The sequence below is a fragment of the Bufo gargarizans genome, chromosome 1 (genome assembly GCF_014858855.1).
Source record: "Bufo gargarizans isolate SCDJY-AF-19 chromosome 1, ASM1485885v1, whole genome shotgun sequence".
Taxonomy (NCBI): Eukaryota; Metazoa; Chordata; class Amphibia; order Anura; family Bufonidae; genus Bufo; species Bufo gargarizans.
The window spans coordinates 591796083-591940261 of record NC_058080.1 but is presented as its reverse complement, the minus strand read 5'-3'; the positions used below and the strand labels follow the sequence as shown (position 1 = coordinate 591940261).

At 45.1% G+C, this 144179-nt stretch overlaps 2 protein-coding genes across 3 annotated transcripts; one reads left to right on the top strand and one right to left on the bottom strand.

The window, feature by feature from the left end:
- Positions 1-48379: 48379 nt before the first annotated feature.
- TCN2 (transcobalamin 2) lies at positions 48380-84630 on the bottom strand. The gene is made up of 11 exons (XM_044275837.1): positions 84615-84630; positions 84141-84266; positions 76264-76337; positions 72512-72701; positions 66441-66595; positions 64276-64431; positions 63536-63711; positions 61912-62092; positions 60453-60630; positions 49820-49923; positions 48380-48580 (listed from the first exon to the last, which is right to left on the bottom strand). The coding sequence occupies exons 3-11, from the start codon at positions 76328-76330 to the stop codon at positions 48519-48521; spliced, it is 1269 nt and encodes a 422-aa protein (XP_044131772.1). The 5' UTR covers positions 76331-76337; positions 84141-84266; positions 84615-84630; the 3' UTR covers positions 48380-48518.
- A 14669-nt stretch (positions 84631-99299) lies between these two features.
- Positions 99300-128313, top strand: CCDC117 (coiled-coil domain containing 117). 2 transcript variants are annotated; one of them, XM_044275836.1, is made up of 7 exons: positions 99300-99457; positions 100941-101112; positions 103310-103422; positions 103635-103682; positions 103911-104168; positions 114499-114639; positions 127041-128313. In XM_044275836.1, the coding sequence occupies exons 3-7, from the start codon at positions 103322-103324 to the stop codon at positions 127264-127266; spliced, it is 774 nt and encodes a 257-aa protein (XP_044131771.1). In that variant the 5' UTR covers positions 99300-99457; positions 100941-101112; positions 103310-103321; the 3' UTR covers positions 127267-128313. The 2 variants fall into 2 exon arrangements, with proteins under 2 accessions (XP_044131771.1, XP_044131770.1); XM_044275835.1 differs by lacking the exon at positions 100941-101112 and having other exon boundaries at positions 99303-99457.
- The last annotated feature ends 15866 nt before the right edge of the window (positions 128314-144179 follow it).

Genomic DNA, 144179 nt, shown 5'->3' with positions numbered 1-144179 from the left:
CACTGCCTCACATTGTGTAATTTCCCCCCCCCCCACAATGCCCTACATTATGTAATTTGCCCCCACACTGCCCTACATTATGTGATTTCCCCCCCTACACTGCCCCACATTAAGTAATTTGCCGCCCACACTGCCTCACATTATGTAATTTGCCCCCCACACTGCCCCACATTATGTAATTTGCCCCCCACACTGCCCCACATTATGTAATTTGCCCCCCACACTGCCTCACATTATGTAATCCCCCCCCCACTGCCTCACATTGTGTAATTTGCCCCCACACTGCCCTACATTATGTGATTTCGCCCCTACACTGCCCCACATTAAGTAATTTGCCCCCCACACTGCCTCACATTATGTAATTTGCCCCCCACACTGCCCCACATTATGTCATTTGCCCCCCCCCACACTGCCTCACATTATGTCATTTGCCCCCTACACTGCCTCACATTATGTCATTTGCCCCCTACACTGCCTCACATTATGTAATTTGCCCCTACACTGCCTCACATTATATACTTTGCCCCCCACACTGCTTCACATTAAGTAATTTGCCCCCCACACGGCCCCACATTAAGTAATTTGGCCCCACATTATGTAATTTGCCCCCACACTGCCTCACATTAATTTTCCCCCCACACTGCCCCACATTATGTTGTTTGTCCGCCACACTGCCCTCCATTATGTAATTTGCCCCCCACTAGGTAATTTTGCCCCCACACAAGTTAATTTTGCCCCCATATTGCCCTCCATTATGTAGTTTGGACCCTCCCCCCCCTGTACTTGTGTCGCTGATCCTGTACAGTCTGTACTTGCCGGCTGTGCGAGCAGGAGTTCAGTTAAGTTCAGTGTCTTCGCCGCACAATCCTGTCCTGTGGCGCGTGATCCCGCGAGACCCACCTCAGGAGGTCACGTGTCTCGCTGGATTGCGCGCCGAAGTGACTGAACTCATGCCCGCGCAGCCGGCAAGTACAGGATCAGATCAGCGACACAAGTACAAGGGGGCAGGTGCTAGTGGTGTTGGGAACTTGGGTCCGGCGGGTGACACTCCATCAGACTCATGTCACCCGGTGTAGCCCGCACCCGCCGCACCCACCTCACAACGCCACTGTTGGCCAGACTCCAGAGCGCCGGCGCCCCCAGGAAGAGTGGCGCTCTAAGCGGTGGCCTACTCTGCTTATGGGTGGCGTCGGCCCTGTTACGCAAGTGTGAAACAGGCCTAATATATCGCTGTATCCATCTTGTTGAACGGCTGACACATTCCCAATTAATTTTTTAACCTGTATAATTCTACTGTTACTGGGGTATCGATCTTAAACAATTCTATTAGGCCTTTATTCTCAAATTGGGGTGAATAACCTGTATAATTCTACTGTTATCTGGATATCCACCTTGTTTATGTTGGTTATGTATTAGCGAAGACACTAGTAGCTTGTGATGAGGCAGAACTTGATTTACTTGTGGTCGGATCAGCTATCAGAAAGGTGAACCTAACCTATCTAACCCTATCTACAACAAGCAGTAGAGTTATGCCATGACTGCTGTGGTAGGGCAGCCTAAAGGGGCCAAAAAGAGCAGACCTTAGTTTAGAGTAATATATACATACCGTTACGACACCAGATTTTGAACGGAAAGGATTTTTCACGATGAAGGTGCGGAATATACCGTATATATCAGTGACTTCCATCTACCTTACCTTTTTGTTATGTGCACCACCACATCATTCTTGGAGATGGTAAATGCTGATGCGATTGAAAGAGTGGCCGGTAACCAGGAACAATTTACTCCTATGTTGACTAACATATGACCCTATAAAGAGAAGGTCTGAATCCTGAGAGCTGCAGACTGAAACAAACAATGGTGAATCTGTTGGAAGGCCTAGATGAACTCCAACCATCCGCCAAGGGCCCTGATCAGGCACCAACTGTTCCTGGTGGCAAAATACTTACCTCTACTTATTCCCCAGGCCACACTTTCTATTAAGGGCCCAAAAGTTAGAACATGGCGTCTTCCGTCTTACTGTAGTAGTAAATTAAGTGAAATGTGTAAACTCACCAGGCCTGGGGAACCATCCACAGGAATACATGGCTATTTCGATTAACGAGCTAATGTTGCCTGTAATAAGGACAGAACGTTACACATAATACCTGCAGTTGTGACAGAAAATAAGCTTAAGGTCGTGATAAACTATGTATGCTGCGCCTGTAGTCGTGATAGGACTTGTTGTGTCTGAAGACATGACAGACTTCGTAAACTGCGCCTTATTACTGTACCTCCTACTGGAAGACGGCCGATACCCAGGACTTAGGCCGGACACCAACACCCTCGGCCCAAGTTTGTGTGGATTAAGTTGCAAACATACAGAACATTTCAGCAAACTATGACAGCAGACTTCTTGGTTGTGAAGAGAGGAAAAGAGAACCTAAACCAACAAGTTTTACAGATATGCACAACTGGTAACTTTAGTGTTCAGTGTCATCTACTGGTCAAGTGATATTAATACACAATACTGTATATGGTACATGCTGTTGCATCCCCAACACCCCTTCTCAACTGCATGTGCATAATTATACGACATTCAGTTTCTTTTGTAGAAAACAATGATGTTCCCTTGGCATAGGTTTGGTGAGTGCGCCTGCAGTCATCTCCTTTGATGGGCAGTACTGGATGTCGATAACTCCTTGTTCTTGCATGTCCATTTGCTTCCGATGGTTTTGTGACCAGGAGGGAGTTCTGTTAGTGACTACGTTTTATTTTCTTGAAGTGATTTTATTTCTTTTTCAGCTGCTTTTCTCCACTGATCGGCTTCCCTTCTCTGCAAAGTTTCTAAGTCTTCCCAGGATGTTGGCTCCTGTATTTCATGTGTTTTAGCAGCGTATGATAATCTGCAGGGTGGTATCCCTTTTGTCATTCGAGAGGATCTTCTGATTTCTTGTTGTTCAGTGGGTTCTTGTCACCACCAGACATCTGAGAAGCTCTGACAGACGTCTAGAACCTCCTCCTTGAGGTTCCTTTGTTTTGCTTTCATTTTCTCATCTCGTTAGCCTCTCTCAGCTGTCATGTAGTTGCACTGATTGCATCCCTTTAAATCCTTTTCCCCTAGTGCATCACTTTGTGGTTTATACAACTTCCTGGAGTGTGTGCATGTTGTTCCTACTTCTGAGTCTTCTACAAGATAAGTTTTGTTTATTTATTTGTGTTTTTCTGTTTGCTGGATCCCAGGTGACCCTGACTCCCTCCGTATCTAGAGTAGGGAGCCGGTGGTTGTGTCCCCTCACTATTATAGGGTGTTCAGGTGTTATACAGTCGAGGTACGAGGATATGCGATCATCTACCATTGGGATTTTCGCATAGGCTGAGCAGTCAGGGAGAGAGCCAGGTCTGATGCAGGGCTCTCCCTTTTTGTTCCTTAGTTTTGGATCCAGTCAGTCGTATATTCATTTTGTGTTTTCTAGTTTCCTGCACACCTTCCGTGACATTATAAACCGCCAAAACCGTCTCAAGCATGGATCCGGTTTCACTTTTGACTGAACGCATGCAGGGTCTTTCATTGGAGGTAGCAGATCTCCGTAAGACTCTTTCTCAGTTTCAAGTGACCGGTTCAGCTTGCGTTCCTGGAGCTTGTTCTGAGCCTAAGATCTCGCTCCCGGATACGTTCTCCGGGGGTAGTGAGAATTTTGTGCGTTTTAGAGAGGCTTGCAAACTCCATTTTCGCCTACTTCCCCATTCCTCTGGTGATGAGGAACGGAGGGTGGGGATCATCATATCGCTGCTCAGGGATAATGCTCAGTCCTGGGCCTTTTCGCTGCCGGTGGGGGCACGGCCCCTCTGTTCAGTGGATGAATTCTTTTTAGCTCTGGGTCAGATATATGATGATCCGGATCGTGTTGCTCTGGCTGAGTCTAGACTACGTCTTTTATGTCAGGGTAAACAATCCGCAGAGATATACTGTTCAGAATTTCGGAGATGGGCAGCTGATACTGGTTGGAATGATGCTGCACTCCGAAGTCAATTTTGCCATGGTCTTTCAGAGGGATTGAAAGATGCATTTGCCTTTCATGAGAGGCCTACCTCCTTGGACTCTGCCATGTCTCGGGCCGTTCGTATTGACAGGCGTCTTAGAGAGAGAGGAGAGATCACTCCTTCCTGACATACTCAATCCCAGGACAGTGCGGCGGTCTCATTCTGTGCACAGGGGTCTCAGTTGCTGTCAACCCCTTCTGAGCAGGAGCCCATGCAGCTGGGTTTGATTGCCTCTAACAATAGAAGATTCAGCCCTCATGGGAAGGTTTGTTTCTGTTGTGGAGGTATAAATCATTTGGCAAATGTTTGTCCCTCTAGGAGATTCAGGTAGTTTTTTGAGAGTAATACAGAAACAAAAACGAAAAAATCCTTTAAAAATGTTCCATCTGTTACCATTGGCAAGGTTGATGCGGAAATTGAAGGTTTTCCGTTTGCTTGTAGTTCCCGTTTTGTCCTACCTGCCAGGGTGGCGCTAGAGAGCAAGAAAAAATTTTGTGAGATTTTTGTAGATTGTGGAGCAGCTGTCAATCTCATTGATAATCAATTTGCTATAACTCATGGTTTCCAGGTATGCACTTTGGGAAAGGATATACAGTTGCAAGAAAAAGTATATGAACCCTTTGGAATTATATGGATTTCTGCACAAATTGGTCATAAAATGTGATCTGATCTTCATCTAAGTCACAACAATAGACAATCACAGTCTGCTTAAACTAATAACACACAAAGAATTAAATGTTACCATGTTTTTATTGAACACACTATTTAAACATTCACAGTGCAGGTGGAAAAAGTATGTAAATCCCTAGAATAATGACCTCTCCAAGAGCTAATTGGAGTGAGGTGTCAGCCAACTGGAGTCCAATCAATGAGATGAGATTGGAGGTGTTGGTTACAGCTGCCCTGCCCTATAAAAAAAACACACACCAGTTGTGGGTTTGCTTTTCACAAGAAGCATTGCCTGATGTGAATGATGCCTCGCACAAAAGAGCTCTCAAAAGACCTACAATTAAGAATTGTTGACTTGCATAAAGCTGGAAAGGGTTATAAAAGTATCTCCAAAAGCCTTGCTGTTCATCAGTCCACGGAAAGACAAATTGTCTATAAATGAAGAAAGTTCAGCACCGCTGCTACTCTCCCTAGGAGTGGCCATCCTGTAAAGATGACTGCAAGAGCACAGCGCAGAATGCTCAATAAGGTGAAGAAGAATCCTAGAGTGTCAGCTAAAGACTTACAAAAGTCTCTCGTACATGCTAACATCCCTGTTAGAAAATCTAAGATACGTAAAACACTAAACAAAAATTGATTTCATGGGTGGATACCACAGAGGAAGCCACTGCTGTCCAAAAAAACATTGCTGCAAGTTTACAGTTTGCACAAGAGCACCTAGATGTTCCACAGCAGTACTGGCAAAATATTCTGTGGACAGATGAAACCAAAGTTGAGTTGTTTGGAAGAAACACACAACACTGTGTGGAGAAAAAGAGGCACAGCACACCAACATCAAAACCTCTTCCCAAATGTGAAGTATGGTGTTGGGGGCATCATGGTTTGGGGCTGCTTTGCTGCGTCAGGGCCTGGATGGATTGCTACCATCGAAGTAAGAATGAATTCCCAAGTTTATCAAGACATTTTGCAGGAGAACTTAAGGCCATCTGTCCACCAGCTGAAACTCAACAGAAGATGGGTGTTGCGACAGGACAACGACCCAAAGCATATAAGTAAATCAACAACAGAATGGCTTAAACAGAAGAAAATATGCCTTCTGGAGTGGCCCAGTCAGAGTCCTGACCTCAACCCGATTGAGATGCTGTGGCATGACTTCAAGAAAGCGATTCACACCAGATATTCCAAGAATATTGCTGAACTGAAACAGTTCTGTAAAGAGGAATGGTCAAGAATTACTCCTGACCGTTGTGCGTGTCTGATCTGCAACTACAGGAAATGTTTAGTTGAAATTATTGCTGCCAAAGGAGGTTCAACCAGTTATTAAATCCAAGGGTTCGCATACTTTTTGTCATGGAACCATGAACCAGACGTACAACAAGAGATGAGTGGAAATAAGAAGGCTTTATTGAAAATAAAGCTGTAAGGCAAAAGTCCAAACGGATGGCTAAACCGAAGCAGGGTCTTGCGAAACCAGAGATCAGGAACCAGAAGGGTAGTCAGATGAAGCCAGGATCAGGAACCAACAGGGTAGTCAGACGAAGCCAGGATCAGGAATCAGCAGGGTAGTCAGACGAAGCCAGGATCAGGAACCAGAAGCAGCAGCAGTCTTAGAAGCATGTGAGCACAGGAGGACCAAGCAGGGAACTGAAGCCACAGACCTCCTATATGTATGAGCTAGGCATCCAGCTCCTCCCAGTGGGAAGGAGGAGCCGCAGGGTGGGAGGCTACAAGAAACCCAGAAACCAAGATGGCCGCCAGCACATGTCAAACGAAGGAGAACAGCAAGGAGGTAAGACCATGACAGTACCTCCCCCTCAAGGGCCCCTCCTCCGCGGAGTAAGGAACGGTTTCTGAGGGAAGCGTGCGTGGAAGGCTCGGAGCAAGGCAGGAGCATGGACATCTGCGGAGGGAACCCAGGAACGCTCCTCTGGACCATAACCACGCCAATGGACCAAAAACTGCACCCGGCCGCGGACCAGGCGTGAGTCCAGGATATTGCTCACCTCATACTCCTCACGATTGCCCACTTGGACCGGACGAGGCCGAGGAATCGAGGAAGTGAAACGATTACACACCAGTGGCTTCAAAGGGAGACATGAAACACGTTGGAGATCCGCATGCCAGGAGGAAGCGCAAGGGCATAGGCTACCGGGTTTACCCTGCGAAGCACTCGGAAGGGACCAACAAAGCGAGGCGCCAGCTTGGGAGTGGGCACTCGAAGGTTGAGGTTGCGGGTGGACAACCATACGCGGTCTCCGACCTGGTAGGAAGGAGCGGGCGCTCGTCTGCGATCAGCCTGGAGTCTCTGGCGCTGCGCAGAGACCTCAAGGGACCTCTGGATCTGTACCCAAGAAGCACGTAGGACGGAAAGGTGATCCTCCACAGCCGGAATATCCTGGGGAGAGAATACCTCCGGTAACACGGCAGGTTGGAACCCATAATTGGCCATGAAGGGAGACGTCCCAGAGGAAGAGTTCACCGCCGTGTTCCTGGCAAACTCAGCCCAAGGCAGGAGGTCAACCCAATTGTCTTGGTGATCGGAGACATAGCAACGAAGGAATTGCTCCAAGGCCTGATTGGATCGTTCTGCGGCCCCATTGGACTGAGGGTGGTAGGCCGATGAGAAAGAGAGATGAATCCCCAACTGGGAGCAAAAGGCGCGCCAGAACCTGGACACAAACTGACTCCCCCGATCCGACACAATCTCCTTGGGCAAACCGTGCAACCGGAAGACCTCCCTGGCAAAAATCGAGGCCAACTCTTGTGCAGAGGGTAACTTCTTGAGAGGTACACAGTGGCACATTTTGGAAAACCGATCCACTATCATGAGAATGACCGTATGGCCTCGGGATGCAGGGAGGTCCACAATGAAATCCATCCCCAGGTGTGACCATGGACGCTCCTCGGTGGCTATGGGTTGCAAAAGGCCCAACGGAAGGTGCCGAGGGGACTTACTCTGGGCACAAACGGAGCATGCCGCTACATATGCGGCGATGTCGGAACGTAGAGAAGGCCACCAGAACAGACGTGAAACAGCCCAGGACAGCTGATTCTTTCCAGGATGCCCCGCGGCCTTGGAGTTATGGTAGGTTCGCAACAACCGAGTGCGCAACTCCTCAGGCACAAAACACCTGCCGTTGGGTCTCCCAGAGGGAGCACCAGATTGAGCCGCCAAAATCTGCTCACCCAGGGGAGAGGTCAGGCTGGTGCGAATGGCGGCCAGGATCTGATTCAGAGGTATGACCGAAGTCGGAATCGACTCCTCCCCGGACAGCTCGGAGTACTGCCGTGATAAGGCATCCGCTCTGATGTTCTTGGAACCGGGTAGGTAGGAGACCACGTAATTAAAACGTGACAAGAACAGAGCCCATCTGGCCTGACGTGGTGTCAATCTCTTGGCCTCAGAGAGGTAGGTCAGATTCTTGTGGTCCGTCAGGATGAGAACCGGAACCACCGAGCCCTCGAGCAAGTGCCTCCATTCTTTAAGGGCCTGCACGATGGCCAATAACTCCCTGTCACCAATCTGATAGTTGCACTCCGCGGAAGACAGTTTCCGGGAGTAAAACCCACAAGGAAGCAGAGGACCCTCTGGTGTTCTACGCTGAGACAGGAGGGCGCCTACTCCCGTCTCAGACGCGTCCACCTCGAGGACAAACGGCAACCCAGGGTTGGGATGCGACAGAATCGGAGCCGACACAAAGGCGGACTTTAGAGCCTCAAAAGCTCGGATGGCCTCGGGCGGCCAGACCTGGGGATTACTGCCCTTCCTGGTCAGATCCGTGAGAGGCTTGGCTAGCATGGAAAAGTCCCTGATGAACTTCCGATAATAATTGGCGAAGCCCAAAAAGCGCTGCAGGGCACGAAGACCACTGGGCTGGGGCCACTGTAAGACAGCCGAAACCTTCTCAGGATCCATGGAGAACCCCTCAGCGGAAATGATGTAACCTAAGAAGGTTACCTGGGATCGGTGAAATTCGCATTTCTCAAGCTTACCGAACAGCTTGTTCTCTCGTAACCGTTGCAACACTCGTCTGACATCCAGAATGTGGGCCTCCATGGATTCAGAATATACCAAGATGTCATCCAAATAGACCACCACACACTGCTGCAACAGGTCACGGAAAACATCGTTGATGAATTCCTGGAAGACTGCGGGCGCATTGCACAACCCAAAGGGCATAACCAAGGATTCATAATGACCGGTCCTGGTGTTAAACGCGGTCTTCCACTCATCGCCCGCCTTGATCCTTACCAGGTTATATGCCGCCCTCAGGTCGAGTTTGGTAAAGACCGTGGCCCCTTTGAGGCGATCGAACAGCTCGGAAATCAAGGGTATCGGGTAAGCGTTCTTGATCGTGATGCGATTGAGACCCCTGTAATCGATGCAAGGCCTCAACTCACCGCCCTTCTTTTTCACAAAGAAAAATCCAGCCCCTGCCGGGGACGAGGATTTGCGAATGTGTCCGCGTGAAAGCGCCTCCCTCACGTACTCCTCCATGGCCTCATTCTCCGCTACCGACAGTGGATAGACTTTGCCACGAGGAGGAACGGCACCAGATTGTAACTCTATGGCACAATCGTATGGGCGGTGCGGAGGTAGGGCAACCGCACGCACCTTATCGAATACATCCCGGTACTCCTCGTATTCAGGAGGCAACAGAGAGTCCGAGGAAGTACACAGCAACTTGACAGGCCCATGGATGCAACTAGCCCCACACTGCGGTGACCACGAGAGGATCTCGGCCGATTTCCAATCGAAAGTCGGATTATGCTTCTGGAGCCAGGGGTACCCCAAGACCACCGAGTAGTGTGGAGACGAAATAACCTGGAGACAGACCGACTCTCTGTGAACGGCACCAATGACCATCCCCACTGGAAGGGTCTCATGAGTCACGTGTGGCGGCAGAAGGGGTCTGCCGTCTATCGCCTCAAGAGCCAGTGGGGAACCTCGAGGCTGCAGAGGAATGGAATTGGCGGCAGCGAACACACTATCAATGAACAAACCACCAGCACCAGAGTCCACCAACGCCTGGGTCGTCACCGAGCCCCCGACCCAGGAGAGGACAACAGTAATCAGTGGTTTGTCAACACGGGAAACCGGGGACGAGGAGACTCCACCCAAGATCTGCCCCCGACAGGATCTCAGGTGCGAGCGTTTCCCGGACGGTTCGGGCATGCCAACCGAAAATGCCCACCGAGACCACAGTACATGCATCGGCCCTCGCGTCTCCGGAGTACCCTCTCCCCCTCGGACAGGCGAGCAAACCCCAGCTGCATGGGTTCACCCCCAGACAAGTCATCCCCAGGAGGCGTGGGAGGAGAGGGAGGCACGGGTGGGACAGCAAACGTAGGCGCCAATCTGTTAGAAGGCCTCCGCAGGCTCTCCTGAAAGGAAGGTCTCTCCCTGAGTCTGGTGTCAATCAAAATAAGGAAAGAAATAAGAGACTCGAGCTCCACAGGTAGGTCCTTAGCTGCAACCTCATCCTTCAAGGCATCCGAGAGACCATGAGAGAAAGCAGCGACCAGAGCCTCATTATTCCAGCCCACCTCTGCTGCCAGGGTACGAAACTCAATGGCGTATTCAGCTACGGATCGTGAACCCTGTCTGATGGACATAAGGAGCTTCGCAGCAGAGGCAGCACGAGCCGGCACATCGAATACCTTCCGAAGAGAAGCAACAAAACCGGAAAACTCGGCAACCACCGGATTGTTGTTCTCCCATAAAGGGCTGGCCCAGGCCAAGGCCTTGTCCGAGAGCAGCGAGATCAAGAAGCCCACCTTTGATCTCTCAGTAGGAAAGGCATGTGGCAGCAACTCGAAGTAAATGCCCACCTGGTTAAGGAAACCTCGGCACTGAGTTGGCTCTCCCCCAAAGCGCTGTGGAAGGGGGGCAGAACCGGTCATACCCCGAAACACCGCAGGCGCAGCAACAGGTGTCGGGGTAGACTCTGGCGCAACAACCGGAGCGGCAGTAGGAGCGGGCCCAGGAGCGACAACCGACCCATCGGCAACGGAAGCTAAATGAGCCGTGCGTTCAAGCAGGGTTTGCAACGCCACAGCGAACCTGACCCAACAGGTGATCCTGCTGATCAAGTCTGGCAACCAGCGTAGGTAGCGAGGATGGCCCTGTACCGTCAGAATTCATGGCTTGGTCCTAATGTCATGGAACCATGAACCAGACGTACAACAAGAGATGAGTGGAAATAAGAAGGCTTTATTGAAAATAAAGCTGTAAGGCAAAAGTCCAAACGGATGGCTAAACCGAAGCAGGGTCTTGCGAAACCAGAGATCAGGAACCAGAAGGGTAGTCAGATGAAGCCAGGATCAGGAACCAACAGGGTAGTCAGACGAAGCCAGGATCAGGAATCAGCAGGGTAGTCAGACGAAGCCAGGATCAGGAACCAGAAGCAGCAGCAGTCTTAGAAGCATGTGAGCACAGGAGGACCAAGCAGGGAACTGAAGCCACAGACCTCCTATATGTATGAGCTAGGCATCCAGCTCCTCCCAGTGGGAAGGAGGAGCCGCAGGGTGGGAGGCTACAAGAAACCCAGAAACCAAGATGGCCGCCAGCACATGTCAAACGAAGGAGAACGGCAAGGAGGTAAGACCATGACACTTTTTCCACCTGCACTGTGAATGTTTACATGGTGTGTTCAATAAAAACATGGCAACATTTTATTCTTTGTGTGTTATTAGTTTAAGCAGACTGTGATTGTCTATTGTTGTGACTTACATGAAGATCAGATCACATTTTATGACCAATTTGTGCAGAAATCCATATCATTCCAAAGGGTTCACATACTTTTTCTTGCAACTGTACCTGTTTTTGCTATTGATTCAGCTCCACTTTCTCAGAAATCATTAAAGGGCATAGTTCACAATATCCGTTTGATTGTGAGTGATGCTCATGTTGAGGATGTGTCATGTTTCGTCCTTAGCGGGTTGCCTACTCCTCTAGTGTTGGGGCTACCCTGGCTCACTAAACATAACCCCACCATTGATTGGCAAGCGAGGCAAATAAATGGTTGGAGTGACTTTTGCAGCGAGAATTGCCTCACGACATCTGTTTCTGAGGTTTCTACTAAGACTGTACCACCTTTTCTCTCTGAATTTTTGGATGTCTTCTCTGAGAGTGGTGTACAGGACTTGCCCCCGCACAGGGAGTATGATTGCTCTATTAATCTCATCCCAGGCGCCAAGCTGCTTAAATCTCGTTTATACAATCTCTCCCAACCTGAAAGGGTCGCTATGCGTGCTTATATCTTTGAGAGTCTGAGAAAGGGACACATACGACCCTCGAAGTCACCTGTTGCCGCTGGTTTTTTCTTTGTTAAGAAAAAAGATGGTTCTTTAAGACCATGTCTGGATTTCAGGGAGCTGAACAGTATCACAATTCGTGACCCTTATCCGCTTCCTTTGATCCCGGACCTGTTTAACCAGATTGTTGGGGCTAAAGTTTTTTCCAAGTTGGATCTAAGAGGGGCATACAACCTGGTCAGGGTCAGAGAAGGAGACGAATGGAAGACGGCCTTCAATACCCCTGAGGGCAATTTTGAGAATTTGGTTATGCCTTTTGGTTTGATGAATGCTCCAGCCGTCTTTCAGCATTTTGTGAACAGCATTTTTTATCATTTAATGGGGAAATTTGTATTAGTGTATCTGGATGACATTTTGATTTTTTCTCCTGATTTCAAAACTCATAGGGAACACTTACGTCAGGTCTTGCTCATCCTGCGGGAGAATAAATTGTACGCTAAACTGGAGAAATGTGTGTTTGCGGTTCCAGAAATTCAATTTCTGGGGTTTCTTCTCTCCGCTTCTGGTTTTCGCATGGACCCCGAGAAGGTCCGCGCTGTGCTTGAGTGGGAGCTTCCTGAGAATCAGAAGGCGCTGATGCGTTTTTTGGGCTTTGCCAATTATTACAGGAAGTTTATTTTGAATTATTCCTCTGTTGTTAAACCACTCGCTGATATGACTAGAAAGGGGGTAGATTTTTCCTCCTGGTCGGTAGAGGCGCGTAAGGCCTTTTCTAATATCAAGGAGAGTTTTGCTTCCGCTCCCATCTTGGTACAACCTGATATTTCTCTACCCTTCATAGTTGAGGTTGATGCTTCTAAGGTGGGTGTGGGTGCGGTCTTGTCTCAGGGTCCCTCTCCTGCCAAATGGCGACCGTGTGCCTTTTTCTCGAAGAAACTCTCCTCCGCAGAGAGAAATTACGATGTGGGAGATAGGGAGTTGTTGGCCATCAAATTGGCTTTTGAGGAATGGCGCTATTGGCTAGAGGGAGACAGACACCCTATTACCATGTTTACTGACCATAAGAAGCCTACTTGGAGTCAGCCAAGCATCTGAACCCGAGACAGGCCAGATGGTCTTTGTTCTTTTCCAGGTTTAATTTTGTTGTCACGTTCCGCCCTGGGGTTAAGAATGTGAAGGCGGATGCCCTGTCACGTTGTTTTCCGGGAGGTGGGAATTTTGAAGACCCGGGTCCCATTTTGGCTGAAGGTGTGGTGGTCTCTGCTCTTTATCCTGAATTAGAGGCAGAGGTTCAGGTAGCCCAGTCAGAGGCTCCTGATCTTTGTCCTCCTGGGAGGTTGTTTGTGCCTCTCGCTTTAAGACACAAGATTTTTAAGGAACACCACGATACTGTCCTTGCTGGGCACCCGGGGGCAAGAGCCACAGTGGATCAAATTGCTCGGAGATTCTGGTGGCCGGCGCTTCATAAGTCGGTTGAGGGTTTTGTGGCAGCCTGCGAGACCTGCGCTTGTGCCAAAAGTCCCTCATTCACGGCCATCAGGTCCTCTCCTTCCCTTACCCATTCCTTCCCGTCCTTGGACACATCTGTCCATGGACTTCATTACGGACCTGCCTCGTTCCTCGGGGAAGACTTTGATTCTGGTGGTGGTAGACCGTTTTAGCAAAATGGTGCATTTCATCCCTTTTCCTGGCTTGCCCAATGCTAAGACGCTGGCGCAGGCATTTATTGATCACATTGTCAAATTGCATGGTATTCCTTCAGACACAGTCTCTGATAGGGGCACGCAGTTTGTTTCCAGATTCTGGAAGGCTTTCTGTTCTTGCTTGGGGGTTCGGTTGTCATTCTCTTCTGCTTTCCACCCGCAGTCGAATGGCCAGACAGAGCGCGTCAATCAGAATCTGGAGACATATCTGCGCTGTTTTGTGGCGGAGAATCAGGAGGATTGGTGTTCTTTTTTGTCTCTTGCTGAGTTTGCTTTAAATAACCGTCGTCAGGAGTCCTCTGATAAGTCACCATTTTTTGGTGCATATGGGTTTCATCCGCAGTTTGGGACATTCTCGGGAGAGGGGTCTTCTGGTTTACCCGATGAGGACAGATTCTCCTCGTCTTTGTCATCTATTTGGCAAAAGATTCAGGATAATCTAAAGAGCATGAGTGAGAGATATAAGCGTGTGGCGGATAAGAGACGTGTGCCTGGTCCGGACCTGAATGTTGGTATCACGATCGGCGTGACTATCACATACGTGACACAGAGGGAGGGAAAGAGGAAGTCCCTGCCCAAGTGAGAGGGAAGGTGGTGACCCCTGACTCACCTTGCGGCTGGCACCTGGCTGCCCTGACGTCCCTAGACGGGTTCCTCACCCGTACGCCGATCACGTGCCTAAAACCCTGGCTTTCCCTAAGATGAGCCCTAGATAGTGAACAGGGCGGTGGGAACACTAGTCCGCACCACTAGCTCTAAAGGAAAACACCAAGGGGAGGACAGACAATACAGACTAAACATATAATCCCAGGTGGGCGACAACAGGAGACAACAAAAAGCCCAACAGGGATCCGGAGGGTAGCACTCTGGAACAACAACCAGGATTCACAGCTCCAGTGGGTCAGTATAGATGTCCAGGCAGGAAGCTCTATAACTGGCAACTAGAGAAGTGTGAGAGGAGAATATAAGGAGGTTGGGAGTGGCAGACAAGAAACAGCTGAGGAGGAGAAGCTACGGATCCCTGAGTGAGACAAAAAGGATTGCAAGGCAAACACAGAAAACAATCACTAAGAAACAACGTGATCTTTAGACATAGAGCGCGCAACCACCCGCTGCGACTTCCTGACCCCGGGTATAACGGAGTCAGACGTGGCTCTTGACACCCTCGTGACAGTACCCCCCTTTTCACGAGGGGCCTCCGGACACTCAGGACCAGGTCTCTCAGGATGAGAGGCATGGAAAGCCTGAATTAACCTGTTGGCGTTTACCTCTGACGCTGGAACCCACATTCTTTCCTCGGGACCGTAACCCCTCCAATGCACCAGATACTGAAGAGAGCGGCGGACCCGACGAGAATCAACAATTCTGGATATTTGAAACTCCAGATTACCATCCACAATAACAGGAGGATGTGGCAGCGGTGATGGTTCTAGAGGTGGAACATACTTCTTGAGTAACGACTTATGGAAGACGTTATGGATCTTAAAAGTCTGAGGTAGCTCCAGGCGAAAAGCCACAGGGTTAATGACGGCTACTATTTTATAAGGACCAATGAACCTAGGACCCAGTTTCCAAGAAGGAACCTTCAACTTAATATTCCTAGTAGACAACCACACATAGTCATTCACTCCTAGGTCCGGACCTGGCGACCGTTTCTTATCGGCCATGCATTTATATTTACCACTCATATTTTTCAAGTTAGCTTGCACCTTCTGCCATACCGATGAAAGAGATGAAGAAAACCGTTCCTCTTCGGGAACCCCAGAAGACCCCCCCCTCTTTGAAAGTACAAAATTGGGGATGAAAACCGTATGCACCAAGAAATGGTGACTTGCCAGTGGATTCCTGACAGCGATTATTTATGGCAAACTCGGCTAACGGTAAATATGATGACCACACCTGTTGGTTTTCAGACACAAAACACCTTAAATATGTTTCTAGGTTTTGGTTGGTACGCTCAGTCTGTCCATTCGACTGAGGATGGAAAGCTGAGGAAAAGGATAAGTGTACCCCCAAACGGGAACAAAAAGCTTTCCAAAACTTAGAAATAAACTGGGTTCCCCGATCCGAAACAACATCGGAAGGGACCCCGTGAAGCTTCACGATTTCACTGATAAACACCTGAGCACGAGTCTTAGCATTAGGAAGTGCGGGTAGCGCAATAAAGTGTACCATTTTGCTAAACCTGTCTACTACTACCAAGATAACTGTTTTACCCGCAGACAAAGGTAAGTCAGTGATGAAATCCATTGATAGATGTGTCCATGGCCTATTGGGGATGAAAAGTGGCAATAAAGACCCTGCTGGACGTGTATGAGAGACTTTCGCACGTGCACAAGTAGAACAAGTAGACACGAAATCCATTACATCCTGACGCAACCTTGGCCACCAAAAACGACGAGACAATAGCTCCAAGGTTGCTTTACTACCCGGGTGCCCAGCAAGTGCCGAATTATGATGTTCCTTTAATAATTCAAGACGCAGGTTTAATGGTACAAACAATTTCTCTGAGGGGCAAGAGGCCGGGGCGTCCCCCTGGGCCTCTAACACCTTTCCCTCTAGAACAGAGTGTACAGCAGAGACAACCACTCCTCTTTGTAAAATAGGTACCGGATCACTAACATTACCCCCTCCAGGGAAACTACGAGATAACGCGTCTGCCTTGGTATTTTTTGCCCCAGGACGATAGGTGATTACAAAGTTAAATCTGGTAAAGAATAGCAACCACCTAGCTTGTCTAGGGGTGAGACGCTTAGCTGATTCTAGGTACAGAAGGTTTTTGTGATCCGTAATCACCGTGACGGGGTGGATCGCTCCCTCTAAGAAGTGACGCCACTCTTCAAACGCCAGTTTAATCGCCAACAGTTCCCTATTTCCAATATCATAGTTCTTTTCTGCTGTAGATAACTTTTTGGAAAAGAAAGCGCAAGGACGCCATTTGCCAGGAGACGGACCCTGAGACAATACAGCCCCCACTCCCACCTCTGACGCATCTACTTCAACAATAAAAGGCTGGGAGACATCAGGTTGAATTAGCACAGGTGCCGAGGTAAATCTCTCTTTTAGAGAGGAAAATGCAATTTTAGCGGCGTCAGACCATTTAGAAAAATCAGTCCCCTTCCTAGTCATGTCAGTAAGGGGTTTAACGATCACTGAATAATTTTTAATGAACTTTCTATAGAAATTTGCGAAACCCAGAAACCGTTGTAGAGCTTTAAGGTTCTTAGGAAGATCCCAATCTAAAATTGCCTGGACCTTCCTAGGATCCATACGGAAACCTGAAGCAGATAATAGATATCCCAGGAACTGTATTTCCTGAACGGCGAAGACACATTTTTCAATTTTCGCATATAATTTATTCGTCCGTAGGACCTGCAGTACTTGCCTGACATGTACTTCATGTGTTTTCAGATCAGCCGAATAAATTAAGATATCATCTAGGTATATGACTACAAACCTGCCGATGAGATGACTAAAAATATCGTTAACGAAATGTTGGAAGACAGCAGGGGCATTGGTCAGACCGAAAGGCATGACTAAATTTTCATAATGCCCCTCAGGGGTGTTAAAAGCTGTCTTCCACTCATCCCCCTCCTTGATACGAATCAGATTGTAGGCCCCCCTAAGATCAAGTTTGGAGAACCACCTAGCACCCGCAATCTGATTAAAAAGGTCAGGAATGAGAGGAAGAGGGTATGGGTCTCGGACGGTTATCCGGTTTAGCTCACGGAAATCTAGGCAAGGACGCAGGCCCCCATCTTTCTTTTTAACAAAGAAAAACCCTGCAGCCACGGGTGAAGAAGAGGGTCTGATGTGTCCCTTAGCCAGACTCTCGGAGATATAATCTTTCATGGCTTTTCTCTCGGGACCCGAAAGATTATACAACCTGGACTTGGGTAATTTTGCACCGGGAATCAGGTTAACCGGGCAATCATAAGGACGATGAGGTGGTAGCTTCTGACAACCCTTTTCAGAAAAAACGTCCTCAAAGTCCGAAATAAATGTAGGTAGGGAAGCTATGGAGGCGATTAAGCAATTGTTATTTAAGCAATTCTCTCTGCAATGCTCACTCCACTCCAATATCTCCCTGGCCTGCCAATCCACCACTGGATTGTGCGCTACCAACCAGGGAAGACCCAATACCACAGGAGAGGGAAGGCCCTCCAGAACGTAACATGAAAGACACTCATTATGGTGGTCCCCTACCCGAAGGTGTAAATTATGGACAATGTGAGTGAGGTTTCTCTGAGACAGAGGAGCAGAATCAATGGCGAATATGGGAATAGGTCTCTGCAGCGTACAGAGAGCCAAACCCATAGTGCGGGCAAAATGGGCATCTATCAAATTTACCCCTGCTCCACTGTCTAGAAAAAAAGAAATAGACTCCGTCTTAACACCAAAAACAATAACCGCTGGCAACACAAATTGAGATGTTCGTATGGAGGAAACGTATACCCCCCGGCTGACATCCTCCGCACAGCCTGGGGTTAGTAGTTTTCCGACGGTCTTTTGTTTTTGAGAAAGGAGGGACAGACATTAATAAAATGACCCCTCCCCCCACAGAAAAAACAAGCCCCCCACCTACGGCGAACCTCAGGAGGACGGACCTGACGAGAAGTTCCTCCTAGCTGCATAGGCTCATCTAAGTCAGTACAGACTAACTGCTGCTTGGGAGAGGTTACCAATTGCTCAGGAATTTTCAATCTCTCCCTAAGACGTCTATCTATTCTGATAGAGAGGGACATAACAGCATCAAGGGAAAGGGGGGTCTCATACAGCGCCAGCGCATCCTTAACCCTTTCAGATAACCCAGAGCAGAACTGACTCCTGAGAGCCGGGTCGTTCCACTGAGTATCCGTAGCCCACCTACGGAACTCTGAGCAATATTCCTCTGCTGGCCGATCTCCCTGTAGGAGTCTCCGTAACTTCGACTCAGCCAGGGCGACTCGGTCAGGGTCATCATATATGAGACCCAAAGCCCCAAAAAATCCCTCCACTGACCGGAGAGCCTGGGAACTAGGGGGTAATGAGAACGCCCAGGATTGCGGGTCCCCCTGAAGCAGGGAAATAACAATCCCCACCCGCTGTTCTTCATTACCTGAGGAGTAAGGGCGCAGCTTAAAATATAATTTGCAGGCCTCACGGAACGTCACAAATTTGTCCCTTCCCCCAGAAAATCTGTCAGGAAGGACAACCTTGGGTTCTGTAACAACCTGGTTACCCATAGCAACCGCTGGGCTTGCGGTCTGCTGCATTTGCTGCTGTTGTTGGAGGACAGACGCCTTCAATCCTGCCACCTCCAAAGACAGGCCTTGAAGCTGTTTTGCCAAAGCAGCAATAGGATCCATATTGGATTCTAAGTAGAGAGAGAATTTTTATTTATTTTTTTTCTCCCAAAAAATAAGGGCCAGTTATAATATCACGATCGGCGTGACTATCACATACGTGACACAGAGGGAGGGAAAGAGGAAGGCCCTGCCCAAGTGAGAGGGAAGGTGGTGACCCCTGACTCACCTTGCGGCTGGCACCTGGCTGCCCTGACGTCCCTAGACGGGTTCCTCACCCGTACGCCGATCACGTGCCTAAAACCCTGGCTTTCCCTAAGATGAGCCCTAGATAGTGAACAGGGCGGTGGGAACACTAGTCCGCACCACTAGCTCTAAAGGAAAACACCAAGGGGAGGACAGACAATACAGACTAAACATATAATCCCAGGTGGGCGACAACAGGAGACAACAAAAAGCCCAACAGGGATCCGGAGGGTAGCACTCTGCAACAACAACCAGGAGTCACAGCTCCAGTGGGTCAGTATAGATGTCCAGGCAGGAAGCTCTATAACTGGCAACTAGAGAAGTGTGAGAGGAGAATATAAGGAGGTTGGGAGTGGCAGACAAGAAACAGCTGAGGAGGAGAAGCTACGGATCCCTGAGTGAGACAAAAAGGATTGCAAGGCAAACACAGAAAACAATCACTAAGAAACAACGTGATCTTTAGACATAGAGCGCGCAGCCACCCGCTGCGACTTCCTGACCCCGGGTATAACGGAGTCAGACGTGGCTCTTGACACCCTCGTGACAGTTGGTGATCTGGTGTGGTTGTCTACTAAGAATATCAAATTAAAGGTTCCCTCCTGGAAGTTGGGTCCTAAGTTTATTGGGCCTTACAAAATCTTGTCCGTCATCAATCCTGTTGCCTACCGTCTTGATCTTCCTCAGACTTGGAAGATCCATAATGTTTTTCATAAGTCCTTATTAAAACCTTATGTCCAACCCATTGTACCCTCGTCTTTGCCTCCTCCTCCGATTGTGGTTGATGGTAATCTTGAATTTCAGGTCTCTAGGATTGTGGATTCTCGTGTTGTCCACAGTTCTCTCCAGTACCTCGTTCATTGGGAGGGTTATGGTCCTGAGGAGAGGATGTGGGTCCCAGTGACGGACATTAAGGCCACTCGTCTCATCAGGGCTTTCCATAGGTCCCATCCTGAGAAGGTGGGCTCTGAGTGTCCGGAGTCCACTCGTAGAAGGAGGGGTACTGTCACCACCAGACATCTGAGAAGCTCTGACAGACGTCTAGAACCTCCTCCTTGAGGTTCCTTTGTTTTGCTTTCATTTTTTCATCTCGTTAGCCTCTCTCAGCTGTCATGTAGTTGCACTGATTGCATCCCTTTAAATCCTTTTCCCATAGTGCATCACTTTGCGGTTTATACAACTTCCTGGAGTGTGTGCATGTTGTTCCTACTTCTGAGTCTTCTACAAGATAGGTTTTGTTCCTTTATTTGTGTTTTTCTGTTTGCTGGATCCCAGGTGACCCTGACTCCCTCCGTATCTAGAGTAGGGAGCCGGTGGTCGTGTCCCCTCACTATTATAGGGTGTTCAGGTGTTATACAGTCGAGGTACGAGGATATGCGATCATCTACCATTGGGATTTTCGCATAGGCTGAGCAGTCAGGGAGAGAGCCAGGTCTGATGCAGGGCTCTCCCTTTTTGTTCCTTAGTTTTGGATCCAGTCAGTCGTATAATTATTTTGTGTTTTCTAGTTTCCTGCACACCTTCCGTGACAGTTCTACTGGCTCTGAAAATCTTTCCGCTACGCCGTTTTGCTCAGGAGTATATGGTACAGTTGTTTGGCGTATAATATCTTGTTTCTTTAGGTATGATTCCATCTCTGTACTCATATATTCCCCTCCATTGTCAGGGCGTATTATTCTAGGTTTCCTTTTAAAACTTGTTGCTTGTCACAGCTACAAAGTCTTGAAGTTTTTCTAATGTCTCACTTTTGTGCTTCATTAGATACGTTATTGTGTACCTAGAATAATCGTCGATGAAAGTTAGTAAATATCTGTTCCTGCCGGGTGTAATGGTTGTGTATCAGTTCCATGGGCTTAGTGGTTTTTCTCTGACTGGTCTATGGAAGAGAGGTTCGGGTGGCCTTTGCTTTGATGCAACACGTGCACTTACTTGCTGTGTGGCAAGGCAATATTTTCATGTCTTCTGATAGACCTCTCTTTGCAAAGTCCTTTATAGCTTCTGGGTTTCGATGCCCCAATCTTCTATGCCATAGGTGGATGCACTTGTCACGTGTGTTATGAGTAGTGTTGAGTGCGAATATTCGAATTACGAATATTTATCTCGAATATCGCAACTTCTAGAATTCGCTAATATTTCGAATATAGTGCTATATATTCGCTATATCGAATATTGGCCTTGTTGACATCACTGTTTATTTTACCCTTCTTCTGATCTGTCAGATAGAACAAAAAAATGGAAAACACTACAGATCTTGTCTTTGGAGCATCCATAAGGCCAATAAAGTAGTAGAGCAAAAAAAGGTTCTTTTAAGCCATGTTGTGGCAGTGCAAACATATGCTTTTGAATCACTTCTGTTAGCTGTAGAATGACTGTGCTTCACTATTAGGCTCAGTTCACACTTCAGTTATTTGGTCAGCCAATTCCAGCAGTTACTGTATGGTGAACCAAAATTAGGAGCCAATCCTACTGTCAGATAAGGTATCCTGAAAAGATCTGCAACTGTTCTGTGTTTTTGACCCATAACTGACCAAATAACTGAAGTGTGAACTGAGCCTAATAGTGAAGCACAGTCATTCTACAGCTAACAGAAGTTATTCAAAAGCATGTGTTTGCACTGCCACAACAAGGCTTAAAAGAACCTTTCTTTTCTCCACTACTTTGTTGGCACTGCCTCCATATCCTTCTTTTGTTCCACCAAAGAGTCATTGGGACACAGCTCCTGCAGGGGCGCACAGTGTTTTGTTACTCCTTTACTAAAGGCTGCTTTATGCTTTATGATTTAGCTAGGGATTAGCTTGGACTGTTGGTGGCCTGCACAACGATGCGCACATCCATATACTGTATGATGCATTTCTGTCATACTGACGCACAGTAACTGTTTCACTACCAGAAAGGACTAGCTATGCATGTTGCTGCAATGCACAGTGATGTACACAAGATAAACTCTCCCTGCAGGGATATAGCTGATTTAACACACTTTGTGACTAATTCATTCGGAACAAAGCAAATTTGTCTGAGAAACTCAGTGAAGAGTCTGAATCAAATTTTTTACAAATTCGCTTATCTCTATTCATTAAAAACCAGCCACCACAAGAGGAATATCATGTTATACAGCATTACCAAGTCAGGCAGGGGCAGACTGGGAACTTAAAGGGGTTATCTAGGAAAATATATTTATGACTTATCCTCAAGAAAGGTCATCCATATCAGATCTTCAGGGGTGCGACACCCGAGACCCTTGCCGATCAGCTATTAGAAGAGGCCATGAGTGCCGCAGTCTCTTTCTAGGCCAGTGACATCACTGTACATTGGTCACATGGCCTAGTTACAGCTCAGCCCTATTTAAGTCAATGGGGCTGAGCTGCAATACCAAGCACTGCCACTATATGATGTGCGGTGCAGTCCTTGGAAAGCTGCTGGGAACCTGCATCGCCCACCAGAGCTCCAGTAAGTACAGCAGCTCCCTGAAACAGAAAATTGGTGGAGGTTCCGGGCCTTGGACCCCTGCTGTTGTGATAATAATGACCTATCCTGAGGATAAGTCATAATTATCTTTTCCAGGATAACCCCTTTAAAGTGGCCTTGGAATAAAAAAATCTAAAAGTGGCTCCATGTTGAAGTACCTGATGCTCCTAGCAGGGATGTAGCTGAAGGCTCATGGGCCCTGGTGCAGGAGTTCAGCCTCTCTGCCTGCGCGTCCCTTCCACATGTGCCACGTGCAAGACTGTAGCAAGAACGCTCCAACAAACTGCTACACTAACTCTATCCACAATTGAAACAAGGCACCGACACGCGCCATCTTTAGAAGGAACCAGGCAGTATACACCCAGCTTCACTTAAACTAGGGTGACACAGATCACCAAAAAATGAAACTGACTTTCGTATATATGAAAATCCAAAAGACTTTATTATAATATATAACCAATACATACATGCATGATAAAAGAAGGCAGCACAAGGCAGGACACACAGATGAGGAGCAGGACCCAAGGAGAGGCCGGGAGATCAGTGCACGAAAATAACAACAGGGAAAAAAGAATGCTAGCTAAAAAAGCATACCTCAAAACCTCATGACAGCAACGCCCCAAACAAAGTGCAAAGGAGGCAATTGTAGAGATTGAGGTTAAAGTACAAGGACAAGATTAAACATACCCAGAGTAGTGCAAAGATCTCTCGGCCGACTCCTGACCCAACGTCGTTTCGCCAGTAAACCTGGCTTCTTCCGGGGAGACACAGACTTGATAAAGGGGTCTTCGAGACCCCGAAACACTTTGTCTCGTAATAAACTTTGTTGTATCCTGCATCGGGTTGTGGTAATGCACCTTACGATCGTCTATTAGCTGGATCACTCTATCGTGACAAGCTGAGATACGTTTTCCAATTTTTATCCGAGTTGCGACCTGGCCTTCAACCCAAGGGTTTCCTGACGCATCTGGCAGCACCAACCTGTTACCTACAAATCTCACAGCCTACCTTCAATACGGTTGCACCAAAAACAGGTGAGTTTATTGTATCCACCTGTTTTTGAAGGAAGCTGTTGTATCTTGACTTATTTACCCTATGAGCGCCTCTCTCCCCCTGTGGCCATAACATTACTTTGTGGCAAGGGGCAGTGGTGAACATCACCTTTCTGCTGCCTAGGGAAAAACTGGAAATGTCCCCCTCCATGCCAAATTCTCAACCTAACCTATTCCCTCCAGTCCTACTGTTAAAGGGGTTGTGAGGATAGGTCATCAATATTAGATTGGCGGGGGTCCGGCCCCCAGCACCCCCGCTGTTACAAGAGAACGCAGCACTCATATGTGTGCTGCTTTCTCTGCTCCGTTTACCTGTTCGCCACAGCAATAGCAGTGGTGAGCAGGTAAACAGAGTAGAGAAGGCAGCGGACAACCCCTTTTAAAGATATACTTGAAAAACATTACATACAGCTCTACAGAACATATAGGGTAATACAACTCTACAAACCTCTTACATCCATTGGTGTCTCCTCTAATGTAGATATTCTCTTTCCTCATTTTCTACTTTCAGACCAGACCGTCATGATGATTTCTTTTAGCCGTGTCTAGTCTCTGCAAAGTTTAACAAACAAACATCTTAGTTCCTACTTTTCCATCATCCTCTCCACCTTCTCAAAACCCCATCCTGCCACCTACAATACTGTGTCCGCTGTGTCCCCTGAAAATACTGGTACCACACAGATAGTGCGCCAATACAAAAATACCCCTTTATATTGTGGGCCAGTACAAAAAATACCCCCTTACCTTTCAGATCATACCCCATATCAAACCAAAGATGAGACCCCCATCTCAAATCAGACCCCCTTTAGACCTCCATGTCAGAAACCCCCATCTCAGACCTCAGACTAGACCCCCATTAGACATCTCAGACCCCCATGTATCAGACCTCAGCAGATCAGACCCCCCACCAATATCAGACCTCAAATAAGAGCCCCATTAGACCTCCAGACCCCCCATATGAGACCTCAGACCAGACTCCCATTAGACCTCTCAGACCTTAGTTAGACCTCCAGACCCCCATTAGACCTCCAGACCCCGATATCAGACCTCCATTAGACTTCCAGACCCCCATTAGACCTCTAGATCCCCCAATCAGACCCTCATTAGACTTCCAGACCCCCATATCAGACCCCCATTAGACTTCCAGACCCCCCATATCAGACCTCAGACCAGACTTCCTGACCCCCATTAGACCTCTCAGATCCCCAATATCAGACCTCAGATCAGACTTCAAAATAAATTAACTTGCCTCTCCTGCTGCCACTGTCCGCGTCCGTAGGTCTCCCCCGGCTCTCTTCTCAGGGACCATGCTGCACAGTCACCTGAAGGCCTACAGCATCAGGTCACAGTGTGCTCTGTACGTCCTGACGCTGTAGGCAGCCAGGACACAGCAGCGCTGGCCCAGAGAACAGCAAGCAGGGAGGAGGGGTAACAGCGCTTCATTCCCCCGCCACCTGCGTACTAGTGAGTGCTTCAATAATGGAAGCACCCACTAGTATTACCTTTATAAGATGCACTGCGTCTTATAAAGGGAAATATACAGCACCACTGGCAAGAGGGCCCGGTCACATCTGTGACTGCTGCGACCCCTATAGCTACACTAGTAGCTCCTAGCATAAATTAATGCTGAGAGCATCAGATTTTTATGTACCTGGCCAATGGCCATGACTAGGGCTCAGGCAACCCCCTGGACATCAGCCCACTGGGAAATTTCCCTGTAGGATCTATGGCCAGTCTGTCCCTGATGTCATGTGAATATTTTGTGACTACTAGCCTCACTAATTTTTCAACTAAGCAAGAATGTGTACTTATCAAACTCATAGCAGAATACAGATTGCTAAGGTGCTGGCTATGAGACCTATGCAGAGACAGCTTTAGGGCCATACAACCTACTTGGATAAATGGCATAGTAAAGGGTATCGAAAACTAAGTATCAGGCAGAATGAGGAAGGTATGGTAGTGGTCACCAGTACTACAAAGGAAGCCTCTCACCACTTGGCTTTTACATCTTTAAGCTCACTTGCACATGACATATTAGTTTAGCAGTTTGCAAGCCGCTGATCTGCAAAATACTGTATAGATGCCGATCGTGTGCATCCTGCACTTTTCCTGCCCCAACTATAGAAATTCCTATTCTTGTCCACAAAATGGATGAGAAAAGGACATGCTGTATAATTTGCATCATGGCTGCATGAATGCAGACAGCACACGGATGACTTCTGTGTACTGTCCGCATTTTTGGCGGCCCAATAGAAATGAATGGGCCGTCTGATCCTCAAAAATGCGTATTGGACACAGACCAAAAATATGGCCATGTATATGAGGCCTAAAACTAATAGTTAAACTCACCTTGTAATTTATTTAAACTGGCAATGTCATTTATAGAGGAGCTAACTGAAAAGTGATAACAAATATGGCTTCACTTCCTGCTGTTACTTAAAAAAATGGAAACCACATTGAAATGTAAAAAAATACCAATATCTCTAACAAAAATATAATTACCAAAGTCTGGCTACTGTTATAACTATCAATTTTATGTTTTGGGTGAAATCTTGTATACTTACTTTCTATTATATTGCTGTTCACCTGTATTAAAGTTTTTGAGTTCTCTTTCAAGACAGTTTATAATTACTCTCCCTTCAAGGATTAGTAGAATGGATTATGCAAGCTATACCCAATGTTACATGAGATCTGCAACACAAAGGGGCCAATTTACTTATAATATAGATGGGGTAAACGTAGGCCTCATACACAGAACCGAATGTATTTTGCGGTCCACAAATTGCCCCTTTCCCACTAAGCTACACATTTTTTAGAAGCCACACCCCCTTCGAGAGCTAGGGGTAGTGGATTTTTCTAAAAGTAGATGCACCATATTGTGCCAGAAATGTGGACCATAGTATATGTCGGACAAACTGTTTCACAGAGCCTAGGCAACCTAATGACTAAAACATAAACCATAAAATAATAAAACATAAACGTTATATATAGAGGTGAGTGAAGTTTTGAAAAATTCGGCAACTTCCCACCCAGGCCACTCTGTCTTAGGGTACGGCCAAACGGAGAGACTGTGCTGCTGGTCGGTTGCGGCCATGCTGCGGTGAAGAACTGTACGGCCAATTAGCCCTCAGCTGCCTTTCATTTAATAATGAAGACCGCGCTGTATAGTCGTTCTTCGTGGCCGGGCTGCACCTTTAAACAGGTGTTGCTGCTATGGGGTTTGGCTGGTTAGGTGGGGACACAATATGCATATTATTGCCGTTCTTGCCTGCAATCTTCTGCAGGTTATTTGACAGTAAACACTGAATATTAATCAGCTCTGGCATACCGACTTCTCCAACCCCAGCTCTCTCCTGCCCTGCAGGCGGGAGCCCTTCTTCTCCCATCTGCTTTTCCTTCTTTTCCACATAATCTAATATAATAGAGAATTATCATCAGGAACATCCAGCTCCTCTTCTCTCAGCGTCTTCCTGACTTTTCTAGGACATTTCTAGGAGTTTGAAGGATGATTTTGAAAAAGTAAAGCCAGCAAAAGATGAGGATGGTCATCATTAAGACCTGGCCCCCCCTAAGGGGTGCAGACTGGATGGTATTGGTTGGCACGCTGACAGTGGAATAATAAAGGGTTCCATTTTGGGTATTAAATTACATATCTTAGTTTACGGCTGATGCAGGAATAAGTAAATGTAGGAATAAATAAATAAAACTGACGCAGAATAAGTCTCCCTGCACTCTCCCTCTCCAATATCCTCCTATTAATTGTTTTCAGAATCACTGTCCCTAGCACATGAGCGCTTGACACATCTCTCCTTATGCTCACCTCACTGGACAATGGCGTGGACAGTGAGGGAAGAGTGTTTTATAGGGCTGTGACATCACAGGTTGTGGCTATCTGCGGATTGGCTGGACGCACAGCATTATGAGTGATCTTGAATTCCCGAACTTGTCTCCTCTAAACTACAGTTTTGCTTTGTAACATGTGCAGCCACTATTCTGGGAAAACCTGATTCATTACCACAAAGTGTGAGAAAATTCAGATTAATTTCGAATAGAAGTTTTCCTAAAGTTCAGACCGAATTCTGCTTTGAATGCTTTGCTTCGCTCAACACTTGTTATATACTTTGGCTTTTTATTCTTGACATTTGTCTGTCGATTGTAAGACAAAATCCATGTAACCAAATGAAAATTACATTTCTGAAAGGGGTTTCCCAAGTTTTTTTTTACTGATAACCTATCCTCTGGATAGGTCATCAGTATCTGATCGGTGGGAGTCCGACACCTGGGACCCACGCCGATCAACTATTTGAGAAGACACAGATGCTCGCAGCAGTGCTTAGGCCTTCTCTCTGCTAAGCAGGCTCAGCGTGGTACATTGTATAGCGGTTGTGCTTGGTATTGCAGCCTAGCCCCATTCACTTCTATGGTGCTGAGCTGCGCCTAGGCTATGTGACCAATGAACATGACATCACAAGGCCTAGGAAAAGCTGGAGAAAGCCATGGTACTACTGCCTGGGGTCTCAGGGGTCGAACACTCACTGATCAGATATTGATCCCCTATCCATAGCAAAAAAACACTTGGAAAACCCCTTGAAATATTCTCAATTTCAGTGTATGACATCCAGGGTTGGACTGGCCCACTAGAGTACCAGAGGACCCTCGCCTAGTCTCTGAAACAATAGTGGGCTTCACAGATCCAGGAGAAAAATACAATTTGGAGCTGCCTTTGGATCCCATCACTAGTGTATATTTCACCTATTATTTTTATTGATGATATATGGCTTGGGCCCCAAGAATAATTTCCTCTGGTGGGCCCAAGGAACCCTATTCTGATCCCTAATGACATCCCATTTGTCTTTGCCCATAACTTCTACATGTGCTCTGTCCTGCTTTGTATTAAATAGGCAACCCATTGATTTGGAGGGGTACAGTGTCATGTATAGAACCCTTTTAATGTCTATAACTTTAAGACGATTTTCTAGATTTGGATCAAATAAAAAAATATAAAAAAAATGCATAAAATATGCACGAAATTGCCCTGTGTAAACTTGGCCTTGTTGGGACACTTTCCACCATTAGGGAATGTCTATCCTTCCTTAGCATTTTGTTTCATTTGTTCATATATTTCTAGATGTCCAAGCTCAGTTTTTGTGACACAGAGCTCCGAATCCCCTGCATAGATATAGAATTGTACGATAACAGTATGGCTGCCTGTGGGGATTTGGATCAATATATGACAAAAATAGAGCTGTGACCGCTATAAAGATTTATAGAAAAAATAATAAAAAAATTGACCAAAAAATTGTTAAAAGGTGGACATTCTCTTCATGATCACACTGGCAAAATAAACATCAGAAAAATCTTATGTGTATTTCCCATGGAATTCGCAGAGGAAATCTGAGGCTGACCTCGGAATTCTGCCAAAGATATGTTGTTTATATGCCATGGATTCAGCCGTGGATTAGCCCCATTCACATGAGACGATAATGTAGCAACTATTTTTACTGTGGAATTGCACCAGAGAAATTCAAAAGCAGAATGCAGAAGCAGGCAGGTGGAGGAGATTTTAATAAATCTTCTGCACACGGTGTCAAAATTTTCTGCCTATCTCTAGAATTCTAAATCTGCAGCACGTTAATTCGGTAATGGAAAGGGAACAGCACTGAAGTATATCGCCATAACAAGTGTGAACGCCCGTGGGCTAAGGCCTCATGCACACGACCGTTGTGTGCATCTGCGTCTGTTCCGTCATTTTTCACAGTTTAGCGGAAGTCCCATTGATTTCTATGGAGCTGTGAAAAAAAACTGATAGTCCTCAGTTTTTTTTCCGCGTCAGTGATCCGTGATTCCAGTCCGTAAAAAATATAATCCTATAATCTGTCGGAAAACGGAGGACGGACCCATTTAAGTCAATGGGTCCGTCAAAAAAAACGGATGCACAACTGGTATGTCATCCGTGTCCGCGTCCGTTTTATTTTTTTTCTACAAGACCTTGGTGCAATAAAATTACACTTTTCATTAACCTGCCTTTTTTTCCCCTGTCATACAAAAAAAAAAGGAAGACACAAGGAAACACAACTGAAGCAAAATCGGACACGGACCACTGAAGCCAAATTACTGAACGCATTGCACCCGCACTGAATCAGGACCCATTCATTTCTATGGGGCTGTGCACATGAGCGGTGATTTTCACGCATCACTTGTGCGTTGCGTGAAAATCGCAGCAAGCTCTATATTGTTCCTTTTCCACGCAACTCAGGCCCCATAGAAGTGAATGGAAGATTTGTAAGGCAGCTCTCACCTGCAATGGTGGAGTCACCTGAGGTGCACGGATGCCGCCCCTGGATGCGGTAAAATCCAAAATGAGAAAGAGAAAAATCCGGCTCTCTCCAGATGAAGTAAATTAACTTTATTCCAGCGAAAATCCGTACAGGTGTACATGAAACAATCTACGCGTTTCAGACCTCTGAGAAATATGGGTCCTTCCTCATGACAAACATGTTTATGAAATGGGAGCTCCCTCTTAAAGGGAACCTGTCACCTGGATTTTGTGTATAGAGCTGAGGACATGGGCTGCTAGATCACCTCTAGCACATCCGCAATATCCAGTCCCCATAGCTCTGTGTGCTTTTATTGTGTAAAAAAACTGATTTGATACATATGCAAATTAACCTGAGATGAGTCCTGTAGGTGAGATGAGTCAGGGACAGGACTCATCTCAGGTTAATTTGCATATGTATCAAATAGTTTTTTTCACACAATAAAAGCACACAGAGCTATGGGAAATGGATATTGCGGATGTGCTAGCGGCCAATTAGCAACCCATGTCCTCAGCTCTATACCCAAAATCCAGATGACAGGTTCCCTTTAAGTATCACAAACTAACCCCAGGTTAATGAGTATCACCTGGGAGGTGGAGACCCAGGAGGGCGTTCCCATGCACATGACAGAAAAAGAAAACCTCTTTAACAAAAAGCAAAAACCAGCATGAGGAAAAGGGGATTTAAATATAAATCAAGTCACTAAAACAGCGATCAACAGACTAAATAAAAATACAAATACAAAGAGAGCAAAAATCATGATAGCAATGAGTATATATAGCAGAAAAAAACATCATGGTCCCATATCAATACTGTAAAATGAGATCATGGCGTTTGTTTAGTCCACAGGGCTGGCGAGATTCTAACTGGAAGATCCAGAAGGCCTCCCTGTTAAGGAGTTTCCTCCTGTGATCTCCCCCCCTAGGCGGCAGAAAAACTCTTTCTATGCCCTTAACTTGTAAGTGGGACACATCACCAGCATGTGCGACTGCGAAATGCAGGCTGACTGCAGAGACATTGCGGTCTCTGTAGTGAGGCACATCAGATATGTGTCTGCGAATCCGATTTTTTAAAGGGTTGGTGGTGCAGCCCACATACAACAAGGAACATATTGTGCATGTGATGAGATACACCACATGTTTGGTGTTGCAGTTGATGTAAGATTGGATATTATATACCCTTTCATTGTTCATGGATTTGAAAGTTTTTTCAGTAGTCATGTGATGGCAACAAATACACTTTTTGTGGCCACACTTGAAATTTCCTTTATGCTGTAGCCAGATGGCTTGTGATTTTTTGCCTACTGAAAAAAAGCTAGGGCTGATAATGTTGCCTAAGGTGGGTGCCTTTTTGGCTACACACTTAATTCCGTTAGACACAATATCAGACCAATCGCCATCAAAATTGAGTACATTAAGATATTTTTTCATAATCTTACATATGGCAGAAAACTCTTGGCTATATTGTGTAACGAAATAAGTTGCTTGCTGGCTGTGATTAATATCCACTGATTGTCTACGTGCCAGGGACTGTCTTGGGAAAATGAGAGACTGTCTGTTCATTCGTGAGACCATTTTTTTGGCATATTGTATATCCTCCTGTAGATAATCCCTACGTAACAATCTGTCAGTTATATTTGAAGCCTCTCTTTCAAAAGCCCTCTGATCGGAGCAGTTCCGACGGGCTCGTATCAGTTCACCCCTGGGGATACTGTGGATGGTATGGGAAGGATGACATGACTGGGCCAAAAGTATGGTATTCCCAGCTAATTGTTTACGGTGGGTGAATGTGTTAACTGCACGAGTGGAAGACTCCCCCCTCAGGCACAAATCCAAAAATTGGATCTCAGTTTGATGAGTATGAAAGACAAATTGTATGTCATCCACCTTGGAATTGAAATATTCCATAAGCTCCGGTATGGACGTCACATCACCAGACCACACCATCAGTAGGTCATCGATGTAACGTCCATACCAGAGTAGGTGGTCCAGGAGTGGGAGGGTGTAGATGAGGAGAAAGTGTCCCTCCCACCACGCCAAAAATATATTAGCAATGGAGGGAGAGAACTTGGCCCCCATTGACACCTGCAAATGAAAATCAGCCAAATTACTGACAGTGAAAAAACATGAGGCCTAAGGCCCCTTTCACACGGGCGAGTTTTCCGCGCAGATGCGATGCGTGAGTTGAACGCATTGCACCCGCACTAAATCAGGACCCATTCATTTCTATGGGGCTGTGCACATGAGCGGTGATTTTCACGCATCACTTGTGCGTTGCGTGAAAATCGCAGCAAGCTCTATATTGTGCCTTTTCCACGCAACTAGAAGTGAATGGGGCTGCGTGAAAATCACAATCATCCGCAAGCAAGTGCGGATGCGGTGCGATTTTCACGCACGGTTGCTAGGAGACAATCAGGATGGAGACCCGATCATTATTATTTTCCCTTATAACATGGTTATAAGGGAAAATAATAGCATTCTGAATACAGAATGCATAGTACAATAGCGCTGGAGGGGTTAAAAAATAAAATTAAATTTAACTCACCTTAATCCACTTGCTCGCGCAGCCCGGCTTCCCTTCTGTGCTGTGTGCAGGAAAAGGACCTGTGGTGACATCACTCCGGTCATCACATGATCCATCACCATGGTAAAAGATCATGTGATGGACCATGTGATGACCGGAGTGATGTGACCACAGGTCCTTTTCCTGCACACAGCACAGAAGACAGACAGAAGAGATGCCGGGCTGCGCGAGCAAGTCGATTAAGATGAGTTACATTTTTTTTTTTTTTTAATTAACCCCTTCAGCGCTATTGTACTATGCATTCTGTATTCAGAATGCTATTATTTTCCCTTATAACCATGTTATAAGGGAAAATAATACAATCAATCTACAGAACACCGATCCCATGCCCGAACTTCTGTGAAGAAGTTTGGGTTTGGGTACCAAACATGCCAATTTTTCTCACGCGCGTGCAAAACGCATTACAATGTTTTGCACTCGCGTGGAAAAATCGCGCATGTTCCCGCAACGCACTCGCACCTTTTCCCGCAACGCCTGTCTGAAAGAGGCCTAAGAGACAGCACACAGACTTTGTTAGTTGTGTTCAGCATATACTAACAGACTGCACTTTTAATTGTTTCACCTTTACCACTTGACTAGTTTACGCAGAACCACTACCTTTTTTATTTTGCTTTCTATACGGTGGACTGGGATAACTCCAGATAGGATATTGCAGCATACAATACAGATGCGTATTAAGAAATCACCAATAATAATCTTTGCTTAGGTGAGAAGAGACTGATGGGGGAACTGGGAATTGTCAACATGAGAGCAGCAGGGGATTGATAAGGCAAGCATAAGGGCTCATTCACACAACTGTATGGCTTTTTCAGTGTTTTGCGGTCCGTTTTTTACTGATCCGTTGTTCCGTTTTTTGTTTCCGTTTCCTTTCCGTTTTTCCGTATGGCATATACAGTATACAGTAATTACATAGAAAAAATTGGGCTGGGCATAACATTTTCAGGCCTAGTTCACACGAACGTTTTTTTTGCAAGTGTACGGGCCGTTTTTTTGTGTTCCGCATACGGTCCGTATACGGAACCATTCATTTCAATGGTTCCGCAAAAAAAAACGGAATGTACTCTGTATGCATTCCGTTTCCGTATTTCCGTTTTTCCGTTCCATTGAAAGATAGAACATGTCCTATTATTGCCCGCAAATCACGTTCCGTGGCTCTATTCAAGTCAATGGGTCCACAAAAAAAACGGAACACATACGGAAAGGCATCCGTATGTCTTCCATATCCGTTCCGTTTTTGCTGAACCATCTATTGAAAATTTTATGCCTAGCCCAATTTTTTCTATGTAATTACTGTATACTGTATATGCCATATGGAAAAACGGAACGGAAAAACGGAACAGAAACGGAAACACAGAGGAAACAAAAAACGGAACAACTGATCCGTGAAAAACGGTCCGCAAAAAACTATAAAAGCCATACCTTCGTGTGAACTAGGCCTCAGTAGATGGTTCAGCAAAAAACGGAATGGATACGGAAGACATACGGATGCATTTCCGTATGTGTTCCGTTTTTATTGCGGGCCCATTGACTTGAATGGAGCCAAGCACCGTTATTTGCGGACAAGAATAGGACAAGAATGTTCTATCTTTCACGGTACGGAAATACTGAAACGGAATGCACATGGAGACACTTCAGTTTTTTTTTGCTGAACCATTGAAATTAATGGTTCAGTATATGTAACGCATACTGAACTTAAAAAACGACCAGTTAACTGAACGCAAAATACTGTTGTGTGCATGAGCCCTAATACTGCTATATGTAAGTGACCTCAACAGCCAATTTGCCTGAACCACCAGTCTAAAGACTATTATTGGCTAATGTGCTACTGGTATACCTGGTTATAACAGACATCCCAACCTGCAAAAACTCATTTCAGGGAGCTGCACTTCTCATTTCCGGGAGGTTTTCATTTTTTTCTTCTTTCACAAACTTTTTATTACATTTTCCAAACATATGCAGTATCTGCACACTTTGCTCTATGGTGTGGAGTACTGGGCTCATTACTCTGCCCCAAATTATCATATTTATGTATATGATTAAAGGGATTCCGTCACCACCTATAAACCCTGTGAGCTAAACATATGCTCATGTCCAGGGTAGCATTCTGATTTCTAAGGTGGCCTTATAAAAGCTATTTGTGGCCTTATTCTGCGGAAAAACAGGTTTTACTAACCTGTCAATCATTGAATTAAGGTGCCCAAGCAGGGGGGTCTGTGGATGCATGGTGCACGGCCGCACTCATCGTCGTTCGTGCCCAGCGCCGCCTTCTACTCTTCAGTGCCGCCTCTCCCTCTCTCCCCCTCCTCCCGCTTTGAGATCCGGCGCGTGCGCACAGGCTCAGCCTGATGCTCCGTTGCGGACTGCTGGCATCGGCTTCTTCTTGCACTGTGCGCACGCGCCGAGAAGGGGACACTGCTACAGGTTGCCGGAAAGGTTTATTGCGAGTAAACTTTTCCGGGATATATTGTTTCACATGCGGGCGTCAGGGAGGCGCTATCTAATAGCGGGAGACTCCCTGAACATCCGGGAGACTTGAGATCCCTGTTATAATCCCTCATTTCCTCTTCCTGTCATCTCTCCAGTCATCTGTTTTAGTAAATACTTGTATTCTTTATGAAATAGGAATTCTGGTGCATCGTTGTATAGAATTCTACTTTTTGCCATTCACCTGTTATTCCGTCAAGAAATGTATAATTAAGTTGGCAACTAGTTACCAGTTGGGGATGTGTCTATGCATATTTCTAACACTATCCAGTGTCAGACCTTGTAGGGACACAACCCTTTGATAAGGGGGATGGTAACAACCAGTTGTCAATTTATTCTTAAATATCCAGGAAGAATAACAGGAATGGGCATCGATATAGGTAAGGATTCTTTACAGTTAGGGCACATGCACACGACAGTATTTTGCGTTCAGTTAACTGCCCGTTTTTTCAGTTCAGTATGCGGTACATATACTCAACCATTCATTTCAATGGTTCAGCAAAAAAAAAACTGAAGCGGCTCCGTGTGCATTCCGTTTCAGCATTTCCATACCGTGAAAAGATAGAACATGTCCTATTCTTGTCCGCAAATCACGGTGCTTGGCTCCATTCAAGTCAATGGGTCCGCAAAAAAATGGAAGACATACAGATGCAACGTAACCGTTCTGTTTTTGCTGAGCCATCTATTGAAAATGTTATGCCCACCCCTTTTTTTTCTATGTAATTACTGTATACTGTATATGGCATACGGAAAAACGTAACGGAAAAACGTAAAGGAAACGGAACAACGAATCCGTTAAAAACGGACCGCAAAACACTGAAAAAGCCATACTGTCTAGAGTAGTCAAACTATGAAATGCCCTAGCCATGATTTAGCAGGGGCATTGCTAGGGTCTCAAAAGATCCGGGGCCCAAGCCCCAATGAATATGGTCCAGTTCTCGACCCTCCCCCAGCACACTGCATTTTGCTGTACTTGCTATACAGTAGCACATACTTGCCACATCCAGTGCCTCCCAGGTGACGTCTCTTTCGATGTAGATCTTCTCATCGTCTTTTCCATACGGTCCGGACAACTTCTGTCAGCCGCGCCACATCTCTGCAGAGTGTGACACACGGACATCTTAGGCTACTTTCACACTAGCGTTCAGAGCGGATCCGTCTGAGACGGATCCGCTCATATAATGCAGACTGTGGCTCCGTTCAGAACGGATCCGTCTGCATTATATTGTTAAAAAAAAGTAGCCTGAACGGATCCGTCCACACTTTACATTGAAAGTCAATGGGGGACGGATCCGTTTGAAAATTGAGCCATATTGTGTCATCTTCAAACGGATCCGTCCCCACTGACTTACATTGTAAGTCTGGACGGATCCGCACGCTGCCAGACTGATGCATTCTGAGCGGATCCGCATCCACTCAGAATGCATTAGTGCTGGACGGATGCGTTCGGGGCCGCTTGTGAGCCCCTTCAAACGGAGCTCACAAGCGGACACCCGAAACGCTAGTGTGAAAGTAGCCTTAGCTTCCTTACTTTTCTATCATCATCCCCCAACCTGGAGTCCCCAGTGTTCTTCTGCTGCTTGCTGTGCTCCCCCATACCCCAAATACTATGCTGAAGAAATATGAGTGCCCCTATAGTAATAGTGCTCCTCATAGTCCCACCAACTGAGATAACGCTCCCAAAGAGTGCCCCCATTAGTAATACTGCCCCCTATAGTGCCCTAAACTGTGATAACGCTCCCTAAGAGTGCCCCCATTAGTAGAAGAGCTCTCCAGTATTAATAATACCCTCACAGAGCCACCAGTAGGAATAAGGCCTCCCTATATTCCCCTAGTGGTAATAAAGCTATCTACTGACCCCTCAGTAGTAATAAGGCCCCCTATAGTGCTCTTAGTAGAAATAAGGTGGATCTATAAGTCCCTCCTACAGAGCCCCCAGTAGTAAATAAAGCCTATAGTGTCCCCAGTATTTATACTGCCCCTACTGTTATAATGCTCGCCCTGAAGTGCCCCCAGTATTTATAATGCCCCCTGTAGTTATATTCCTCCCTCCACCATACAGTCCTATGTAAATAACATCATACCACCTCTCCTCCCCCCTCCAAAATACAGTCCTATGTAAATAACATCACTCCCCTCCCTTCAGCCCCTCCAATATACAGTCCCATGTAAATAACACTATTTCCCTCCCTCTGCCAGAGTCCCATGTAAATAACATCACATCATCTCTCCAGCCCCCTCCAATATACAGTCCCATGTAAATAACATCCCTCTCTATCTACAGCCCCCTCCAAAATACAGTCCCATGTAAATAACATCACTGCCTCCCCAACCCCTTCTGATATGCAGTCCCATGTAAATAACATCCCTCCCTCCCAGAGCCGCCTCTGCCTCTCCCTTCACTTACCTCTCCTCATGTAGCAGACAACACTACAGCTTCTTCCCCCAGGACTTCTCCTCTTCACTGCCGTCCTCTCATCGCAGGTCCTTCTCAACCACTGCCTGTTTTACTGGTCATATGACTTGTGATGTCACCACAGGTACTTCAGCTCTTCCACTGCATTAGATTCAATTGTATTGCTGTCCTGAGGCAATACAGTTGGATCTATCTAGCAGGCAGTACATTCGGGGCCTGGGACAAAACATCAGGGGCCCAGGCCCCGAATGTTTTAACCTAGCAACGCCCCTAGTAATGGCAGATAATATGTCAGCATTAAAAAAAGTCTAGATGCTTATCTAATAGCAAATGGCATTAAGGGTTATAATTAATTCACAACACGTTTTTCCCATCCTTTTAATGTATACAAAAAATGTATGCGTTAAACGGATGCCTCAGACTGATGCCATACAGTTGCATCCGTTCCCCATAGAGTTCCATGGTAAAAAGAAGTATGTTTTTTTACCGTGCAGGATACAAAAACACAGTACACCACGTTTTTGTATCCTTTTTATGTAACGTATATGTCAAATTGAGGTATAAAACGTGATGTGAACTCGCATTAACAATCAGTGTATTATAATAGATCTGAGACAGGTTGAACTTGATGGACCCGTGTCCTTTCTTCAGCCTATGTAACTATAGAATGCAGAGTTCTAAGAAAAGACGCTTCAGAATTGTTACAAAATGAGGAATGTAAGAATATAATATGTAAGATGTGGGGACAGGTCCTCTTTTAAGGGGTGTTCCAAGATTTAAATATTGATTGCGTTTCCTCAGGATAGGCCATGGTGGGTGTCTGACACCTCACCCCCAGTAATAAGAGGTTACCAACAGGTTACCTTGGCCTGTGCGCGAGCCGGTCTGAAACAAATGCGGTCACTGGGAGCAGGCAGTTCCGAGAACAGCCAGATGAAGGTCCCCCGGCGGCTGTTCTCGGAACTGCCTGCTCCCGGTAACCGCATTTGTTTCAGACCGGCTCGCGCACAGGTAAGGACTAAGGCTGAGTTCACACCAGCGTTCAGCCTTTCCGTTCTCCTGCTCCGTTATAGGAGCAGGAGAACGGAAAGGACGGATTGGGCACATAACTGAGGCGAGCGGAGCCTACGGACCCAATAGACTATAGTGGGGTCCATTAGGTTTACGCTCAGAAAATGATTTTGGAGCGGAGACAAAAGTCCTGAATGCAGGACTTTTGTCTCCGCTCCAAAATCATTTTCTGAGCGTAAACCTAACGGACCCCATTATAGTCTATGGGGTCCGTAGGCTCCGCTCGCCTCAGTTATGTGCCCAATCCGTCCTTTCCGTTCTCCTGCTCTTATAACGGAGCAGGAGAACGGAAAGGCTGAACGCTGGTGTGAACGAGGCCTTACCTGTGCATCACCAGACTTGTGAGTTAAGATGGCAGCTCGCATGTGTTCGCTGGCCATCACTGGTTACCAAGTATCTCCTTCGCCAGAAGTTGGTGCTGAAACTACATGGCTCAATCCATTGTGTAGTAGATGGAGCTGATTATTGCAGCGCTGATCCCATTCACTTCAGTGGTCGCAGTGCTGCAGTAACCACTACACAATAGACAGAGCTGTGTAGTTCCAGTACCAAATTCCAGCACCTGAGCCACTCAGCACCCCAGCTGATCAGTAAGGGTGTGGGGTGTAGCACCACCAAATATTGATTTGTCTATCCTATTGAGGCCTAACCAGAACAAGTAGATGTCTGGGCATCAACCAATGGTCAATGCCTATTGCAAAATATTAAAAAATTACATTGATATATCTCAAACCGTGTCTCCGGAGCCTAGTAGAACATTAAAATGAGCACAAAAGGAGTCAGTTGGGACAGTTAAAGCTTTATGAGAGGCCTGTGAAACTTTTGGTTGTAATTCTACAACTTTCATGAACAGCAAAGTGTGGGGTGATTATGGGCATTGCCATTGATATCTGGAATGCCGAACAATGTGTTTATAGACAATACAACCATACTATAAATGTATAGGATACACTCACATGGGTGTATCTGTTCTGGTGTCCGTAAAATCCGGATACCAGTTGCGTGCATCCTGCACTTACCGCAGGCTCGATTCTAGAAATAGCTACATGTTCTATCATTTGCGGACAGAACGCTGATGACATCCGTGTACTGTCCACATGTTTTGCGGCCCTATACAAATAAATGGGTCTGCGTGAAATATGCAAAAAATGCAGACTGGATGCGGACCGAAAATATAACCGCATGAATTAAGTCTTACATAACATAGCATTTATTATTATCTTCTTTTGCTAGAAGCTAAAAAACTGGAATATGGCCATTAACTCTTCTGTGGCTATGAAGCAAACCTGAGTTGCTTTTTTTCTTTGTTTAGGTAAACACTGATATATTTTAGGGGTTTGTAGTACACTATGGACTATATATTTAGGAAAATTGACAAAAAAAACATTAAGAAGTGCAAATAAATACAATTCAGAGATCTTTGCAATCTTCCAATATTCTTTGCTGGTTCAATGACTGGTGAATTGCATTCTGGGAAGACGAGTGCTCTATATACCAAGCACTGTACAGCCATTTATGTCTCTTTGCTTTACAGGAGTTGGATTTAGCTGTGAAGAAGACAAGCCAGTTGATTACTTCCAATTACAACCAGCAAGAGACTGACTGCGGCTCTGGACTATAACAAACACTGGAACTCAACATCCTGATCTGTGGTTGCAGAGACGCCACGTTTTTATGTCGATTGTGCAGACGTAGTACTGTGATGTGCAGATGTGAGGTTTTAAACAGGAGCACAGAAAACAGATGGATTTCCGGACTGTTACTTCTCAAACATGACACTGTTTATTTAAAATTAGTTTGTAAGGATTTTGTTACATCAATTATAATAGCATAAATATAACTAGTAATCAAGTCGTTTATAGTTTTCTTTCCAGACACAGGAGTGTAAGAGTACGACCGCGCGGTCACTCTGCGGTTAGGGAGCGCAGGATGTTTCTGCATGTATAATCCCTCACAGACCGTTGTTTGAACCGTTGTGAATTTTTGTTTAGCATTCAGATAACTTCAAATAGTAATACATGTGGCGAAATAGGTTAAACATATACCGCAAGCAGGTGGGCATGTTTCACGCGCAGTCGAACCGACGTACAACAAGTGCCAGGTCTGTCTCGCAGACCTGTTTCCCGATTGACTTCTTTTGGGAAATGAGGCACTGCGGTTCCTAACACACGACTGCACCGCGTGGTCGCACCATTACACTTTCACAATTAGCCTTAGGCCACTTTTTCACAGCTATAATACAGCCACATTTTAGCATCCACATCATGGTGAATTTCTGCACGTGAACCATGCTAAGATCACAACAAACTTCTGTGGTGATCCCCGTTAGGATCATCCATGGCAGGTCCATGTATTGCAGCAGTTTTATCCATACTGTATTACACAACTGCTAACCCTTCCATAAACCCTGGAATAGGCACAAAATGAGCACCGATTGTCACCGTCCGAATAATAATAACCAGCCGACTAATGCCTGTAATTATCATTTGTATTCTGAAATTCTCAGTCATTCAGAGTATTCCTCTAGTGCCATAATACCCAAATACCCCTTCATTATATAAATATATCAGCCATCATGATACAGCTGACCTTACGATGGTAGCTATGCACTGTTATTACAGTACTATGCATGTATGAGGCATTGTATGTTGGCATTTCCCTTGTTTGGCTCTGTCACTTCTGGAGACCCGTTCACCGGGATTTTGTGTACAGAGCTGAGGACATTGGTTGCTAGATGGCCGCTAGCACATCTGCAATACCCAGTCCCCATAGCTCTGTGTGCTTTTATTGGGTAAAAAAACGATTTGATACATATGCAAATTAACCTGAGATGAGTCCTGTATGTGAGATGAGTCAGGGACAGGACTCATCTCAGGTTCATTTGCATATGTATCAAATCAGTTTAAAAAAATAAATAAAAGCACACAATGCTATGGGGACTGGTTATTGCGGATGTGCTAGCGGCCATAGCAACCCATGTCCTCAGCTCTATACCCCAAATCCCGGTGACAGGTTACCTTTAAGTCCTGTACATTATGTTACATATGAGTGTTTGGCACTGTCATTTGGGCACCATACCGTATGATGCTTATAATTAGTCACTGCTTGGTATGGTTACTTGTGGACTGCACGGCTGTACATCATATGGTATGTATGGAGGGCACCAACAGAAAGTACGGCCATGGGCACCATACAGTGTAGGGTCAGCCCCGTACAGCCATTTGTTGAATTGCAGCAATGCATTCATATGGTCAGTGAAAGACACTGTAATGGAAACGTACTGAACATCTCTCCAGTTTGGCACTGACTGGCATACAGGTTTTTATAAAGGCAACCTAAATGTACTACCTTCGAAAATTCATCAATGTTATTGGTGCAATTATGAATTTTACACCTTTGTGCTTTAGTGAACCATGTTCATCCCTATGTTCAAAAAGTTCATTTCTAGACATTTTTACAACCTTTCATCATTATAGTAAAATGATTAAGAGACACAAAAATTAGATTTTAAAGCCTTAAAGCCCTGAGTATTTGTGTCTGAAGTACAGATCATTAAAATGAACCCTCATTTAACCCCTTAAGGACCGAGGACGTACCGGTACGCCCTATTTCCCGAGTCCTTAAGGACCGAGGACGTACCGGTACGTCCTGACTTAAAATCTGCATTCCGGCGCCGCAGGGGTTAATCGGAACGGGACGCCGGCTGAAATCATTCAGCCGGCATCCCGTAACAACGCAGGGGGGGGTCATTGGACCCCCCCGTATCGGCGATCGCAGAAAACCGCAGGTCAATTCAGACCTGCGGTTTTCTGCGTTTCCGGTCCATTCGGGTGTCCTGTGACCCGATGAACCGGAAAAAGACTGCGATCGGTGGCGTAATTTTACACCACCAATCGCAGTCCGAGGATTTGCAGAGGCGGAGCTGGCCCTGGTGCTGAACGCCGCTGTCCAGGGTGCTGATTGGTGCAGGGGAGAGAGGCGCGAGATTCAAACTTCCTGCGCTCCTCTCTCCCCTCCTCTTCCTGTCCAGCACCCTGACCGTGCAGCATCGTCCAGCACCAGCTCCTGTGTCCCCCTAAATCGGCATCCATCACCCTCCTGCACCCATCGCCACCCAGGTAGGTTAGGGTCAGTGAGGGAGAGGCACCGTTAGGCAGGGAAAGAAGGGAAAAGTTAGAAAAAAAAAAAAAAAAAAAAAGCACATTTATTCCAAACTTTTTTTTTTCAACTTTCAGACCCCAGACCCCCCCTGCCACTTGCCCCCCCCCGCATCCCCCCCACCACCAGCCCCCCCCCACCCACCAGCCCCCCCCCTTCACCCACCAACCCCCTCCCCCCACCACCAGACCCTTCCCCCACCACCACATTTTTTTTTTTCTGCGTGCGCTGACTGGCCGGCACTTTTTAGCGTCCGTCCACTGTTAGCGCATCGCCCGCCCCACCACCCCACCGACCGCTGATCAGCGTTGAACCGCAGATCAGCAAGTTTGAACTTTTTTTTTTTTTTTTTTTCCTAACACTTGCCCATTTTTTTTGCCTGGACTTTTTAGTACGTGAACACCCGTGCCCCCACACACACGCACATAGAATAAAGGTTTACACGCACGCACATACACACGCACACACACACACCCATGGCCCGCCGGGTGTTCTCAGCCGAGGAGGCATATGCCCAGATTGCCTCCGACTCTGAGAGCCCCAGTGAGGATGAGGATGACCCCACGTTCCTTTTGTCATCCGCATCCTCCTCATCATCATCGGATGACGATGAGCCACCAAGGCAGCGGAGACGCCGCCAGGCGGAGCCAGGGGCCACACATGCTAGGGATCCTGTGGCCCACCCTAGTACGAGCCGCCCTGGGGTTCGTACTGGTTTCCCGGCCCACCAAATAAGTTCACCGGAGCCCCCTGCCGATGAACTTAGCTGGTGTCCCCCAGTGGACTTTGAGCCTGAGATTCCGGATTTCGCTGGCAATCCTGGAATCCAGATTCCCACAGTGGGGTTTACTGAAATAGACTTTTTTAGTTTTTTTTTCAGTAACCCGCTGGTGAATTTGATGGTGGAGCAGACGAATCTGTACGCCCAACAGTTCGTCGCTCAAAACCCAGGCTCAGTTTTGGCTAGACCCGGTGGCTGGACGCCGGTCAGTGCAGCCGAGATGAGGACATTTTGGGGCCTCGTGCTGCATATGGGTCTAGTCCAAAAACCCAGTGTCAGGCAATACTGGAGTGGGGACGTCCTATACCAGACCCCACTGTACAGTATGGTCATGACACGTCACCGGTTTGAGGCCATCCGGAAATGTCTGCATTATTCCGATAATGCAGCATGTCCCCCCCGAGGTGATCCTGCCTATGACCGGCTGTACAAGATACGGCCGGTCATCGATCACTTTGGGGCCACATTTCAGCAGGCCTACGTACCTGGAAGGGAGGTCGCGGTTGATGAGTCTCTCGTTGCGTTCAAGGGGAGACTCAGTTTCCGCCAATACATTCCCACAAAGCGGGCGAGGTATGGCGTGAAGCTATACAAAATTTGTGAGAGTACCTCAGGGTACACTTACAAATTTCGTGTGTACGAGGGGCGAGATTCCCGGATTCAACCACCAGAATGTCCCCCCACTCTGGGTGTTACCGGGAAACTCGTGTGGGACCTTATGTACCCACTGCTGGATAAGGGTTACCACTTGTACGTGGACAACTTTTATACCAGCATTCCCTTGTTCGGGTCCCTTGTCGCCAGATCCACGTTCGCTTGTGGGACCGTGCGGAAAAATCAACGCGGCCTCCCTGCCTACCCCCTCCAGGTACCTATCCCCAGGGGTGAGACCCGTGCACTTACCAGTGGAAACCTGTTGCTGGTCAGGTATAAGGACAAGAGGGATGTCCTTATGCTGTCCACAATCCACGGTAACAGCACCACCCCAGTCCCTGTGCGAGGTACCGCGGCAACGGTCCTCAAGCCCGATTGTATCGTCGACTACAATCGGTATATGGGAGGAGTTGATCTCTCTGATCAAGTCCTCACGCCATATAACGCCATGCGCAAAACCCGGGCATGGTACAAAAAAGTTGCGGTCTACATGGTGCAGGTTGCCATGTACAACTCTTTTGTACTATCCCGAAGCGCTGGCAGCACAGGGACATTCCTCCAATTCTATGAGGCAGTCCTCAAAGACCTGATCTTTTCGGACCGGGAAAGAGCAGGCCGGAGTACCTCGGGAACTGGAGGCGCCCGGATCGTCCCTGGCCAACACTTTCCAGGTGTGGTCCCCCATACTGGAAAGAAGGGACGAACCCAAAAAAAGTGCAGAGTGTGTCACAAGAGGGGGATACGGAAGGACACCACAACTCAATGTGACACGTGCCCCGATCATCCGGGCCTCTGCATTATCGATTGCTTCAGGGAGTATCACACTTCCATGGAGTACTAAATTTTTATAATCCCCAACAGTTCACTAGAGAACATAAAACACTATGGCTCTCAGACTTTGGAGACACGAAAACAATTTTTCTTTCCCCAAAAAATATTAGTTTTAGTGCAGGCATCCTCAAACTGCGGCCCTCCAGATGTTGTAAAACTATAACTCCCAGCATGCCCAGACAACCTACAGCCATCATCAGGGCATGGTGGGAATTGTAGTTTTACAACATCTGGAGGGCCGCAGTTTTAGGATGCCTGCTTAGTGTCTCTAAAGTCTGAGAGCCATACATATTGGGCATCGTCGCGTGCGTAAAAGTCGTCGCTATAAAAATAACTTTTTACCAAACGCCTCGGATGAACGGTGTTAAAAATATAAAATAAAAACGGTGCCAAAACACCTATTTTTGGGCAAAATTTAAATTTAAATCCATTTTGCCGGTAATAAAGCAAGGGTTAACAGCCAAACAAAACTAAACATTTATTGCCCCAATTCTGTAGTTTGCAGAAACACCCCATATGTGGTCGTAAATGGCTATATAGCCGCACGGCAGGGCATAGAACGAAGGGAACTCCATACGGTTTCTGGAAGGCAGATTTTGATGGACAGTTTTTTTTTTTTACACCATGTCCCATTAGAAGCCCCCCCTGATGTAGCCTAGACTAGAAACTCCAAAAAAGTGACCCCATCTAAGAAACTACACCCCTCAAGGTATTCAAAAATTACTTTACAAACTATGTTAACCCTTTAGGTGTTCCACAAAACTAAATAGCGAATGTAGAAACAATTTTAGAATTAAATTTTTTGTTACATTGCCTCAAAAAAGAGTAATATAGAGCAACCAAAAATCTAATTTACCCCAAAAATTGTCCCAAAACAACAACCACCTTATCCCGTAGTTTCCTAGATGGGGTCACTTTTATGGAGTTTCTACTCTAGGGGTGCATCAGGGGGCTTGAAAGGGTACATGGTGTAAATAAACCAGTCCAGCAAAATCTGCCTTCCAAAAACCGTATGGCGTTCCCCTTCTTCTATGTCCTGCCGTTTAGCCAAACAGTAGTTTACGACCACATATGGGGTGTTTTTGCAAACTACAGAATCAGGGCAACCCATTTTGAGTGTTGTTTGACAGTTAACCCTTGTTTTACTCCTGGAAAAAATTGATTATATTGGAAAATTTTCCAAAAAATAGAAATTTCAAAATTGTTTCTCCATCTGCCATTAACTCTTGTGGAACACCTAAAGGGTTAACAAAGTTTGTAAACCCAGTTTTGAATACCTTGAGGGGTGTACTTTCTTAGATGGAGTCACTTTTTTGAAATTTCTATTCTAGGGGTGCAACAGGGGGCTTCAAATGGGACATGGTATAAACAAAACCAGTCCTGCAAAATCTGCCTTCCAAAACCCATATGGTGTTCCCCTCCTTCTATGTGCTACCGTTCGGCCAAACAGTAGTTTACGACCACATATGGGGTGTTTTTGCAAACTACAGAATCAGGGCAACCCATTTTGAGTGTTGTTTGGCAGTTAACCCTTGTTTTACTCCTGGAAAAAATTGATTATATTGGAAAATTTTCCAAAAAATAGAAATTTCAAAATTGTTTCTCCATCTGCCATTAACTCTTGTGGAACACCTAAAGGGTTAACAAAGTTTGTAAACCCAGTTTTGAATACCTTGAGGGGTGTACTTTCTTAGATGGAGTCACTTTTTTGAAATTTCTATTCTAGGGGTGCAACAGGGGGCTTCAAATGGGACATGGTATAAACAAAACCAGTCCTGCAAAATCTGCCTTCCAAAACCCATATGGTGTTCCCCTCCTTCTATGTGCTACCGTTCGGCCAAACAGTAGTTTACGACCACATATGGGGTGTTTTTGCAAACTACAGAATCAGGGCAACCCATTTTGAGTGTTGTTTGGCAGTTAACCCTTGTTTTACTCCTGGAAAAAATTGATTATATTGGAAAATTTTCCAAAAAATAGAAATTTCAAAATTGTTTCTCCATCTGCCATTAACTCTTGTGGAACACCTAAAGGGTTAACAAAGTTTGTAAACCCAGTTTTGAATACCTTGAGGGGTGTACTTTCTTAGATGGAGTCACTTTTTTGAAATTTCTATTCTAGGGGTGCAACAGGGGGCTTCAAATGGGACATGGTATAAACAAAACCAGTCCTGCAAAATCTGCCTTCCAAAACCCATATGGTGTTCCCCTCCTTCTATGTGCTACCGTTCGGCCAAACAGTAGTTTACGACCACATATGGGGTGTTTTTGCAAACTACAGAATCAGGGCAACCCATTTTGAGTGTTGTTTGGCAGTTAACCCTTGTTTTACTCCTGGAAAAAATTGATTATATTGGAAAATTTTCCAAAAAATAGAAATTTCAAAATTGTTTCTCCATCTGCCATTAACTCTTGTGGAACACCTAAAGGGTTAACAAAGTTTGTAAACCCAGTTTTGAATACCTTGAGGGGTGTACTTTCTTAGATGGAGTCACTTTTTTGAAATTTCTATTCTAGGGGTGCAACAGGGGGCTTCAAATGGGACATGGTATAAACAAAACCAGTCCTGCAAAATCTGCCTTCCAAAACCCATATGGTGTTCCCCTCCTTCTATGTGCTACCGTTCGGCCAAACAGTAGTTTACGACCACATATGGGGTGTTTCTGCAAACTACAGAATCAGGGCAACCCATTTTGAGTGTTGTTTGGCAGTTAACCCTTGTTTTACTCCTGGAAAAAATTGATTATATTGGAAAATTTTCCAAAAAATAGAAATTTCTAAATTGTTTCTCCATCTGCCATCAACTCTTGTGGAAGACCTAAAGGGTTAATAAAGTTTGAAAAAACAGTTTTGAATACCTTGAGGGGTGTAGTTTCTAGAATGGGGTCATTTTTGGGAGGTTTCTATTATCTAAGCCTCACAATATGACTGCAAACCTGAACTGGTCCATAAAAAGTGGGATTTTGAAGATTTCTCAAAAATTTCAAATTTTGCTTCTAAACTTCTAAGCATTGTAACATCCCCAAAAAATAAAATATCATTCCCAAAACAATTCAAACATGAAGTAGACATATGGGGAATGTAAAGTCATCACAATTTTTGGGGGTATTACTATGTATTACAGAAGTAGAGAAACTGAAACTTTGAAATTTGCTAATTTTTCAAAATTTTTGGTAAAAAATTTATTTTTTTATGCAAAAAAATTAACTTTTTTGACCCAATTTTAGCAGTGTCATGAAGTACAATATGTGACGAAAAAACAATCTCAGAACGGCCTGGGTAAGTCGAAGCGTTTTAAAGTTATGAGCACTTAAAGTGACACTGGTCAGATTTGCAAAAAATGGCCTGGTCCTTAAGGTGAAAATGAGCCTGGTCCTTAAGGGGTTAATAAAGTATTCACAAAAATATTCCGGTGATGATTCCGTGCCAACTATTTTAAGGTTATTTAGTAAAATATGGTAAAAATGTTAATAAGCTACAGAAAAAAAGTTTTCCAGTGGTTCTTGAATTTTAGAACTCTTTATGGATCAGAAGGTTCCAAGTCGAAGGATGATTGTCTCGCCATTCTCTGGTCTGTAATCAGCGATACCTGGAGGAAAAAAAAACTGTTATTTAGTGTGATAATGTGGATAGTAATACAAAAACATGTGATGCAAAAAGTAAAACATCCTGAATCCTCTATGAGCACTCCATATATTTCAATCTTGTTCCATAGGGGGGGAATTTATCATGTGGGGAATATTTGAAGCCAGTTTTTCTATAGTCTGGGTTGGTGTACTTTATGCCACATTTATCAAATGTTGCATGTTTTGCATAAATTTGTCTTATCCTTAAAGGGACACTGACAGGGCCAATAAGCATATTGAGGTATATATATGGCAGTACAGGTCTTATAATGGGTATTACAATCATATCCCCATTATAAGACCTGTACTGTCCACATTATACATACAGTAAACTTTAAGTTTTATAACCTGCTCCAACGGTCTTCAATCTGCCCAAGGGGCGGCGTTTCACCTCTCTTGCGCCCAGCCAGCCTCCCCAACTGCCGCTTTGAAGCGCCGCCCAGCTCATGAATCTTCAGTTTGCTGGGCGGCTTCTGCGGTGGACAGGGGGGGATACTTATATGATTGTAATACCCATTATAAGACCTGTACTGCCAGATATATACCTCAATATGCTTATTGGCCCTGTCAGTGTCCCTTTAAACCTAACACTTTTGTCTAGAAAAGATCCTCCAGTTTTCCTACGCCACCCTCCTATTGGGGTGAGATTGCAACGTTTTTGCTACTTTTAAAAAAAGTCTCAATGATAAATCTGGAGTAAAACTCAATAACATAGCTAACCATCCCCACTTTCCCACCCATATTTCCCATATTTCAAAACTGAAGTGAGTGGTGTAAAAAGTCGCAAAATGTTTGTGTAAGCGAGCCTAAAAAGCTGCAAAGGGCCCATTTTGCTAGTTTTTGAAGCCAGAATAATGAAGGCATGATAAATAATGGCCATTGTGTCCTCAATAATGGAAAATTGCACTTTATGAGCAGTGTATTAGAATAAGGGATATTGTGCATCCCAAACTGTTATTGTATGGACCTATTTTAACTATGTACCCATTTTTCCCCCAATCCTACATTTCTGGATTTTTCAGTGGGTCAGATTCTCAACCTTCAGATTTTCAGCTCACTACTGATTGCTTCAAACAGATGTGCCAATAATTGTGCCGAGTCTAGATTACTAGAAAGTATTTCCTTGATTTTCTATAATATACAGTAAAACATTTTGAACTCCTGGGTGAAAATATTTATCAGTGGACTGTGTGGGGACTTACCTTGTGTTAAGGAAATATTTGGCTCCTTCAGGAGCTGCCAGTAACCTGCCACATTATTTACTGTGGTGAGGAAGGGTCCATGCAAAGTATTTTTGATTTCAAATCTAGGGGAAAGAATACGCAAATATTGTTACAAGCTAAAAACGTAAAACTAGATTTACTGTTAAACCAGGCATAATGCCTTGTAGGGCTAGTTTAGATGAATGTAATGATACTTTTCACTTAGGGATCTATTGCTCCATTCTGGAGAAAAAACTATTTTAACCCCTTCCAGCAAAAGCCAGTTTGGAACAAATGCCAAAGATCCATTTTTCAATTTTGACGTGTCACTTTATGTGGTAATTACTTTGAAATTCTTTTACATATCCAAGCGATTCTGAGACAGTTTTCTCATGACAAATTGTACTTCGTGTTAGTGGTAACTTGAGTCAATTAGCAAATTTCTAAATTAGAATTTCTCTGATTTTAAGCACTTGTTCACACGACCGTTGCCCCTCCGTGCCCGTACTATGGACTGCAAATTGGGGTCCGCAATGCACAGGCACAGACCAAGGGTCAGCTACATGCGGATCACGGACCCATCCACTTGAATGGGTCCACGATCCGTCCGTTCCGCAAAAAGATAGAGCAAGTTTTATCTTTTTGCGGTGTGGAGGCACGGAACGGAACCCCAGGAAGCACTCCATAGTGCTTCCATGTGGTTCCGTTCTGTGCTTCTGTTCAAGTGAATAGGTCCGCATCCGTGATGCGGAATGCACACGGCTGGTGCCCCGTGTATTGCGGACCCGCCGTATGCAGGCTGCAATACGGCAACAGCCGTGTGAATGAGCCCTAGGACAGATAGTGATCCCTTATAAATTCACTAAATGTCTACTTAATTGCTGCATAATTTTGTAAATGTAATTTAATTTTTTAGCAGGCTTCGAATTTTGGAAGCAATTTTTTTAATTTTCAAGAATTCAGTTCTGAAGTCACTTTAAGGGAGTTACATAATAGAAACCACCCATAAATTAATAAACTAAACCCCTCAAATTATTCAATACTGATTTTTAAAACTTTGTTAACCATTTAGGTGTTCAAAAGAAATGAAAGCAAAATAGAGGTGAAATTAAAAAAAGTTCTGCAGTTTACAGAAACACCCCATATTTGTCAATTGTTTTTACTGTATTTTAAAGAAAAGGTAATACAGAAACAGATATTTCGCCATATTTCTCTGTTTTACAACATAAATCAAATGATACATAAACAAAGGATAAAGTGGCAAAGGGAGTACCTAGAGGGGGAAGGAGGGAATAAAGGGGTTAGGGTTTCCTGTAGGGTGAGAATATCCGGAGGACGCAACATACCATAATAGTACAATATTCCAAGTCATTGCCATAAGACCTGAATGAGGGAGGCTTGACTCATAGTAGGATGTTTAAACCCACCCAAGTGTCCCGAATACTACGGAGTAGGTCCAGGACCGGATAGGGTTTCAGACCAATCCTGTATGATTTCCCATTTTGCCCACTCTATCTCATACCTGCTAATTCTAGCATCCTTATATGCCATCATTTTCTCGTATACCGAAGTAGTGGCCACTGATTCTATTTCAGAAAGGGACGGTACTCTCCTACTTTTCCAGTAGGTCACTATACGTAACTTTGTTGCTAGAAAAACGTGCAAGCTTATCACTCTTGCTTCTCTGGGAATCTTGTTTAACTTTAAAAATAACAGGGCTAGAGCAGGATCAGGCAAAATTGGGGCTTTAGTCAAAAGAGAAATTGTTTGGAAGATCTGGGCCCATAGTTCCTTGAGGTTGGGACATTCCCAAAGGATATGAAACAAAGACCCCTTCCCGCCGCATCCTCTCCAGCAGGTATGTGACACTCCCGGGTATATTTGCCTAAGTCTGAGTGGAGTATAGTACCATCTCAGCATTGTTTTCATGTATGATTCAAAATGAGTAGTACAATGCAGGTGGGACGAGGCGGCTCCAATGGCAGTAGTCCATTGGGCAAGAGTATATGATTGTCCTAGATCTTTCTCCCATGCAATGAATGGGGCTGTTTTAACGAAGGAAAGTTTTTTTTCCTAGGAGGGAATAAGTAGCCTTGATTCCTGGAGAGGATGAATTGAGAAGGTTCCAATGCTTCAGCAGTTGTAAGACCCCATTGCCAATTGTCATAGGAGTATCATTAAGGATGTGTTTAATTCTCAGGTATTTAAATATTTCTCCACTCGGAATGCTGTAGGACTGTTGTAGGACCTCAAAGGGTTTGATCTGCGAGTCTATCAACAACTCTCCCACCGTCCGCAATCCTCTCTCCTTCCAAGCTGCCAATTGCAGATCAGGGGTGAGCAGAGATAAATAATCTATTGGAGCCAAGTGTGAGAATGATACCTGGTCATTTGCCACCTTGTTTGCATATGCTTTCCACATGACTAGTGAAGATGAGACAAAAAATGATTGGGTCGGGATAGGGGATTTTTTGCTAATGCATGCTAATAGTAAGGCTTTAAGGTTGTGTGAGGGAGCTTGGGATTGCTCAATGTGAACCCAGTTTATAGACTCATCTCCCACCCACCACTCCTTCAGTTGGTTTCTGGAGGCTATGTAATAGTCAGAGATGTTCAGTAAACTAAGACCTCCTTTCTTCTTGTGTCTATTCATTATGCCCCTAGCAATTCTTGGTGGACCCTTCTGCCATATGAATTTGTTAAGCATTGTATTGGATAGCTTAAAGAAGGAGTCTGGAATGGGGATAGGGATGGTCCGAAACAGGTATAGCATTTTTGGGAGAACGTGCTGTTGAAACGCAGCTATCCGCCCCATCCATGATAGCTCTGCTTTCGCTATGTTGTTAAGTTCAGATTGAAGTGATGGTATTAACTGGGAAAAATTAGCTTTAAAAAGGTTGTGAGGGGTGGAGCAAAGACGTATTCCTAAGTATGAGATGTCATCAGATCTCCAGTCTAGGGGAAATTTTCCCTGCAGGTGAATTAGTTCATCTGAAGGTAATCCCAGCGGGAGGACCTGTGACTTAGTCTCATTGATTTTATAATAAGACAGGGCGCCAAACTCGCGTATTATATTCATCGCCGCTGATGTTGACTTATCAGGGTTAGTAAGAGTCAGTATAATGTCGTCCGCATACAAAGAAATGCGGTGTTGTCTATCTCCTATTTGAATGCCCGTTATCTCTGGGGACCTCCTTATCGCCTGGGCTAAAGGCTCTATGGATAAAATAAAAATAAGTGGGGAAAGAGGACATCCCTGTCTGGTGCCGTTAGACAGAGCAAAAGAATCTGATAGGGTGCCATTAGCTAAGAGCTTTGCCGAGGGATCTTTATATAGTGCCCCAATTGCTCTCATCATCTGGTGTGGAAATCCCATTTTCTCGAGCACCGAGAAGACAAACGACCAATTGACCCGGTCGAATGCCTTCTCAGCGTCCAGGGTAATGAAGAGTGCTGGTTTAGCAGATCTATTTGCGTAATCTATTAAATTTAGGACTCTCCTTGAGTTGTCCGTAATTTGCCTTTTTTGCACAAAACCCACTTGGTCTGGGTTAATTAAGGTCGGAATAATAGGGGCTAACCTATTCGCTGTCAATTTCGCATATATTTTAAGATCCACATTTAAGAGTGATATTGGGCGAAAATTTTGTGGAGTGTCTGGGTCTTTCCCCGGTTTTGGCAAGGTCACTCTAATAGCTTCTAACATCTCCTTTGGCATCCTTCCATCCGATGCGGCACGAGACAGGGAGGCCTGTAGGTGGGGAGCTATCGTTGGGGCATACAATTTATAATACATATTGGATAGGCCGTCTGGACCTGGACTTTTGTGGCTCGGGAGATGGCGGATTATGCAGAGAATTTCTTCTGCTGTTATGGGAGAAGTGAGAGATTTTTTACTCTCCGTGTCGATAGTGGGAAGGGACAGTGAATCCAAAAATTTATCTATGTCAGAGGAAGAAGGAGGTGTGATGAGGGGGTCCTGCTCGAGATTATAGAGGTGGGAATAAAATTCTCTAAATCGATTGGCAATGTGCTTAGGGTCATATATTTTTTGGGATTTGGCGGAGTTCCATAAAAAAGCTATGCGGGATTTAGAGGCTCTTGCTTTAATTCTGTTTGCGAGTAATCTTCCTGCCTTATTAGCTTGGGAGTAATATCTAACTTTAGTTTTCTTCAGGGCATGTTCGTAAGAATGTAAAAGGAGTTCCCTTAGTTTCAACCTGAGGGTCTTCAAGGTGTGTGATGTATTCACGTTTGGAGCTGCTTTATTAGCTTTTTCTAACTGTTCTATTTGGGATAATAGATCCCTCTGGGTTTTTTCCCTCTGTTTTTTGTCAATGTGGCCTAATTTTATCAAGACTCCTCTTATGTACGCTTTGTGCGCGAGCCACACCGTTGAAGGATCTGACACCGAGGCTGAGTTATAGAGGAAATACTCTTCTAGTTCTTTAGTAATCTCCTTTGTATATTGGGAATGAGATAGAATGAAATTATTTGCTCTCCAAAGCTGACTATGGGGGTATTGGAACTGTTCCTTAATTTCTACAGTAGTTGTTGCGTGGTCAGACCACCTTATTAACCCAATATCTGCTTTTTGTATTTGGCCAATGGATCTACCATCTACTAATATCAGATCTATGCGGGAGTAGGAGTGGTGGGAGGGCGAGAAGTAAGTATAGTCCCTTTCCGAGGCATGTAGAATACGCCAAATGTCATAAAGGGAGTTGTGTAGCAATAATTGGGCGAGGTTTGCAGAGACACTTCTGGAAGAAGAAGTGGTGTCAAGGGAAAGGTCAGGAACAGTGTTAAAGTCTCCGCATATAATGACTCTGCCTTTCTGTATGGAGTTTACTTTGTTAAGTAGTTTTTGTATGAATCTGTGCTGCTTCTTGTTTGGGGCATATAGTCCCACCACTGTATATAGTACATTATTAAGGTAACAGATGTGGATGATATATCTACCCCTTTGATCTAAGAAGGTGGAGACTTCTGAATGTGCCACCGTGTTTTTAAAGGCTAGGAGGACCCCCCTCTTCTTTTTTGTATCATGTGCTTGCAAGATCACTGGGAAACTATTGTGTTTGAGCCTGTGGGCATCTTTCTCTAGAACGTGCATCTCTTGCGCGCAAAAAATGTTGCACTTAAGGTCAAGAGCCTCTTTCCATAGCATGCGACGCTTAAATGGGCTGTTTAGGCCTCTAACATTAAGGGAACCTAATTTAAGTACCATTGTAAAGAACACATAGCATTATTAAGAGCCTATACGTATATTTCGGGATAGAGGAACCTCCTCTCATAACCACATAAGCAAAACATATATCATCATCTGGTATGTCATTACTCAAGCATGGAAACCCTGGGGGAGTAAAATAAAAGGGAGAAGAAAAGGAAAACACTAAACATAATATTAACAAGGCTATCCAAGCCGGAGTCTCCCTTAAACTCGGGCGGTCGAGCTGATAGGTTGGAGGCAGGTAAAATTGCCTCTCAAGTATGTTGGGGGAAAACATAGTCAGCCAATATGGGGAAGTGAATACTCATCCACTCCTACAACTTCAGAAGCGGTGAATCAGAAAGTCCTTCAGCGTTTTTTCTTCTTATGCCTGCTTTCCACCAACTGCCATTCTTCTTCAGTTGGGATCCTGTTTCGGGGTGGCAACTCATGAGAAGGATCCGTCTGGATATTCCATGTAGATAGCAATTTCTTCCCCTCTTCCACGGATTTGACCACCACCACAGAGTCGTCCTTCCGGATTAGAAGCTTGACTGGGAATCCCCATCGGTATACTATGGAGTGAGCCCGCAGAGCTGATGTTATGGGGAAAAATGTGCGACGGAGCTGCAAAGTGGCCGCAGATAAGTCCGCAAAGAGCTGAACAGACTGGTAAGGATCCGGCATGCAGACTCTCTTCCTAGCATTTGCCAGTGCACTTTCTTTTATATGGTAAAAATGAATCCTGGCCAGGACGTCTCTGGGGGAACCTTCTGGAAGATGTTTAGGCCTGGCGACCCTATGTGCCCTATCAATAATCAAGTCCCTGTCTGAACAGGTGGGTATGAGCACTTTCAGCAGGCACTTTATATATTCGGACAGATCCGTTGATGTGACAGTTTCTGGGATCCCCCGTAGTTTAAGGTTGTTTCTGCGGGATCTATCTTCAAGATCCGCAACCTTAGCCTTAAGGTATGATACTTCAGCCGCCAGTGCCTCATGCTCGTCAATCAGGTTATTATGTGAATTGGCAAACTCCCCCATTTTCTCTTCCACATGCAGCGTTCTGTTGCCTAAATCTGTAACTGTGGCCTGCAGTGGTATTATTAAATTCGACATATGAGCGGTCATGGAGCTATTAAATGCTAGCAGCATTTGCTTCATTAAGCTGCTGGAGGCAGGTAAGTCGTTTGTGGGGAAGGCTTGCAACGTCTCCACTGTATAAGGAGAGTCCGTCTCCTCCAGTGTGGTCGATATATCGTGCCTTAGCTGCCCGTATTCTTGGATCCTTGGCCTTCGTTTCTCCGGACTAACCGGCGGTGAGGCCTGAGAGGCAGTCCCTGCGAACGGGGATCCCGCGCCCGAGCTAGGCCGACTGACCTGAGAGGGGGAGGGAGAAGTCGTTGTTGTGAAGGCCGCAGCAGCTTCTGAGCTCCGAATCCCGTCCCTCTCCTCTGTTTGTCTTGGAGGTGATGGCTTGACCCCTCCGTTGCTGCTCGTGTTTGGGGCTGTTGAGGCGGTCTCCCCGTCGGCGCCATCTTTGCTCTGGTCTTTGCTGAAGAAAAATTCCAGCTTGCCTTGCGCTTTCGACACTCTTTTTCCCCTGGTCATCATGGGGGTCTTTGCCGGTGTCTGGCAGACGTACTGTGTCTTGAAAAGGAGCACTTTGAAGGGCTTTAGCTGTGATAGTCGCAATGTAGGAGCCGGAGCTCTGGTTTACGCGTCCATCTCCCTCTGCAGCTTGGCCACGCCCCCCCCATATGTGGTTGTAAATCTCTTCATGGGCACACCGCAGGGTTCAAAAGGAAAGCAGCTCAATATTGTTTTTTGAGAACAGATTTCACTAGAATAGTTTTCGGGGCTATTTCACAATTGAAGAGACCCTGAGGTACCCCTAGAAAGGAAACCCTCAAAAAGTTACCCAATTTTGGAAACTACACCCCTCAAGGAATTGAGGGCTGCAGTGAATGCTTTGACCCAACAAGCGTTTCATAGAATTTAGAAACACTTGGCTGTGAAAATGAAAAATTACATATTATTTCCAATAAAACATTTCCTTAGCCCCAAATGTTTCATTTTCACAGGGGTAACAGAAGAAAATGCACCTAAAATTTGTAATACATTTTTTACGGAATACGGCAACACCCAATATGTGATTGTAGTGTTCAGAAGGGAAGGAGTGACATCTAGATTTTCTAACATGGAATTTACAGAAATTGGTTTTAGGGGCCATAACTTTTTTTTTTTTTTTACTGAGTTTGCTGTGGGAAAAGCTGGTACCATTTTGGGGTATGTAAGACTTTTTGACCACTTTTTATACAATTTTTTAGTGAGCTGAGCAAAAATTGCAATTCTGTCGGTGTTTTTGATAGGGTTCTCCATGCGGTATATATGATAGTATAACTTTATTCTGCAGGTTGATATGATTATGGCGCTACCAAATTAATATTGTTTTTTCAGGTTTTACGACTTTTGCAGCATAAAAATCACTTTAAAAAAAAATAAAAAATAAGTTATATTTTGCATTGCCATATACTGACATTTGTAATATTTAAAATTTTCAGCTTTTTTTTTGCAGGATGGGCAGTAGTCGCTTTTTATTAAATTTTTGGGGAGGTGAGGTGAAAACAATTCAATCATTGTTTTTGAATTTTTTTTACAGTGTTCACCTGATCTTTTTATAGATCAGGTAGTTATGGACGCGGCAATACAAATTATGTGTCGTATTTTTTTCATTTTTTTAATCAATTATAAATGAGTGGATATGGGAAAAGGCAATTTTTTTTACTTAAATGTTTATTTAATTTTTTTAACTTTATTTTAACACTTTTTTGTTTCAAGTCCCACACTATTGCAGTGCATTGTAATGTCAGTTTTACACTAACATTTGACCTGCTCAGACCCTGGATGGTACCGATACATGGCAAGGTGTCTGGCTGCCATGGCAACCATCGGGATGCTGCCATTGCAGCGTAGAAGCCTGATCAAGGACAGAGGTTACTACTGACCTTTGCATGTAAGGGGTTGAACTGCCTTACAGCGGACACCTGCTACTGAGCTGCTGCCATCTCCACACAGTAGTAGTGTTTGGTGGGTGGGGCAATGGCGCACTGAGAGGGGTGCAAGGGGCACAAACTGTATACCTGATCACAGGCTCTGATCTTCACCATCACAAACTATTGAGATCAGAGCCTGAAACTGGCAATATTGCTGTAACTATGCTCTGATTGGTTAGTCTGTACAGACTAACCAATCAGAGTAATATCTGACAAGGGAGCAGGCTTCTCCAGAGTCTCCTCTGTCCATGAGAGGGGAGACTCCTGGGCTGTGACACTTGTCACGGCGCCGGTTAACAGTTTGGACATAACTGTACGCCCAACTGCAGTAACTTACATGCAATCTGGACATACAATTACATCCATTTGCGGCAAGGGGTATAATCCACATGCAAATGAGCAGTTAAGTGCACTTAGGGCGGGCACAACCCTTGCTCCCCCTCCCTTGCCAGCCCCTCCCTCTCCTTCTTGATTGACAGGACTGGGTTCCTGCATAGTCATATCGCCTAGCCCTGTCATTCAAGAAAAACAAAACAGACTCGTATGCCCTGCCCCCTTCTTAAGCCCCACTCTTCACTGAACAGCAGCTAAAGGTGGAATAGATCAGCAGAAGATTAACCTTAAAGGGGGTGTCCAACAAAAAATATTGTACAGTTTTCAAAGCAGCACCAGGATCTGAATACTTTTGTAATTGCATGTCATGAATAAAAATAAAAATTTTGTATAGCCACTGAGTTATTCAATAAAATGCTACTGTACAGCGCCACCTGCTGTTTGTTATTTTTCCTGTTTCTTTGACCTGCTCACTGAAATGGCCGCACATGCTGAATTTCATCCTTCACCTGCCTCCTGAGTTGTGATAGGGATAGCATGGACACGCCCCCTTAGAAAAGACACTCCCCTTGAACTTGGTCAATTTGATCGAGATCTAGCAGAGCAATGAATTGGGAGATCTCTGGATCCATGTGAGGTACAGGGCTGGTTCTAGCTTTGTTAGAAAGAGATTGTCATGTACTATATAATGTCTGATTTTATTTTTTTACATTAATCATGGAATAACCCCTTTAATTCACTTCTTTATACTGTTATACATATCTATGGAATGCCTACTGCCTGTAGCCTATCAGAGGCCAGTACAGGTGGCGCAATTATGTAATCATCATCACGCTGCCTGACTCGTGCAGCTCAGGAAACAGGCAAGAAGAGGTCTGAATTGCATTGCTAACTATCGCATGGAGGTAAGTATTTGAGTTTATTGTTTTTTATTTGGTAACATGCTGTTGGACCACCATGGGGAGGGGCCATATTGGGGTACTAAATAGGGGCATTTTGTACTAGTACACATAAGGGGAATTTTCTTGTACTGGCACACATTATGGGAGGCACCATGGGGGCACTGGCTCTACTGGGGGCATTGTTGTACTCTCACACAGAAGGGGAAATTTTTTGCACTGGCACGAATTATAAGGGGGTATTTTTGTATTGGCACACATTACAATGGGGTATTTTTGTACTGGTACACATCAGGGGACATTTTTCTACGGACACACATTATAAGCAGAATTATTACTACTACGGGACTATGGTGAAGATGATTACTAGTATGGGCACAATGGGGGCATTATTTCTATTGGTAGCACTGTTAACAGTAAGTGCAATTTGGCAGATAATTATTCGTGGGACTTTGGAAAGCACTATAACTCTGGGGGGCACCCTAGCACAGTATAAGCTTAGCACAATTTTTTTTGGGGAACATTATGTTTACACCATTTTGTGTCAGAGACACTATTTGCTGAGTGCAGTTATTTTTAGGGGGCACTGTGTGACAATAATTATTGAAGGGAGCACTATCTGCGTGGTACTAGTATTTTCAGGGGGACTGTTTCTGCAGTATAGAATTGGGGGGGCACAGTATTGAGGGTGGCAGGATGGGGTGTTGAGAAGGTGGGGGGGATGATGAAAAAGAGGAAATGAAGATGTCTGTGTCAGATTCTGCAGAGACAAGAGATGGCTGAAAGAAATCATCATGGCAGTCGTCTGAAAGGAGGCGATGAGGAAAGAGAAAGTCTATATCAGAGGAGACGTCAATGGATGTAAGACATATGTGGCACTGTATTACCCTATGTTATGTAGAGCTGTATGTTATGTTTGTCAAGTATGTCTAACAGTTTGCCTGGAGGGAAGGCGTTAGGTTGAGAATTTGGCATGGGGGGGGGGGACCTTTTCAATTTCTGCACAAGCAACAGAAAGGTTAGGGAAGCAATGAGAGAAGGATGGGGGGGGGACCCAAGCTGCAATCTTGCAACAGGGCACATGAGCCTTTAGCTATGCCCCTGGATACAGGAAAATATTATTTGGTACTTACGAAAACTTAGAATTTAGCTTTTGAGCAGTCTTCATAATATCTAAAAGTGAGGAACGTGATGGGACCTCAATCATCTCATTGAAATTCTGTCCTTCTACTATAAGCCGTACGTGAATAAATTGTTCACCAACAACAACATCGTGGAAAGTGGGTGAACTGGGGATTAACAAAGGATTGCCTAAGGAGAGAAAAATGTGGAACATTGGTTAATAATGTCTAAGTTCAGAGACTGGCGATTTAATCAAGGCTGGACATATCAATAACAATGAAGGTAGAGGGATGGCACTCAAAACATAGGTAGTGTATGGAAAAGGATATTTATTAAGGGATGGCTTGGTAAGCCTGATCGCATTAAAACTATGTTAAGTTATTTAAGAAGTTCAGATAAAATGGTGCAACTTCAAATAAAATGGTACAGAATGTAGATGATAAGGGATAAAATATAAAAGTATACGGTATAAATTACAATATAAAATAGACATAATAGTAAAATAAAGGTAAAAGGTAAATCTTGTAAAATCCTGCTAGAAAAAAGAGGCAAGTCTTGTGAACCTGTTGATAAAAAAGTCCAGTCACATAGTATGATGTCCGGAAATTGGATGCGGTATCCAGAAATTAGGTGAGAAGTTGATACCTTCTTTGGGGAGTGTAAAAAGTGCTCTAGACCCAAAGATATGGATTAGATGTAGGGTAAGTATCTTCTATTATAAAGAATAGTAACATCCGATTCTGGTTAGATAATTTTTCACGGTCCAACATTAGTAGGTTGTGGTATATAATACTGCTGTGTAAGCAGGTACATTACCCTACTGGTGGCCAATGGTAGGCTGGTGAGCGGCTCCTGACGGGAGGACGGCGTCCACGTGTAATTGGACATATCAATAACCTAACTATAAAGACCAAGGTATTGAAGATATTCTCCATTATAATCCTGACTAAAAGACATACAGCCAAGTATTGTTCACCTTATTATTACAGTTATATTACAACTTGACCCCCATAATACCAAAGCCATACCATCATCAGATGTTTCAGCAGCCAGACAAGCTAATTGCTGGGGCAGCTTCATTCTGAAAAAAGTTTTCAAGCTGAGACAACCCTTTTAGGCTGGGTTCACACCTGAGCGTTTTACAGCGCTTTCCTACGCGCTGTAAAACGCACAACAGGCAAGAACCAGTGATTCCCTATGGGAATGGTTCTCACCTGGGCGTTTTACAGCGCGTACGATCGCGCTGTAAAACGCCCGACGCTCAAACAAGTGCTTGAGCTTTTTTTTGGGCGTTTGTCGCGCGTTCCCGCACATAGATATTCGGGAACGCGCGACAATGTGTGCATGCCTGTCTCTGTATGCGCGATTGTAAACGCCCGTACAATCGCGCATACAGAGCGCTCGTTTCAGAACGCTCAGGTCTGAACCCAGCCTTAATATAGTCAGTCATATCAAGCATCTTTTACTTACTTATCGTGTTTTGACAGTCCACATTAGCCACATCCAGATATGATTTTTGAAACAATACAGGCAATAGCTGAGACATCATCATAGGGTTTGAGAACTTCCCTTCTTTCAGTCCATCCATCAGGGCGGTTATTGCTTTGGAACATATATCTTTGTCCTTTCTGCCACCCAATGCTAAAATAAACTGATAAAGAGGGGTTAGATAGCATTAACAGTGTAGTGTAGTTGCACTCTAGGATGAATGCCTCATTAGATGCAACTTTTGATTCTTTTTTTACATAATTTCTATCTATACATATTTTATTTCTTGGACTGCATGATATTGCACACCAGCTTTTTCGACATATAACTTATCTTTTGATATCAGTGATAGACTTCCAGATGCTTAAAGGATAGCTGTCACACTTAGACCCTAATTTCAATGTTCATATATGTAGTTACTAATAACATGATATTCCAGAATCAGTTACTATTAGACTGACTTACCCCATATTTAATAAGATTCAGCCCTTAGCAACCAGTCTGCATAAAACTGCAATTTCACTATTCAGTTAAGATGGCCGCCACTGCCCTCCCCCTGAGGCTAATCCCGCCTGCCCTCACTAGCCAGTAACAATAGCCCCCCAAAAGTGTCAGTAACCAGAGCCCTCCCCCCTAAAGGGTTAATCTCCTGCAGCACAAAGGGGTCCTCTTACCACATGTTGCTTTCATTTATACACTGAGGAGCAGATGGCAGATCTCCCTTCCCTGGTCTGCACTGCTTCGGCTCAGCATCCTCCAGCTCTGCTGAGTGACGGAGTGTCTGCCAAGCGCAGGGACAGGGAGAGGTGCACACAGCCCAGGCACTGTTATCAGCTGCTGGGGAGGACCTGGCTTTAATCATTTACTTACAGTCCCTGGCTGTCTGTAATCTGACCTTGCACGCTGCCTGCTTCTGCGTCCTCCGTCCTTCAACAGATAGACGGACCTGCCTAGCAACCCTATTTGAAGCACAGGTAAAAGTAGGCAGTACAGGGAACAAAACTGTGGAATTAAGTGGTAATTGAATACACAGTGAAAAGTTGAAATAGGGCCACCAAGGAGATATTAATCACCACAATCCAATACTCCAAAAAAAATAAAAATTATATAACAGTTATACTTTAAAGGCTATGTATACCTTTGGAGGCAATTTTTTTTCAATTAGTGCATTGTACTCATTATGAGCTAAAAATAAAAAAATGTAATTGGTCTTTATTACAAATATGGAGTCCTTTTCTCTATACAGGGCTTAGATGCTCTATTAGCAGTATCTGAATTTTCTTTCTTTTCTGTCCGTTGGGGAGCTGACGGCTCCTCATCTCTGCTCTCTGACCTTATAAACATTCATCAAAGCTCAATCCTTATCTTACTGATAAGAATGTGGCTCAAATATGTGTTTATGTCCTCTTAGTAATTTAGAGATAAGGTTTATTAGATGACCGGCACAAAGTGAAAGTTACCACATCTAGAAAAACCGTTAACCCTTTGTGACAAAACAGCTCAGTATTTTTAATAAAGACCAATAAAAAAAATGATTTTTAGCACAAAATGAGTACAATGCAATCATAAAAAAAACTACAACTTCTTTCTTTATCTGTAGACTCACTTGCAAAGCAAGAGGGGTGCTGTAAAGATTTCCTAGTTCCCCTTCAGTGTTCTGAGATGCCACAATTTTGTCCTTTATGCTTTTAACTGACTTTTTGATATGCATGACCAGCTCACGGGGATAATTATTGAATCTCTTCACACACAGCAGTGCAATGCCAGCCATGGCTTCTGTGTCTGCAACAGAAAAAAAAAAGGAGGGATAACACTTTTTATTTTATTTTTTACGCACATATATAGCGCTTTCAGACATTAGCATCAAGCTTTCCCCAATTAGGCTTTTGATGTTGTCCTTGGTCGGATTTGAACCTAGGATCCCAGCGCTTCAAGGCACCAGTGCTAACCACTGAGCCACCATGCTGCACTATAAGATTATATTATATTGTTTAATATTATAGCAGTCATTTATATTCAGAAGGCTTTAAAATCTTAGATTAAGCAATTTTACCATGAAATATACTCTTAAATCTGCTACCAGAATGGCAAACAGACATTTTTTCACTTTAGCACAGACAATCTGTATGGAGTTTGTACGTTCTTCCCATGTTTGTGTGGCTTTCCTCCAGATTCTCTAGTTTCCTCCAACACACTAAAGACATACTGATGGGGAGCTTAGATTGTGAGCCCCATTGGAGACAGCAAATAATGATGATATAAAGCGCTGTCAGCACTATATAAAAGTGAGTCAAATATTTGATGACAGAGCACATACTTCCGTTTAATACGTTTATTCTTTCTTACCTACTGAGACCGATTCTCCGTGTCCAAACTTGTTTTGTTCTTCAGCAAGAACGAGCTTGTGTACGACATGCCTGTCGACGAACTTATCATTGATGCACATAGCTAGAATGCCAAGGCTGTACTGGTAGTAGTTCGAAAGTGGTTTATTATTAAGGGCTGTAAAAAGAGAAAAAACATCATAATGTTGGACTTATCGATCACTTGTACTTACAATTATTAGTAACAATGGAATACAGAGTAAACAGTCCAGCAGCATGGCAGCCACAACCTAAGGCCTCTTTCACACTACCGTTTTTTTTTTTCCTTTTTGCGGAACCATTTATTGAAAATGTTATGCCCAGCCCAATTTGTTCTATGTAATTACTGAATACTGTATATGCCATACGGAAAAACGGAACGGAAACACAACAGAAACAAAAAAACGGAACAACAGATCCGTGAAAAACGGACTGCAAAACACTGAAATAGCCATACGGTAGTGTGAAAGAGGCCTAAGTGTACTTTCCTGATACTGAAAAACTACACAGGTTTTTGTTTATTTTTTTAATCATGGAAACACATTGGTCTGCTGTAAACAAAAAAAACAAAAAAAAAAAAAACACACAACAGGAGATATTTTTCTCCCCTAAAGTGAGGAAAATGGCTTCTAGCTCACATGTTTTTTTTCCTTCCTCTGGATCAACTTGCAGGATAACAGGCCGAACTGGATGGACAGATGTCTTTTTTCAGCCTTATAAACTATGTTACAGTACATTAGTAAGTGCCTTTGCATAATAAATGCCATTTGCCGAAGTGAGGCAAACCCTTTAAGAGCTGAAATTACTCTAATGTCAATTTGTAAATATCTAAATGCTTCTAGTCCATCAGGAAGTGCAACTGTGGTTAATTATTTTTTCTTCTAATGTGTAGGGACAGTGATAGGGAACATTTTTCTAACACATTTTACTTAGAGAACTTGTACATTTATGAGAAAACTTGCCCTGAAATATCCCTTAGTAGCGCTCTCTAAATGAGCGTTGCTAAGGTCTGTCTACACAGTACAGAACAGGGTTCTCTGTGAAGATGGCTGGGGTTAATTATTTTTCCCTCCCTGTGGGCTCTTATATATTTCTAGAAATTAACAGATGTACAATGCATATATATTTTCTCTGTCCTCCTGCTATATTGACACTGATCAGGGCGGTCAGCGCTGACAGTGAATAATTTTTCTGTATCGTAGTGCGCTGAGTAACTAACCAGCCGCCGGGAGATGCAGGGTAGATTGTGCAGTGAACACTGGCTATTGAGGAGGGACATGGAGTAGCTGATTTATAGCATATACTGTCCTTATATGTTGTAAATCAGCTACTCCGTCTTTCATATAGAGACTTCAGTGGGAAATAACTTCACCCAAAGCATGCTCTGTTTGTAAAAAAAAAAAAAAAAAATACCTTGGTTCCTTAAATGGGTTGTCTCACTTCAGTAAGAGGCATTTATCATGTAGAGAAAGTTAATACAAGGCACTTACTAATGTATTGTTATTATCCATATTGCTTCCTTTGCTGGCTGGATTCATTTTTTCATCACATTATATATACGCTGCTTGTTTCTATGGTTACAGACCACCCTGCAATCCATCAGTAGCGGTCATGCTTGCACAGTATAGGAAAAAGCACCAGCCTATGTGCCCTCCCACGGTCCCAGCCACCAGAGAGGCTGACGCTTTCTCCTATGCAGGGCCGCTGCAAGGATTTTTGAATTACTGAAGTGAGACAACCCTTTAAAGGGAATCTGTCAGCAGTTATGTGCCTATGAAACTGGCTGACCTGTTACATGTGCTCTTGGCAGCTGAAGGCATCTGTGTTGGTCCCATCGCCATATGTGCCCGCATTGCTGAGAAAATAATGTTTTATTATATGCAAATGAGCCTCTAGGAGCAACAGGGGCTGCCAAGCGCACACGCAGCAGGTCAGTCAGTTTCTTAGGTACAAATCTGCTTAAATGCAATAATCATTTAACAGTTGTGTCATGTCCCTATTCCTCAGCCCTCTGTTTTGATCAGTGTGACAAATATGTAATAACCGGTGTCATCCCCACAGCTGATAATCAGTAATACCGTCATGTATGCAGCATTCATTGGTCACTCAGATATACAGTAAATGACAGAACATAACTATGACAATTACCTATACTGTTCTTTTCTTTGTGAAGGTGGTATTTCATATGTGTGAGTAACCTGCTTCTTACAGATGGGCTTGTGTCGTCACATGAAGCCTTCTGTGCCATCAGCTGTAAGGCTAGTAGTCCTGTCTTTGGCTCACCCTCTTTGACGCCCAATCTACTACATATGTAGAAAATAATACGTTCAGCGAGAGGAAGGCCAACAACATAATCCACAAGTCATAAACATAACATCTGAATAAATAGGGTCATGACTCCTTTAGAATAGGGGTTACACCTTAGCAATCGTGCCCACCCCTGACTGTGTGACGCAATCACGGGGTGGCGATCAGTTATCAGGGCGGTGCTGTCGTGTTTTCTTTTTTTTATTTCTGTAGTGTTTATTCGTACCATTTTAGGGTGCATAAAACTTTTTGATCATTTAAAAAAAAAAAGTTTTAATCTTCTTTAAAGTAGTAAAAGTACAGATGTAACATCACTTGCGCTCCCAAAAATCACATATCTTTTCTAACGAAACAATTTCTAGTCCTTCACTATAGCAATACTCAACAAGGCCAGTAGATGGCAGTACGAAATGAATCAGTAGTATTTGAACCTCGAATCCAAAGAGAGCACCAGTGTAAATCTAAGTGGGGCGGATCTGCAGTAGTGTTGAGTTAGAATATTAGTGTTCTAAGTTAGAATATTCACGAATATTAAAAAAAACGAATTTATAGTACAATAGCGAATATATTCGTATTGTATAATATTCATCTTTTTCGCATCTGAGTAAAACACTGAAAACTCATATCCGATGGTATATTCTTACCACCCGGCATTCCCATGGTGACGGCCAGGACGCTTGTCGGGGCGTAGTGTGTCGACGGGCAAATAACTAAGACGAATATTCTAAAATACGAATATATTCAATATCGTACTTAGTATTCGTTTTTTAGAATATTCGTCATCGTCTTCATACTAGTCCAAATCCAAATGTTAAGATTGAATTCGCGTTTTTCATTTGAAAATCGGGAGACAAATGATCGCGTTCAGTACCCGATGTAAGTTCGTGAGAGTACAACGGTTTTTGTTTGAAGTCGTGTGTGCGATTATTAGCTATATCTATACTAATTTTTATTTTTTCCCAATATGAACAGCACTGTTTGTGTGACAGTTAAAAGTAGATATACTATTTGAATATATTTGCGCTCAACAATACATTACATTATCCCTTATATCATCTACCGGCACAGGGTGTACTGATCCTGCGTAGGTCGCACTACAATATAAAAGCTGCTGTCTGTGTTGTGTTGTACTTTTACACTTGCGGCAGGACGGATCCGATAGGCTGTTCACCCAGTCGGATCCGTCCTTCCGCTATATCATCGTGCCGCCGGACTGCCGCTCTGTCTCCAATGACTATAATGGGGGCGGGGGCTGGAGCTACGGCGCAGCACGGCAGTGCATGGTGAGAGATTGCCAGACTAAAAGTACTGCATGTCTGACTTTTTAGTCCGGCGATCTCTCCCTGTGCACTGCCGTGCTGCGCCGTAGCTCCGCCCCCATTATAGTCAATGAGGACTGAGCAGCAGTCAATACAGAAACTGACCAACTGCTATTTGGATTAAATATAGGCGTCACACACTGTCTTGAAATAAGTGTAAAAAATCTAACAAAGGGCGTACTGCAAACTTTCTTAACCTGGGGTGGGGCAGCAAACCTAGTGTGTGATGGGAAATCAGAAGAACAAAGGCTCTTTACAAAGACTGATTAACATTCAGTCTGGCCTCGATAATATATATAGTGTATTAATGGCTAGGTTTTCCACCTTTCTGATAAATTTTTTCATTAGTGCCCAGACTAATTCTATGGGGTTCAGATCCGGCGATCTAAAGAAAATTAAAATAATATTATGGTGTATTATTAATAAAATAAATATAATTTATGATTGATTTGAATTAAAATCTGTGTAATTTGGTGATTTATCTTTACATGTACTGTACCAATAGTCGTTTTTAAAAGGCAAGAGGCTCACTGCCCAACCCTAGCAAAACATAATAAAAACATACATTTGGTACTGACCTGAAAATCTAAGTGAACGTGTAATTTTTACCACACAGTGAACGTCCAAAATTTTTTGGTTCATTCAATTTTGAATATTATTATTATTATTTTTTTTTACATGTTCTCAATATATTACATGGTCATGCTAATGGGAAAATAGAACAGTTATGGCTCTTGGAAGACAGGGAGTGAAAAGGTAAAATGAAAAATGGCTTTGAGGTTAAAGGGGTCTGCATGGTGACAGATTTCCTTTAAGTGCTGTGCAAATAAAAAATAAGGCACAGATGGAGAAAAAGACTTTGCTCTAACGTATCTAGCATTGCTGGTAAATGATTGCTTGTCATTTTACTACAATATGGGTTTTAGAGCACAGAAAATGAAGAGTCTGCCGATTAAGCACAGGAAATATAAGTCAATCTGGTAGCACTGCAGATAATCTGTAGAACCATTTTATGGCTAAAAGAGGCATTTCTGATAACACTTTTAGTGTTGAGCGAATCAAACTATCCGAAGTGGACTTCAATATGAATTTCAGGGAAAATTCTAAATCACTCTGAAGCCCCGAAATGGCGGTAAAAAAAATAAAAATAAAATAATAATCATACCTCATCCATTTGAGTGCAAATAGACCACCGCGGCCATCTTGATTGAATCTCGTGCACGGTGGCGTCTGACGTCACCACGCCAGCCAGCGTGATGATGTCATCACACGACACACAGGATTTCATGCGGGATCTTCAATCAATATGGCTGTGGTGGCCTTTTCGCGCTCAAATGTATACGTTTTTTTTTTTTCTTCACCTATTAACTCCTAAAAGCCCATATTTTTTTATTTCAGAAGCCCGGCATCTGAGGGTTCAATGATGGGTGACCGTTCTCTGTCATTGCGCCCACTACTCACAAAGAAATGTGCTTCGTGACGAAGTAATTCGTCACAAAGCTAATTTCTTGGTGAAATTCGGTGAAGTAGCCGAATCGAAGATTTCTACACTTGCTCATCTCTAAACATTTTATTACAGAATCATTATTTATACATTTTCTTTTAAAGTGGCTTCAAATATGGAGATTAATTTTGAGGAGAAGGTAAAAATAAGAGTACTTTATGCTGGTTTCAGACAAGTGTGTTTGGTCCGTAAAACATGGCCCATGTGAAGGCCACAGGCGATACACACTCATTGTATCATAGTGATCTATGAAGCTGTGAGTTCCACCAGCCCAACCACAACTCTGCTGCACCATGCTTAGATAATGCTGGACCTCAAAGCATCCTACAGGGTGGGCCATTTATATGGATACACCTTAATAAAATGGGAATGGTTGGTGATATTAACTTCCTGTTTGTGGCACATTAGTATATGTGAGGGGGGAACTTTTCAAGATGAGTGGTGATCATGGCGGCCATTTTGAAGTCGGCCATTTTGAATCCAACTTTTGTTTTTTCAATAGGAAGAGGGTAATGTGACACATCAAACTTATTGGGAATTTCACAAGAAAAACAATGGTGTGCTTGGTTTTAACGTACCTTTATTCATTCATGAGTTATTTACAAGTTTCTGACCACTTATAAAATGTGTTCAATGTGCTGCCCATTGTGTTGGATTGTCAATGCAACCCTCTTCTCCCACTCTTCACACACTGATAGCAACACCGCAAGAGAAATGCTAGCACAGGATTCCAGTATCCGTAGTTTCAGCATATGCTGTGAAGATACGAAATGTGCAGCACCTGAAACTATGGATACTGGAATCCTGTACTAGCATTTCTCCTGCGGTGTTGCTATCAGTGTGTGAAGAGTGGGAGAAGAGGGTTGCATTGACAATCCAACACAATGGGCAGCACATTGAACACATTTTATAAGTGGTCAGAAACTTGTAAATAACTCATGAAAGAATAAAGTTACGTTAAAACCAAGCACACCATTGTTTTAATTCCCAATAAGTTTGATATGTCACATGACCCTCTTCCTATTGAAAAAACAAAAGTTGGATTAAAAATGTCCGACTTCAAAATGGCCACCATGGTCACCACCCATCTTGAAAAGTTTCCCCCCTCACATATACTAATGTGACACAAACAGGAAGTTAATATCACCAACCATTCCCATTTTATTTGTATCCATATAAATGGCCCACCCTGTAGATTACTATGATAGCGAGTTTGGGTCAGCAGAGCCGCTATCAGTCCAGAAAATTCAGGCATCACACAGAACGTGTTTCCAAACATCTGAAACGTCATCTGAAAGCAGCCTAACATTTAAATACCACATATTTAATGATGAATGATTGATAACTAATCTTTATGATTACTTCACATAAATACAGGTGAAACTCGAAAAATTAGAATATCGTGAAAAAGTTCATTTATTTCAGTAAGACAACTTAAAAGGTGAAACTAACATATGAGATAGACCCATTACATGCAAATCGAGATATTTCAAGCCTTTCTTTGTTATAATTTGGATGATTATGGCTTACAGCTTATGAAAACCCCAAAGTCACAATCTCAGAAAATTAGAATATTGTGAAAAGGTTCAATATTCTAGGATCAAAGTGTCACACTCTAGTCAGCCAATTAATCCATAACACCTGCAAAAGGTTCCCCAGCCTTTAAATTGTCTCTCAGTCTGGTTCAGTAGGAATCACAATCATGGAAAAGACTGCTGACCCGACAGTTGTGCACAAAACCATCATTGACATCCTCCATAAGGAGGGAAAGCCTCAAAAGGTAATTGCAAAATAAGTTGGATGTTCCCAAAGTTCTGTATCAAAGCACATTAATAGAAAGTTATGTGCAAGGGACAAGTGTGAAAGAAAAAGGTGCACAAGCAGCAGGGATGACCGCAGCCTGGAGAGGATTATCAGGAAAAGGCCATTCAAAAGTGTTGGGGACTTTCACAAGGAGTAGACTGAGGCTGGAGTTAGCGCATCAAGAGCCACCACACACAGACGGATCCTGGACATGGGCTTCAAATTTCATATTCCTCTTGCCAAGCCTCTCCTGAACAACAAACAACATCAGAAGAGTCTTACCTGGGCTAAAGAAAAAAAAGAACTGGTCTGTTGCTCAGTGGTCCAAAGTCCTCTTTTCTGATAAGAGCAACTTTTGCATCTCATTTGGAAACCAATGACCCAATGCAAGATGCTTGAAGTCCAGTATGAAGTTTCCACAGTCTGTGTTGATTTGGGGAGCCATGTCATCTGCTGGTGTTGGTCTACTGTGCTTTATTAAGTCCAGAGTCAATGCAGCCATCTACCAGGAGATTTTGGAGCACTTCATGCTTCTTTCTGCAGACATGCTTTAAGGAGATAGTGACTTCATTTTCCAGAAGGACTTGGCACCTGCCCACACTGCCAAAACCTGGCTCAATGACCATGGGATTACTATGGTTGATTGGCCAGCAAACTCACCTGACCTGAACCCTATAGAGAATCTATGGGGCATTGCCAAGAGAGATGAGAGACATGAGACCGAACAATGCAGAAGAGCTGAAGGCTGCTATTGAAGCATCCTGGTCCTCCATAACACCTCAGCAGTGCCATAGGCTTATATCATCCATGCCATGCCGCATTGAGGCGGTAATTGGCAAAAGAGGCTTAAACCAAGTACTGAGTACATATGCATGATTATATTTTTCAGAGGTCCTACATTTTTCTATTTAACATCCTTTTTTTATTGATTTCATGTAATATTCTAATTTTTGGAGATTGTGAATTTGGGGTTTTCATAAGCTGTAAGCCATAATCATCCAAATGATAACAAATGAAGGCTTGAAATATCTCGCTTTGCATGTAACGAGTCTCTCTCATAAATTAGTTTCACCTTTTAAGTTGCATTACTGAAATAAATGAACTTTTGCACGATATTCTAATTTTTCGAGTTTCACTTGTACATTCTCAGCCTTAAAAAATTAATAAATAAAATTCCAAGGAGCCACCATTTGGTTTGGTCACGCTCTGGTTCTTTAAATCCTGTCTGTAAGGTTAGAAAATGAGCGAACAGTAGCGGTGATCTCCTAATACACATTATATGGTACCTGGCAGAAATGGTTTCCATTGATGTTTTCAGCTTCTGGAAGTACTCATCCTCTTTTTCCAGATTATGATCTTCAGAAAGACGAAGACCAACATAGAAACTGGGATTTGCATCGCTGGAAGTGTCGAGTGTCACTCTCAGTAGCTTAAGGTTCAACGATTGAATTAAATGTTTATTTTCTTCAGGAATTTCTTTAAAAAATAAATAAAATACAGAAAAATCAAATGTGTCACAATTATTCTCAGAAATGTACACAACAGAACCTACACTAATATTTTCCAACATGGCTTTTCTCACAGTCAATAGGTGATGAGTGTTAAGCCACTAGGGGCTTTACTATCTACTAGTCCAGGGGTCCTGGGTCCTCTGGTCCTCTTCACCAGCACAACTGCAGAGGAGTGTTATGGAGCAGTGGCCATGCCCAATTGCAATGGAAAGTTCCACTCCAAAGATGTAACATTTGTCACCTATCTGGTGATAAATGTTGATTGCTGTAAAATTCCTTTAGCATATATCTAAATGCTCTCTCACTGAAGACATACAGACGTGGACAAAATTGTTGGTACCCTTTGGTCAATGAAAGAAAAAGTCACAATGGTCACAGAAATAACTTTAATCTGACAAAAGTAATAATAAATTAAAATTCTATAAATGTTAACCAATGAAAGTCAGACATTGTTTTTCAACCATGCTTCAACAGAATTATGTAAAAAAATAAACTCATGAAACAGGCATGGACAAAAATGATGGTACCCCTAGAAAACACAGAACATAATGTGACCAAAGGGACATGTTAATTCAAGGTGTGTCCACTAATTAGCATCACAGGTGTCTACAACCTTGTAATCAGCCATTGGGCCTATATATATGGCTCCAGGTAATCACTGTGTTGTTTGGTGATATGGTGTGTACCACACTCGACATGGACCAGAGGAAGCAAAGGAAAGAGCTGTCTCAAGAGATCAGAAAGAAAATTATAGACAAGCATGTTAAAGGTAAAGGCTATAAGACCATCTCCAAGCAACTAGATGTTCCTGTGAGTACAGTTGCACATATTATTCATAAGTTTAAGATCCATGGGACTGTAGCCAACCTCCCTGGACGTGGCCGCAGGAGGAAAATTGATGACAAATCTAAGAGACGGATAATCCGAATGGTAACAAAAGAGCCTAGAAAGACTTCTAAAGAGATTCAAGGTGAACTTCATGCTCAAGGAACATCAGTGTCAGATCGCACCATCCGTCGTTGTTTGAGCCAAAGTGGACTACATGGGAGACGACCAAGGAGGACACCATTGTTGAAAACGAATCATAAAAAAGCAAGACTGGAATATGCCAAACTACATGTTGACAAGCCACAAAGCTTCTGGGAGAATGTCCTGTGGACAGATGAGACAAAAATCGAAGTTTTTGCCAAGGCACATCAGCTGTATGTTCACAGACGAAAAAATGAAGCATATCAAGAAAAGAACACTGTCCCTACTGTGAAACATGGAGGAGGCTCTGTTATGTTCTGGGGCTGCTTTGCTGCGTCTGGCACAGGGTGTCTTGAATCTGTGCAGGGTACAATGAAATCTCAAGACTATCAAGGAATTCTAGAGAGAAATGTACTAGCCAGTGTCAGAAAGCTTGGTCTCAGTCGCAGGTCATGGGTCTTGCAACAGGACAATGACCCAAAACACACCGCTAAAAACACCCAAGAATGGCTAAGAGGAAAAAATTGGACTATTCTAAAGTGGCCTTCTATGAGCCCTGACCTCAATCCTATTGAGCATCTTTGGAAGGAGCTGAAACATGCAGTCTGGAAAAGGCACCCTTCAAACCGGACACAACTGGAGCAGTTTGCTCATGAGGAGTGGGCCAAAATACCTGCTGAGAGGTGCAGATGTCTCATTGACAGTTACAGGAAGCGTTTGATTGCAGTGATTGCCTCAAAAGGTTGCGCAACAAAATATTAAGTTAGGGGTACCATCATTTTTGTCCATGCCTGTTTCATGAGTTTATTTTTTTTACATAATTCTGTTGAAGCATGGTTGAAAAACAATGCCTGACTTTCATTGGTTAACATTTATAGAATTTTAATTTATTATTACTTTTGTCAGATTAAAGTTATTTCTGTGACCATTGTGACTTTTTCTTTCATTGACCAAAGGGTACCAACAATTTTGTCCACGTCTGTATATATACATATAAGATGGCAGTCATCCATTCAACATCTATCCTGACTCTCCCCATAAGCGTAGTCTATTATAGTATGGCCAGCTGAGAGGCAAGCTAGAATAATTCAGCCACAGCACAGCTGAGAGGCAGTCACAGCAGCCAAAAATGATACGGAAATGCATTTTATTGGAAGGGTGGTTTCACACACAGCTTTTTTTTGACTGTGACTGTTTTGATGCCGTTTTTTTGTGTGTGTGTGGCTCCAGCAGGAAGCAGATGTTTAAATCTATTCTTTATATTTTCCATTCCCTTTGAATACACTTCTAGCTTTGGCTAAAAATAAAACTGCATCAGGCACTGGCAAAAGGCTATTTAAAAAAAAAAAAGAAAAAAAGCTGTGTGTGAAACCACCCATAAAGGGGCTGCCCCGTCTAGACATGTATGGCATATCCACAGGACACCTCTGGGACACTCACCTATCTCAAGAATGGAGCCCTATCTTGCGCCACTGTGGATGGAGAGGGAGAGGTGACTGTGAATGCCCAAAGTAGCAAGATTAACAATACAAATTGGAAACTACCAATTTAAGGTATATTAAAACCCTCGGCCACTTTTACCTCATACTGGTGGTCAACCCGTGATATCCACATGTAGTTTTCCACTTATTGCTGGACTGCACCTGTACTTGCAGTGTGGTAATTAGCGGCAATCTGTCTGTGGCACCCACAGCTTGCCTGTAAACGCGATAGCACTCTTAAGCTGGATTTATACGGGCCGACTGTGCGGCCGATTGTCAGGAAGGGAGCGTTCCTTCCCCACAGTGAAGCAATCTTCTTCTGTATACTATTGTGATCCCTCGTCCTTTATACAGAATCATGGTTTCTGAGCAGCAGATTGCTGTTTAGACGGCACAATCTGCTGCCCAAAAGCCATGATTGGTGGTGCCTGCACAAATGTCAGGATCACCCACTGAACGAGCGTTGGTTGCAGGAGCGGTCGTTCCCGGTAATCTTCCTGATTCTACAACTAATAAACATCAAACATTTTGCCAGGTCTTCAACTCTGCTGCCAGCTACTACAGACAAACAAAGCACATCCCTCGGATTAGTTGTTGGCTAGTTGTGATATGTGCGAAGCCATCCACCGAGCAATGAGAACATAACGGTGCTCCGGTAGTCACTGTCTGTCTTTATAAGCCCTCTTGCACATGAACGTTGTGCAGCCGTTCCGTGAATTGGGGACCGCAATTTGCGTCCGTGCGGCAGCCGGAACGGATCAAGACCCATTTAACTTGAATGGGTCCGTGATCCGTCCGCACCGCAAAAAATAGAACAAGTTCTATTTTTTTTTTTTGCGGTGAGGAGGCACGGACAGAAACACCACGGAAGCACTCCGTGGGGTTCCGATCCGTGCTTCTGTTCCGCATCTTTGTGATTGCGGACCCATTCAAGTTAATAGGTCCGCATCCGTGACGCGGAGTGCACACAGGCTGGTGCCCGTGTATTGCGGACCCGCCGTATGCAGGCTGCAATACGGCCACAGGCACACAACGTTCGTGTGCAAGAGGCCTAATGGAAACAATACTTTTACTCACCACATAACTTCATGGGTACAATAAAGGTTTGCACCAAAATAACCAGGACCTGCCAGTTTAGAGCCATTATCTATCTGCAAGAGAAAAACAATATTGGATCAACAGAGACATTATAAAAAAAATAAAAAAATAAAAAATTGTAGAGAAGTTCATTACATATATCAAGAAATTCTGGGTCCCCGACACAAAAGTGGACATACTCTATGTGCAGCCAACGCAAACTGTACAGGGGCCAAAAAAAGTGCAGTTCTTCCTATACTCTACTAGATTGCATATACAGTCAAGTCCATATATATTTGGACAAAGACAACTTTTTTCTAATTTTTGTTCTGTACATTTCCACAATGGATTTTGAACAAAACAATTCAGATGCAGTTGAAGTTCAGACTTTAATTCAGTGGGTTGAACAAAAGGATTGCATAAAAATGTGAGGAACTAAAGCATTTTTTAAACTCAATCCCTTCATTTCAGAGGTTCAAATGTAACTGGACAAATTAAATCATTGTAAATAAAATGTTAATTTCTAATACTTGGTTGAAAACCCTTCGTTGACAATGACTGCCTGAAGTCTTCAACTCATGGACATCACCAGACGCTGCGTTTCCTCCTTGTTAATGCTCGGCCAGGCCTTTACTGCAGCGGTTTTCAGTTGCTGTTTGTTTGTGGGTCTTTCTGTCTGAAGTTTTAGTCTTAACAAGTGAAATGCTCTATTGGGTTCAGATCCGGTGACTGACTCGGCCATTCAAGAATATTCCACTTCTTTGCTTTAATAAAGTCCTGAGTTGCTTTGGCTTTATGTTTTAGGTCATTGTCCATCTGTATTATGAAACGCCCACCAATCAGTTTGGCTGCATTTGATCACACAGTAGGTCACTGAAAACCCCAGAATTCCTCCGGCTGCTTCTGTCCTGTGTCACATCATCAATAAACACTAGGGACCCAGTGCCCCTGGCAGCCATGCATGCCCAAGCTGTTTTACAGATTATGTGGGAGGGAAGGGATGCAAATGAGCTCTCAACAAGCTCTGCCTCTAATGCCACCAGATGTAAGGCAGCTATCCTATAAGTCAATAAGCCTTGAGACATGACTTGGATATTAAATAAGCCAGCACCTCATCTGCAGACAGCTGTTTCAAGGCATATTGCCCCTCATCAGTGCAGAGCAGAGAGTACTGGCTTAACTGGGTGAGAGGCCTGTGTCCGGGTCAGGGGGAAACTAACTCTACTTAGGGAGAGAGCACCTTAATCAGTGTGAGGAGACTTATAGGCCATACATGCTCCTCAGGAATTCTGGGAGGGAAGGGATACAAATGGGCTCTTAACAAGCTCTGCCCCTTACCCGGACACAGGCCTTTCACCCAGTTAAGCCATTACTCTCTGCTCTGCACTGATGAGGGGCAATCACCCCAAAACATCTGTCTGCAGATGAGGTGCTGGCTTATTTAATATCCAGGTCATGTCTCAAGGCTTATTTTAAGAGCTGAACATTGACTTATAGGATAGCTGCCTTAGGCTACTTTCACACTTGCGGCAGTGTGATCCGGCGGCAGTTCCGTCGTCGGAACTGGCCGCCGGATCCGCCGATCTGCCACTGACTGAAAGCATTTGTGAGACGGATCCGGATGCGGATCCGTCTCACAAATGCATTGCAAGGACGGATCCGTCTCTCCGCTTGTCATGCGGACCGACGGATCCGTCTTGTACATTTTTCTCATTTTTACCGATCTGCGCATGCGCATGCCAGAACGACGGATCCGGCATTCTGGTATTCTGGCGCTAATACATTCCTATGGGAAAAAATGCCGGATCCGGCGTTCAGGCAAGTCTTCAGTTTTTTTCGCCGGAGAGAAAACCGTAGCATGCTACGGTTTTCTCTTTTGCCTGATCAGTCAAAACGACTGAACTGAAGACATCCTGATGCATCCTCAATGGATTACTCTCCATTCAGAATGCATTGGGTTTAAACTGATCAGTTCTTTTCCGGTATAGAGCCCCTGTGACGGAACTCTATGCCGGAAAAGAAAAACGCAAGTGTGAAAGTACCCTTACATCTGGTGGCATTAGAGGCAGAGCTGACTAAGAGCTCATTTGCATCCCTTCCCTCCCAGAATTCCAGAGGAGCATGTATGGCCTATAAGTCTCCTCACACTGATTAAGGTGCCCTCTCCCTAAGGAGAGTTAGGCTGAGTTCACATGGGCGCAATGCGGTAGGTGAACGTATTGCACCCGCACTGCATCCGGCACCATTCATTTCAATGGGGCTGTGTACATGAGCGTTTTTTTCACGCATCACTTCTGCAATGCTTTAAAATCGCAGCATGTTCTATATTCTGTGTTTGTAATGCAGGACAGGCCCCATAGAAGTGAATGGGGCTGCGTGAAAAACGCATTGCATCCGCAAGCAAGTGTGGGTGCAATGCGTTTTTCACTGATGGTTGCTAAGAGATGTTGTTTGTAAACCTTCAGTTTTTTTATCACTCGCGTGAAAAACGCATCAAAACGCATTGCACCCGCGCAGAAAAAAACTGAACAACTAAATGCAATTGCAGACAAAACTGACTGAACTTGCTTGCAAAATAGTGCGAGTTTCACTGAACGCATCCTGAGCCAATCTATCACGCCCGTGTGAACCCAGCCTTAGGCTACTTTCACACTTGCGTTTGGAGCGAATCCGTCTGCATTATATTTCAGAAAAAATTCTAAGTGTGAAAGTTAGTCAGACGGATCCGTCCAGACTTTACATTGAAAGTCAATGGGGGACGGATCTGTTTGAAAATTGAGCCATAGTGTGTCAAATTCAAACGGATCCGTCCCCATTGACTTACATTGTAAGTCTGGACAGATCCGTTTGCCTCCGCACGGCCAGGCAGACACCCGAACGCTGCAAGCAGCGTTCGGGTGTCCACCTGCTGAGCGGAACGGAGGCCAAACGCTGCCAGACTGATGCATTCTGAGCAGATCCGCATACACTCAGAATGCATTGGGGCAGTACAGATGCGTTCGGGGCCGCTTGTGAGAGCCTTCAAACGGAACTCACAAGCGGAGCCCCGAACGCTAGTATGAAAGTAGCCTTAGTTCCCCCCTTACAGATGATGTAGTATGCTTTGGATCATGAGCTGTACCATGCCTTCACCATCCTTTTTTTCCCCCATCTTCCTGGTAGATGTTGATCTTGGTTTCATCTGTCCAAAGAATGTTCTACCATCTAGCCTTCTTATTCTTGAGGCTTATGAGTGGCTTGCACCGTGCAGTGAACCCTCTATTTACTTTCATGCAGTCTTCTCCTGAGGCTGGGTTCACACCTGAGCGTTCTGAAACGAGCGCTCTGTATGCGCGATTGTACGGGCGTTTACAATCGCGCATACAGAGACAGGCGTGCACACATTGTCGCGCGTTCCCGAATATCTATGTGCGGGAACGCGCGACAAGCGCGCCAAAAAAAGCTCAAGCACTTGTTTGAGCGTCGGGCGTTTTACAGCGCGATCGTACGCGCTGTAAAACGCCCAGGTGAGAACCATTCCTATAGGGAATCATTGGTTCTTGCCTGTTGTGCGTTTTACAGCGCGTAGGAACGCGCTGTAAAACGCTCAGGTGTGAACCCAGGCTTAGGCCTCATGCACACAACCAATTTTTTTTTTTAAGGTCCGCAAAAACGGGGTCCGTAAGTCCGTGATCCGTGTCCGTTTTTTCTTTCGTGGGTCTTCCTTGATTTTTGGAGGATCCACGGACATGAAGAAAAAAATCGTTTTGGTGTCCGCCTGGCCGTGCGGACCCAAACGGATCCGTCCTGACTTACAATGCAAGTCAATAGGGACGGATCCGTTTGACGTTGACAAAATATGGTGCAATTGCAAACGGATCCGTCCCCCATTGACTTTCAGTGTAAAGTCAGGAGTCCCTATTATACCATCAGATCGGAGTTTTCTCCAATCCGATGGTATATTTTAACTTGAAGCGTCCCCATCACCATGGGAACGCCTCTATGTTAGAATATACTGTTGGATATGAGTTAGATCGTGGAAACTCAGATCCGACAGTATATTCTAACACAGAGGCGTTCCCATAGTGATGGGGACGCTTCAAGTTAGAATATCCTAAGAACTGTGTACATGACTGCACCCTGCTGCCTGGCAGCACCCGATCTCTTACGCTGGGTTTAGACCTGAGCGTTCGCGATGGAGCGCTCTGTATGCGCGATTCTCCGGGCGTCTCACATACGCGGCTCCAGAACAAGCGAACGCCCATTGTCGCGCGTTCCCACTGAAGTCTATGTATGGGAACGCACGACAAGACGCCCCAAAGAAGCTCATGTACTTCTTGGGGCGTCGGGCGTTTTACAGCGCGATCGTACGCACTGTAAAACGCTCAGGTGTGAACCATTCCCATAGGGAATCATTGGTTCTTGCCTGTTGAGCGTTTTACAGCACGTAGGAACGCGCTGTAAAACGCTCAGGTGTGAACCCAGCCTTACAGGGGGCTGTGATCAGCACAATTAACCCCTCAGGTGCCGCACCTGAAGGGGCTAAATGTGCATATCATAGCCCCCTGTAAGAGATCAGGGGCTGCCAGGCAGCAGGGGGCAGACCCCCTCCCTCTCCAGTTTTAATTTTATTGGTGGCCAGTGCGGCCCCCCCCCCCCCGGCCCCCCTCCCTCTATTGTATTCTTTTCATTGGTGGCCAGTGCGGCCCCCCCCCCCTCCCTCCCTCTATTGTATTATTTTCATTGGTGGCCAGTGCGGCCCCCCCTCCCTCCCTCTATTGTATTCTTTTCATTGGTGGCACAGTGTGCGGCCCCCCCTCCCTTCCTCTATTGTATTCTTTTCATTGGTGGCACAGTGTGCGGCCCCCCCGCCCTCCCTCTATTGCAGCTCCTCCTTTGCTGTCATCAGCGCTGCCTCAGAATCATTTGCTACTCCTCCGGCTCTCCCTCACTCCCCCCTCCTTCTTCTCTAACATCTCGCGCGTGCGCACAGGCCTGTGCCTGATGCGCCCGTGCGGACTTCTCCGTTCGGCTTCATTGCGCGAAGTGCGCATGCGCCGGCACTTCGCTCAACCTCCCGATGACCTGAAGGCTGCCGTCATCGGTAGGTTGAGCGAAGTGCCGGCGCATGCGCACTTTGCTCAATGAAGCCGAACGGAGAAGTCCGCACGGGCGCATCAGGCACAGGCCTGTGCGCACGCGCGGGATGTTAGAGAAGAAGGAGGGGGGAGTGAGGGAGAGCCGGAGGAGTAGCAAATGATTCTGAGGCAGCGCTGATGACAGCAAAGGAGGAGCTGGGCACGAACGGCGGCGGGTGCGGGCGGCATCTGGAAGACATGAGCATCCCCCTGGGCACCTTAGTGAGATGAATGACAAGTTAGATAAAATGTTTTTTTACACTAAATGAGCCTACAGATTTAGCTTATAAGACCACATTAGGAATCACAAGAGCTCCATGCACATAACCATATTTTTGAATGTGGGGGGTCAAAAACTGGTTACAGAATCCCTTTAAGCTAAACGTTGTTTCGGCGCATTGCCGGATCCGACGTTTAGCTTTTTCTGAATGGTTACCATGGCTGCCGGGACGCTAAAGTCCTGGCAGCCATGGTAAAGTGTAGTGGGGAGTGGGGGAGCAGTATACTTACCGTCCGTGCGGCTCCCGGGGTGCTTCAGAGTGACGTCAGGGCGCCCCAAGCGCATGGATCACGTAATCGCATGGCACGTCATCCATGCGCATGGGGCGCTCTGACGTCATTCTGGAGCCCCTCGGGAGCCGCGCGGACTGTAAGTATACTGCTCCCCACTACTACTATGGCAACCAGGACTTTAATAGCGTCCTGGCTGCCATAGTAACACTGAACGCATTTTGAAGACGGATCCGTCTTCAAATGCTTTCAGTTCACTTGCGTTTTTCCGGATCCGGCGTGTAATTCCGGCAAGTGGAGTACACGCCGGATCCGGACAACGCAAGTGTGAAAGAGGCCTAAGCCACTTCCTTTACACCAGTTTTGATAAAGTGTGTCAGCAGGATATCGGCCTGTGTAAATATGGATGTGCTGCTGTCATGACACGACAGTGTGGATTCTTCTGACGATTTCACACGTTTCATACTTAGATAATGAGTACAGTTGTACAGGTCGCAGGCGTTCAGCAGAACATAGAGAAGCACAGTCAGCATTGTGGGGGAGAACATGCAGGATCTGCAATAAACTGCCTGCAGTTATCTTAAGTGACCTTCAGCAGGGAGCCGACCTGTGAAGGAAAAACCCTTCAGATACTGAACTATGCCACGCTGACTTGTGGAAAGAAGCCTGAAATCTTCTCAAAGATACACTGCCAATTCAAATACCAATGTTCAGAATAGCCACAAATGTCTTAGGCCTCATGCACACGACCATGGTGTGTTTTGCGGTCCGCAAATCGCGAATCCGCAAAACACTAATGGTGTCCGTGCGCGCTCCGCAATTTGCAGAACGGCACGGACAGCCGTTAATATAAATGTTATATTTTTTTAGCGGGGCCACGGAACGGAGCAACGGATGCGGACAGCACACTGAGTGCTGTCGGCATCTTTTGCGGCCCCATTGAAGTGAAAGGGTCCGCATGCAAGCCGCCAAAACGGCAGATCGGATGCGGCCCAAAACAACGGCCATGTGCATGAGGCCTTAGGCTGGTTCTGGGCTCTAAAGGCCTTATTACACGGGCAGATTATTGTTAGGATGATCATTAACGAGTGTTGTAAGCGATCATCTGGCAGTGTAATACTGCTAACGATTACCTGATAAACGAGCAATCGCTTGTTCATCGCCTAATCGGCAGACCGCGCTGTGTAATAGGCACTCTGCTGCCGGCAAACCATGAGACAGTATAAGGATGAGTGATTAGCGATCAGTCCCTATACTGAGGAGGAGATCGCTGCATGTAATAGCAGAGGTCTCCGCCCCTAGCGAGCAGGCGATTGATGGGAGGGAACGCTTCCCTCCCGACAATCGTCTGCTCTATCTGCTCGAGCAATAGGACCCTTAGGGTATGTTCACAAATAAAAGATTCCTAGCGGAAATCTCTGAATCTGAAAAATATTTTCCATGCATTTGAATAGGACTGACCGTGTGATTTTTACAAACATCCTTCCAATATATGGAAAGCTCAGACTATCTGGCAGATCAGAAGAAGGCCTCATGCACACTGGAGAGACATGTGCCGGAGGCTGTAAAGACTGATGTGCAGTACCTGCCACTCGCGAGATGCATGCAACCTGTGCGTAGCATTTTATGGAATTATTCTCCCCTAGATGCAGTGCTTTACTTAGTTTATCCAATCTGGATAAGGGTGCATTCATACCATTGTATGCATTTTGTGGTCTGCAAAAAATACGGATGACATCCATGTTGCATCAGTTTTTTTACTGATCCATTGTAACAATGCCTATCCTTGTCTGCAAAACGGGGCTATGGAACAGACATACGGATGCGAACAGCACATGGTGTGCTGTCCGTGTTTTTTTATGGACCCATTGAAATGAATGGGTCTGCATGCTATCCGCAAAAAATGTCGATCGTATGCGGATCAAAAATACGGTTGTGTGAATGCACCCTAATGCTGCAATAATCCAACTCAAAAGGACATGCTGCTTTACATAAGCATTGTTTGGTCTGTCTCATAGGAAGGCTGTTCTGTTACGTTAATAGTATACAGCCCTACCAATACTACGCTTCCATGCTATGGCGTCAATGATCAGAGAGGGACAAACAATGGAGATATAAGTAATAATCATTAGTAAAGATTGGAGATAGGAAGAAATGCACTTACCGCTCTCCCTTAAAAAACTAAAGTCTGATCCCAACAGGTTCACACACAATGATATGTACTAATATGAAATATCCGCTCAGACCTACCTACTGTATGTCTATAACACAGATCCACACCAGGAAGCTCCCTGGATCAGCCAGACTGCAGAATGCTGGGCACCGCTTGTTTTCTTGTCTTGCTGGTCACATGACTTCCCCCTTCCAGCCTTCCTACTGAGAAGAGGATGAGATTTAAGGTGGAACTGGAAATTGCAGGCCAAGACACAATGGGACACATTTACTAAACACTGCCTTCCCCAGCACCAGTGGCACACATGGGAACTCATGTATATGTCATTTTTTATTTAGGTTAGTCTTTTGGGGTACATTATTGTAAATAGAAACTGAGAAAATCTGGTAAGATTGCTTACGCATTTCCAGTGGGTATGGTCTTAATCATAGCATATTTACACCTGATGCATGTACACACGCGGAAAACACTCCAAAATGACCGCTTTTCGACCGGGTGTGGTCTTTATATATACATATTTATATATGGTAAATAAGCGTAAGAGATCTTACCTATGCGCGTACATGCATCAATAGAGTATTTAAGAGTTTTAAATGTGTCTACCGGAGAAGGATTAACTCTGTGCATGTTTCCTTCCTGCTCCGGCAATGTCCTGGCACCGATGTAAAAGAGGGAGTTAACTGGGTTAGCTCCCCACGTTTGTTTGTCTGCAAATTAATGTAAATTTGTCAGACAGCGGTGGCCGGAAAAAGTTGCAAGATTTTTGTGCAAAATTAAAGAAATTGGAAGGGGGAGCCAGGTAAGTACAACCTGTGTGAGGAGCCCGGGCATTAGAGGGGGCATTATAGGGGTTGGATAAGTTTTGTGCAAAAATGTGTGACTTTTGTACACCAGAAAACTGGCGTACAGCATTTGTAAATGTAGCCTATGTCTATGGTGTTCTCCCTGGTTACCTCGCTTCATACCCACTAGTGAACCTAGACTTTCTGCTGCCTGAGTCAAACTCTGGTGATACCTGTCCCCTTCTGCAGTAAAGATATAATATCCTCAATCTGTGTTAGGGCTCATGCACACTGTAGAGGGAAGTGCATATATTGGGTATTCCTTGCGCCAGCGCCCGCAACAGCAGAATGCAGCATCTCTCGCAGCAAGGCCTGGAAATGCTGCATTCTGCCAGCCATTTGTGATGCTTGTAACATGTCCGCCATTTTGTGTTTGTACCGGGGCAGAAGTACGTTGCCACCCAGTACTGGTCCTTGCCCTTTATGCTTTTTATACCTCTTCAAACAATGGAGCATGAAGGCCCCCATTTGCACTAAATTGGAAGTGGTGGAGCGCCCTGGCTCCTGCTCATCGCCCAGGAGAATGTCGTCCTCGGGCTCTTCGCCCCAGCCACAGACAACACCAGGGATTTCCAAAAAGTTTAAAGTCCCCCTCAAAGCCTGCTCTTCTTGCTCCTCCTCCCCCCAGCCACCATCCTCCTCTGACTTCTCTTCAGAATCCTACTGACTTGTCTCAGATGGAGTAGCCCCCCTGGGAATTCATTCAGCAGTGCGACTTCCTCATCTTCCAGCTCCTGCTCCTCGACGGCTTGATCAATGACACGATGCAATGCACGCTCCGGGCGTAAGGTACGATGTCACTGATGGCGCCTTGGCTGCGACTGAACAGTTTTGTGATCTCATCAAATGGCTGCAGAAGTCTGCATGCGTCGAGCATGAGCAGCCACTGGCGCGGTGAAAAGAAACCAAGCTCCCCAGAACCTGTCCTGCTGCAGAGTTCGTACAGGAAGTCGTTAACGGCATGTTCCTGCTGGAGCAGCCTATCAAGCATATACAAGGTGGAGTTCCAGCGTGTTGGGCTGTCACAAATCAGACGTCTGAAGGGCAGGTGGTGTGGCCGCTGAACGTCAGCAAGGCGAGCCATGACCGTGTAAGATCTTCTAAAATGGCCAGCCGCAAGACGTCCTTGTCCCCGGGGTATTTGGCAACGAATCGCTGCACGAGTCCACCAGTTTATTTGGCAGTAGCTGGCGGCTAGAAGTTCCGACAAGCCAGCGTTCAGCCGTTGGGCAAGAGGGTTATCCGGCGTCATCAGCATTTTATGATCAAACATTTGGGCCACGGAAGCCTGCCTTATGCCAGATGAACGCGACAACGGCACGGTGGAAGGTGGAGTTGAGGACAAATGGGAGGAGAAAGAGAAGAGGCAGGACGTGGAGCGCCGGGAGTTTGGCTTTGTGGGTTCCGACAGCGTTGCTCCCACTGGGCTCGGTGATGGGAGGCCAGGTACCTTCTCAGCAGCTGACACATTAAAAAAAAGTTCACACTGCGGAGACATGTGCCGGCGTCCTGGGAGCGCCAGAAGTAACCGTGCATGGTGGATGGTTTGCTCATGATACATTTGCAATTTGCTTTTTGCCTCCTGTGCCCTGCAAGCTCTGCCTGCTTCTCCTCCTTCTCCTCCCTCTCTGCTGCTCTGTCTCTCCTGCTGAACTCCCCTCCTCTTCCTCTCTTGTGGGCACCCACGTGACGTCCATCGACACATCATCATCGTCACCTTTACCACCACTGACATTTGAAATCTTGGAGTAGGCAGCAACAGCGGGGACCTCCCTCCTTGTGCTGATCTGGGTACTGTCGTCAGACCACTGGGTGGCGGCCGTTGCTACCTCCTCTACCTCCATCTGATGTCAAGAATGGCTGTGCATCGATAAGGTCTGGGAATGGATGGGAAAATAATTCCTCTGACTTGAGTGGAGGGGCTATGGTGATGGTGGTGGTGGTGTCTTTGGGGGTGCACACAGCAGAGAGTGAAGAGGGTGCAGATACAGAGGATGAGGAGGGTGCAGAAGCGGAAGGCTGAATGAGCCACTCAACCAACTCTGATGCGTCCTTTGAAGTAATTGCACGCGCTTTCTCCAACTTCCCACTTAGACTCCTGGTGCACCTGCCCGACCCCTACCACCCCTGCGGAACAGCCTGCCTCTTCCTCTGCCTGTCATTTTCAGAATGACCCTTCGCTAAGTCCCTAGAGAAGAGCAGTATTTGTGGAAGCAGGTATATCGCAGGTCTCAATCAATGTTTGGTGGAAACAGGTATATCGAACCCCTTAATCAGTATTTTGTGGAAGCAGGTATATCACAGGCCTCAATCAATATTTTGTGGAAGCAAGTATATCAAACCCCTTAATCAGTATTTTGCGGAAGCAGGTATCTCGCAGGCTTTAATAAATATTTTGTGGAAGCAGTTATATCAATCCCTTTAATCAGTATTTTGTGGAAGCAGGTATATCGCAGGCCTCAATCAATATTTGGTGGAAACAGGTATATCAATCCCCTTAATCAGTATTTTGTGGAAGCAGGTATATTGCAGGCCTCAATCAATATTTGGTGGAAACAGGTATATCGAACCCCTTAATCAGTATTTTGTGGAAGAAGGTATATTGCAGGCCTCAATCAATATTTGGTGGAAACAGGTATATCGAGCCCCTTAATTAGTATTTTGTGGAAGCAGGAATATCACAGGCCTCAATCAATATTTGGTGGAAGCAGGTATATCAAACCCCTTAATCAGTATTTTGTGGAAGCAGGTATATCGCAGCCCTCAATCAGTATTTTATGAAAGCAGGTATATCAAACCCCTTAATCAGTATTTTGTGAAAGCAGGTATATCGTAGGCCTCAATTAATATTTGGTGGAAACAGGTATATCGCACCCTTTAATCAGTATTTTGTGGAAGCAGGTATATCGCAGCCCTCAATCATTATTTTGTGGAAGCAAGTATCTCGCAGGCCTCAATCAATATTTGGTGGAAGCAGGTATATCGCAGGCCTCAATCAATATTTAGTGGAAGCAGGTATATCACACCCCTCAATAATTTTTTGGGGGGCAACAGGTATATCACACTCGTTGCAAATAGTTGTTCCAATAGCGCTTATCCCTCTTTATAGCTGCGGTATCGCAGCAGAACCGCACACAACTGCTGCACAATACAAACCAACTATAATATACTGTTAGAAAGTATATTATATCACACCCCTCAGTATATCACACCTATAGATAGCACACCTACAGGGAGTGCAGAATTATTAGGCAAGTGAGTATTTTGACCACATCATCCTCTTTATGCATGTTGTCTTACTCCAAGCTGTATAGGCTCGAAAGCCTACTACCAATTAAGCATATTAGGTGATGTGCATCTCTGTAATGAGAAGGGGTGTGGTCTAATGACATCAACACCCTATATCAGGTGTGCATAATTATTAGGCAACTTCCTTTCCTTTGGCAAAATGGGTCAAAAGAAGGACTTGACAGGCTCAGAAAAGGCAAAAATAGTGAGATATCTTGCAGAGGGATGCAGCACTCTTAAAATTGCAAAGCTTCTGAAGCGTGATCATCGAACAATCAAGCGTTTCATTCAAAATAGTCAACAGGGTCGCAAGAAGCGTGTGGAAAAACCAAGGCGCAAAATAACTGCCCATGAACTGAGAAAAGTCAAGTGTGCAGCTGCCAAGATGCCACTTGCCACCAGTTTGGCCATATTTCAGAGCTGCAACATCACTGGAGCGCCCAAAAGCAAAAGCACAAGGTGTGCAATACTCAGAGACATGGCCAAGGTAAGAAAGGCTGAAAGACGACCACCACTGAACAAGACACACAAGCTGAAACGTCAAGACTGGGCCAAGAAATATCTCAAGACAGATTTTTCTAAGGTTTTATGGACTGATGAAATGAGAGTGAGTCTTGATGGGCCAGATGGATGGGCCCGTGGCTGGATTGGTAAAGGGCAGAGAGCTCCAGTCCGACTCAGACGCCAGCAAGGTGGAGGTGGAGTACTGGTTTGGGCTGGTATCATCAAAGATGAGCTTGTGGGGCCTTTTCGGGTTGAGGATGGAGTCAAGCTCAACTCCCAGTCCTACTGCCAGTTTCTGGAAGACACCTTCTTCAAGCAGTGGTACAGGAAGAAGTCTGCATCCTTCAAGAAAAACATGATTTTCATGCAGGACAATGCTCCATCACACGCGTCCAAGTACTCCACAGCGTGGCTGGCAAGAAAGGGTATAAAAGCAGAAAATCTAATGACATGGCCTCCTTGTTCACCTGATCTGAACCCCATTGAGAACCTGTGGTCCATCATCAAATGTGAGATTTACAAGGAGGGAAAACAGTACACCTCTCTGAACAGTGTCTGGGAGGCTGTGGTTGCTGCTGCACGCAATGTTGATGGTGAACAGATCAAAACACTGACAGAATCCATGGATGGCAGGCTTTTGAGTGTCCTTGCAAAGAAAGGTGGCTATATTGGTCACTGATTTGTTTTTGTTTTGTTTTTGAATGTCAGAAATGTATATTTGTGAATGTTGAGATGTTATATTGGTTTCACTGGTAAAGATAAATAATTGAAATGGGTATATATTTGTTTTTTGTTAAGTTGCCTAATAATTATGCACAGTAATAGTCACCTGCACACACAGATATCCCCCCTTAAATAGCTAAAACTAAAAACAAACTAAAAACTACTTCCAAAAATATTCAGCTTTGATATTAATGAGTTTTTTGGGTTCATTGAGAACATGGTTGTTGTTCAATAATAAAATTAATCCTCAAAAATACAACTTGCCTAATAATTCTGCACTCCCTGTATACTAGTCCTTAAAAGGACTTTTTTGGCCCTATTAGCTAGCGTTTGGTGTCCCTAACAGTCTGTCCCTGCTCCACAAAGCAACCTCTCCCTACACTGGCAAAACACAGAATGTGAAATGGCTGCCAGATTGGGTTCTGTTATGGGTGGGGGTGTGTCCATGTGCTGAAACGTCTCAATTGGCTGTCCTGTCCCACCTGATGGATGTGTCATGGGTCAAAGTTCAGATGGCACTGTTGTGGGGATCTGTGGATGACACTGTTGTGGGGGGGGGGGGCTCTGTGGGTGACACATATATAGCACCTTATGCTATATATGTGTCATCCACAGATCCCCCCATAACAGTGTCCCTGTGAGTGAATGATCCCCAATACAGGGACTGGGGGCCGGCATCTGGTGTTGTAATGGCAGCGGGGCACGGTGCAGTCACTGTATTCTATTACACCGGGCCCCGCTCACTGTAATACTAATATTTATATGTGAACAACTTGAAATCCTCTGCGATCCTCTCCCTCTGAGCTCTCTGTACTCACAAACTCAGTAGCAGGCCGGGCGGCAGCGCAACTCACTGACGTCACGCGCCTGCTACTCCCACTCTATGAATGAAGCAGGCGGAGCAGGCACGTGACGTCAGTGAGTTGCGCTGCCACCCGGCCTGCTACTGAGTTTGTGAGTACAGCGAGCTCAGAGGGAGAGCATCGCAGAGGATTTCAAGTTGTTCACATATGAATATTAGTATTACAGTGAGCGGGGCCTGGTGTTATGTTATTCTGCGGCGGGCCCCCATCCCGGCCGGGCCCTCGGACCATGTCCGAAGTGCCCGACCGGTCAGTCCGCCCCTGATACTGGGCTATATATGGTGGCTAAAAGCCTCCATCCATGGATCCCTGCAGGTAGCTACAAACACTGCCCAGTTAATCCCATTCTACAAAAGTCATTGGACCTTGCAAATTTTAATTTATCAGAATATTCTAAAGGAAAAAACTGCTTTCTTTCCCATAGAAAAATAAGATAAATAAAAGCTGTTCTGTGCCTGGTTGCCGCGAGTTCCATGGTCAGGTTTTTGGTCAGCTTTCATACAGTATATAAGCCCTATATCCATACAGGATCTGAATAATATTAACCTAGAACGCTTAAGTGATAGCACAACACGTGCAACACACCATCCCCCAGGGCCCCTATCGCGTCCCAGGTGTAGTAGGAATGCAGAATGGTGTAGTGCGGCCTAAATGTCTCTTTATGTCACTGTGATCCTACCTGTATACTGCTGGACCCCAGGCTTTGGCTCCAAAGCACAAAATAAAGGAGTAATAATTGAGGGATAAAGAAAAAATTACTTGAGTCCAGAACTTGTGGTGAAATTCAACGGCAGCTTTACTTGAATAAACGTTCATCCAATTGATTGACAGGCTTTGTCTTGGTTCCAGCAGGCTTTAGAATAAACTAGCAGGCAAACTCTGCTTGCTCTCTTTCTCTGCTGTACTGACAGGCCTGCTTAAATACTTTGCTTTCTTTCTTTCTTTATGCTGCACTAAACTTTGCTTTAGTCTGGTTTCTGTACTTTAGGTCTGTTCTGATATCCTTGGATGAGGTGCCGTCCACTGTTACTCCCCTCCTGACATTCAGTAAATCTTATCTTCAGCCAAAGAACTCTATCTCTCGCTGATTCCTCTTATGGTGGCCGAAGAGCTATTCCAGACATCTTTCTCTATAGCCAGCAGAGCTTAGGGTGCTCTGACTGGCGTAGGCACGCCTGAGCGTGCCCCTGCTCACACTCCTCCTGTCTAGCTTAGAACTCGAACTACCTCTAACTGGAAACTTCTGCCCCACCCTTCCGGCAGGAAGAAGGACTGGCCCACTTCTGCCCAAAGGGTGGAAAATGGAATCCATTCCGTCTAACTATAGCTCTGCCATACACGCTGCCACCTGCTGGTGAACCAGGCATATTACATGTAATAAGCAGTTGCATAACAAGATTAAGAATGCACAGTCTAGATGACCTGGACAAAAATACATAAAATGGCATTTAGGTTAGACCAGTGATGGGCAAACTGCGGCTCTCCAGCTGTTGAAAAACTACAAATCCCATCATGCCCTGCTGTAGGCTGATAGCTGTAGTCAGACTGGGAATACTGGGAGTTGTAGTTTTACAACAGCTGGAGAGCCGCAGTTTGCCCATCCCTGGGTTAGACCATTAAAGATAGTAGCTGGGTGTAGGAGTGGTAACACCACTTTGGGGTGTTACACACGAGAAGCATCTCTGTGGTCCAGGCAGAGGCGGGAAGATGCAAATTATGGAGGAGTGGACAATATAGGCACTCTATGAGTCACTTTCTTGAGTAAACCTTCCCAATCCAGCTGAGGGATGCAATCCTTTCTCGCAAGGTTTGGTTCTACAATGCCCACTGCTTTTAACAGACTTGCAATCTGTCTCTGGGGTATGACTGGGAGCCTTTTAGCCCAGCCAACGCTGTGAAGTCCATAGCCAGAATGTGTCCATTACCTTCACAGACTTGTAACATGCACTCTTTCTCTATATAGCTGCTTAATCATCCAGAATAAAGAAAATCTTCACTCCCTCAGAGGCTGACATCTAACTGGTCTCCTTTGAGTCCCCGGTGGCTGACTGTCCCATACTTTTTCAGCTGCTCTTTTTCTTTACTAGCTACACACACTGGGGGTCACTTACAAAGTGTGGCATGTCAGCTTTAGGCATAAAAAAGTCACAAGAACCAGTTTGCTTTCTATTGCCTGTGCGACAATATTTTGCCACATGGGCGTCTTTACATCGCGGCGGAGGGCCAAGACTTCAAGCTCAGCACATTTACTATCTTTCACACCTGGAAACAGGCGTAAAAGTGGAGTGAAAACTACTCCAAGCGCATGGACTGCCGGCAATGCGCCTAACTAATGATGAGGCCTGAGTCTCCTCATAAATTAAGAGCATTCTCCACCAGCGCAGGAGGGAAACAAAGACTGGCGTAAAACCCAGGTCTTTGTAAATTACCTCCACTGTTCTCCAACTAACTAATTAAATAGGGCCACAGCCCCTCCAGAGGAGTGGGGGCAGCAGCCCCGCCTAGCCTAGCAACTGCATCTAAGGAAAATGTTAATCCAATGTACCTAGCCATCAGGGTAAAACATATAAATGCAATATAAATACATAACCCTACAATTTAACCCCTTTTACAGTGCAGCAATGGTTTTCTGCACATGTAATACTGCCCCGCAATGCTCCAAAACCCATTGGTCTACATTTACAAATTAAATTGTTTATGCCAATTTTTAGCACAACTGTGCACCAAAAAAAGTCATAGGTGGAAAAATGGGTAATAGTAACACTCACAACTTTTTTGTCAGTTGCCAAATTTGAAAAATAATTAGAGTGGGAAGTGGGAATAAGTGGGAAGGATCCCCAACTAGATGCAGTCAGGTTTGCCAACCGTCCAGAAATTCCTGGATAGTCCATAAAAATAGGGCACATAAAAATAGGGCAGGTCGTAGCGATGGTAATTATCATTTTTAAAATTTTATAGCTCACACCTTCAGTATATTTAGCTATAGACATGGATCACTTATAATCTTTATCATTCATTGTGGTTTTCCAATGTGTCTGTAAAATATGTTGAATGTCTGTGATTTTTGGATGAGTCGGCAACATTGGATATAAAGAAGACCTGTCACCTCTCCTGACATGTCTGTTTTAGTAACTACTTGCATTCCTCATGTAATAACAATTCTAGAGCATCTATTCTTATGACTCTATGTTGTACCATTCCTCTATTATTCCTACTAGAAGATTATGACTGAATTGCTATCAGTCTGCAGTAAGGGTACAAATGGGTGTCACAGTCTGACTCTATACAATTAGTGCTGCCATTGTAAGAAGATGCAGGGACACACCGCCAACTGCTAACACCCATCTGCACCCATACTACAGACTGATAGTGTGAGGCCCCAGAGGGGCATTACCACTTCTGCACCTCGCTTCTATCTCTTGTGGTTAATCTAATGTCATTCTGTGTATTTGCAGCCAGCCAGTACCGCAGGGGCAACACGTGAGGTGCACGGTGGACCGATGAGGGGCCAAATAATAACACACAGTTCATCAGTTTACTCACGGTTAGCAGAAAGCCTCCCTGGGCTGGCAGCACAGTGTTGAGGTGGACAGCACGAAATCCTCTGGGGCATGCTCTGTGGTAAGGAAGCATCAGCCAAGATGGTGGTTGAGGTGCCCTTGATGTTAGGGGTGCTTAGGGTGCTTGTTGCGGCTGAGTCCCTTGATGGTTTTTGTTGTGACGCCAGTACCGTTAATGGTGGTACAACCAATAGTGGTAATAATGAGGTAGACAGTGGTCAGATACAACTCACAACTTTTACTGATGTTGGTTCCAGTTGCATTAGGTACATAAAACAAAATGCAGTCTTTGGTTAGCAGTAGAGTTATTCTGTGAGGCTTTCTTGGCTGGATTTAAGCTGTGGATATGGAGTACCTTATTCCAGTTGGTATGCTCAGTCCTATACCTTGTCCTTTCCCTCCAAGCTGAATATTGGGACAGGTAGCTAATCTGTTTCCCAGAGTTATGGTGTGGCGGCCAGAAGCCCTAAAGTCCTCCACCATGTGCAAAGGTGTCTGTGGCCCTAAATAACGGCTATTATCACCGATAAATCTTTCTGGTGCTTGGGTCTGTTCCAGGGAGGCAAACTCTCTCCTACTGGTCAGGGATGCAAGTATATAGTCCGGTCACAGAAGGAAAACACTCTTCTGCGCCTCACACCTTGGTACTACCACATAGCGAAGTTGGCTCCACTCACTAATCTGTGGTGTGAAGTCTTCACTCTGCATTCTCAACTCTGTTGGAACCACTAACTCCCTATCTGTCTAACCTTCACACACTATCTGTCTAAGCTTCACCCACTATCTAGGCCTGACCTAAGTATTTATACGACCTACGTGTTATCTTCATCTAGTGGTGGGATGTATAAATTACACCTAATCTGCCAAGTAACAGGGATTTTGCAGATAGGTTAGTACAAAATTACATAGCAGAGCATAATACAATTCTTAGGGGGAAAAAAAAGGGCTTTTAAGCAGTGCCCACACACATGTAGTGTGACGCTGCATATTTATTACCAGGTCCTGTATAATGTGCACATCTCTTTCTATGTAACGGTTTATGTTTAAGTGTAATATGCCTGGTTCACCAGCAGGTGGCAGCATAAATGGCAGAGCTACAGGTACAGAGAATGGAGCTTTTCTTTCCATTCTAATCCCAGTCTTTGGTGTGGTGGGGGTGTCCCGCTTGCTGCAGGGAGGGAGGAGTCTAGTTTAGAGTTAGTTCGGTTTACCCCCTATCAAGGGAGGGTGTGCAGCAGGTGCATGTCCTTTCTGGACATGTCTTGTCTAGGCCAGTTAGAGCACTTTTAGCTCTGCTGGATGTGAAGGCCACAGCTAGAAGCCTCTGAAGCCAGGAATAAAGTTCCCTGGACCAGTTTAGAGACAGACTACCGAAAGAAGCTGCAGCCTACAGCTGAAGCTAAATTATACAGCTATCCTGTCAGTACAGCAGAGCCAGAGAGTAACAGATGTAGCAGAGAGGAGTTTGCCTGCCACAGTCAATGCCAAAGCCTGCTGGAACCAAGACAAAGCCTTAAACTGTTTAGAGAAACGTTTATGCCAAGTAAAGCTGTTATCAACTTCATCACAAGGTCTGGACTTAATTTATTCCATCATCCCCTTCATCAACAACCCCCCTTTTCATTGCTTCGGAGCCAACGCCTAGGGTCCAGCGTGTCCAGGTAGGAGCATCGTAACACGTGCACCAACATTCAAGGACATTTAGGCCACCCTACACCACTCTGGACTTCAGATGTTTTGTCCGAAGTCGATTCACTCATCCCTATTCGCCACCCCTGAGCTATAGCCATGTATTACTTATAATCTTTATCATTCACTGTGGTTTTCCAATTAGTCCTTGAAAAAATGTTGGCTGCCCGTGATTTTGGGATAAATAGTCCAGAAAAAAGTAAAATTCTGGGTGGCATCCATGTTTGGTCGGTTTTTTACTGACCACTGGCAAAAAATGGACACATGGATCAAACATGGATTCTTCACAGACATCGTCACATGGATGTCAAATGAGCATGGAAATGTGAACGAGGCTTTAGTCAGGGAATGAACAGGATATATGCAGATTTCATAGTGAAATGAACACTTATTCCACAAATACAGGTGTATATACTATACAGTTGCAAGAAAAAGTATGTGAACCCTTTGGAATGATATGGATTTCTGCACAAATTGGTCATCAAATGTGATCTGATCATCTAAGTCACAACAATAGACAATCACAGTCTCCTTAAAGGGAACCTGTCACCTGGATTTTGGGTATAGAGCTGAGTACATGGGTTGCTAGATGGCCGCTAGCACATCCTCAATACCCAGTCCCCATAGCTCTGTGTGCTTTTATTGTGTATAAAAACCAGTTTGATACATATGCAAATTAACTTAAGATGAGTCAGAGCTTGAAAATATGACTCTTCTCTGGTCACACAAGTAAGATATGACTCTTTTATGTTAATTTGCATATGTATCAATTCATTGTTTTTACACAATAAAAGCACACAGAGCTATGGGGACTGGATATTGTGGATGTGCTAGCGGTCATCTAGCAACCCATGTCCTCAACTCTATACCCAAAATCCAAGTGACAGGTTCCCTTTAAACTAATAACACACAAAGAATTACATGTAACCATGTTTTTATTGAACAGATCATGTACACATTCACAGTGCAGGTGGAAAAAGTATGTGAACCCCTAGACTAATGACATTTCCAAGATCTAATTGGAGTGAGGTGTCAGCCAACTGGAGTCTAATCAATGAGATGAGATTGGAGGTGTTGGTTACAGCTGCCCTGCCCTATAAAAAACACACACCAGTTCTGGGTTTGCTTTTCACAAGAAGCATTGCCTGATGTGAATGATGCCTCGCACAAAAGAGCTCTCAGAAGACCTACAATTAAGAATTGTTGACTTGCATAAAGATGGAAAAGGTTATAAAAGTATCTCCAAAAGCCTTGCTGTTCATCAGTCCACGGTAAGACAAATTGTCTATAAATGGAGAAAGTTCAGAACTGTTGCTACTCTCCCTAGGAGTGGCCGTCCTGTAAAGATGACTGCAAGAGCACAGCGCAGACTGCTCAATGAGGTGAAGAAGAATCCTAGAGTGTCAGCTAAAGACTTACAAAAGTCTCTGGCATATGCTAACATCCCTGTTAATGAATCTTCGATACGTAAAACACTAAACAAGAATGGATTTCATGGGAGGATACCACAGAGGAAGCCGCTGCTGTCCAAAAAAACATTGCTGCACGTTTACAGTTTGCACTAGAACACCTGTATATTCCATAGCAGTACTGACAAAATATTCTGTGGACAGATGAAACCAAAGTTGAGTTGTTTGAAAGAAACACACAACACTGTGTGTGGAGAAAAAGAGGCACAGCACACCAACATCAAAACCTCATCCCAACTGTGAAGTATGGTGGTGGGGGCATCATGGTTTGGGGCTGCTTTGCTGCGTCAGGGCCTGGACAGATTGCTATCATCGAAGGAAAAATGAATTCCCAAGTTTATCAAGACATTTTGCAGGAGAACTTAACGCCATCTGTCCACCAGCTGAAGCTGAACAGAAGATGGGTGTTGCAACAGGACAACGACCCAAAGAATAGAAGTAAATCAACAACAGAATGGCTTAAACAGAAGAAAATACACCTTCTGGAGTGGCCCAGTCAGAGCCCTGACCTCAACCCGATTGAGATGCTGTGGCATAACCTCAAGAAAGCGATTCACACCAGACATCCCAAGAATATTGCTGAACTGAAACAGTTCTGTAAAGAGGAATGGTCAAGAATTACTGCTGATAGTTGTGCACGTCTGATCTGCAACTACAGGAAACGTTTGGTTGAAGTTATTGCTGCCAAAGGAGGTTCAACCAGTTATTAAATCCAAGGGTTCACATACTTTCCCCCCCTGCACTGTGAATGTTTACATGGTGTGTTCAATAAAAAACATAGTAACATTTAATTCTTTGTGTGTTATTAGTTTAAGCAGACTGTGATTGTCTATTGTTGTGACTTAGATGAAGATCAGATCACATTTTATGACCAATTTGTGCAGAAATCCATATTATTCCAAATTAACATAAAAGAGTCATATCTTACTTGTGTGACCAGAGAAGAGTCATATTTTCAAGCTCTGACTCATCTTAAGTTAATTTGCATATGTATCAAACTGGTTTTTATACACAATAAAAGCACACAGAGCTATGGGGACTGGGTATTGAGGATGTGCTAGCGGCCATCTAGCAACCCATGTACTCAGCTCTATACCCAAAATCCAGGTGACAGGTTCCCTTTAAGGAGACTGTGATTGTCTATTGTTGTGACTTAGATGATCAGATCACATGTTATGACCAATTTGTGCAGAAATCCATATTATTCCAAAGGGTTCACATACTTTCTTGCAACTGTATATGCATTGTGTTGATTCCCTGAGAGGCACAGCGAATGCAGTATCTATGGAATATGTGTTCCTCCCACTAAACAGCACATATATCCTGTTCATTCCCTGTCTAAAGCCTTAGGGCTCATGCACACAAACGTATTTTCTTTCCGTGTCTGTTCCATTATTATTTTTTGCGGACTGTATGCGGAAACATTCATTTCAATGGGTCCGCAAAAAATATGTTAGTTACTGTGTGCATTCCGTTTCCGTATTTCTATTCCGCAAAAAACACAGAACCTGTCCTATTATTGTCTGCATGACGGACAAGGATAGGACTGTTCTATGAAGGGGCAGCTGTCCCGTTCCGCAAAATACGGAATGCACACGGATGTCATCCGTATTTTAAGCGGATCTGTTTTTTGCGGATCTCAAAATACATACGGTCGTGTGCAAGAGGCACGCCTCATCGTAAATTAGCCGCATCTTCCAGCAGTCTGTGCGCCTGAAGTGAAAACGACTGGAGTAGTTTTTCTCCAGCATGTTCCCAGGTGTAAATGTTAGTGAATTTACCAGCTGTTGGCCCCGCTATGCCCCCACTAATCCCCAGTGGCGAGGACGACGTAATAATTCAGTGCGACAAAATGTTGTCGCATAAGGGACAAACTGGCATTAGTAAATGACCCCCGGTGTGTTCATTGCTTGTGTAAAAAGCACATAGAATTCAGTATACATCTGTATATGTGAAATGTGCGCTCATTCCACTATAAACTTCGCGTACGTCGTTTATTCCATGTCTAGAAAACACAGGACACTGATTATACTTCTCTCTCTAGTTTTATACATTGATAATACTGTTCATTCCTTTTAGTATGTCCCAAACAATACAATGACGTCAATTATATCCTTTCAATAAGCGCAACCTGTAAAAAGCCTGTAACTGTGACAAAGAAACCTAACCAACAAAATGGCGGCACGGGAAGAGACGACACTTTTTATTTCTTTTCCTGCCCACTCTTTAGACCCCGCCCATCCCCTCTAGCCCGCCTCTGGAGTCGCCTCTATGGTTGAAAGGTAGAAACTTGCGGAGCGTTCTAGAAAAGTAGAAGCCCCGCCCAGTAATGGATAAATGCGGCTGAGGGAGGCAGCGCGCTCCGTGGTGCTGAGGGACAGTGGAGGACATTGCGCTGTCAGTAACGCGAGGGAACGGACGTGATCCGGAGAGGAGCAGCAGACGTCCTACGACGGGTGAGTGACGGCCCCTGGTCTTCGGCCGCTCGTCGTGCGGTTATCATATGGGACACAACTTGTGGAGCCGCCTGTAGTACTACAGGTCCCAGGATGCCCCCTTGGCTCTCCACCTGCTGCAGGCGGCCGTGCTCTGGAGCTGTCACCTCAGGACTGGGCTGTATGGCGGGCAGTGCACCCAGAGGAGGGGGACTGTAGGTGCAGGGGGGTCTGGGGGTCACCCCACACTGACACTGCGTATTTGTTTCCCGAAAAGCCGTGCCAAACTGCATTAAAAAACGCACACTAAAATCTGTAGATATCATTTTTTTTTTTTGCCGATTTTCTGTTTAACAACCCCATTGAAGTCTATTGGGAAAACGTGTGTACGTAAGGTTTTCCGGTATTGAGTTCCGTCACAGGGGCTCAATACCGGAGTTTTATCCTAATGCATTCTGAATGGAGAGCAATCCGTTCAGGATGCATCTGTTCAATCTCTTACGGTATTTGGCTGGAGAAAATACCGCCAAAATTCCGGAACACTTGCCGGATCCAGCATTAATTTCCATTGAAATGTATTAATGCCGGATCCGGTACTAAGTGCATGCGCAGGCCTTTAAAAATGTGAAAAAATAAATACCGGATCCGTTTTTTCCAGATGACACTGGAGAGACGGATCCGGCATTTCAATGCATTTATCAGCCGCATCCGGATCCGTAAACAAATGCTATCCGTTTACATACGGATTTCTGGATTCGGCAGTCAGTTCTAGCAATTGACCTGCCAGCCGGAATCCAACAACGCAAGTGTGAACGTTCCCTTATCTGCATTGTTTGCAGGTTTTTTTTATCTTAGAAATACCGTTACTTGCAGGTGCTGGCATCCTGCCTTTTTAAAAAAAAATATGGCTCCTGCGCCCCGCTGTACCCCCCTGCAGTTTTCCCACTCAGTATGCTAATCCTGAGCATTGGTACAAGGAGGAGGGGGCGCCAGGGTTTCTCAATGGGCGTCTCCTTCTCCCTGACGGTGCCGCGATCCAATCACAGCGAAGAGCGCCAGAGCCTGGGAGAAAAAAGCTCACCTTCTCCCTGGCTGTGACGCTCTTCGCTGTGATTGGATCGCTGCACCGTCAGGGAGAAGGAGACGCCCATTGAGAAACCCTGGCGCCCCCTCCTCCCTGTACCGATGCTCAGGATTGGCATACTGAGTGGGAAAACTGCAGGGGGGCACAGCGGGGGGTGTAGGAGCCATATTAATAAAAAAACAAAAAAAAAAACAAAAAAAAAACAGGCAGGGTGGCAGCATCAGCGGTAACGATATTTATGTAGAAGAAAAAAACGGAAATGCTGTAAAACTGTGTGTGAACTGGCCCTGAGTCCAGCATTCAAAAGAGAAATTCTGCACAGATTTTGATGCCGATTTCTCGGTTTCTGCACCGAAATGACTTGTGGATTTTGATGCAGTTTTTCCCTGATATCTCTTTGCATGCCTCCATGTTGTCCAGGAGTTTCACTGACCCATAGACTTCAAAGGACGTGTTTTGTCTGCATCACGGAGCGAAGTAGTGCATGTCTCCAGGACTTTTTTTTCACTGACCCACGGTCACTGTCAATACGGAAATGTGGATGAGCCTAACCCTGTAGATCGGCAGTTTGAAGAGGCTTTGGCGCTCAGGGGGCCAGTGACGTCCGACTGACGTGCACTATGAAGCACAGCCGCACTGTGCTGAGCTGCGAAGAGGCCACAACACTCACTGGAGCACCATCGGTGGTGGTGCCGGGACTACACTGAGGATAGGCCATCCTGGAAAACCCCTTTAATAAATGTGGGGCAAGCCATGCATCTTCATTAGTAAATCTGCCCCAGAGGGTTTTGGAAACTTTTCACGGAACTTTCTAAGCCAAGTTCTATTCACTTTTTTTAAATGGCCTTTACTTGGGCATGTTCTGTCAAGGAGTTTCCCCGATGGAGCCCTGGGCGTCACTGCATGGGTTTAATTAATCTGATTTCAAATCTGTTGGGGGTTATGCTCCTGTGCGATCGTCTAGTATGCCAGGAGACATTCTGTGTAATGGCTTTCATTGTGCTGCTCGCTGGTGTCGGGAAATCCCCGTGAATAGCGCGCTCATTTTGTATGTGTTACCATTCACCGTGCATATAATGCCCGCCAGCCCAAAGACCACAAGCAGCTACCCAACACCACACCAGGGTGCCGCAGACATGCATACAGCGCTATATTGGTATGAACACTAACCTGATTCAGTCCTCGTACGGTCATCCTGCCGATTGGCGGATCTATTCCTCATACAGTGTGGGGTCTCCTAAGTCTCCTTTTTTTTTTTTTTTTTTTTTATTATGAGGCTTTGGCCTCATGCACACGACCCTATGTATTTTGCGGTCCAGCTGGCCGCTGATAGAACAGTACTATCCTTGTTCGTAACGCAGACAATAAGACATGTTCTATTTTTTGGGGATACAGAAAAAGAATGCACAAAGTACCTTCCGTTTTTTTTTTTTTTTTGCGGACCATTGAAATGAATGGTTCCGCAAAGAAAAAGGAACGGACACGGAAAGAAAATACGTTTGTGTGCATGAGGCCTTTGATGCAGGTTTTTCTCAGATCTCATCCTTCTATTGAAAAGGGAGAAAAACCTAACAATTGACATGAGGCAGATTTCAAAATCCGCACATCAGACAGAAGCAAAGTGTACGTGAGGTTCTTTCTAACGTCATACATATAAGGCTACTTTCACACTAGCGTTCGATCGGATCCGTTCAGAACGGATCCGTCTGCAGTATATTGGCAAAAAAATTCTAAGTGTGAAATTAGCCTGAGCGGATCCGTCCAGACTTTTACATTGAAAGTCAATGGGGGACGGATCCGCTTGAAGATTGAGCCATATTGTGGCATCTTCAAACTGATCCGTCCCCATTGACTTACATTGTAAGTCTGGACGGATCCGCACGCCTCCGCACGGCCAGGCGGACACTAAAACGCTGCAAGCTGCATTCGGGTGTCCGCCTGCTGAGCGGAGGCTGAACGCCGCCAGACTGATGCAGTCTGAGCGGATCCGCATCCATTCAGACTGCATCAGGGCTGGACGGAAGCGTTCGGGTCCGCTCCTGAGCATTGTGATATATGGGAGGCAGAATGGAAACTGCCACCGTAAAACCTGCCGCGTGAATGGGCCCTACAGATGATATTGGTGTGGTCCTGTAGGAAAAACGTGGCACCACCAGCCACAACTTTAAGAGCAAAAACAGACCAGTCAGAGTGAGTGACGTCACTACATGTCAGATTGGAGTGGCCTCCAGAGCAGCAGTAATATCTTTAGAAGAATTTGGACCTCTCTGGAGAATATATCCGTATGAGGACTCGGAGAGCGCCCGGAACCAGGTGAGTGTTCACTCGGAATATACTTATCCGGGCAGTACGTATGGCTGCGGCACCCTAGTGTAGTGCGGGGTGCAGTTTGTGGTGGAGAACATTCTATGAGCACTGTGACTGTTTCCATATATTATACAGGGTTTTAGTTGGTGGCTGAGCGGGTGCCATCATTTAGGTAAGTGCGGGGAAGGTGTAGGCTGCTCTGCAAGGAGACGGTCCTATCAGTGACTGACAGCGACCCCTGTATACACAGTCAGAGAGAGAAGGCGGTCAGTCACTGATGGGACCGACTCCTGGACTTCACAGCTCAGAATGTGCAGGAATATCAATGTGTAAATTACATGTTCTACTGAATCTTTTCCCACTATACATCAATCTGCTCAGCTCCTTCTGCTCTATAACCCGCTGCCTGCAGGTCCCCTCTTAGTGTGTTCATTCTCTTCAGCCCTTCTTATAGATTGATAGTTTTTTAATTCTTCTCGCAGGTGAAAGCTGGAATGGCAGTCGTTGACAGAGCGTTTAGTGCTGCGCCGTTTTACAGGATGGAATATCATCAGACTTTGCACCCATTTCTTCAGAGGACCAACGCTTCTGGGATGTAGGTGTCGGACCCCCGCTGATCTGATATTAATGACCTATCCTGAGGATAAGTCATCAATATAAAAAAGCCTGGACAACCCCTTTTAAGGGAGGAAGTGCAGGGATATTTTATTGTAACGTATTGAAGTTTATTTGCACTTTCTAGAAAAAAAGGAGGCTAAATCTCTCATGTCTAGATTTTTGTCTAAATTTTTTGTTCTTTCTCCTAAGACAACCTGGACAATCTAGAAAGCACAGGCTTGAAGAGGAAAACTCTGAGTAAGTAGATCTCTTTACTTTTTTTAATTCAAAAGCAAAATGTTTGGATGCATAAAGCAAGGAAGAGTATGGGGTGGACTTGTCACATTAGTAGAGGCTGACTGTGAGTGAGTGGCTAAGAAGTAGCTTTCTGTGACTGATAGACACTTCTGCACATGTTAATGTGTGCCCAAATACATGTGACGTCTATATAGGTTGTAATGTTCATTGTGTTTTTTCCCACTTAAGCTGCCCTATGAAGAAAAGGAGATTTTCTCCAACTCCAGCTGCGTTTCAAGACTCTCGTGCTCCAGGTGTTTTTGCTGGAGGTCCACGACAGCCATTGTGGACTTCTAGCCATTCACAAGTGAATGAATCTGCTGTTCCCACAGTGGTTGACCAGTCTCCCACCACCATGCCGCCAGTTCCCACAGAGGAGATGGAAGACGTGGTTGTAGAATCTCATTCTGATGCTGTACTCAGAAGAATTAGAGACCTTGAGAGCAGGTAATTATGACTGCATATAAGAGCACACCGGTCACACAATAGCATCCATTTTCCATTACGCCCCATGATGGCACCTGTAAGAGATCCTCCACCTTCTAGACAGGAAACAGGAACTTCCCAGATCTTTAAAAGGATCCTCCTCTCCACTCCTCAGTTTCTTCCTGTTTCCTGTCAATAGGACAGGTGTATGGATCGTTCCCGGATCGATTATGCAGGCTGCAGGACCTCTAGTGGAATTATATACCTAGTGGAGGGTACCTGACTGCGTAAGACTCCACTAGGAGCCGCTGTAAAGCCAGAGTTGTCTCCTTTTGGTGCCATGGGGGGATTCCTGTTGGCTTCCTCATGTCCCTTCCTGCGGCTGGGCAAGGTTCCAGGGGGGATCTGTCCTCTCCCTGCACGTTGAAGCGGCGTGTACTAGCAGGCCCTTTGACGGTCAAAAGAGGATTTAATGTTTCCAAGTCTGAGACCAAGGAAAGCGAGAGTTTCCCATACAGGACTGTGTTTAGGAACTGCTAAAAAGAGGGAACAAGCTTGATACTTTCTTTTACCTGATCTAGGAAAAAACGTATCCGTTTAAGGTTTAGGAAGGAGCAGCCTGGCAAGATGTACCGCAGGTGGATGCCCCTGTGGCGAAAGTCAATAAAAAAAATCGTCCCTCCCGTTTGAGGACTTGAGTTCTCTTTAAGACCCAATGGATAAGAGCTGACACCTATTTTAGAAAAAATTGGGAGGCATCCAATTTTTCCTTTAAACCTAATATTGCTACGACATTCATGGCTAGGTCACTTGAGGTTTGGTTGGGGGAGTTAGAATGGTATATAGCTAGTAAAACCCCGAGAGAACAGCTGCTGGAAACAATCCCTACTATGCTGAAGGCAGTTGATTTTATTTCAGACAATCAGCTGATGTGTTAACTGTCAGCCAGAGCAGCGGCTTGTCCAATTCTGCCAGAAGATCCCTATGGTTAAAGGGGTGGAAAGGGGACATTGCATCAAAATCCAAATTATGTGTCCTTCCTTGTCAGGGTAACTTTCTATTTGGTCCCGCACTGGATATATTGGTCAAAGTCTCTGACAAGAAAAAGGGGTTTCCAGTACCATCTTTTTCCAAACAAAGAAAGCAGTTTCAATTTGGAGAGAAAGAGGAGGCTAGGGACCAAAGAAAAAGCTCGGATTGGAGAAGAAATAAATCAAAAGGTCTGTTGTGTAAGTCCAAACCTCTGTCTTGAAACACATCTCAGCAATGACGCCAGGCCTCAGGTGGGGGGTCGCCTCTCCCAAGCAAATAAGTCCTCACCAAGGAGAGTAAAAATGACAACTTTACGACGGCGTTCCCCAAAACAGGCAGCTTTATTAAGAGAAATAGAAGACCTAAAGGGCAAATCAGTCTTAATCTCAGTGCCGGCAGAAGAAAGAGGGGAAGGATTTTATTCAACACTTTTTCTGGCCCCCCAAACCAAACTGGTCCTATTGGACAATAACAAATCTGAAAGATCCGAGCTCGTGTCTGTCCTATCATAAGTTCCGGATGGAATCGGTAGCATGAACAAACAATTCATCTGTTCCCCAATTGCATTATGGCTTTAATAGATATCAAGGACGCCTATTATCACATACCCATCCATCCCTCTTCCCAGAAGTTTCTCAGGGTTGCAGTGCAGACAAGATTTAGTCCTTCATATACAGTTCAGAGCGCTTCCCTTTGGGGTGTCTCAGGCACTGAGAATCTTCACAAAACTAATGGCGGAGGTGATGGCGCAAATAAGGAGATTGGACATCATAATCATCCAGTACCGAGATTGGACATCATAATCATCCAGTACCTGCATGAGCTCCTTATAGTGTGACAGTCTCCGAATATCCTTTCGAGACAGATTCAGGAGGTGTTAAAGGGACACTGACAGGCCCAATTAGCATATTTAGGTATATACAGGTCCTTCTAAAAAAATTTGCATATTGTGATAGTTCATTATTTTCTGTAATGTACTGATAAACATTAGACTTTCATATATTTTAGATTCATTACACACCAACTGAAGTAGTTCAAGCCTTTTATTGTTTTAATATTGATGATTTTGGCATACAGCTCATGAAAACCCAAATTTCCTATCTAAAAAAATTAGCATATTTCATCCGACCAATAAAAGAAAAGTGTTTTTAATACAAAAAAAGTCAACCTTCAAATAATTATGTTCAGTTATGCACTCGATACTTGGTCGGGAATCCTTTTGCAGTAATGACTGCTTCAATGCGGCGTGGCATGGAGGCAATCAGCCTGTGGCACTGCTGAGGTGTTATGGAGGCCCAGGATGCTTCGATAGCGGCCTTATGCTCATCCAGAGTGTTGGGTCTTGCGTCTCTCAACTTTCTCTTCCCAATATCCCACAGATTCTCTATGGGGTTCAGGTCAGGAGAGTTGGCAGGCCAATTGAGCACAGTAATACCATGGTAAGTAAACCATTTACCAGTGGTTTTGGCACTGTGAGCAGGTGCCAGGTCGTGCTGAAAAATGAAATCTTCATCTCCATAAAGCTTTTCAGCAGATGGAAGCATGAAGTGTTCCAAAATCTCCTGATTAGCTGCATTGACCCTGCCCTTGATAAAACACAGTGGACCAACACCAGCAGCTGACATGGCACCCCAGACCATCACTGACTGTGGGTACTTGACACTGGACTTCAGGCATTTTGGCATTTCCCTCTCCCCAATCTTCCTCCAGACTCTGGCACCTTGATTTCCGAATGACATGCAAAATTTGCTTTCATCCGAAAAAAGTACTTTGGACCACTGAGCAACAGTCCAGTGCTGCTTCTCTGTAGCCCAGGTCAGGCGCTTCTGCCGCTGTTTCTGGTTCAAAAGTGGCTTGACCTGGGGAATGCGGCACCTGTAGCCCATTTCCTGCACACGCCTGTACACGGTGGCTCTGGATGTTTCTACTCCAGACTCAGTCCACTGCTTCCGCAGGTCCCCCATCGGTCTGGAATCGGTCCTTCTCCACAATCTTCCTCAGGGTCCGGTCACCTCTTCTCGTTGTGCAGCGTTTTCTGCCACACTTTTTCCTTCCCACAGACTTCCCACTGAGGTGCCTTGATACAGCACTCTGGGAACAGCATATTTGTTCAGAAATTTCTTTCTGTGTCTTACCCTCTTGCCTGAGGGTGTCAATGATGGCCTTCTGGACAGCAGTCAGGTCGGCAGTCTTACCCATGATTGCGGTTTTGAGTAATGAACCAGGCTGGGAGTTTTTAAAAGCCTCGGGAATCTTTTGCAGGTGTTTAGAGTTAATTAGTTGATTCAGATGATTAGGTTAATAGCTCGTTTAGAGAACCTTTTCATGATATGCTAATTTTTTTGAGATAGGAATTTTGGGTTTTCATGAGCTCTATGCCAAAATCTTCAATATTAAAACAATAAAAGGATTGTACTACTTCAGTTGGTGTGTAATGAATCTAAAATATATGAAAGTCTAATGTTTATCAGTACATTACAGAAAATAATGAACTTTATCACAATATGCTATTTTTTTGAGAAGGACCTGTATATGTCTATTAAAATCATCTAAGTATCCCCCCTGTCCACCTTATAAATACCGAAATATAAAATCTTATAACCTGCTTGTCCGGTCACCAATCTGCCCAAGGAGCGGCGTTTCATCTCAAAATGCGCCCAGCCAGCCGCTCCCAACTGCCGTTCTGAAGCCCCGCCCAGCTCATCAATATTCACTTCGCTTTATGCGCATGCGCCGGGCACTTGAGTCGGGAGAGTTGTAGCCGCCGCCCAGCGAAGTGAATATTGATGAGCTGGGCGGTGCTTCAGAACGGCAGTTGGGAGCGGCTGGCTGGGCGCATTTTGAGATGAAACGCCGCCCCTTATGCAGATTGGTGACCGGACAAGCAGGTTATAAAACTTTATATTTCGGTATTTATAAGGTGGACAGGGGGGATACTTAGATAATTTTAATAGACTTTATAAGACCTGTACTGACATATATATACCTAAAAATGCTAATTGGGCCTGTCAGTGTCCCTTTAAGGACCTTGACAAATCTAGTTAGATTGTCAGTTCATCCCTGGATAAAGAGGTTTATAAGATCATCCTCCAGACCTAATCCGTCCATTAGGCCCAGATCATCCCCTTGGGATCTTAATGTGGTCCTTTCTAGTATAACTCAAAGTCCATTTGAACCTACACTCACCTAAAGAATTATTAGGAACACCTGTTCTATTTCTCATTAATGCGATTATCTAGTCAACCAATCACATGGCAGTTGCTTCAATGCATGTAGGGTTGTGGTCCTGGTCAAGACAATCTCCTGAACTCCAAATTGAATGTCAGAATGGGAAAGAAAGGTGGGCTACAACAGCAGAGGACCCCACCGGGTACCACTCATCTCCACTACAAATAGGAAAAAGAGGCTACAATTTGCACGAGCTCACCAAAATTGTACTGTTGAAGACTGGAAAAATGTTGCCTGGTCTGATGAGTCTCGATTTCTGTTGAGACATTCAAATGGTAGAGTCCGAATTTGGCGTAAACAGAATGAGAACATGTATCCATCATGCCTTGTTACCACTGTGCAGGCTGGTGGTGGTGGTGTAATAGTGTGGGGGGGTGTTTTCTGGGCACACTTTAGGCCCCTTAGTGCCAATTGGCCATCGTTTAAATGCCACAGGCTACCTGAGCATTGTTTCTGACCATGTCCATCCCTTCATGACCACCATGTACCCATCCTCTGATGGCTACTTCCAGCATGATAATGCACCATGTCACAAAGCTTGAATCATTTCAAATTGGTGTCTTGAACATGACAATGAGTTCACTGTACTAAAATGGCCCCACAGTCACCAGATCTCAACCCAATAGAGCATCTTTGGGATGTGGTGGAACGGGAGCTTCATGCCCTGGATGTGCATCCCTCAAATCTCCATCAACTGCAAGATGCTATCCTATCAATATGGGCCAACATTTCTAAAGAATGCTATCAGCACCTTGTTGAATCAATGCCACGTAGAATTAAGGCAGTTCTGAAGGCAAAAGGGGGTCCAACACCGTATTAGTATGGTGTTCCTAATAATTCTTTAGGTGAGTGTATAGATTCTATCCCTGTAAGAATGTTATCATACAAGACAGCTTCTCTAGTGGCAATTACCTCAGCTAGACGGGTGGGGGAGATTCCACCTTATCTGCCTTTCCTCCTTCTACCTTTGTGTTGGATGAAAGGATCGTATTTAAAGGGGTTGTCTGGGTTCAGAGCTGAACCCTGACATACCCATATTTTCACCCAGACAGCCCCACCGATGTTGGCATCGGAGCATCTCATGCTCCGATGCGCTCCCTTGCCCTGCGCAGTGTGTTAGATGACGTCACCGGCTCTGATGGGCGTGCTTTAGCGCTGCTCTAGCAGTTTTACTGGCTAGGGCAGCGCTAAAGCCCGCCCATTAGAGCTGGGGACGTCACTGGGCTTCCTTGCAGCCCCATGGAGAGCCCGGTACGTCACCGGAACTCCTGAAAATGCCTTTGCCCTGCGTGATTTAGCGCAAGGCAAAGAAGACCATTGGAGCATAAACTGCTCCGATGCTCAAGTCAGGGGGGCTGCCTGGGTGAAAGTGGAGGTATGTCCGGGTTCAGAGCTGAACCTGGTCAACCCCATTAAACCAGACCCAACTTTTTTACCAAAGGTAGTTTCGGTTTTTCATGGATCCCAAGAAATCATTATATTTTCATTCTGCCAGAATCCCAAAAAGGAAGGTGAAGAGGGGTTCCATAAACTAGATGTAAGAAGGTGTGTTTGCAAATACTTAGTCAACTAAGGAGTAGAGGAAGGCCTCTCAGTTAACTCAATTTCAGGGAGGCTGCGACTTGGAACTCTCCAAACACCTTTTATAAACATTACATCTAGTCAGGACTTTATTATCTTGGGGAGAAAAGTTCTGCAGGCTGTATGTAATAGAAGTGAATGTTTCACTGTATATAGAATTATTTCAGTCTTATGGATCTTGTCACAAACTGAGGGTACTTTCACATTTAAGTTAAACTTTTCTGGTATTGATATCTGTCCTAGGGGCTCAATACCGGAAAAGAACTGATCAGTTTTTTCCTAATGCATTCTGAATGGAGAGCAATGTGTTCAGTATGCATCAGGATGTCTTCAGTTCAGTCACTGAACAGCTTTTGGCCGGAGAAAATACTGCAGCATGCTGCGGTGTATTCTCCATACAAAATGCCGGATCCCGCCCCCTTCCCTTCCCCCCGGGCATGCGCAGACTTTTAAAAAAATGTGAAAGAGATACCAGATCAGTTTTTCCAGATGACAACCGGAGAGACGGATCCGGTATTGCAATGCATTTGTGAGACTGAATCCAACAACACAATTGTGACAGTACCCCGAAGAGTGGAGAGAGGAGGGTCCTTTTAAAAATCTGGGAAGTTCCTGTTTCCTGTCCGGGGAGGATCTCATAGGTGCTGTCATGGGCTCATGGAAAACGGATTACCAGTAAGTGTAATCTATGTATTTCTGTTGAACTAGGGCTCATACACACGACCGTTGTTTTGCGGTCCATTTTTCACAGATCCGTTGTTCCGTATCGGAGGTTTTTTTCTCTCTGATTTAAGTCCTTTTCCGTTCTGTTATTCCACAAAACATATCCGTATGGTTTCCGTATACGATCCGTTTTTTGCAGATCGGAAACGGTAACTTATTAATCACCAAACACATGAGCAATATGGGCTGGGCATAGCATTTCTACAGTATGGATCCGCGAAATACGGATGTGTTTTGTGTGCGTTCCGTATTTTTTGCAGACCCATTGACTTGAAAGGGGCCTTGGACCGTGATTTGCGGACAATAGGACATGCATTTCTTTTTTTGTGGAACGGAAATGGAATGCACACGGAGTACCTTCCATTGTTTTTGCGGACCCATGAGCCCTTAAAGAGATGTGATAAGATTTAGACTTGTTTGATGCAGAGGTAACACGCCTGCACTTGTAGATACATATGGTAAAAAACCTTACCAGCCACTGTCCTCACCAGGACGTACATTTGATACGACGAGCATACATGGCTTATGCCGCCCTATTAATAATTTGTATCCTATCTGCAGCTGAGACCATGCGGCTGCTGTGAGGCTACGCCACTGCCGCCATGGTGATCTCAGTGAAACAGGCAGTTTCCTTCTTTCTTCCTCCTTTGATCCCCACTTTTAAATCCATAGAAATATATATAGCTATATCTTACTCTACAGTGAAAAGGAATTTTGTGGGTGCATTACATACCATATGTATCTCTGGGGCTCTATGTGAGAGACTATTTTGTATGCAGGGCAGGAAGGGGTTAACAAAGAGCTACTTGCAGTGCATCCTGGGAGATACAGGTGCTTGAGCTGCTGCCCACCCATAGAAAGGGAAGAAAATCCTCTGGATATGTGAGTAAAGACTGTTTTAAGTTTGTGGTATAACTCCTTTTAAAGGGCTTCTGTCACCCCCACTAAACCTTTTTTTTTTTGCTTACTTATAATCCCTAGACTGCGATTTATGCCTACATAATCTAATCATTTTGGTCCTGTAGATTTTGTTTAAAACATGCTTTTAAAATATGCAAATTACCTTGCTACCAGCAAGTAGGGCGGCTACTTGCTGGTAGCAGCCGCATCCTCCGATCCTAAAGACGCCCCCTCCGCATTGTGATTGAGAGGGCCAGGGAACGGAATCGTTCTCTGCTGGCCCGGCCTGTTTGCATTCAAAATCTGGCGCCTGCGCCGCGGCCGTACCTGTCTTCAATCGGCGCAGGCGCACTGAGAGGCGGCCGCTTCATCCTCAATGTGCCTGCGCTGATGACGTCACATCTACACCCGGCGCAGGCGCATTGAGGATGGAGCGGACGACACCAGATTTTGAATGCAAACAGGCAGGGCCAGCAGAGAACAATTCCGTTCCCTGGCCCTGTCGATCACAATGCGGAGGGGGCGTCTTTAGGATCGGAGGATGCGGCTGCTACCAGCAAGTAGCCGCCCTACTTGCTGGTAGCAAGGTAATTTGCATATTTTTAAAGCGTGTTTTAAACAAAATCTACTGGACCAAAATGAATAATTAGATTATGTAGGCATAAATCGCAGTGTAGGGATTATAAGTAAGCAAAAAAAAAAGGTTTAGTGGGGGTGACAGAAGCCCTTTAAGTTCCTCACTTTGTGGTAAAAAATGGGTTTATTGGCCATTGTATTGTGTAGATTGATCTTTCTCGGTCTATGGATTATGGTGTATGGACCTCTGTCCTGGTAATTGTCCACAATTGTCCATTTACTCTTTCTTCCCTTTAGTCCTCAGTGCAGTTCCTTCTTGAATAAATGAATTCTCCCTTTAGTATATTCCTGATGGAATGGGTGTCAGGTGTCAGGATTCAGCCTGTAAAACAGTGGTTCCTGCTGTCTAATAAAATAAATGCTTTGCTGACAGTAATAGAATATTGGTCGTGGTGGGAAGTAAATTGTACATTATACAGATTATCTTTAAAATGGTCCATCATTTTGGGTATGTCACATAGACGACCCCACACCAAAAAAGGAAGTTGTCTGTTAGGGTTGTCACAATACCAAAATCTTGATTGGATTTCGATACCACGCGAAAATAATAACACCGAAAAAGCCATGTATATTCCTCATTTAAGGAACATCCGGCCCATAATAGAACAGTTCTTTCCTATTTTTTTTGGGGGGGACAAGGTGACAAATCGTGCTTTTTTTTTTTTTTTTTCTGGGACGGCATTCACCACACAGGAGATTTTTTTATATATTTTAATAGCTTGGACTTTTTCGGGTGTGGCGATGTGTTTTTTTTTTTTTTTTTTATTGTTTATATACAGTATTTTATATGAAAGATTGGCAAAGGGGATGATTTGAGCTTTTAATATTTTGGTGTTTTGTTTTAAGATTGAATTTTTTTATTTTTATTTAATAACTATTATTCCCCTTAAGGGGCTAGATCCTGGGATCTTTTAATCCCTTGTCCTATTCACCCTAACAGAGCTCTGCATCCCAAATAGTAAAAGTGGTGATCATTTGGTAGTTTTCTGTATGTACTGTAGTTTTGTAACAAATCCATATTACATTTTTTTTGTAAAGGGGAAAAATGTAAAACACCCACCACCCCTCCCTTTCCTTTAAAGGGGTTCCCAGGGAATTAAGAAATTAAAATTACTGAAAATACTTCAGTAATCATTAGGAAAAATAAAATGGCCGCCGTCATAGTACACAGAAAACCTGACCGAATTACACAGGAGGTCAAGTTACTTAACAACACTGGGCTAAAGAGCGGCCTCATCCTTCTCTGATCTGCTTGTTAGGAATTATGATTCTGAATACAGCTGTTAAAGAGGACCTTTCACCAGAATAAAACTTCTAAAGTAACTATACAGGCCCAGGGATCTCCCTGCACTTACTGTTGTACCTGGGCGCCGCTCCGTTCTCCCGTTATTCCCTCCGGTATCTTCAGTTAGGCTCCACCCAGGGGAACCTGCCGGCGCCTCCTTCTCCCATGCTGCAGGCTTTTTTCTCTCTCAGGCTATGAGCTGAGCGATGTGATTGGCCAGCGCTACAGCATGGGAGAATGAGCCGACGGCAGGTTCCCCTGGGTGGAGCCTAACTATGAAGATACCGGAGGCAATAACGGGAGAACGGAACGGCGCCCAGGTATAACAGTAAGTGCAGGGAGATCCCTGGGCGCCGCTCTACATGCCTGTATAGTTACTTTAGAAGTTTTATGCTGGTGAAAGGTCCTCTTTAAGATCTTCAGCTGAATCTCCATGGGAATTGAGTTTTTGAGATATAAAGCACAAAGAGGACACAGTTGGGATTACCACCGTATGTCCTGTCCGTCCTCTCTGTGCTTCATGTCTCCTCATGAAATGCATTCCTACAGAGATCCAGCTGAATATTTTCTGTATTTAGGATCATGTTCTCCAACAAGAAGAGCAGAGAGGAGGATGATCAGCTCTTTAGCTCAGTGTTATGAAGTAACTTTTCCTCCTGTGTATAGGACAGGTTTTGTGTACTATGACGGCGGCCATTTTATTTTTCCTAATGATTGCTTCCTAGAGAAAATGAGCCATTATAACTAATGAGAAGTATTTAGGAATATATTTACAATAGTCATTTTATAGTAATTGTATTAATTCCTGGAGAACTCCTTTAAGTTGCTGCTGTTATGACAGGTTCGGTTGATAATTTGACTGGGTATATATAATAAACGAACAATATGGTTTTCATAGATTATTGCACCGGGTTCAATGAAATGTTTCGGTTAAGAATATTGTATGACCTTTCTTCTTCCTTTCAGGCTTGTTGTGGAGGACGAGGATGAAGAGGATGGCAACTCAAGAGATAGTTACTTACCCACTCTCGTAATGTCTGATGTACTTGTGGAAGGCTTCAAAAAGAGACTGGATGAATCTCTCACCAGAAAAATAGTGGATTCTATGTAAGTGGTCAATTGTCTTATTTGTAGCTGGATTTCTGAGAATTGGTGTAAATAAATGTGCCCAAGAAATTAATTCACTAGAACTGTTTGAGAGGGAAAGGGGGCAAAATGAAGTAAAACTACATGCATTAACCCCTTCAGCCTCCGTGATGAACCGGTATGTCACGGTGGTTGGGGGAATGTATGGAGCAGGCTGCTGCAGTGTGCCTGCTCCATACGTGGTGGGTGCTGGCTCCGTCTGCCCTACCGATCGGCACCCCGCAGTGAAATTGCATGACTCAGATTGGTTACCATGGCAGCCTGGACGCTTCTGAAGCTTCCCAGGCCTGCCATGTATGAGGCATAGTTCAGCAGGGAGCATGGTATAATGCAATTCACCCTAAGGCCTCATTCACATGTTGGTGATTTCGAGCCAAAACCAAGTGCGGCTCTAAACATAGAACAGGTGCAGATCTTTCCCTTATACCTTATCTCTATGGAGGCTCCAATCCTGGTTTTGGCTCACAATCGCTGATGGAAATCGTTGACTGACACTGATGTGTGAATGAGGCTTGATAGATCTCTTTTAGGGTGAATCGGACAAGGGATCAAAAGATCCCAGTTTTTCGCCCCCTAAGGGGGCTAAGTTATAAGAGTAAAAAAAAAACATAAATTACTTTCCCCGCTTTTCCAATTTACATCTAAAAAAATAAATATCAGGTATCGTCTGAACTATTAAATTTTTTTTTTTTTTAAACTCCTGTGCAGCGAACACAGTAAACGAAGAAAAACACACGATTCTCAATTTTTTATTTTATTTTTGTCACATCCCCCCCCCCCCCCCAAAAAAAAGTGATCAGAAAGTCATACGTACCACAAAAATTGTACCAATAAAAACTACAGTTCTTATGTACAGTTTTCTCGCTCATATCATTGGGGGACACAGGACCATGGGTATAGCTTGCTGCTGCCACTAGGAGGCGACACTAGGCTGAAAGCTGTTTGCTCCTCCCCTGCAGGCTATACCCCCTCCAGCCTGGAGAGAGCATATCAGTTTTTAGCTTAGTGTCGTAGGAGGCAGACCTCCCTGCTTTGCAGGGTGGCGCTTTGATTTTTTATTATTTTTTTATTTCATTTTTTATTTTTTCCAGTATCCGGATGGGGGGTCCAGGGTCGCTTGCGTCCCTGCATCCCCGGGAGGCGGGCCGGTGTACCTTGGTCACCGCCTTGCCGCCCCAAGAAGAAAAAGCGGACCAGGGCAGCCTCGCTCCCCTGCTTCCCCCCCAGCTACAGGACTACCCTCTCTTCAGCCCTCCTCTGCCCGGACCCCTGTTGCCTGGTGCCAGCGGTCGTTGGGTGGTCCTGCTGGTGTTACAACTGAGGGTGAAGTCTACAGATGAAGATGGGTAAGTGACTCGCCTCCCAGGCCCCCACTCTCGGATAACAGCGTGCCGTACTGCACGGCACCAGTGCCCCTGAGCGCCCCCCCCCCCCCCTCCACCCGCGCCCCCGCACCCGTGTGCGTTCCGCCGGCACCTGTCTCGGACCTATCCGCCGTCCGCTCCGTCTCCCTCCGTTCTTCGCCGCTGCATCGCATACAGCAGTATCTTTCTGTGCGATCGCAGCCGGCACTGCGGAGGGCAGATGCGCTACCTGCTGAAGAACTTCGCGGCGCGCCGGGACCTTCGTTACCGCACGGCGGTGTCGGGCTCTCCCCCTCTTCTGACCTCGGGGCCAGTCACAGCGCGGTCGCCCTTTCTGGGCAGCCATATTATCGGGGTCTTTAGGCACGCCGGCCGCGGCTGCGGTCACGTGCACAGGGGTGGGCGGCGCTTGCGGCCTTCTTCATTATCCTGCCGCTCCCGGGCTGTCAGGGGGCGTGGCTTATTCTCCCGCCCTGCTGAAACTTCCTCTTCCTCCCGGCGCAGCGTGGTGGACACAGGACCTGGGCTCTCGCTCCACTCTGGTAGGAGATAGATACCCCGTTCAGCAGGATATCAAACCATGTCTGACCCGGCCACTGACCCCCCTCAGGCAACCTGTGTGACCACTCACTATGCCTGTTCAGTGTGTTCAGCCAAATTCCCTCGGGGCCAGTCACTCTCACTGTGCTCGGCTTGTCAGAAGCCTGCGCAGAGCAATCCCCCTAGAACACTGCAGCCCACAGAAGCCTTAGATCGCCCTGTTCAGGGGGAACCAGACTGGGCAAGGTCCCTGTCTCGGGCAGTGGAGGACCTCTCTAAGGTCTCCCATTCCACCCTTTCTCTGTTGGGTCGTTTGGTAGAAAAGTCGCCACCGGTGCAATCCGCGCAACCGCATTGCACACAACCCAGAGGCAGGCCTCCTAGTAAGCGCCCCAGAGCAGGTAACCGTTCCTCCTCTGACGCCTCAGCATCCCCCCCTGCTCCTGGATCCCAGTCACAGGCGTCCTCCCTGTTAGGCGACGCACTGTCAGAGGGTGAGCTTGGGGATTCGGATGCGGATATGGATCTGGAGCACTCTTCTCAGATTGCTTCCATGGTGGATAGCCTGATTTCGGCAATAAAGGACACCTTCCGGGTTCAGGAGGATCTTCCCTCCACTAGCCAACAAGGGGTGTCGTTTCTGCGTGCGAAACAGACTCCTAAGGCATTCCCGTTGCACGAAGATTTTTCTATTGTGGTGAACAAGGCTTGGGACCAGCCAGGTTTGCGTTTTGTTATCCCAAAACGTCTGGACCTTCTCTACCCCTTTCCACGCGAGACAGTGGAACTGTGGTCCTCCCCGCCGAAGGTGGATCCGCCGGTGGCTCGACTGGCAAAATCTACGACTATTCCGGTAGCGGATGGTTCTTCACTCCAGGATCCGGTGGACCGTCGCGTAGAGTCGCTCGCCAAGTCAATCTTTACGGCGAGCGGTTCGGCACTGCGTCCGATTTTCGCGTCCGCCTGGGTAGCCAAGGCGGTTTCGGAGTGGTCCATCCGGTTAAGCCAGGACATTTTGTCCAACCTCCCGCCTGCTGAGCTCGAGTTGTCTGCGCTCCAAATTTCACATGCGGGAAAATATATCTGTGAAGCGGCTCTGGATGCTGGGTCGATGGTTGCCCGTGCCTCAGCTCTCACCACTTCGGTCCGCAGGGAGTTATGGCTCAAGGCCTGGAAGGCTGATTCTTCCTCTAAACGCTCTCTCCTAAAGCTTCCGTTTTCTGGGGCTCGGCTTTTCGGGCCAAAACTGGATGTCATAATCTCAGAAGCAACGGGAGGCAAAAGCACCCATCTGCCCCAACCCAAAGCGAAGCGGCCTTTTCAGTCCAGACCTGCGTCTTCACGCTTCCAGTCCTTTCGCCGTTTCTCGGGCACCCGTTCAGTTCCCACCTCCGCGGCGGGACCACCCAACCAGGATCGGCGGAGGGGCCCTTCCTTTAAGCCCCAGCAGGCTTGGCGTCCGCGTGCCCAGCAACCTCGCACAGCGCCAAGTAAGCAGCCTTCCGCATGAAGGTTTGTCCCCACCCTCTCAGGTGGGGGGGCGTCTTCTCCTGTTCCAGGACATTTGGCACGCCCACATTCCGGACGCATGGACGCTCGAGGTAGTTTCCTCGGGCTACAAAATAGAATTCAGGTCCCTTCCCCCCAACCGTTTCTTCCCTTCCCAGCCTCCCAGGGATCCCGTCCGGGCCGCGGCTTTCTTGAACGCCGTCCAGTCCCTACTTCTGCGGGGGGTGATTTCTCCGGTACCTCCAGAAGAGCGTTTCACAGGTTTTTATTCCAACCTGTTTGTGGTCCCCAAGAAGGAGGGCGATGTGAGACCGGTGCTGGACCTCAAACTTCTGAATCACTATCTACGGGTTCAGAGGTTCAGAATGGAATCTCTTCGCTCCGTGGTAGCCTCATTGGTGCAGGGGGAGCACATGGCGTCTTTGGACGTACAAGATGCGTATCTCCACATACCTATCGCTGCCATGCACCAACGTTTCCTCCGATTTGCCATCCAGTCGGATCACTTCCAATTCGTCGCGCTGCCATTCGGTCTGGCGACGGCCCCGCGGGTGTTCACGAAGGTTCTGGCGCCCCTTCTGGGGATTCTGCGGTCCAGAGGCATTACTCTTCTCCCATACCTGGACGACATTTTAGTCAAAGCCCCGTCAGCGTCGCAATGCGCAGACAGCCTTCGGATTACGATGAGCACGCTCACTCGCTTCGGTTGGATTCTCAACCGAAGGAAGTCATGCCTGTCTCCGACCACTCGGATCAGGTTCCTGGGTATGACGTTGGACTCAGAGGCCGCCGTGGTCCGTCTCCCTCTGGACAAGAGATTGGGCATTCAGAAGGCAGTGGTTCTGCTCACCCGGCATCGCAAGGTATCGATTCGCAACTGCATGCGAGTTCTGGGGCTGATGGTGGCCTCATTCGAGGCGGTACCGTTTGCCCAGTTCCACACCAGGGAGTTTCAGCGGCTCATCCTGTCCTCCTGGGACAAGTCCCGGGATTCACTGGACCTCAGGATCTCGCTGCCTCAGCCCGTTCGCGAGGCTCTCGCCTGGTGGATGAATCCGGACCACCTGTCGTCAGGGAAGTCGTTCCTGCCGGTGTCATTGACGGTGATTACGACCGACGCCAGCCTCCGCGGTTGGGGAGGGGTCTTCGGTACTCGGACAGCCCAAGGTGTCTGGTCTCTGTCGGAGTCCAGACTACCCATCAATATCCTGGAGCTCCGGGCCATTTACCTCTCCCTTTGCCATTGGACCACCGATTTGCGGGGCCGTCCGGTCAGGATACAGTCGGACAACGCCACAGCGGTCGCCTACATCAATCACCAGGGGGGGGACGCGCAGCGGACCGGTGATGGACGAGGCCGCGAGGATTCTGCAGTGGGCGGAAGCCCATGTCCCGGTGATCTCGGCGATCTTCATCCCGGGCGTGGACAATTGGACGGCGGATTTCCTCAGCCGAACGACGGTGGACTCGGGGGAGTGGGCTCTCCACCCGGAGGTGTTCGAGGACCTTTGTCTCCGGTGGGGTCGCCCGGAAGTGGACCTAATGGCATCTCGGTTGAACCACAAACTCCCGTGCTTCCTGTCTCGCGCAAGGGATCCGATGGCCTACGACGTAGACGCACTCGTGGCACCGTGGGACGACTTCAGTTTCCTGTACGTATTCCCGCCGCTGCCGCTCCTGCCGCGGATTCTTCGCAGAATCAGGATGGAGGGTGTTCAGACGCTCCTAATTGCCCCAGACTGGCCGCGCCGAGCTTGGTACTCGGAGCTCGTTCTGCTCCTGGGGGACGCGCCGTGGCCTCTTCCACTCAGGCCCGACCTGCTCTCACAGGGCCCGGTCTTCCACCAGGGTTTACATACGCTGCGTTTGACGGCGTGGCTATTGAAACCTTCCTGCTGAAGAACAGGGGTTTCTCGGATGCGGTCGTTCGCACGATGATTAGGGCTCGGAAGCCCTCCTCCGCGAGAATCTACTATCGTACGTGGAGGTCGTTCTTGAAATTCTGTGAGGACAGGGGCCTCCCCTCTAGGAGGTTCTCCCTCCCTACGGTGTTGGCCTTTCTCCAAGCGGGTTTGGAGCTGGGTCTGGCCCTAAGTTCGCTGAAAGGGCAGGTTTCGGCCCTTTCCATATTTTTCCAGCGTACGCTGGCGGTGCTGGGGCCCGTCAAGACCTTCATGCAGGGTGTTGCGCACACCGCGGTTCCGTATCGGCCGCCGTTGCATCCCTGGGACCTGAATTTGGTGCTGGTGGCACTTCAGTCCGGGCCGTTTGAACCCCTGCGAGAAGTCTCCCTCCGCATGTTGTCATGGAAGGTCGCATTCCTGGTTGCCATTACGTCAATACGTCGGGTGTCGGAACTGGCGGCACTGTCGTGCAAGGAGCCCTTCTTGGTGTTCCATCAGGATAAGGTGGTGCTCCGGACGGTGCCGTCGTTTCTGCCGAAGGTGGTGTCGGCGTTCCATGTCAATGAGGACATTGTCCTCCCCTCGCTTTGCCCTAAACCTTCCCATCCTAGGGAAGTGGCGCTTCATCGTCTGGATGTAGTGCAGGCCTTACGGATCTACCTGGCCGCAGTAGCCTCCTTTAGGCGAGCGGATTCTCTGTTCCTAGTTCCGGAGGGTCCTCGGAAGGGTTTGGCGGCATCCAAGGTGGCGATTGCTCGGTGGATTAGATTGGCCATTCACGAGGCCTACCGCTCCAAAGGCAGGGTTCCTCCGCCTGGCGTCACGGCTCACTCTGCCAGGGCGGTCGGGGCTTCTTGGGCACACTTTCACCACGCTTCGGCGTCTCAATTGTGTAAGGCAGCGACTTGGTCTTCGTTGCACACCTTCACCAAGTTTTACAAGGTGCATTCGTTCGCATCGGCGGATGCTGCTCTTGGCCGTAGGATCTTACAGGCCGCAGTGTAGTGGCTCGACTGGAGGTGGAGTCAGCGGTTTTCCCACCCTGGGGACTGCTTTAGGACGTCCCATGGTCCTGTGTCCCCCAATGATATGAGCGAGAAAACGAGATTTTTGTGAACTCACCTTGTAAAATCTCTTTCTCGCTTTATTCATTGGGGGACACAGCACCCACCCATTGTTGTTGGTTTCTACTGAGACCAGTGGTCCAAGTTACCGGTTGGGACTGAGGTCAGGTTCGGTTGTTTGGTTGGACTGTGGTCTTCCTGTTTTGTTCTGTTTCGGTATGTTTCTCCTACTGCTGAAGCACAAACTGATATGCTCTCTCCAGGCTGGAGGGGGTATAGCCTGCAGGGGAGGAGCAAACAGCTTTCAGCCTAGTGTCGCCTCCTAGTGGCAGCAGCAAGCTATACCCATGGTCCTGTGTCCCCCAATGAATAAAGCGAGAAAGAGATTTTACAAGGTGAGTTCACAAAAATCTCGTTTTTATGGCTACAAAAAATTTTCTTTTTTTCGAAGGTTTATATATTTTTTTTAACCGCTTGCTGCACACCTAACGCCGAAGGGCGTCAGTGCTGCGGCGCTCTCAGGCTACACTAACGCCGATTGGCGTCATCTCACGTGAGCTGAGATTTCCTGTGAACGTGCGCACACAGGCGCGCGCATTCACAGGATTGGAAGGTAAGCGAGTGGATCTGCAGCCTGCCAGCGGCGATCGTTCGCTGGCAGGCTGTAGATGCGATATTTTTTTAATTTTTTTTTATTTTTTTTAGCCCCTAACAGGTATATTAGACGCTGTTTTGATAACGGCGTCTAATATACCTGCTACCTGGTCCTCTGGTGGTCCCTTTTGCTTGGATCGACCACCAGAGGACACAGGCAGCTCTGTAAAACACCACTACACTACACCCCCCCCCCCTTCCTGTCACTTATTAACCCCTTATTAACCCCTGATCACCCCATATAGACTCCCTGATCACCCCCCTGTCATTGATCACCCCCTTGTAAGGCTGGCTCTATTCAGAGGTCCGTATGTGTTTTGCGGATCCACGGATCGGATCCGCAAAAATATGGACGTCTGAATGGAGCCTGACAGAGGGGTGATCACCCCATATAGACTCCCTGATAACCCCCCTGTCATTGATCACCCCCCTGTAAGGCTCCATTCAGACGTCCGTATGCGTTTTGCGGATCCGATCCATGTATCCGTGGATCCGTAAAAAACATATGGACATCTGAATGGAGCCTTACAGGGGGGTGATCACCCCATATACACTCCCTGATCACCCCCCTGTCCTTGATCACCCCCCTGAAAAGCTCCATGCAGACATTTTTTTTGGCCCAAGTTAGCAGGAAATTGGTTTTTTTTTTCTAACAAAGTCTCATATTCCACCAACTTGTGTCAAAAAATAAAATCTCACATGAACTCACCATACCCCTCACGGAATCCAAATGTGTAAAATTTTTTAGACATTTATATTCCAAACTTCTTCTTACGCTTTAGGGCCCCTAAAATGCCAGGGCAGTATAAATACCCCACATGTGACCCCATTTTGGAAAGAAGACACCCCAAGGTATTCGCTGAGGGGCATATTGAGTCCATGAAAGATTGAAATTTGTGTCCCAAGTTAGTGGAAAGGGAGACTTTGTGAGAAAAAACAAAAATCAATTTCCACTAACTTGTGCCAAAAAAATAAATTAAAATTCTATGAACTCGCCATGCCCCTCATTGTATACCTTGGGGTGTCTTCTTTCCAAAATGTGGTCACATGTGGGGTATTTATACTGCCCTGGCATTTTAGGGGCCCTAAAGCGTGAGAAGAAGTCTGGGATCCAAATGTCTAAAAATGCCCTCCTAAAAGGAATTTGGGCCCCTTTGCACATCTAGGCTGCAAAAAAGTGTCACACATCTGGTATCGCCGTACTCAGGAGAAGTTGGGCAATGTGTTTTAGGGTGTCATTTTTTTATATATACCCATGCTGGGTTAGATAAATATCTTGGTCAAATGCCAACTTTGTATAAAAAAAAATGGGAAAAGTTGTCTTTTGCCGAGATATTTCTCTCACCCAGCATGGGTATATGTAAAATGACACCCCAAAACACATTGCCCAACTTCTCCTGAGTACGGCGATACCAGATGTGTGACACCTTTTTTGCATCCTAGGTGGGCAAAGGGGCCCACATTCCAAAGAGCACCTTTAGGATTTCACAGGTTCAAATCATCATTTTCCGCTAACTTGTGACAAAAAATAAAAAGTTCTATGAACTCACTATGCCCATCAGCGAATACCTTAGGGTGTCTACTTTCCAAAATGGGTTCATTTGTGGGGTTTTTCTACTGTCTGGGCATTGTAGAACCTCAGGAAACATGACAGTGCTTAGAAAGTCAGAGCTGCTTCAAAAAGCGGAAATTCACATTTTTGTACCATAGTTTGTAAACGCTATAGCTTTTACCCAAACCATTTTTTTTTTTTTTTACCCAAACATTTTTTTTTTTTATCAAAGACCTGTAGAACAATAAATGTAGAGAAATTTATATATGGATGTCGTTTTAAAAAAATTTTACAACTGAAAGTGAAAAATGTCGTTTTTTATTTTTTTTATTTTGTTAAATTTCGATTAATAACAAAAAAAGTAAAAATGTCAGCAGCAATGAAATACCTCCAAATGAAAGCTCTATTAGTGAGAAGAAAAGGAGGTAAAATTAATTTGTGTGGTAAGTTGCATGACCGAGCAATAAAGCGTTAAAGTTGTGGAGTGCCGATTTGTAAAAAAAAAAGGGCCTGGTCACTAGGTGGGTATAAACCTGTGGTTAAAGTAGAAAAAAACACTACAAGTTTGGTATCGCTGTAATTGTATTGAGCCGCATGGGCCTGGTACTTAAGGGGATAAAAGAGAATATATCACAGTGGAGCACACTGCAGTAACCATGTAGTGCACATCTCCGAGAACAAGGGCCATTGTCTGGCCCACTCTGGAACTTTTTGCACCCTCTATACATGATGGTGCCATTGTTAAGGCTCTGTCATATATCCATACTTGACAAGTCCTGAGTTTAAAGAGGACCTTTCACCGTTCCTGACATGCCTGTTTTAATAGCCTAATGCATTCCCCATGTAATACCAATTCTGGACCATCTAGTCTTATGGCTCTGTTGTGCCATTATATTATTCCTGCTAGAAATTATGAATTAATAGAAATAATAAAGGAATGGCACAACAGTCATAAGAACAGATCCTGCAGATTTGGTATTACATGGGGAATGCAGGTTACTAAAACGAGTGTGTCAGGAGAGGGGACGGTTCCTTTTTAAAGCTCTGGACAGTGGCTTCTTCTCAGAGTTAGGGTCCATTCACACGTCCGCAATTCTGTTCCGCATTTTGTGGACTGGAATTGCGGACCCATCCATTTCTATAGGGCCACACGATGTGCTGCCCGGATCTGGAAATGCGGACCCGCACTTCCAGGTCCGCATTTCCGTTCCTGAAAAAAAATAGAACATGTCCTATTGTACGCAATTGCGGACAAGATTAGGCATATTCTATTATAGTGCCGGCAATGTGCGGTCCGCAAAATGCAAAACGCACATTGCCGGTGTCTGTGTTTTTTGCGTATCCATGGATCCGCAAAACACACACGGATGTGTGAATAGATCCTTAGGGGGAGCCTGTATCACATAGGTGTGCACTGCATGATTATTACAATGTGTACATTGTCACGTAGTCTCCCTTATACATGGCTGTGCAACTAATGTATTTCTGGTTAAATGTCCCCTCTCCAGACGTGTCTTAGTAAATTGTATTCCACATGAAACGACCGTTCTAGAGCATCATTTCTTATGACTGTTAGATGTTTATAAATTGACAACTGGGTGTTACTAGTTAGGGATGTGTCTCTGTGCAGGGACACACCTGCTGCCTTCAGTCAGTTGGTGGGGGTGCAAGGTGTTTGACCCCCACTGCTTATATTGATGACCTTTCCTAAGAATACGTCATCAATATCTATAACCCAGAAAACCCCTTTAAGCTCACTCAGATTTCCTAAATAAAAAACATCCTAGTATTTAGATGAGAACCGTGGGATTATCCCTAGTCAGCGCCTTCATGCACTAAAAGTAGTTGTTGGCAACTTTTCTTAAAGTGTCTGCAAATTTTAAACCTTTTTTATTTATGTGAAAGGAAGCCATAGCTATTCAGGTCAAAACTTGAGCGTTCTCTTTGCCAATTCTGATTCAGAGTAATTATTTATTACGACATTGGCGCACGTATCTTTGCTTTGCAGCTGTGAGTCAGTGAATTACTCAATGCAAAATGTACATGTGGCAGTAGTTTGTGCCGAGCACTGTACATATGATATGGGCCCAGGAGCCGTGCCCCTACTATCCGGACCAATCTTGGTCTTTGATCTTGGCTATTTAACCCCTTAGATGCTGTGGCTAAGGCATCTAGGTAGTTTGAATTAGGAAGAAAGATCCCTCGCTCAGCATGAACACCTAGGGTCCTAAACATGACTACTTTCCCACAACCAGTTTTTCAGTCAGTATTTGTAAACCTCTAGTGGGACCTACAGAGAAAAAAGCATAAAATGTTCTGGGCCCACTCCTGGTTCAGTCGTCATTTACACAACATTGTTTTGCGGTCCAAAAACCGTGGATCCACAAAACAGTGTAATAAGGTGGACAGTGCGGTAAGGTGTGTATATCCCACTCAAATACCTCAGCTAGGTGGGATAGCTAAAATCCAGGATGCAATAGTCTCAGCAACATGTAGGTTGCTGAGGCAAGGTTGTTTTTGGTATATTCTAGGCTGGATTTTAGTTGGATTGGCAGATAGGATGGAAGTGGAATATGCCAATCCACACCCTTCCAGGACAGGTGTTCCCTTGGTCCATGGAGGATCGCAGGTGAGGTCTGCAATAATCAGACTGTGATAAAGATTCTCCCAGGGTGTCAGTTTTTGGTGTTATCCGGGAACAGAGATCTGCAGAGCTCTGTAGTGGTCTCAGCCGGGTAGGCTGAGGGATCACGAGGCTAAGTGACAGCCTGTAATTTCAGGGACGCAGTGACTCCTGCAGCACAAGGGTTACAAGACCAGAGTCGGGAGGACTCTTATTTGCACAGCCTGGGGGCTGGTGAACTGTTTGACTATGAAAGCCGGGCATGATGCCGGTATGAATTGTAACCTGTAGTTGAGTCAGCGCTTCAGTTACTGTGTCTAGGTAGAGCCCAGATGGGCAGGTTTTTATTTTGTACTGTTTCTTTTGGTGCTTGTGTCGCAATAAAGCAGTTTGGTTATGAAAAATATGTGGTCTGAGAAGTGTGACCCCTGGAAGTGAGCTAACCCTCACAACGGATACAGACCATTTGCATGCTGCCATTTTCTTACTCCCGTCTGTAGAAATGGCCTTTATAATGCTACCTATAGGATATTTTTTGCGGGATGTTTTTTGCTGCCCCATTTGAAATTAATGGATGACCTGTCCATGCTGAAATCTGTGAAAACTTGGTCAGTGATGCCTCCGTGAAGATGTCTGAAGGTTCAGTGTGTGGTCCGTGTGTCATCCATGTTTCATGGACACTGTGCAGCTGAAAATAAATTTTCAAAAGGATCTTTTCCTAATGATCCATAAAACATGAATGACTCGATGCAATGAGTGTTGCGTCTGTGGTTTTCACGGACCCATAAACTGTAATGGACGTGATGGATCCGTGAACAGACTTTCCATGCTAAAACACGGATGTGTGAATACACAAATTAAAAAGAATGGGTATATGTGCTGTCTGTGAATGAAGTACACATACTGAAACCGCATCCCTGCCGCAAGCCCTGCGGCCTCTTCCTAGGCGAGTGACATCATGTGTCTCATTGAGCAGGTTTTTTTAGTGGAAATTATGCCACAATTCTGTCACATTTTGGTTTAGTAAATCCCCCCCCCCCCCAGCTATGGGGCTTGTTCTTGTCAAACCCTGATCACTCAATGACAACTTAACTTGTGTAAGCTGTGATTCGTAGAGTGCGAATTTCTGACAACTTTTTCTTACACTTGTAGGAGTCGTCCTTCTATGGAGCTTGTTCTTTGGAAACCCCAACCAGAATTCCTTGTGCATAAACTGGAGAGAATAGCCAGCAGCTACGAGGGTGATAAAGAAGCGTCAAAGGAAATCCAGAGCACACCTGCAGCGGCTCTCCTCCAGGAGATAACCCTGGCTGAGGAGCCATGTCCTTCTAATGTAGACCCTATGTGGAACAGAGATGAAGAAGAAATGGAGCTATAGTGGTGGTCTTACTACACCATGTCTCAGTGTGCTCCAGTTCCAGCAGACTTCTATGAAGAGACCATGTGACTGGAATATTGATTTCTGTTTTATGGACCCATTGTACGGGCACTTTTTTTTTTTTTTTCTTTTAAGAAGCTTTTCAAAAGCTGGATATCCAGCTGTGGTTTTCAGCTGTGTTGGTCATAGAGATACTTTGGCCTATGTACTCCTTATTCCAGGGAATTGATCTGTGCTGTTACAGTCGTAAGTCCACTTTTTGACCAGCCATGCGACAATATTAAGTCACACGGTGGGTGTCAGTTTTTCACAGTTGGGCAGAGCAGGAAAGTGTCATAGACGGTGCTGGGACTTCGGCCCTGGCAAATTTATTAACATGTACACCTGGAAACGGGTGTACATGTTGGCCAAGAACTAGGCCAGCCTGGGGCTTGCATATATTTTCCGTCAGACTCACAGCTGCCAGAGGATTAGCCACATTTTTGACGAGGCTCACACCTTGTCATAAATTGAGCTGATTCTTTGGCAGCGCAAGGGGGAAGAAGACTGGAGTGAAAACGCTGATCTTTATAAATGTGCTCCATCGTGTGCTTGCCTCTTAAGTGACACGTATTGACATGAGCAGTATTTAGGCTTTACAATTGTTGGCTTGAAGCATTGCATTTATTTTTGCGGATGGGACTGTTTTTATAAGTCTGTTTACATGAGCTGTATGTTTTTGTCTTAACACAGTGGATGGTTCAGTCCATTATTTTGTAGACTTTTGAAGTTGCTGTCTTGTGATGTAAGGGACCTGTAAATATTTTTCACACTAAAGTTTTTGGACATGAAATTAATTTAAAAAAAATATATAAAAATTCTTAAATGGTCTGTGTTGTATGTCAGTCCCAAAGGTTTTCCAAATCTATATTTGTGTTATATGATTTTATTGCAGATTTTGCTGCGGATTTCATCCTGTGCATCATCATGGATTACAAAGGTTGTCTGAGTTATATCTATATATGTTACGGTGGCTTATAAGATTATTAAAAATACATTTGTACTTTACTCATATTATTTATTCTGCAGAGTTTCTGAACGGCCGACCCCTGACGTCATCCACCAGACTCCGGTGGTGACGTCTCGTGTACAGGCTTCTCCCTGCCTTAGGGAGTGGCCCAGCTCTGTATACGGTGTGCCCGCACCCTTTGCGGACAAGAATAGGCATTTATATTGCCGGCGCCCGTTCCGTTCCGCAAATTGCAGAAGGCAACATGGGCGGCTTCCATTTTTGCGGATCCGCGGTTTGCGGACCGCAAAAAACAGCATGGCCGTGTGCATGAGGCCTAAATGTGACCTATAAACTGTACAACTCAATTGAAAAACCAGCTGAAATCTTTTAGTGGTACAGTTTGTAAGTCAAATTAAAGGTGGAAAAAAAGTTCTGAAATTATTTATCTTTGTCTCATTTTTATTTTTATTTTTTTACATCACAGAAACCTGACACTTTAACAGGGGTGTGTAGACTTTTTACATCCACTGTACATATAGCTTAGATATATATAGCTGTCATATAGCTTAGATATAGATATATTGATTTGTATTTAGAGATCTATAATATATATATATATATATATATATATATATATATATCTCATCCTAAAATCTAATTGTGAGAGGTACATACCATATGGGAATAAAAGGTTAAGGCCCCTTTCACACGGGCGAGATTTCCGCGCAGGTGCAATGCGTGAGGTGAACGCATTGCACCTGCACTGAATCCGACCCATTCATTTCTATAGGGCTGTGCACATGAGCGGTGATGGATCATGTAACGGACCATGTGATGAGCGTAGTGACGTCATCAAAGGTCCTATTCCTTACAGAACAAGACAGAAGAGATGGCGGCTGCGCGAATAAGGAATCTAGGAATTTTAATAAACTGCAAACTAAGCTGCAAAAACCAGTGTCAGGCAGCTTCTGCCAAGGCCAATAAGATAATGGGTTGCATCAAAAGGGGCATAGATGCCCGCGATCAGAACATAGTCCTACCACTTTACAAATCGTTAGTCAGACCACACATGGAGTACTGTGTACAGTTCTGGGCTCCTGTGAACAAGGCAGACATGGCAGAGCTGGAGAAGGTCCAGAAGAGGGCATCTAAAGTAATACCTGGAATGGGTAGACTACAGTAGCCTGAAAGATGATCAAAATTAGGGTTATTCACTTTAGAAAAAAGACGACTGAGAGGAGATCTAATTAATATGTATAAATATATCAGGGGTCAGTACAGAGATCTCTCCCATCATCTATTTATCCCCAGGACTGTGACTGTGACGAGGGGACATCCTCTGCGTCTGGAGGAAAGAAGGTTTGTACACAAACATAGAAGAGGATTCTGTACGGTAAGACCAGTGAGACTATGGAACTCTCTGCCTGAGGAGGTGGTGATGGTGAGTACAATAAAGGAATTCAAGAGGGACCTGGATGTATTTCTGGAGTGTAATAATATTACAGGCTATAGCTACTAGAGAGGGGTCGTTGATCCAGGCAGTTATCCGATTGTCTGATTGGAGTCGGGAAGGAATTTTTTATTCCCCTAAAGTGGGGGAAATTGGCTTCTACATCAGTTTTTTTTTTTTTGCCTTCCTCTGGATCAACTTGCAGGATGACAGGCTGAACTGGATGGACAAGTGTCTTTTTTCGGCCTTATGTACTATGTTACTATATATGTATGTGGAAATATATATAGTGAGCTATATCTCTATATACATACAGTATATGTGTGTGTGTGTGTGTGTGTGTGTATATATATATATATATATATATATATATATATATATATATATATATTACACACACATTTATTTTTATATATATATATATGTATAGTGATATATATTTACCGATCAATATATATATATATATAAGTATCAAAAGGATAAGGCAGCACTCCAGGTAAAGTGAAAAAAGGTGGATCTTTATTCCCTCTGCAACGTTTCAACCGTCTCGATGCGGTCTTTCTCAAGCATATCACACAGTGTCATACAGGGGTATATATACCCACAATCCATAGCAGGAGATTTAGAGTGACAATCAATCAATATACAACATCATTAATTCATAAAACGTATATAAAACATAATAAAGTGCTTTGTGCATAATAAAGTGAATCTGACACAAAGCACTTTATTATGTTTTATATACGTTTTATGAATTAATCATGTTGTATATTGATTGATTGTCACTCTAAATCTCCTGCTATGGATTGTGGGTATATATACCCCTGTATGACACTGTGTGATATGCTTGAGAAAGACCGCATCGAGACGGTTGAAACGTTGCAGAGGGAATAAAGATCCACCTTTTTTCACTTTACCTGGAGTGCTGCCTTATCCTTTTGATACTTATCTACATATAGCCGCCTGAGCCCACGGCTGTGAGGACGTGCACCAGTTTTCTGTCTTGTGCTGCTGAGACCCGCATTTTGTTTATATATATATATATATATATATATATATATATATATATATATATATATATATATATATATATATATATATATATATATATATATTATTTACACCCACAAATATTCATGAGGGAGAGCTCAGGCTTTATTACACGCCCCCACAGCTTTGCTGCAGCATGTAAACAAAGCAATAATAACAGAAACATGAAAATGTGTAAGTATGGGTTTTTCTCTTAACCCTTCGGATACCAGAGTTTTTTTTTCGTTTTCATTTTTCTTCCCTATTTTCCGTGAGCCATAACTTTTTTTATATTTCCAGTCACATAGCTGTATGAGGGGCTTATATTTTGCGGGACAAGTTGTACTTTCTAATCCCACCATTAATTATGGCATAAAATGTAGTGTGAAGTGGGGGAAAAAAAATTCAAAATGGGGTGGAATTGGAAAAAAAACGCAATCCCTCCACCGTTTTACGGGTTTTGTTTCCACAGCGTTTTGTTTATGGCAAAACTGACCCATGCCCTTCATTCTCTGGGTCAATACGATTACAACGATACCCCATATGTATAGGATTTTTATGTGTAAATAGTGTAAAAATAAATGTAACCTTTTGAGAACTTTTTTTACATCACCATATTTTGACCCCCATAACAGTTTTTATACTAATGTCTACTGAGCTGTTTAGGGGCTTATTTATTGCGGGCCAATTCATAGTTTTTATTGATACCATTTTGGAGTGTGCGTGACTTTTGGATCACATTTTATTTAATTTTTTGGGGTAAGAGAAGCAATGAAAAAATGGCAAATCGGACATTTTGACCCTTTTGTCCGTTACGCCATTTGCTGTATTTGATTTCTTTATTTTTTTATATTATGGGCGTATTCGGTCACGGTGATACCCAGGATGTTTATATTTATTGTTATTTAGTTTATTTTTTTATTATACGGAAAGTCGGGTGATTTAAACTTTTTTTAAATATATTTTGTTACTTAAATTTTTTTTTAAATCATTTTAAGGCTCATAAATGACCTTATAAATGATGTTTTAGAGTTTTTAATTTTGACCTATAAGGGATTTAAAAAAATGACAATTTCTTAGCATTTTGCTCATTTCTTCTGTTGGCCTGCCATCTGGTGGCCAAAATAAGAATTGCAGCATTAATGCTCTGAATTTCTTCATAGAGACTCAGAGCATTCAGCGCATGTACTGAAGTCCCGATTGGCCGCACAGGGCTTCAGTACTAAGCCCCCATTAAGGTGCCGTGATCTCACTTGATCACGGCATCTAAAGCATTTAATTACTGCGATCGGCATTATTGCCGGTTGCGATAATTAGCCGCAGGTCTCTGCTGTTTGAAACAGCAGAGACATGCCGGCCATGACACCCGCTGCACGCGCGAGCAGGCGTCATGCTTGTACATTTACTTCGCTGGTATTGAAAGGGTTAAGAAATCAATCTTAACTAATGTATATATATGTATGTCCTGATGAGTTTTAGAAGGTTTTTTTTTTTCCATAAGGCCTCATGCACACGACCGTTTTTCGGGTCCGCATCCGAGCCACAGTTTTTCACTTCAATGGGGCCGCAAAAGTCCTTGTGCTGTCCGCATCCTTTGCTCCGTTCCGAGGCCCCGCAAAAATTGCATGTCCTATTTTTTGTCCATTTTGCGAACAAGAATAGGCATGTCTACAATGGGCCACGCATTCCGTTCCGGCTTCCATTTTTTGTGGATCCGCGGTTTGCGGACCGCAAAAAATGCCACGGTCATGTACATGTAGCCTAACTCTGATAACCACTTTAAGGCCTCATGCACACGACCGTTGTTTTGGTCCGCATCCGAGCCACCGTTTTGGCGGCTCGGATGTGGACCCATTCACTTCAATGGGGCCGCAAAAGATGTGGGCAGCACTCTGTGTGCTGTCAATATAACATGTCCTATTCTTGTCCGCGCTTTGCGGACAAGAATAGGCATTTGTATTGCTGGCGCCCATTCCGCAAATTTGTGGAAGGCCACACGGGCAGCTTCCGTTTTTTGCGGATCCGGCCGTGTGCATGTAGCCTTATCCCTTTCCAGATAAACGTTCCTTTTTTTTGGTGATCCGTTTTTCAGTAAAACCTTCAGTTTTTTAATAAAGTTTCTGAATCCGTTCCGTGTTTCCGTTATTCCGTTTTTTTGGGGTTTTTTTCATCCATTTTCCTGTCAACGGATCCGCAAAATTGGATGACATTCGGATGGTTTTGTGCATGTCATCCGCATTTATGCGGATCCATTGCCTTGAATGGATAACGGACCCGAAAAACGGACAAAGTAGGACAAGCTTAATTTTTTTTTCAGGATCCGCATACTCGAAAATAGGAAAACGGAACGGATTCCGTGATTCGGACAGCACTATGATTGGTGTCCGCATTTTTGCAGAGGCAATTGAAATTAATGGATCCGAAAAAACGTTTCGATTTAAATCGGAACAGAAATGGAGTGTTATAACGGACGTGTGAATGGACCCTTAGGCCTAGTTCACACGAACGTTTTTTTTTGCGAGTGTACGGGTCCTTTTTTGTGTTCCGTATACGGAACCATTCACTTCAATGGTTCCGCAAAAAAACTGAATGTACTCTGTACGCATTCCCATTCCGTTTTTCCGTTCCGTTGAAAGATAGAACATGTCCTATATTTGGGCGCAAATCAAGTTCCGTGGCTCCATTCAAGTCAATGGGTCCGCAAAAAAATGGAACACATACGCAAATGCATCCGTATGTCTTCCGTATCCGTTCAGTTTTTTCTGAACCATCTATTGAAAATGTTATGCCCAGCCCAATTTTTTCTATGTAATTACTGTATATGGCATACGGAAAAAACGGAAAGGAAACAAACACAACGGAACTCAAAAACGGAACAACGTTTCCGTGAAAAACGGACCGCAAAAAACTATAAAAGCCATACGTTCGTGTGAACTAGGCCTTAGTCTGTGCGTAAATCATTTCTGCTTTCAGATTGGCACTTGATCATTTTCTGCTATTTTTTTTTAATCAATAGTTTTTATTGAGGATTTTTTTATTTATTTTTTAAAACAGGAAAATGATCATTGCAAGTGTTTTTTTTTTTTAACAGAAGATGTTGCGAACAGACAAGTTACAATTACAGGGAGTGCAGAATTATTAGGCAAGTTGTATTTTTGAGGATTAATTTTATTATTGAACAACAACCATGTTCTCAATGAACCCAAAAAACTCATTAATATCAAAGCTGAATATTTTTGGAAGTAGTTTTTAGTTTTAGCTATTTTAGGGGGATATCTGTGTGTGCAGGTGACTATTACTGAGCATAATTATTAGGCAACTTAACAAAAAACTAATATACACCCATTTCAATTATTTATTTTTGCCAGTGAAACCAATATAACATCTCAACATTCACAAATATACATTTTTGACATTCAAAAACAAAACAAAAACAAATCAGTGACCAATATAGCCACCTTTCTTTGCAAGGACATTCAAAAGCCTGCCATCCATGGATTCTGTCAGTGTTTTGATCTGTTCACTATCAACATTGCGTGCAGCAGCAACCACAGCCTCCCAGACATTGTTCAGAGAGGTGTACTGTTTTCCCTCCTTGTAAATCTCACATTTGATGATGGACCACAGGTTCTCAATGGGGTTCAGATCAGGTGAACAAGGAGGCCATGTCATTAGATTTTCTTCTTTTATACCCTTTCTTGCCAGCCACGCTGTGGAGTACTTGGACGCGTGTGATGGAGCATTGTCCTGCATGAAAATCATGTTTTTCTTGAAGGATGCAGACTTCTTCCTGTACCACTGCTTGAAGAAGGTGTCTTCCAGAAACTGGCAGTAGGACTGGGAGTTGAGCTTGACTCCATCCTCAACCCGAAAAGGCCCCACAAGCTCATCTTTGATGATACCAGACCAAACCAGTACTCCACCTCCACCTTGCTGGCGTCTGAGTCGGACTGGAGCTCTCTGCCCTTTACCAATCCAGCCACGGGCCCATCAAGACTCACTCTCATTTCATCAGTCCATAAAACCTTAGAAAAATCAGTCTTGAGATATTTCTTGGCCCAGTCTTGACATTTCAGCTGGTGTGTCTTGTTCAGTGGTGGTCGTCTTTCAGCCTTTCTTACCTTGGCCATGTCTCTGAGTATTGCACACCTTGTGCTTTTGGGCACTCCAGTGATGTTGCAGCTCTGAAATATGGCCAAACTGGTGGCAAGTGGCATCTTGGCAGCTGCACGCTTGACTTTTCTCAGTTCATGGGCAGTTATTTTGCGCCTTGGTTTTTGCACACGCTTCTTGCGACCCTGTTGACTATTTTGAATGAAACGCTTGATTGCACGATGATCATGCTTCAGAAACTTTGCAATTTTAAGAGTGCTGCATCCCTCTGCAAGATATCTCACTATTTTAGACTTTTCTGAGCCTGTCAAGTCCTTCTTTTGACCCATTTTGCCTAATAATTATGCACACCTGATATAGGGTGTTGATGTCATTAGACCACACCCCTTCTCATTACAGAGATGCACATCACCTAATATGCTTAATTGGTAGTAGGCTTTCGAGCCTATACAGCTTGGAGTAAGACAACACGCATAAAGAGGATGATGTGGTCAAAATACTCATTTGCCTAATAATTCTGCACTCCCTGTAGTAATTATAGAGACGACAAAACTTCTGTAGGGCATTTCACATACATCTGTAAGGAATATGTGGATGTGAGTCCATATAAGTCTAGCTAAGCTCAAAGATTTTTTTTAATCTTCACATTTATGTATGTAAACTGTGGCAGCAGATGTTTGGTTTAGACCAGGTCTGAACATGGGTTTTATACATTCTGGCGTCTGTTTTGCTGAGTATAGAATTGTAGCGGATGGAAGTATAAATTGACTTTTGTGCTATAACTTCAATTCTCTGTTCAGCATATCTTGGGTTTATATAGACCAGGGGTACTCAACTGGTGGTCTGCCCTGGGTGCTGGCTCTCGGGGTGCCAGAGTTCAGAAGCAATGAGCGCTTCCATCAATACAGATGGAAGTGCTCATTGCTGGAGCGCAGGGAGTTTGGGTCCTGTCCCTCACCGCTCAGCTCCCGTCCTTCAGGCCAGCGGCAGGCACAGATCGTGCTGCTGGCCTGTGTGGGCAGAGCCTGCAGCCCCAAAATCGCATAAGCTCCGCCCACACAGTGCTGCAGAACAATCTTTGTCTGCAGGGGAGAGATGACTGAGCTTCAGGAACGGGGTAAGGTGAATAATTCCTGTGTTGTTGTGTTTTTTTTTTTGTTTTTTTTTAACACCATGGGAGCACAGTGGGCATTTTTACTCTAGAGAGGCACAGTGGGCATTTTTACTCTGGAGGCGGCACAGTGGGCATTTCTACTACAGAGGACATCAGTATTATTAAGGGGGCACAGTGGAATTTTCTACTCTGGAGGCGGCACAATGGGCATTACTACTATTAAGGGGCATTATTACTGTGAAGGAGGCACAATGGGTATTTGTCACGGCTGAGGATGGGGAAAACCCTCAGCCGTGCGATGCCAGAAGATGTTACGCGCTGCTTGACCAGGACGACAGTATTAGGGAGCAGGTCACCTCCTATCGCGTCTCTAAACTGACCCTGACTCCTATCCATATGAGTCAACCCTGAAGGTGGGAGGACTCATACACCGGATGCCTTGGGGTCCCTACTAGGCCTCAGGATTGCCCTGGAACAAGGAGCAGGGTAAGACGATCTGTTCCTTCTGGACCTGAAGGAACAGGAGTCTCACTGGCCAAGCTGCAGGGAAAGGAACATAAACAGCCTACGGATATGGCAGGAGGCTGAAAAGCACTTCCACCCCTACCTGCCACAGACACTCAGACTGGATCCCGTGCAAGACAGCAAGTGTCCACACCCAAACACAGAAGGACACAGCACACACACAAACACACAGGAACCCAGATCCATAGGTGTATAACATAACAAAGGAAAACATCAAATGAACATCAATACAAACTTAAGAGTCACAGTTTGTTTTACATTTATGACCACAAGGGTGGCCCTCACTGGCAGATGGTATTCACAGGAGGCTGCTCCAGCTAAGCATGGCTAAAGCAACCCACTGAGCCATGCCAAACACAGAGGCTTTATAGGCCTAAGTGGCCACACCCACACAGACACACCCAGTGTCTCACACACACAGAAAGGGAGTTAACCCTTCCACCACCAGGGAAGGGAAAACACCACTTGAAGTGCACACAATACATAAAACCAAGTGCACACATACACACATACCAAACGGAACCGCATGCACAACATAGCAAGCTGCCACGATACAGCTCAGACTGCTGTGCTGCCACATTCATACTGTTGCCAGCGGCAACCACAGGTGAGGCAAATACCACAGCCCTCACCTGTGATTGACAACCAAACCAAAACCGCTGACAACCGCATGCGGTTCAGGAGTCACGACCATAACCATGGCCGTGACAGTATTATTACTGTAAAGGGGGCACAAAGAGGGCATTACAACTGTGAAGGGGCACAGATAGGGCATTACTACTGTGATGGGCACAATGAAGGGATAAGTACTTTAAGGGGGTACAATGTGGGTGTAACCAGTAAAGGTGGCATAACTGTGTGTGGGGGACCATATAAGGTGACATAATCCTTTGAAAGAGGACATCTAAGTGGCAAAACTGTGACTGGGCCACTAAAGGGGACATAACTCTGTGGGGTGGGCGACATCTCACCAGGCATAACTCGGTGGGGGGCCACCTAAAGTAGATAACTGAGATGGGGCACTAAAAGGGGCATAACTTTGTTTGGGGGCCATCTAAAGGATCATAATTTATGATGGGGCATCACTGTGTTTGTGGTGATGCCTAAAGGGGCATCACTATGTGTGGAGGCACTGGAGAGGGCAGCACTGTGGGGACATAACTTTGTGGGAAGGTGTCTAAAGGTGTATAACACTGGGGATCCGCTAAAGGGGGCATGACTATGTCTGGGGGGCCACCTAGGGGGCATAACTGGGTGGGGAGCTGGGCATAGCTCTGTGAGGAGGACCACCAAAGGGTGAATAATTATTAGGCGGGCATCAATAGTGGGGCCATCTAAAGGGGCATAATCTGTGTGGGGGCCACTTAACGGGGCATCATACTGTGTGAAGTCTACTTAAGCATACATCATACTGTGTGGGTATTAGGGGCATCAATTTGTGAGGGGAGAATTTAAGAGAGTACATCATACTGTGTGAGGGGGGCATGTAGAGCATATCACTTTGTTCTGGGGGCTGTTAAGTGGGGCTCATTCTGTGTGATGGGCAGCTAAGGGATCATCCTACTGTGAGGGGACACTTAGGTTATTCATACTGTCAGGAGGAACGAAGGAGGCATTGCAGTGTGTCAGGGGCACTAAGGATTAAGAAGCATCATAATGTGTGGGGACACCAAGTGATCACCCTGCTGTGAGAGTGCACTTGGGGGTATCATACTCTGTGGAGCACTAAAGGGATATCATACTGTCTGAGGGGTATTAAAGGGGCATCATTATTGTTAGGGGGCACTGAAAGGACATTCTTACTGTTTGGTCGGCAGAAAGGAGATTAGGTGGGCTTGGAGGTGTGGATTATTGTAAAAAAAATAAAGACGCCTCCTTATATATTTTTTTGTTTTGCAGCTCGGACCTTCATCCTACAGCAGACTCGGGTATGTGGATCTTTACAAAAAGTACTTGAGTACCCCTGATACAGACCATTATGCAGGGATAGAAAGTATGTGGATTTTAGGCCTCCTGCACAAGACCGTATCTGTTTTTGTGGTCCGCAAATCACGGATCCACAAAACACTATTAGGAAAGAAGGTTTGTACATAAACATAGAAGAGGATTCTTTACAGTAAGAGCAGTGAGACTATGGAACTCTCTGCCTGAGGAGGTGGTAATGGTGAGTTCACTAAAAGAGTTCAAGCTGGGCCTGGATGTATTTCTGGAGTGTAATAATATTACAGGCTATAGCTACTAGAGTTGATCCAGGGAGTTATTCTGATTGCCCGATTGGAGTCGGGAAGGAATTTTTTCTCCTAAAGTGAGAAAAATTGGCTTCTACCTCACAGGATTTTTATTTTCTTTCTCTGGATCAACTTGCAGGAGAACAGGTTGAACTGGATGGATGTATTTTTTCAGCCTTTATAATCTGTTACATTAACTACTTCCAGACCGGGCCATTTGCCCCCCTCCTGTAATTTGCCCACTGGCTCCTGGTATTGCCCATACGGCTCAGGTAGGAGAGTGTTAGGTCCCGGGCTACTTGAGAAACCTTGGCTTGGTGCCCAGGCTTAGACATGTTCTACACCGTAGGACATGCTGACTAATCTCTCAATTTTAAAATCAGTTTGAGGGTTTAGTGAGACTGCAGAGTGCACCTGTCTTTGCTATTGTTTTGTTATATTGTTATATTGATTATGACATCCGCACTTGCTACCTTGTGTGAGATGTCTATTGTGGTACTTGTGGTTCGCCGCGGGCATCCTCCACCGTATGCATTTTCCTGGGGATCGCCATTAGCAATGGGCCACAAGTGCAGGATTTGCTCCCCTGTATATATGCACTACTGCATGTGGGTTTAAGCACCTCCTGCTAATGCCACCCTGTCTTTTTAGTTTGTATATATAGATTCCTGGAGGTGTATAAACTCCAATTTAAATGTGCCTGTTTTCCATCTACAGGCCACATTTAGGTGCACCTGTGAGGCCTGGGCCATATCAGCTAGTCTTTAGTGGGACTCGCAGACTCCTCCCATTGCAAGCATGGCTACATGCTGGAGGTAACTGGTGAGCTGTTTGTGAGTTGGCCTTATGCTCCTGTAATTTGCCCACTGGCTCCTGGTATCGCCCATACGGCTCAAGTAGGAGAGTGTTAGGTCCCGGGCTACTTGAGAAACCTTGGCGTGGTGCCCGGGCTTAGATATGTTCTACACCGTAGGACATGTTGACTAATCTCTCAATTTTAAAATCAGTTTGAGGGTTTAGTGAGACGGCAGAGTGCACCTGTCTTTGCTATTGTTTTGTTATATTGATTATGACATCCGCACTTGCTACCTTGTGTGAGATGTCTATTGTGGTACTTGTGTTTCGCCACGGGCATCCTCCACCGTATGCATTTTGCTGGGGATCGCCTCTAGCAACGGGCCACAAGTCCAGGATTTGCTCCCCTGTATATATGCACGACTGCATGTGGGTTTGAGCACCTCCTGCTAATGCCACCCTGTCTTTTTAGTTTGTATATCCCTTCCTGACCAGGCCTAATTTTGCAAATGTGTCACTTTATGTGGTAATAGCTTTGGAAAGCTTTTATTTATCCAATCCATTCTGAGATTGTTTTCGCGTGACACATTGTACTTCATGATAGCCATAAATTTGAGTTAATATATTTCACCTTTATTTATAAAAAAATGTAAAATTTACCAAAAATTTAAACAAATTCGGCATTTTCAAAATTTCTGTTTCTTTGCTTTTAAAACAGAAAGTGATACCTCATAAAATATTCAATAATTAACATTCAGCATTTGTCTACTTTATGTCGGCATCATTTTGTAAATGTCATTTTATTTTTTTAAGACGTTAGAAGGCTAAGAATTTTAGAAGCAGTTCTTAAAATGTTGAAGAAAATTTTTGAAAACTCACTTATTAAGGACCAGTTCAGGTCTGAAGTCATTAACTCCATTGTAGAAACTACACCCCTCAAGTTACTCAAAACTGATTTTATAAACTTTGTTAACCCTTTAGGTGTTCCACAAGAATTAAAGGAAAATGGAGATGAAATTTCTAAATTTCACTTTTTTGGCAGATTTTCCATCTTAATCCATTTTTTTCTTTAACACATCGAGGGTTAACAGCCAAACAAAACTTAATATTTATTACCCTGATTCTGCGATTTACAGAAACACCCCATATGTGGCCGTAAACTGATGTAAGGGCACATGGCATGGAGCAGAGGAAAAGAAGCGCCATATGGTTTTTGGAAGGCATATTTTGCTTAACTGGTTTTTAGATGCCATGTCCCATTTGAAGCCCGCCTGATGCACCCTTATAGTAGAAACTCCCAAAAAGTGACCCCATTTTGGAAACCAGTTTTATTGGTACTATTTTGTGGTACAAATGATTTTTAATTGCTCTATATTGCGTTTTTTTGTGAGGCTCTATATTGCGTTTTTTTATTTTTTTACAACATTCATCTAACATGGTAGCTCATCCACTATTTTTATAGAGCAGGTTTTTATTTATTTCACTTTAACACAATAATAGCATATTTTACATGTAAAACCTTTTTTCTTTTTTCTTTTACACTTTGTGTCCCCCATAAGGTCATGCAAGATCTCTGGGGGACATTTAACTTCCTTTTTTTTACTATCGATTTCTCCTTTAACTGGGGCTGACATAGTATCCCCAGTTACAGGGGACATACACCGCCCAGAGAGGCTGTACAGCAGAATTCAGCGCTGTAGAGCCTCAGTGCAGGGCTGATTAAGGTCTGTGGAAGACCCGACAGCTCCTGCACTTACCCGGTCACATGACCACCGGGCCGGGACAGGAAGCGCATAGCGCTTCCTGATCTGTAAACACAGCGCTCACTGAGCTCTGTGTATACAGCGATCTAGAAGGCAGGGACAACTGGAAACTGTCCCTGCCTTCTCCCTGGGGTGCACGGCCCCCCGCTCGGCAGTTGCACAATTAGCGTGCAGCTGCCATCTCTGAATGGACGTTTTAGAACGTCCATTTAGAGATAAACAACCGCCCATAGGACATTTATATCCTATGGGTGGTCCTAAAGTGTTTAAAGGGGTTGTCCAGGATCAGAAAGATATGACTTTCTTCTAAAAACGGCATCAATATCGTCCACAGGATGTGTGTGTGATATTGCGGCTCATCTCCATTTATTTCAGTGAAGCTGAGAAGTAGTACCAGACGCAGCCCACAGACAAGTGTGCTGCTGTTTCTGGAAGAGAGAAACCATGTTTTTCCTGATCATGGACAACCCCCTTAACCTCCTCCCGACCGCCTAACGCACGGATGCGTCCGGAAGGCGGTCGATTCATTCCTCCTGGACGCATCCGTGCGTCATCTCGCGAGATGCGAGATTTCGGTCAGAGCCGGCCCGCGATGCGCAAAAGTTCAAGGAGTATTTCGTCAGCAACCTGCCAGCCAATGATCGTTGCTGGCAGGTTGCTGATTTAAAAAAAAATCAAATCAGAAGCCAGCTAACACATCATATTAGTAAATATAAGGTGTTAAATGGCTTCCCTGCTCCTCTGCTGGTCCTTTTCGTCGGTTGGTTCCAGCAGAGGAGCAGGCATCACTGTGAGTACCCACCAACACTACACTTAGCCCCCAGATCACCCTCCATCACCCCCATCACCCCAATTAACCCCTTGATCGCCCCCTGTCAATCACCTAGTGAAAGGGAAAAAAGTGATCAGTGTAAACTGTCACTTTTTTTTCCCACTGGTATTGACTGTTAGGTTTTAGGATAGTTTAGGTCCCTTGGTTAGGTAGTTTAGCGATCAGTTAGCGCCCAGCCCACCACACCGCAGTCACTTATTCGCTGATTAGCGTATCGCTAATCAGCATTTGTACTTTTATAGTATCTGTAAGTGATCAAAACTGATCACAGTCAGATCTATAATTGTATTAGTGTCACCTTAGCTTGCCCTCCACCCAAAACGCAGTGTTTGCCCGATCAGGCCTGATCGGTCGCCCACACGTGTGTTTGCCCACGCCCGCCCCACCGCAGTGACAACATTTTTTTTTTTTTTTATCACTGCACAATCACTTTACAAGCGCTGCGGCGATAAAAAAAAATCTGTTTTGATATTTTTTATCAACCGCAGCGGCCTCCGGTACTTTGCTAGCCTCCCATTTGTAAGACAGGCTTGCTTTTTTTCTTGGGTAGTCTCAGGGAATACCCCTAAATTTAGTTGCCCAAATGTCAAACAGGGGGTATTCTTCTGAAGAGGCCTACAGGCTTCTGACCCAGTCGGATGAGGAATGGGAACCCTCATCTGATGAATCTAGCGGGTCAGAATATGAACCTGTAGAAAGCAGTGGCAGTCTGACTCAAAGTTCGGACGAGGAGGTTGAGGTCCCTGATAGCACCAGGCGTACCCGGCCCCGTGTCGCTAGACCACAGGTTGCGCAGGATCCGCTTCAAGGGCAGCAGAGTGGTCTGGCGCTGTCGGATTACGTGGTGAGGCATACACCAGCAGCGCAGCCCATCCTGGACCTAGTACCACCACTGCCGTACAACATGGTGAAGTGGCGAGCACCAGAAGGACAGTTGAAGCTGGTACAGTGGCACGTGCAGTAGTTACCCCGTCGCAGCCACCGCAAAGACAGGCCCGTAGAGCCCCTAGAATCCCTGAGGTGCTGGCAAACCCTGATTGGCAGTCCCCAACTTCAGCCGCACCTGTAGTTCCCCCTTTCACTGCCCAGTCTGGAGTTCGGGTTGAGACAGCTCAGATCGGTTCGGCCCTGGGATTTTTTGAGCTGTTCTTGACTGCGGAGCTCTTGGACTTAGTTGTGGCAGAAACAAACCGGTATGCCACACAATTTATATCCGCCAACCCGGGAAGCTTTTATGCCCAGCCTTTCCGGTGGAAACCAGTCCAAGTTTCCGAAATTAAAATTTTTCTGGGCCTTCTCCTCAACATGGGTCTAACCAAAAAGCATGAAATGCGGTCATATTGGTCCACAAACCCAATTCATCACATGCCCATGTTCTCTGCTGCTATGTCCAGGACACGATTTGAGACCATCCTGCGTTTCCTGCACTTTAGCGATAACACCACCTCCCGTCCCAGAGGCCACCCAGCTTTTGACCGGCTCCACAGAATTCGGCCCCTCATAGACCACTTCAACCAGAAATTTGCAGATTTGTATACCCCTGAGCAAAACATCTGCATAGACGAGTCCCTTATACATTTTACCGGGAGCCTTGGCTTCAAACAATACATCCCAAGCAAGCGCGCCCGGTATGGGGTCAAATTGTATAAGCTCTGTGAAAGGGCCACAGGCTATACCCACAAATTTCGGATCTATGAGGGAAAAGATCAGACCCTGGAGCCGGTCGGTTGCCCTGACTAGCTGGGGAGCAGTGGGAAGACAGTCTGGGACTTGGTGTCCCCCTTATTTGGCAAGGGGTACCATCTTTATGTGGACAATTTCTACACAAGTGTGGCCCTCTTCAGGCATTTGTTTCTAGAACAGATTGGCTGCTGTGGCACCGCGCGAACTAGTCGCGCGGGCTTCCCCCAACGGCTCGTTACCACCCGTCTTGCAAGGGGGGAGAGGGCTGCCTTGTGTAACGAAGAACTGCTCGCGGTGAAATGGAGAGACAAGCGTGACGTTTACATGCTCTCCTCCATTCACGCAGACACGACAATCCAAATTGAGCGAGCAACCCGTGTCATTGAAAAG

What these genes read in the sequence shown, in the direction of transcription:
- CCDC117 (XM_044275836.1), top strand. Translation starts at nt 103,322, where the DNA reads ATGGCAGTCGTTGACAGAGCGTTTAGTGCTGCGCCGTTTTACAGGATG. An exon ending in AGGACCAACGCTTCTGGGAT is followed by an intron (nt 103,423 to 103,634) that starts GTAGGTGTCGGA and finishes CTTTCTCCTAAG; the next exon opens with ACAACCTGGACAATCTAGAA. An exon ending in AGAAAAATAGTGGATTCTAT is followed by an intron (nt 114,640 to 127,040) that starts GTAAGTGGTCAA and finishes TTACACTTGTAG; the next exon opens with GAGTCGTCCTTCTATGGAGC.
- TCN2 (XM_044275837.1), bottom strand. Translation starts at nt 76,330, where the DNA reads ATGGCTCTAAACTGGCAGGTCCTGGTTATTTTGGTGCAAACCTTTATT. An exon ending in TGTACCCATGAAGTTATGTG is followed by an intron (nt 72,702 to 76,263) that starts GTGAGTAAAAGT and finishes TATTTTTTAAAG; the next exon opens with AAATTCCTGAAGAAAATAAA. An exon ending in CGGAGAATCGGTCTCAGTAG is followed by an intron (nt 63,712 to 64,275) that starts GTAAGAAAGAAT and finishes TTTCTGTTGCAG; the next exon opens with ACACAGAAGCCATGGCTGGC.